This window comes from Triticum aestivum, chromosome 1D, assembly GCF_018294505.1.
Source record: "Triticum aestivum cultivar Chinese Spring chromosome 1D, IWGSC CS RefSeq v2.1, whole genome shotgun sequence".
NCBI lineage: Eukaryota > Viridiplantae > Streptophyta > Magnoliopsida > Poales > Poaceae > Triticum > Triticum aestivum.
This window is the reverse complement of record NC_057796.1, coordinates 10,059-150,822: the sequence shown is the minus strand read 5'-3', so window position 1 is coordinate 150,822 and position 140,764 is coordinate 10,059. Positions and strand designations below refer to the sequence as shown.

General features: G+C 45.9%; 12 protein-coding genes across 17 annotated transcripts; 6 read left to right on the top strand and 6 right to left on the bottom strand.

Moving 5' to 3' along the window:
* Nucleotides 1–30,142: 30,142 nt before the first annotated feature.
* LOC123161765 (uncharacterized) lies at nt 30,143–33,125 on the bottom strand. Its single transcript, XM_044579567.1, has 8 exons — nt 32,894–33,125; nt 32,721–32,780; nt 32,473–32,555; nt 31,879–32,183; nt 31,456–31,742; nt 31,233–31,332; nt 30,889–31,068; nt 30,143–30,599 (listed from the first exon to the last, which is right to left on the bottom strand). Exons 1-8 carry the CDS (start codon nt 32,978–32,980, stop codon nt 30,331–30,333), a joined length of 1,371 nt encoding a protein of 456 aa, XP_044435502.1. The 5' UTR covers nt 32,981–33,125; the 3' UTR covers nt 30,143–30,330.
* Nucleotides 33,126–51,995: 18,870 nt separating this feature from the next.
* LOC123179758 (putative phospholipid-transporting ATPase 9) lies at nt 51,996–57,976 on the top strand. The gene is made up of 11 exons (XM_044591633.1): nt 51,996–53,026; nt 53,502–54,853; nt 54,961–55,071; nt 55,163–55,439; nt 55,532–55,620; nt 55,713–55,821; nt 56,010–56,213; nt 56,307–56,531; nt 56,653–56,844; nt 56,940–57,226; nt 57,335–57,976. Exons 1-11 carry the CDS (start codon nt 52,568–52,570, stop codon nt 57,720–57,722), a joined length of 3,693 nt encoding a protein of 1,230 aa, XP_044447568.1. The 5' UTR covers nt 51,996–52,567; the 3' UTR covers nt 57,723–57,976.
* Nucleotides 57,977–69,538: 11,562 nt separating this feature from the next.
* Nucleotides 69,539–72,287, top strand: LOC123179755 (cytochrome P450 72A15). The gene is made up of 4 exons (XM_044591631.1): nt 69,539–69,872; nt 70,538–70,758; nt 70,846–71,096; nt 71,195–72,287. Exons 1-4 carry the CDS (start codon nt 69,566–69,568, stop codon nt 72,012–72,014), a joined length of 1,599 nt encoding a protein of 532 aa, XP_044447566.1. The 5' UTR covers nt 69,539–69,565; the 3' UTR covers nt 72,015–72,287.
* Nucleotides 72,288–74,724: 2,437 nt separating this feature from the next.
* Nucleotides 74,725–77,896, top strand: LOC123179756 (cytochrome P450 72A15-like). The gene is made up of 3 exons (XM_044591632.1): nt 74,725–75,065; nt 76,356–76,576; nt 76,667–77,896. The coding sequence occupies exons 1-3, from the start codon at nt 74,783–74,785 to the stop codon at nt 77,741–77,743; spliced, it is 1,581 nt and encodes a 526-aa protein (XP_044447567.1). The 5' UTR covers nt 74,725–74,782; the 3' UTR covers nt 77,744–77,896.
* A 2,916-nt stretch (nt 77,897–80,812) lies between these two features.
* LOC123179754 (uncharacterized protein At4g37920) lies at nt 80,813–83,877 on the top strand. The gene is made up of 6 exons (XM_044591630.1): nt 80,813–81,072; nt 81,692–82,116; nt 82,237–82,408; nt 82,658–82,902; nt 83,000–83,187; nt 83,268–83,877. Exons 1-6 carry the CDS (start codon nt 80,877–80,879, stop codon nt 83,425–83,427), a joined length of 1,386 nt encoding a protein of 461 aa, XP_044447565.1. The 5' UTR covers nt 80,813–80,876; the 3' UTR covers nt 83,428–83,877.
* A 480-nt stretch (nt 83,878–84,357) lies between these two features.
* LOC123179753 (proline-rich receptor-like protein kinase PERK8) lies at nt 84,358–88,412 on the bottom strand. Its single transcript, XM_044591629.1, has 8 exons — nt 87,019–88,412; nt 86,485–86,916; nt 86,294–86,380; nt 86,134–86,204; nt 85,976–86,052; nt 85,737–85,884; nt 85,262–85,423; nt 84,358–84,879 (listed from the first exon to the last, which is right to left on the bottom strand). The coding sequence occupies exons 1-8, from the start codon at nt 87,788–87,790 to the stop codon at nt 84,658–84,660; spliced, it is 1,971 nt and encodes a 656-aa protein (XP_044447564.1). The 5' UTR covers nt 87,791–88,412; the 3' UTR covers nt 84,358–84,657.
* A 4,738-nt stretch (nt 88,413–93,150) lies between these two features.
* Nucleotides 93,151–95,118, bottom strand: LOC123179752 (uncharacterized protein At4g28440). Its single transcript, XM_044591628.1, has 3 exons — nt 94,858–95,118; nt 94,447–94,652; nt 93,151–93,658 (listed from the first exon to the last, which is right to left on the bottom strand). The coding sequence occupies exons 1-3, from the start codon at nt 95,085–95,087 to the stop codon at nt 93,468–93,470; spliced, it is 627 nt and encodes a 208-aa protein (XP_044447563.1). The 5' UTR covers nt 95,088–95,118; the 3' UTR covers nt 93,151–93,467.
* A 6,147-nt stretch (nt 95,119–101,265) lies between these two features.
* Nucleotides 101,266–108,992, bottom strand: LOC123179751 (uncharacterized). Of its 3 annotated transcripts, none has more exons than XM_044591627.1 (21): nt 108,619–108,992; nt 108,467–108,529; nt 107,438–107,781; nt 107,241–107,325; nt 107,081–107,158; nt 106,882–106,941; nt 106,699–106,803; nt 106,115–106,225; nt 105,614–105,655; nt 105,342–105,452; nt 105,082–105,269; nt 103,819–104,066; nt 103,612–103,733; nt 103,453–103,495; nt 103,263–103,354; nt 102,949–102,997; nt 102,671–102,741; nt 102,468–102,587; nt 101,926–102,025; nt 101,802–101,847; nt 101,266–101,631 (listed from the first exon to the last, which is right to left on the bottom strand). In XM_044591627.1, the coding sequence occupies exons 1-20, from the start codon at nt 108,748–108,750 to the stop codon at nt 101,825–101,827; spliced, it is 2,187 nt and encodes a 728-aa protein (XP_044447562.1). In that variant the 5' UTR covers nt 108,751–108,992; the 3' UTR covers nt 101,266–101,631; nt 101,802–101,824. The 3 variants fall into 3 exon arrangements, with proteins under 3 accessions (XP_044447562.1, XP_044447561.1, XP_044447560.1); XM_044591626.1 differs by having other exon boundaries at nt 101,937–102,025; nt 108,619–108,991; XM_044591625.1 differs by having other exon boundaries at nt 101,802–102,025.
* Nucleotides 108,993–111,657: 2,665 nt separating this feature from the next.
* LOC123179750 (E3 ubiquitin-protein ligase SIS3) lies at nt 111,658–115,161 on the top strand. Its single transcript, XM_044591623.1, has 8 exons — nt 111,658–111,999; nt 112,131–112,169; nt 112,296–112,436; nt 113,140–113,278; nt 113,369–113,461; nt 113,949–114,014; nt 114,272–114,388; nt 114,500–115,161. Exons 1-8 carry the CDS (start codon nt 111,971–111,973, stop codon nt 115,010–115,012), a joined length of 1,137 nt encoding a protein of 378 aa, XP_044447558.1. The 5' UTR covers nt 111,658–111,970; the 3' UTR covers nt 115,013–115,161.
* A 946-nt stretch (nt 115,162–116,107) lies between these two features.
* LOC123179747 (peroxisomal membrane protein PEX14) lies at nt 116,108–119,586 on the top strand. 4 transcript variants are annotated; one of them, XM_044591619.1, is made up of 10 exons: nt 116,108–116,408; nt 116,500–116,702; nt 116,782–116,985; nt 117,081–117,258; nt 117,401–117,571; nt 118,145–118,176; nt 118,279–118,321; nt 118,395–118,462; nt 118,720–118,761; nt 118,863–119,586. In XM_044591619.1, the coding sequence occupies exons 1-10, from the start codon at nt 116,372–116,374 to the stop codon at nt 119,313–119,315; spliced, it is 1,431 nt and encodes a 476-aa protein (XP_044447554.1). In that variant the 5' UTR covers nt 116,108–116,371; the 3' UTR covers nt 119,316–119,586. The 4 variants fall into 4 exon arrangements, with proteins under 4 accessions (XP_044447554.1, XP_044447556.1, XP_044447555.1 ...); XM_044591621.1 differs by having other exon boundaries at nt 116,129–116,408; nt 116,503–116,702; XM_044591620.1 differs by having other exon boundaries at nt 116,156–116,408; nt 116,497–116,702; nt 118,723–118,761.
* Nucleotides 119,587–119,958: 372 nt separating this feature from the next.
* On the bottom strand, nt 119,959–121,889 carry LOC123179749 (uncharacterized). The gene has a single exon (XM_044591622.1). The coding sequence runs from the start codon at nt 121,673–121,675 to the stop codon at nt 120,410–120,412; it is 1,266 nt and encodes a 421-aa protein (XP_044447557.1). The 5' UTR covers nt 121,676–121,889; the 3' UTR covers nt 119,959–120,409.
* Nucleotides 121,890–129,046: 7,157 nt separating this feature from the next.
* Nucleotides 129,047–130,208, bottom strand: LOC123179746 (50S ribosomal protein L28, chloroplastic). Its single transcript, XM_044591617.1, has 2 exons — nt 129,928–130,208; nt 129,047–129,573 (listed from the first exon to the last, which is right to left on the bottom strand). Exons 1-2 carry the CDS (start codon nt 130,118–130,120, stop codon nt 129,341–129,343), a joined length of 426 nt encoding a protein of 141 aa, XP_044447552.1. The 5' UTR covers nt 130,121–130,208; the 3' UTR covers nt 129,047–129,340.
* Nucleotides 130,209–140,764: the final 10,556 nt, after the last annotated feature.

Below are 140,764 nucleotides of genomic sequence, written 5' to 3'. Positions count from 1 at the left end.
CTGACCCTATTGATTCAACATGTGTGCGAATGCATGCAAATATGAGTTGACCCTTATAAATTATCTTTCTGGCTCAGACGTCTTTCCGAACATGAGCTGGTTCTCGGCCAATCAAATTGCCATCGATTGTGCCCTAAGTCTACTCAACTTATCCATCCTTGATTAGAGCGTCTGTTTCTGATCATTCGTTTTGGAAATCATAATTCCTTTCAATTTAAGCGTCAGACTATTCAGATGTTTCTATAATCCGATGCCTTTGCATTCTTTCCTCCTCTGTTTGAGTAACGACACTCACATCAGCTCCGTTGTGGATTGCCAGATCCATTTTTGGATTATTATTCGACAGTGTCCTTCATATTCAATCACCTTGTGAGTTCTTTCCCTGATACATAATGCCTTTGGTAAATGGTATCCTCTGCTTTTGTCACCCATGCTCTACTTCGAGCTTGTGATAATTATTCTTGAAGTTTGTGGTATATGTTCCTAAGGTGCCCCGATGGGTTGAACCTATGCCTTCCATAATCTGTGTGAACCCAAAGATTACGCGGGTCATATCGACTGGCGTTTCGTCGGATAAATTTTCAACTCTACAACTTCTTCGAAGACAAGAAGTGAATGAAACATTAGGCATTGAAGAAGTGGGAGTCGACCTTGAACCTTTGTGTTCATGCCCATGGACAAGATGTAGATCTTATCATGGAAGATTCTCTTAAGATTAATTATCCCCTTAGTATAAGTTCATCTTATATCTAGGATTTGGTCTTTTACAATCGTGGTTCCGACCATATTGTTCTTCTTTGATCCCATTTCTCGGATAAGTTAAAGTACTTGTCTTCTACAGATCATTTCACCTGTCCAACCTCTATTCTGCTCTACCATCGAGTATTACCCTATGGTATCTTGATGATATCACAGAACCATGTTTCTTATTATGAGTCTTCATCAAGTATTATTTCTAACCGATTCCATTTTTTCCTGGGTTCTGAGTTGTTAGTCCTCGAGGACACCCATAACTAAATCGAGTCTGCACTGTGGTTCAACAACTCTTAGTAATCTTCATTGCTTACGAGTTTGTACTCGATCATGTCATTCCCAGCCGTTTGACTACATCACCATCGTCTTGCTAAAGCTTGACCGTGCTAGCTATGTCCCCGGAACACAAATTCGACAATGCACTAAGCTTATGTCGGGTTTTCAACATCATATTGTTTGGCTGGAAAGACAACTCTGATTCTGAGCTTGCAATCTTATCTGTGGTTCAGATAACCTTTTGCTTCATCATTCCTTTTGCTTAGTGTTGTCGATGATCGATTACATCTCCAAGGCATCTCTCGACAAATGTGTTGTGATCATCGTCAACATTCTAAGCTCTTCCAGGATATCAATCAAATTCATGATGAAAAATACCATCCTTACCCCTCATTGATTGTGTTATCATCAACAACCTTATTGCCTTCCCTCCAACACAAACTTGTTCATGTTATGAAGCTCCTTGCCATCCAGCTTATGCTATGTCCTACCTTGGAGTATTACCATATTTTATGCCAAGGATGTATTGAGAATTGCTCCACCTCTTAAGATTTCTTGATATAGTAATACTTTTCGCCATCTCCGTTCATTTCTTGGTCTCTGTGTTGTTTCCAACTGGAATACCGACAATTGGACTATGACGTGTGAATTCAAAATATCTAGCCAACCTATTACTTTGAAGTGAATGATCGATAGTTTGTCTCTAAGTCTTTTGGTTATCGGATCACCATTCTAACATTGATTGTGCTACTTGGTCCATATTTCCAGGTGCATTTTCGTTCAATGTTTAATTGTGGATGTTCTCCTTGAACATACTTCATTATATACTTTGGTGTGTCCAATGCTATCACATTGTTCACTTAATTGTGAAAATCCATGTTTATGGAAATCTTGATGAATTGTTGTTGAGCCTATCGGCCACATCTGCATTTTTCCTTGCTGAAATTGTATGAATTATTTTATAAGTTGTTTTCGATGGATCCTTTGTGTATCCAAAGTCTGACCTTTACCTGATGACCATGTCAATGCCATCCTGAAGCATGTCTGTGGTACTCCGATCATCATCAAGAACATTGGAAGCGCAATGCTAAATTTTCTTGATCAATTATCCAAACACCGTTGTATGGGTAAACCCCTTAAATTCCTTGCCACTTTGTCTAAATGATTTCAGGGATATGATGGCTTCGAGTTGTATCCCGATCTATACAACTAGAACTGGATACTGAGATGTGAAATAAATATGATGGCTCCGGGATTGCTTTCTCGCAGGTAGTCGAGAAAGGATCTCTGGGCGCTAATGATACAACATACTTGCTAATTATAATATACTATTCTTTACTCTTCTATATGCGGCAGGATGCTTGAAGATGCCAGTCTTCGATAGACCAGACCTTTTTTCTCTATTCTGGCATTCTGCATTTCAGTCCACAGATACAACCCATTCCTTTGATACTGATGCATACTTAGTATAGATCTGATGTAAGTCTTGCGAGTACTTTGGATGAGTATTCACGATTGCTTTCCTACCTCTTTTCTCCCTATACCCGATTGCTGCGATCAGATGGTGGAGTCCAGGAGCCAGACACCATCATCGACGACTACTACCCCGACGGAGCCTACTACTACGTGGAGACCGCTGACGACCAGGAGTAGTTAGGAGGCTCCCAGGCAGGAGGCCTTGCCTTTTCGGTCGATGTTGCTTTTGTGCTAGACTTCTTAAGGCAGACTTGTTTCATTTATGTCTGTACTCAGATATTCTCGGTTCCGCTGACCCGTTTGTATTCGAGCCCTCGAGGCCCCTAACTTGTAATATGAAGCTTGTATTATGTTATTTGTGTCTAGAGTTGTGTTGTGATATTTTCCAGTGAGTCCCTGATCTTGATCGTACATATTTGCGTGTATGATTAGTGTACGATTGAATCGAGGGCGTCACATAAGTGAAGCAATCCAGACAAAAGTCTTCGTCAGGTTCAACTACGGAATTTCTTATGGCAAGGCTTAGAGGGCTAAGCATAGGGCGCTTGAAAGGAGATTTGGTTCTTATTTCGATGCATATGACTCTGTTGTCCGGCTCCTCCACACACTGCAGCAGCGGAATCCTGACACCTTTGTCGATATCCAAGAACTCTTCATGCCAGAGTTCTCAACTGTGAGGGTGCTGCATCAACTCTTCTTCTCTTTCGGTGTATGCATCGAAGTTTTCAGGCATTGCCGACCAATGATATGTGTAGATGGCACTTTTCTCACTGGCAAGTATAAGGGTCAGATCCTAACAACCACTGGTCCAGACGGCCAAAATTCCGAAAGCATGGATTGCTTCTGTGAGCCTAGTTCTCTCGGATCCCATACAAAGATGAAGGAAGGGATTTGATGTCACCAGCAAACGCGGAATTCTCAACCGCACTTTCCAAATTCTGTGGTTGGAGATTAGATGAGTAGTGTGCACCATCAGATTTCTATACTAGGACTGAGTCATGTATTAACGGAAATTATTTTCTTTGTAACGATAATGATGGTAGTTAGTCAAGATTGATCTGTTAGACGAATAGTTAGCCATCAGCCTCGTGGCCAATCAATCGCTAGTGTATTTTTTTACCTACCAGAATATTAGAATAGCAAATGGATTCTTCATCTCAATGCCATGGTTTTAGTAAGCATAAGGAGTCTGACTTTGAACTCTCAGATGGGTACCTTGCCGAAATCAACAACTAGTACCTTGCCGAAATCAAGTACAAATGAGCCCTCTTATTGAGGAATATCAAAATGATAGCCTTCCGAGCCATTCTCATTTCAAAAGCAAAAGGCCATCATCGCATAGTCATCCTTACACACTGTGGGGTTGGTTTAACTGCATCTCTCCATAGAGAACGGACAACCATAATCAATTTCTCTCTTTTTCCAGCATGGATGCCACCTCGGAAAGTTTTTTAATAAGATTTGACACGTTCCTGGGGCTTCCAAATACATTAGCCAATATGAGACGCAAGCATGCCAGTCAGCCAGGTCTAAAGTCCACTTTTCAGTCTCATTGATTTATTTCTTTTGTTTTCTCGTCTTTTTTTGATTTTTTATTTTAAAATTTTATGAACATTTCCAAAATTCATGGATAATTTTTTAAACTCACATTTTACAAAAAGATTGATTTTAAATTCATGTTTTCGAAAATTACTGATATTTCTGCCAAATCCATGAATATTTTTCAAAATTCATGAACAATTTTAGAATTAATGTTTTTATTTTAAAACCTTCATTTTTTAAAAAATTGTGAACTTTTTCAAAGTTAATAAAAAAATTGTGTTTTTTTTTACTTCGACAACTGAAAGAAACCCGCTAGATAGTTGGCCGAGTGAGCTAGCGGCCAGGCGAGAAGGATTTTTTTCGATAATCGAGTGAGCAGGATTGAGTGAGTGGTCGGGCGAGATTTATTGGGCCCACTCATGCGAGCAGCGTATTAGTGGACTACTCGTCATCGCTGTAAATTAAATTATTATTATATACTACTTGTACAAAAAAAAGTCTTATATTATGAGACGGAGGGAGTAGATCACTAGAGATCATAGATGTTGTTGACTGAGGCACGTCCATGCCCGGCCCGGTTGCGTCTGGTCCGGGCTCAGCTGTAGTGGGTATAATAAAATAGAGCCCTTTTACGGTGATTGGGGCGGTACTGGGAGTACTTTCAAGTACTTACCCCTTCGATTTTTATTAGCCGTCCGATCTGGTGGGGGATTAAAAATGAATTAACTTAATTAGTTTAATCAGAGAAGGGCATAATGGTCCAGGGTAAAAAAAAATTTCAACCGATCACGACCAGAACCACGTCTAGATCTAGTAGCTCGGTCAAGTCCTCCTTCTCGTCCTCTTCCTTCTGTCCGACGAGCCCGACGAGAGGAACCAATTCACCGTCGTCGGCGTCGTTCTCGTCCTCCTCCTGGTCCCCTTCACTATAAAAGACGTGGTCGGCGGCAGGAAGAAGAATAAGGCGTGACATCTGCGGCGGCAGTGTCGGTGGCGACGGCGGCGGCGGTATAGGAGAAAGCCCCCCACTGATCCCATCGCTTCCGGACTTGCATCTTAAGGTATGAATCGCCTGAATCTCAACTTACTTTGATTCGTAGCCTTCACTTCCTACTTAGATTTGTTTAGTCATCATCGATTTAGGTTTCCCTAGTGCATGCAATTCAATTTAGCAGTACTTACATCTCTGATCACGTCTGATTTTTATTAGCCGTCCGATCTTGCGGGGAATTAAACTTGAGTTTATTAGAGTCATCATCCATGCTAGGATAGTACTTGTTGGGCATTGATGATTGGTTTCCCTCACATGTCAAACGAGCAAAGTCTTTTCCATGCACTTGTCTTTGCCTATAAGCTATTTTACACCTGCAACATTGATAAACAGAAAGATGTTGATGATTGGTTTCCCTCACATGTCATATGCAGGAAGACATGGCGTATGCAAGTGATGAGAGTATGTTCGAGTATCTAAATGTTGTCAGCAAGATGTTTGATAGTGAGGCTGAAGGCTATGAATTCTACAACAAATATGCTCTTGAAAAAGGTTTTAGTGTGAGGAGAAGCTACGTTGAGTGGGATGGATCCAACAAATACATAATTTTAAGGAAAATTGTGTGTAGTCGTCAAGGGTTTCGCGAAGAGAAGCACATGAAAAGAAAGATGGAAGATAGAAAGAGGAGGCCACGAAGTTTAACTCGTGTTGGGTGCAATGCTAAATTGGTCATTACGAGACAGGAGGAAACCGGTCGGTGGTTTGTCAAGGATTTCATCGATGAGCACAGCCATCCTCTAGCCCCACGGGATCTTTCTTGTCTGCTGCGTTCGCACAGACGAATTAGCGATGAGCAGAAAGCGGACATTGCGGACATGGAAAAATGTGGGATCCGCAAATACCGTATTATGGATATTTTGTGCTTTCAATACGGTGGATTTGATAAGGTTGGATGCATAAAGAGGGACATTTATAATTTCTGCCATGCTAATAAGCAGGAGACAATCAGTGCCGGTGATGCTAATACGGTGATCATGCACATGATGGCGAGGCGAGAGCGAGATGTGGATTTTTTCTTCAAGTACTTGGTAGACGAGCATGGCCATCTGAAGGGACTGTTCTGGGCTGATAGTCAATCGCGACTTGACTACGAGGCTTTCGGAGACGTCATTGTTTTCGATAGCACATACAGAACCAACAAATACAATCTGCCATTCGTGCCGTTTGTCGGGTTGAATCACCACCGCAGCACTGTTATTTTTGGCTGTGGTATAATTTCTCATGAAACAGGCCAGGCATACGAGTGGATGTTGCGGACCTTTTCTGATTGCATGGCACAGAAGCATCCGATATCTGTGATCACAGATGGGGACCTTGCAATGCAGAGAGCAATCAGGGTGGTCTGGCCAGACTCAAACCATAGACTATGTATATGGCACATTCAGCAGAACATTGTACGCCATCTGCATGATGACGACGTAAAGGAGGAATTCAGATCTTTCATTTATGATACTTCTTTCATTGAAGAGCATGAGATAGAATGGATACACTTCTTACAACGGAATAAAGTAACCAGTGAGGAGTCTTGGCTGCATCAGATGTATCAGATGAGAAAGTTGTGGTGTGCTCCATATCTTGAGGGGCGTTGTTTCCTAGGATTGAGCAGCAATCAGAGGAGTGAGAGCTTGAACTCTGTGCTACATACGCATCTTGAGGGTAAGATGTCGTTGTTTGAAATGCTAGAGCACTATGAGCGTTGCCTTGCGTCGCGACGGATTAACGAAGCTCTCCAAGACGTCGAAGCCTTGCAGTCCGTTCCATTTACAGAGGAAAATGCTTCGCCGCTTGAGAAACACGCCGCAACAGTTTTCACACCTAGTGTCTTTAAGATGGTCTTATGGAGCATAGATGCTGTCAGCAAATGTCAGATCAGAGAGATACTAGATGGATCAGAAGATTCCACTTATGTTGTGTCCAAGCAGGAAAGAATGGATAAAAAGTTTGGAGTGCGCATTGAAGAGCAAGGAGGTCTTTTGCACAGGGTGAGTTGTTCTTGCCGTAAGCTGGAATGCGCAGGCACACCATGTTCCCACATTTTTTACATATTGGGGATTTTAAAACAAACAATTCTGCCCAGTTGTTGCGTTCTCACTAGGTGGACTATGAATGCAAAATGTGCATACGCACCTACCCAAAAAAACCAGATGTATGACTATTCGGTAAGCCTGCAGAGGTATCGCGAGTTGCGGAATTGTAGTCACGCCGCAAGTTTCAAGGCATGCCACTCTGATGAGGACTATCACCGTCTAAAGATGCTTTTGGAAGCACAACATCATGGCAAGCAATCAAGTTTTGAACAAGCTGACAGCAAGGAGTCAACTAATGCTCAGCATAACAGCATTAGGTTTGGCCCGTTGATGCCGCACTCGGAGAAAGTTGATAAGGTTCTGGATCCCGTGCATGTGCCAGGCCGAGGTACACCGAAGAAAAGGCTGCAGGCAAAGACAAAGAAGTCAAGATCACAGAATATGTGTGGCTATTGCAAGAATCCTGGTCACAATCGACGTAAATGCGCTAAATTGCTAGAGGTACGAAATATGTTCATATTTATTTTTTGCATGTGTTTTACTCATAATTGATGTCCATGTGATTTATTCTATTCTTCTGTGTAGGATCTCGAGGCTGAACTGTGATGTCTACATACAGCATGAACCGACGATGAGCCAGAGAAAGTCGTGTGCCATTCAGCTTTGTGTGACGTGGTCTTTACATTCTATTTCATCGTGACAGTAATTTAGTGAAGTGCGCTTGTACTGCCATGTTACTGTATTAGTTCGACATCTTTCGTTTCCATTTTCTGTGTGTATCATTTGATGTCCAACTTTAAGAATGATGATGTATTCCGAACAGGAATAAGGGCTAGCATGGAGCACTTGTTATTGTCGAGTAGAATAATTTTTGTGATGTATTTCTGCATGCACGCACGGCCGCCAGACGGATCTCCCGCGCGATCCCACGGTCTGCATGGCTCATGCATCGCAGGCCGTTTTCCTACGTCGACCCAAACACCGGCCCATCCGAGGTTGCAGCTCCGAACGGCCCACGTCACGTACGATCTCGCGCGTTGTTCTCGTGTAACTAAAAATAGTCCCACCTCGCCCCTCGACCAGCTCCTTTACCTGCTTAAATACCTTCATCGAGGTGATTTTAGCAAGCGTTGGTCCTCATTGTAGGATGAATATGATTCTTCACCCTTACTATGGTTGTCATGCATATTCATAATCATCATGCATATTCTTCATTTAGAGATCATTAATGACTGATGTATTTTTTAAATAAGCGGGGCCCAGTGGGGTGTGCTTGGAAATATTTGAGAAACCTCCATGCACGTTCATCTTCGCTGCATGCAAATCGGGCGGCGGCCGCTGTGCCAGCAGCTGTCAAGGCCTTGATGAATCACTATTCACATGAAGGTCCCCGACTCTTGCATGCAGGTGCCTGGTTTTTGCATGAAGGTCCTTGGGTCGCATCATTGGTTGAGGAAGTATCTCTAGAGTGTTTCGAACTGACATTGCCCAGGGCATAAAAAATCAAAAAAATACAAAACCTTGGAAACCTAGCATTGTTTGTGCAAGAGATCATGTGTGCCAAAATTGAGGTGATTTGGAGGTGGTCGAAAAAATGCCCGCATTCCGGAGGGACCATTTGGTCAACTTAAGCCAGTTTTTGAAAAAAGGTGAATTTTTCCACCGCCTCCAATTCACCCAAATTTTCTTGTACATGGTGACACACATGTGCCAAACATGTCTATGAAAGAAATTTTTGAAAAACATTATTCTACAATGCCCCCTTGAGGCATAGACCGATGTTTTCAGCAGTCAGTCTAGAGGGCATTATAAATTCAAAAAAATTCAGAAAAATACAAAACCTTGGAAACCTAGCATTGTTTGTGCAAGAGATCATGTGTGCAACATGTCTATGAAAGAAATTTTTGAAAACAATTATTTTACAATGTCCCCTTGAGGTATAGACCGACGTTTTGAGCATTAAATCAGGGTATGTACAACTCTAGCTTGTTTTTGCCAAAATGCAGCATGATGGACAGGCTGCAATGGAAATAATGGTGACAAATGAAAAAAATGAAATAGACAAAAAAAGCCCGCCTACTTGCCCGCTTTCACAATTCAACGGCCTGTGTACGACTAGTAACCCAATCATTTATTGGGCCAGGATGCAGAGGCCCGCAGATTGTGAAAACAGGTAGCAAGTAGGCCCCACAGGGCAGGAACGGAGACGGTTAGGCAATGTGCTGCCCGCTTTAGAAAGGAACTTGACAGGGAAAGCTCAGCCCGCTATATAAACCGGTGCTAGCTCCCCTCGCTCGGCGAGGTGGGACTAAACTCCCTGCACCCCTGGGATGTGCCCGGCGTGAAGCTCGCTTGGGCCTAATTCGGGTGGGCCGTCCCACGCCAGCCTCACCCGCTGGGTCCCTGGATGGACCGTTGGGCCATCTCGTTGTCTGCGCCTGAGGCCTGCATGCATGGGAAGGGCGGCGACGTGGGTTTGCATGCGCGGGTGGCGGACGTGCATGCATGCGAGCGAGGCGATTAAAACCTTGTTTTCACACTTTTCGATTCAACGTGGCAATTAAAACCTTGGTTTCACACTTTTTTGATCCACCCGCATGTATTCAACATGGCAATTAAAGCCTTGGTTTCACACTTTTTTGATCCACCCGCATCTATTCAACGTGGCAATTAAAGTGGCATATGGATCGTTCGACGCGGCTAGTTTGAACGTAAGCGCGGTCGGTTCCCTTCCCTTCCCCTTTCCCTATTTAAACCACCAGCCCTCACCTTCTGCACACATCCATTTGCGCCGCCCTTCTCTTCTTCCCCAAACCCAGAGCACTCTCTGAGCGAGCCGCGAGGATGCAGTACAACGGCCCCACCTACCGGCTCCCACCGACCGTGCCGGAGAGACAGTATCCGGCCGGCGTCGTCGTGGAGAGCACGCTTCGTGTGTGGGCGTTCTCACGCTGGAGGGGTGCAAGGGGCTTTGCCCAGTGGTTCCTCCGTGCGGGCTTCGCCCACCTCCCGGCGGGCTCGCCGGTGATGTTCCGACTGCATGAAGTGCGTCCAAACTCCTGGTCTCCGCCGATAGGGCTCACCGTCACCTTGACCAACAGATTTGATGCGTACTACCTCCTCGGCAAGGTGTTTTGGTGTGGATGCGAATTCATCGCATTCACAACCCACAACATCTTCACAAACTTCGACTGCGTCTTCCCCACCCGCGACGGTATGCACACCCTCCCCTACTACATCGGCGAGGACGGGATGGAGAGGAGCACTGGAGAGGAGGCGCAGTGAAGATGGTGGTGAAGGCCTGGTCTCGTCAGCTTGTCTTGCCTTAGCGTGTTAGGGCAAGTTTTTTATCTTTTAAATATTTCTATTAAGAGCAAATCATGTTGTTGGTTCTATCGTGAACTTTATCTATCCGAACTATGTTATGATTTCTACCCGTCTATTTGATATGTTGTTGGTTATCTGTGTTTTGCTTGCTATTTCTATCTTCTTCCCTTGATATTTCTATCTTATTTGACGTCAAAACCAGCAAGTTTTGGGGTTAGCTCAGATTTCACGCGGCCCACGGGGGTGTGCTTGCGCGCTTGATGGAAAAAATTGGTGTCATTCAACTTAGCCGTTCGGGTAGCAGGGGATGTTCCATCTGGGAAGACGGATTTTTTCGGCATGCTTGAAATGGACCCAAAAATTTTTTGAAACCCTTGTACCAACATGACAAGCATGCATGCCAACTGGAAATTGTTTTGCGATGTTGCATGGTTTTGTAGGCTATAATGATTACACGTGTAGATGAAAGGCACGAAAAAACAGTTTCAACAAAGACAACATCAATGATTTTTTACAAGTTTTATAGATGGAAACTTCTTTAGATGCAATGCCATCTCACAAACAACTCAGAAACAACTGTATGATTGATCATAAAACTCATGCATTGTTGTTCAAAGAACTGTCTCATGAATAAATTGTACCATAATTGCGAACATAGTGTGAAACAGAAAAAAATGTTTGTTTGCAACAAAATAATCCTGGTTTGAAGCTTAAACTGGTTGAAAAACAATTGAGCCTACTCCATATGGTCTTCTGCACTGCCAAAATCCAGTGACCTCTTGCGTTGCGACGTTGGAGATTGCGTCGGGCTTGGCGACGACCCATGTGCTTCAATCTTTTTCTCTTTAACATCAATGTAACCATACAACTGAAGTTGTTCTTGTTCTTTCTCCCTCAACTCTCTAGCAAGACCCTCCATTTCTTGGATTCTCACTTCCTGTAGAAAACCATAGGAATTGTATTAGGAAGAACTTAAAAATGACGTAGCCATAAACTAGATGCATGTAACATGTAAAATTTGAACCTCTGGATCAATGTCATGCTCGGGATAACGACCCGTAGTTCTATTGTACACAATGTACAGGTGACATGTCTTGCTGCCATTCAGATCAGAAACCATTTTTTCTACATCATCTGGTCCTGCAATCAAGAACATTCCTTCTGGCAGCTTCCACGCAGACCCGGGTAAGAAGTAGTACAGTTCTGCTCCCATTTTGCAACCAAAAGTATCTCTCATTTCACTCATAATGAGATCGTAGGTCACTTTGGCGGGTTCAAAAATTCTGACTTCTGCCGGGTGTTCATCAAAGTATGCTCTCGGGACATGTGACATCTCATCATCCCTACTAACAAAAAATTCCATGACCAGCACCTAGTATCTCACATCAGAGTTAATACATTAAATGAGTAAAGGGGCAAACATAATTTTTTATGTGCATAGCAAAATTGCGGTGTTGTTACCTGCTTTTGTGGAATGTATCCTTCATGTGGAGTGACTGGGGATTGTGCCATCTCAAACCTTCTCACCTTGTTATGTGGAATGTATCCTTCATGTGGTGTGACTGGGGACTCTGCCATCACACGTTTCTTATCCTGCGTATGAAACGTCGACAGTGGGTTTACACACAAATTTTAAAAGGTCATACCATATCTTGGGTATGGCATCGTTGGGAGGTACTTACAAGGGGAGAATTGAAGATATGTTGTTGGGGTGGAGTGATGTGGCATTGAACGAGTGAATCTATCGCACTTTCTCGAGTGGATGGCGACTGTGCCGTCTCATGATGCTTAGCCTACATACAATCGCCGACATAAGGTTGCCACAAATTGAAGATGTTTGTATCATAGAATACTAAGGTCCTTAATATATACAATCGGTGCGAAATACTTACAGGGGGAGAAAAATTGAAGACATGTTGTCGGGGTGGCCGTGAGATCGCACGGGCTTCTAACATATGTCCTTCCAAACGGACCTTCTCCAGCATGGCCTTATAATCCATGTCCGACCGCTCCTGTAGCAGCTTGCTGTCCATATCCGAACCTGCCTGCAACACATAGGCATCCATCCTGACTCGCTCTGTTTGTATAATACTGTCCACAAGCTTCCGGTCCTTCTGCAACGTTTGATGCATTTCCTTGTAGCCAAGCAAAAACTTTTTTCCATGTCCTCACAGTCCCGCTTATACTTTTCTTCAATCTCAAGACGCATCTTCGCCATCTTACGGGAAAACTCCTCACGCTCCTCCTTTATCATCATGTCCATGTATGAACGTTCTTTTTTGAGTTTCTTATCTACCTCAGCGCGATCCTTTTGCACCTTCAAGTCGATCTCCCGGCGCGCTTCATGCAAAGACTTGTCGTACTCCGCATGGTTGTTATGCGCCTCTGAGACCATGGTCCCTACAACAACACATATACCCATAGTATGAAAACTGTATCCACAACCTCATCCAACTAATTCCTAACAATACCACCGAGAAAATATATTCATAACCAGTTCGTACGAACAACTACTACAAACTATCAATCAGAAAGCTCTTGCATGACATCCTGTACTCCAATTACACCAGAACTACTCAACTATGGCAAAGGCTGTATTTTCTAATCTCTTCGGAAATGACTTCTTGGTCGAATCAATGGAAAAAATAATCAGCACTGCAATCGAAGATGGGAGGAGCCGTGGAGGAGACCTTTTTAATCCGGCGTCGGCGTGGTCGCTTCAGAAGCGATGGCGCGATCCCGGCGATGGCTATGTGAGGAGAAACAAGGTAGATGGGGGTGGTTAGGATAGGGTTGATATGCGGTAGAATGGGAAGGTATATATCCGTGATTGTAGGGATAATTAGTTATTTTGAAGTAATGCGCTTTGATGCAATTTTTTTTAAGGAGCATGATCTTTTGGGGGCTTCCAAAACATGTGCACTGACCGCGGGTCCAACCACATATCACACAAGCCCGAGCCATCGCCATGCCCGTGCCAACCCGCGGCCCACCATTGCCTCCCTTTCCCTTGCCCCACCAAATTGTTATTCTTCTCCGGCGACGAAGCCTGCCATCGCCGGCGGACGGTGAGAGACGAGAGATGTCCATGTCCAGTTCGGCCTCTCCGTCATCATGGCCGCGGTATGGTTCACTACCGATGACCAGATGCCCCGACTGCCCATGCATCGCGCCACTGAAGCGTTTGACAACCATATCGGAGAAGAATGGAAACCATGGGCGGGAATTTGTGAAATGCGAGAGCAAACCAGAAGCGGGGAAGGTTAAATCTATGTTCTGTTGTGTCTTTTTGCTATGAATTCTGACCCCAGATTTATTTATATGTCCTCGGAATTGGTATTTAGGGTTTCCCTTCCCTTTTTCAGAACCTGAAAACATGCAAGCATTTTGAGTGGCTGGATGAATACGTTGAGAGGCTTCAAACGGATGGCTTAATTGATTTGAGGCACGGGGCAACCCTAGAGGTAGATCTGCCATCGGCGGTGGATAATAAGGGCTATGCCAATGTTCCTCCGATGGTGGCGGATGCGGAACTCAAGGTGGAATTGAAGAAGATCAACAAGAACTTAAGGCAGTTGATCGATCTGAAGAAGCACGCAAATCTGATGGCCGCGGGATTTTATTTTTCAATAATTGTTGTGGGATTTGTTTACTTGTTGATCATTAGTCGTTAGTAGTTGTTAACAAATTATTTCAGTCAGCTTCTGTATAAGCAATGTCATGTGTGCTTAATGCCTTGTATGACCAGACCAAGGAAAAGCTCATTTGAAATCTATTGGAAAGGACAAATAAAATTGAAAACTGATTTCTTGTTTCCAAAATAAAATTTGTAACTTATTGTTCTCCAAAAAAGGAAGAGCAATAAATTCCTTCCACGAATTTCAAGAAATAATTGTCAACCCATTTATTACGTGATATGTTTGGCGCAATTAGTGGCTAACTGGTTTTTTTTAAGGAATAGTGGCTACTTGGTTTGATACATGCCAAACGTTACGTTCAGATTAGTTGCATTATTTCGTTCATTTTTTACCCAAAAAATCTATACAAAGTGTTAATTGGACAATGTGAACAATGTGGCATGTACCCTGAACCCTAACCACCACCCCCCACCACACACACACACAAAACCGTAAAAACATTCAAAATTTTGCCCCACATGGAAACCATTATGCATGAATTCTCTATGGGGTCATGGGATGCCATGATGAAAGTTTGGGATCATTAGTACATGTACACGCAAGTACGATCTCTGACACGCGCATTTCCGGTCCCTGTACATGTACATGTAAACCAACCCAACATCGATCCGGTTCAGTGGATGGATGCATGCTCTATGTGGCACGAAGTATGTCGGTCGAGCCAGTCGACGGGCCAGATCGATGCTACCGGAGGGATTCCATTGTAGACCAACGCTCGACCTATGTCCGGTGTGTGTGATAGGTCCACTGTAAGACAAACATAGTTCCGTCAACCCTAAAATCGTAAACACTGATAACCCTAACCCCCCCCCCCACTAAACCGTAAAAACATTCAAAATTTTGCCCCACATGGAAACCATTATGCATGCATTCTCTATGGGGTCAGGGGATGCCATGAAGAAAGTTTGGGATTATACACGCAAGTACGATCTCTGACACGCGCATTTCCGGCCTAGCATGTCAACACCCCGAAAGCACTAGCTGGGTTCCTCACCTGTATGAAACCAACCCAACATCGATCCGGTCCAGTGGATGGATGCATGCTCTATGTGGGACGAAGTTTGTCGGCCGAGCCAGTCAACGGACCGGATCGATGCTACCGGAGGGAATCCATTGTAGACCAACGCTCCACCAATGTCCGGTGTGTGTGCTACGTCCACTGTAAGACAAACATAGTTCCGTCGACCCTAAAACCCTTAAACCCTAAACCCTGATAACCCTAACCCCCCCCACTAAACCGTAACAACATTCAAAATTTTGCCCCACATGGAAACCATTATGCATGCATTCTCTATGTGGTCATGGGATGCCATTAAGAAAGTTTGGGATCATTAGTACATGTACACGCAAGTACGATCTCTGACACACGCATTTCCGGGCTTGCATGTCAACACTAAACCCTAAACCCTAACCCCCCCACTAAACCCTAAACCCTAAACCCCTAAACCCTAATAACCCTAAACCCCTAAACCCCTAAACGAGTTGACAAGATTTTCTTATTTTTTTATATCATTTATCCAAATCTCACATAACTCACGCGGCCCACCCCTCCCTAAATCCCGCGATTACAGCTCCGCATTCTAACCACCCGGACCGTCCGCACCTCCCACGACCGCTGCAAGATCAGATCGGAGACGCCGGTCGCCCACGGAATACAGGAGTCGGCGGCCACCACTCGCCGCCCACCGCCAACGTGATCTGAGGGGTCGGACGTCAGTGTTCTTCTCGCCGCCTCCTCCTCGCGTGAACGCGCCGTTTTTCCTTTGCGCCGTCGACCGCGCTATACCGACACTTATAGTTTGCGACGCACTAACCGCGGCCATCTACTCGGCGGCACCGTCTCCGAGAGAAGGTATTACCTGATCGTAACTCTTTATAATCGTTGTCGGCCGCTCCTTTAGTAGTTGAACCATCATAGGTTTTGCACCCAAATAGGTTCTCTGCTTAAACCCATAAGTGGATCATATGTTAAATGACCCAGTTAATTTTGTTAAAATTAATTCGCTGCTAATTTTGTTATACATTTTCCAATTTTGTTCAGATTAATTGAGCCGGATTTTATCATTGCATAGGAGCCAGCAATGTCAGTTTCAGATACGAACCTTCATAATGGAGAAAAGCCCATCTTCAAAATTACCGATGCGGTAAGTAATTGACTGTTTGTGTACAATCGTTTCGTACACATAATTCATGTGTACTCAGTATAATTTAATGGCATGTAACAGGAACTCGGCGAAAAGCATGGTCATATGAAGTTAGTATGCTCACAGACAAGGTTCGCAAAAACCATGAAACTGTTGTCACCAGACCACAAAAAGTACATCATAGAAACCAGTCTTGGCGGTCTAACCCAGATGCATGAAGTGACTCTACGGCGCATAATGTTGGTTAGACTAGCCAAGAGCATAGATATGGACACCCAATCCATTACCATCGGAAAAACGCCAATTCCTATAACAAAAGAGGACGTGCAGTGTATATTTGGCATTCCGATAGAAGGGAGGATATAGAGCCACATCTGGAAATGCAAACCGACACAGAATTGTTTACCGCCTATGCAAACAATGGGCAAATTTTGATTTCTGACCTTGAAACGGCGATCCGAGCTTCCAAAGCTCCAGACGGCGATTTCCTGAGACGGTTCATTCTGTACGCAATTGGTACTGTTCTAGCACCAACAGCACAACAGTATGTGGACTCGAAATATCTCAACCTTGTTACAGATCTTCAAAACCTTCGGAAATTTAACTGGGGATGTTTCACACTTAATCACTTCTTCAAGTCCGTTCACAAGTTTAGAACTCGAGATCACGTAAATCTACAAGGAAATCTAATTCTGCTCCAGGTTAGTGCTAGATCACTACTTAATGTCCTTTAATTATTGTTCTGTTGCATATCTGTATGGTGATGAACTAATTTATTGTGTAGTATTGGTACTGGGAGCACGTGCGTAGTGGCCGATTGATGTATGCTTCTAGACCCCCACCATTGATCGCACGATGGGACGAAACGACGGCTACTTTAAGAAGCGATGCTTACGATAAAGGAGGTCTTCATAACGGGCTGGTACCTATCTACAATTGAACTTTCTATATCCGATTTTTTATTTGGTACTAATGGTTCATTATATTTTATAAAAAAAGGCTGTCATGGAAATTTGTGCTCCTCAACGACCGTCTGAGAATTCTAATAATTTTCCAAGAAAAAATGATGAACATGTGCATCAACATGATTCGTATCGAGCACCATCACAAGGACAGCAATTTAGTAGCCAGCAAGTATGTACTCCAAAGACTATTTGTTTTTGCAATATCACAAATAGGTGTCATGGAACCTCATTCATTTAGCTATTGTTATCAACGGGGTTTTATTTGGTTTACACAGATTGACATGGTAGTTGAAGCCATGAATGCACGCTTAGCTGATCATGAAAAGAAGGTAGGCAGGAAGTTAATGGAAATTGAGCACAGATTTGATGTCAAATACCAGACGCTAGCTGAAGACTTGATCGACATGAAGACTAAAACTGGCACTAATCCTAGGTTGTCGAAGGCCGAGGACGAAATTAAAGACTTAAGGAGGGAACTACATGTATGTCATACTGTGCATTTTGTATTTTGTATGAATATGTTCCTTCATGTTCATTATTGTTTGCATTGTTACAGGAATTAAAATACGAATTTAGAAGCAACCGACAATCAGTGTCACAGAAAGGAGGCGTGCAGGTGATCTTTATGGCCCAACACGTTAATATCTAAAAGTAACAAACTAATGATGAACTACCTTTGTTCTTTGTAGGATCAAGTCAATGTGTGCAATTCATCACTGACAGGAACTCCTAGGGCTATCCAATTCACGGCAGGGACTTCGACTACACCAAGTGCAAGACATGTGACGGAAAACAATGAGAATCCAGAATTAACTCCGATGAAGCCTGTCTTTGGTAATGATTACAAGTTCACGGATGAGGACATAGAGACAGCCGTTTACATCCGCGGAACATACGACCCTGTTGAAATAGCTAGAATCGGAGACATTACCCTCACAGCAGAAAAACTGAAGCGAAATTTGGACGAGAAATACATTTATGGTGATGTAAGCCCATTATACTCTAGTCTACATCATTACTGCAACAACTTTCTTATTATTGTATGATTGAAAATTTGGCAGGTTATTATGGCATATGCTCGCATTAGCCAAATTGAGAATGATACTACCTCAATCATATCCCCTGAAGAAACCGAAAAGCTGTTACAAATGAAGGGGGTGGTTCCTGTTGGACGTGCAGCCTCATGGTTAGCTCGTGTAGCAGAAAAATTTGTAGGGCGCCGAAAGGTACATGTTTTCCTCACTTTCATAGTTTATGTACACACTGTACACGACAAATTTCAGTTCTCAACCCAACCCAAATTTTACTGCAGGTGCATGTCCCACTGAATGTACACCAAAACCATTGGATGCTAATGATGTTTAATTTTGACAAAAAAGAAATTCAGACTCTGAACTCCATGAATTATCATTGCGACAAGACCAAGGAAGATTCTCTTGTAAGTGTTCTCTTGCTGCCTCTTTTGATCCGCATGGCACATGAGCTCCCAAAGTAGCGTAACCCTATGTATAACTCGTCGTACCCTAGGTGGACTCGATTCAGTTCTGCATCGACGAAGCTGTCAAGAATGGGTTGATATCACCAGCTAAGAACATCAATTTTGCCGAATGGACCAAAAAACGCTATGAGAACATACCACAACAGACCGATGGGTAGGCATGGCCTCATAAATTATTATTTGCCTACACGAATAAGATTACTGATCTTTAACTAAACATCGCAGGACTTCCTATGCGGTTTGGACACTGCAGTACATGTTGTCATGGAACGGGGATGAAATGACCGATATTTTCAACCAGGTAATTGAATGCCTAATTAACATTTGTACTTTGTTTAGCTTGAAAGCTATGCTGACATAAGTGTCGGTTATCAAATATAGGCAAGGATAGATATTTTCAGGTGGAAAATATGTACAGCCTTACTGCATTCAAATTGCAACGCGCTTCGTCTCGAATCATATAAGTTCCCCATAACGGTTAGTGCTACATCAAGAATATATCATTTATTTCATAAGTCTCATGATTAGAACTAACGCAGCACTCTCTTATACAGAAGGAGGTGTATGATGCCCAGCAAGCAGTTCTACCTGATGGTTCAGAAGACGACGTGCAATTAGTAAACAATCCTGATGGTTCCAACGAACCCGACACATCCAACTCCCAGAAGGATACCGGTGCACCCAACTCCCCCAATAGTGGTGCACCCAACTCCCCAAAAAGGAAGAGAGCACGTGGACGCCCGAGAAAGCTAGTCAATCCCGAGGAAGCAGCAAAAACAAAGAGTCTTAAAGAACTGAAACTTAAATTTGACAGCAAGACCATAGCCAACCAAGTGTCTTCGTTTCCATCACGGTCACGCAGAGAGCATAAACCAGCACCAGCTTTATTGAGCCCATTCAAACACAAATAGGTTGCATCAATTGATCATCAATTGATAAATGCTCATGCTCATGCTCTACTTTTAGCATCATTTCATACACGTTTAGTTCTTATCAGAAAGTGGAAATAGGTACTTTTGGCAATCATGAGCATCCTCTACTTATAGCAATATCTAATGCATCATCAGTACAAAGCTTGATTTGGCAATAGGTGGAATCGGCAATCATTTGCATGGTTTAATTTTGTGAAGCTATAATCATGCTGAGTTATACACTAAACATAATCATGCCAAGCTATAACTACCATAGTCATAAACCAGGCTTTTCTTAAGCACAGGTGCTTATTTGTACAGGGTAGACGCATAACTAGGCGTCTCTCCTGTAGAAATAGGCACCAGTGCTTCAGAAAAACCCTGTTTATTTTTCTAAGCACCACCGTACGCATCAAGCATTGTACAAGGCTTATCATGCATCACCAAAATAGTATTAACAACTTGGAACACTAAACCAGAGTAGCAGCAAACTCTTAAGATAAACGGCAGATCAACCACCGCACAGCATAAGTTCAGACACACCATAGGACATAAGTTCAGACACATCGAACAACAAAGAAACATAGATATCATAAAAGGACACTGCGCTAGCAACTTGAAGGCAGACTTTGATCTCTCTTCATGCCGCGTAGTGGCAGTGGTAGTAGGGGTCAGCCTCCTGTGCTTCTGAAATTTCCACACCTGATTTGATGTTGTCTATTATCTTCCAAGCCTTGTAGGTGGCGTACGCATCCTTCGCTGCGTACTCGATGAGGTAGTCTGGCAGCGGGCTGATCCCCCACAGTTTATGGTCTTCGGTCCTGTTGATCTTCTTCTTCATGTTTTGGTAAAATGGGTGGATGACGCTGGCTGCAACATCAGCCAAGGAGTCGTACTGCTTCTTTCTGCCGGCATATGGAACTCTATAGTTTTTCTGAATGTCGATGTACTTTTCGGGATTGATCTCCAAACCAGACATCTTCAGCATCTGTTTGTCATTATGAATGCTGAAACCGGCAAAGGTGAACAACTTCTTCTCCTGGAGGAAGCTCTTGAGGCGCTTGGGCCTTCAAGGGGAGAGACATATTGAAGATTAGTAGTAATTTTGAAGATGAATGCATGAAGTACATGATGTTATTTCTCTTTTTGGATCATACAGTTGAAAATAACACTACAGCAAACTACTTCACTACATCAACTTCAGAAACAACTTTTAATACATCTAGTCCAGTGCATCCACACCGGTAGACACAACACTAATGCATCAATATCAGAAACTACACTAGTATATCAGAAACTACACTAGTAGACACAACACTAATACATCTAGTCCAGTGCATCAACTTCAGAAAATAACACTAATGCATCCACAGCGGTAGACACAACACTAATGCATCAAGATCAGAAACTACACTAGTATATCAAGTTTGGTGATTAATCTGGTGCAAGATTTTAAGATACTAATCCAGTGCATCAGGGTAAAAATCTATGCCAGTGCATGTACTTGAGAAACCACACTAGTGCGTCCACTTCACAATCTACACTAGTAGATGTAGTTGAGAAACTAGGGTATATGAGTAGGATGGCTCACCATTTTGTGGCCGCAGCGATGTGGTAGACCAGGCAGAGTTCATCCACGCATAACTGCAGAAATGCTGCGTACTGCGGAGGTTCGTCATCCCTGGTATACTCCACATCAACGCCGACGAATCTAGGATACCTGCCGACGGCTTTCATGAAGAGCCTGGTGAGCATTTCGTCGGCAGTGTCTGGATTGCTGGTGCAGACGACCTCCAGCGTCTCTTTGCCGTGGAGTTCCACCTTGTCAAGTTTGGTGGTGTAGTCACGCTTCTCACCGGGGACCTGAACATCGTCTTCCTTGATGCTCTGCTCTTCCTTGATGCTCTGGTCGGACGTCTCGCCACAGTGACGCTTGGTAGACGGCTCCTCCGCCATTGCCCTTCTCCAGCGACGGCGGTTTTGAGACAGAGACGGTGGTTGCAGTTTGTGGAGTAGATGGACGTGGTTCGCATAATGAGGGAGGAATGGAGGAGAAGGTGCCTTTTGAGTTCTGGGGGAGGCGGTTCGTCGCGTGAGGGAGGCGCTCATCGTTATCGTGGTCGTGGGGGTCGTGGGGCTCGTGCTGTTCGTGTTCCATTCTGTAACCACCCACGGGCCTGCAACGATAAAATGCTTAAAACACTTCTGACATGAAAAAAAGAGAGCAAAAAACAGAGTACTATCGGTCTCACAAGTGCACGCGGTCGTGCACCTCCTGCGGTCATGCACCTCTTGCGGTTTGCCATCAATTGCTATCGGTCTCACAAGTGGGTCCCCTTGTCATCCACACAACCGCGCCACCACATGTACCACATTTTTCTTTCTCCCCGTCTCGACCACTCCACATCTTTCTTTCTCCCCTTCTCGACCAGCGCCGCCGCCGCCATCTCCCGACGACCCCTCTCTTCGCTGCCGGTGCGCGGCCGCCGCCAACTCCGGCAAGTACGTGAGATCTCCCCTCTTCTTCCCTTCCCCAACCGCGTCTCCCTACGGAGGCGGATCTGAGCCGATTGGTTTGGACTGAAACTTAGTTTTTGGATTGGATCTTGATTTGGTTTCTATGGTTTGAACCTTTGGATTCAATCCAAAAGTTGAAAACGGTTTGGACTGGGTTGGATGACGAGCATGTATAGTTCGGTTTGGTCTAGATTCTAAATGAAAATATCTGGATTGGTTTGGTTTTGATGTGTGCCGTGGATTGGACTGGTTTGGATGCCAAACTATTCCCAGGTTTAGATGAGACGGGCATTGCCATTGTCATTGGCATTGCTTTATTACGTAGATGATAGTAAATAGATTGATTGGCCATTGCCAGTATAGGTTATCACTATGATTTATTATATGTATGATCTTTGTATTGTACTATGTACAATTCAACTTAGAGTTCAACATGTTCTGTGTAGAATGGAGGAAGCACCATGTGGACGCTGCAACTCACGGTGCCGGACCAGCCTTTCTACTGCCACGCTGTTCGGCATCTACTTCCAGCCTTCTTTTGTTGTTGCAGCGGTAACAATTTATATGAACCTTCTGACAGTACATTCTTTTTTTTTGCTATTTCCACTAATGTATTGTGTCTGTTATTTGTTTTTATCTTACACAGATCGTACCATGCAATGTGAGATTGGCATTCAATGAGCTCATCGGAGACACCGTGACCTTCGACGCTCTTGGGGGCCCATACACTATGCAGGTCGAGAAGGGGCGAAAGATAACCCAGATAGGAGGAGATGATTGGGATCGTTTCATCGCCCGCATGCGTCTTAGTGGGGGTGAATTGATCAGCTTCTCCTTCAGAAGAGATAGGCCCAGGATTTCTGTTATCTATCTAAATTTGATTCCGGATAGTGAGGATGAAGTTCATGAGGAGGAAGATGGTGCTGACTCAGATGATGACGATTCAGATGATGATGAGAACCCACTTGTTGAATACCTGTATGCCCAAGGACTCAGACTGGGCGACGAGGAAATCGGCAACCTCTGGGACATGCTTCCGCTACGTGAAGACTACCTAGGGAAGCCATTCGTGACCCGCCTCACAAGGACGAATGTTAAACGGCATATCATGGTATGTTACTTAGTGTGGTAATTACATGATATGCATGCTTAGTTAGTGTAGTAGTTCATATGATATGCATGTTGTAGTACTGTGATGAGAGGCCTAGTTTAGAATTCATTTAGTGAAGAATTTTATGACATGCATGTAGTGTAGTAATATGCGATGATATATCATGTCAACTGTTTTCAGAAATTACCTAAGAGGTTACTTGATAGCTGTGGCATCGACCCAGACGAACAAGGCATGGCTGCTGGACTACGCCTTACCAGAACGGGCTCCATCACCAGCTGTGCCTATGCAGTGGACACGGACGGTCGCACTGTCTTGAGCAGGGCAGGGTGGAAGAAGTTCCTTCGTGCCAAGAATCTTCGGGTAGGACAGGCCATCCTACTCACTGTTGCGAACACCCGTCGCCATGACTTGAGGATGATGATCACCATCCACCTCATTTAGAACTGGGGTGGGCCATGTATCAATGTGAAATGAACTTGTTATGTTAGCTCTTGTTTGCGAGTACTTGTCGTGTATTACCGTACCTATATCTACTCATATCTAGGTACTATTGCTTCTGATGGATTGCAACTATTATTAACTGGTAACTAATGCTCTACTAGCTACTCGAATTCATGAACATTTTTGAAAAATTCATACATTTTTCAAAATATTTTGAACATTTACTAAAAATTCATGAACATTTTTTTAACATATGAACACTTTCTGAAATCACGAACATTTTTTGAATCTGTGAGATTTATCATGTCCTGAACATTTTTTCAAGCCATGAAGAACTTTGGAATGCGAACATTTTTTTCGCAATTTGCAACTTTGTAGAAATCCTGAATTACTTTCAAAAGGAAAAATAGAAAACAGAAAAAATAAAAAGGAAAAACGGAAGGGGCTTCCCGCCCCTCACATGGGCTGGCCTTAAGGGCGCACGAGGGACGGCGGGTGCACGCTTCCTTGGTTTCGGGCGTGTTGGTCGTCATATAGGATCGTATGCCCGGCCGTATACGTATTTGTTTGTATACGGCAGCCTTTCGTGCACGCGTGAAGCCGCCCGCGCGTGGGGCAGCACGTGTCACGAGTAGTTGCCAAAACTGTCCCATCATATAAATGTGGACGGCAACCACCTCCGGCCGCATCACCCACCATTTCCCCCCGCCGCATCGTCTCCCTCTCTCCACTCCCCACTCCCCAAAACCCTCTCCTCTCCAACCTCCTCGTCTCCCTCACCGCATCCTCTCCATCGCCATGGCGGACGCAGGAGGCGAGCGCCCCGATTGGGGCGCAGATCTGGTGGAGCAGGCGCGGCAGGTCGCTGCGGGCACCTTTGTGAGGGGGCGTGCCGGCGTCCAGCGCGGTGCTCCCTCCGCTGGAGATCTGGAGAAGGCGGGGCCGGGCCGCAGCAGCGCGGTCCAGCCAGATGCGCCCGCTCTGGCGATCTCCGGCGAGGCGCAGAAGGTGGAGGCGGGCTCTGGCGAGGCGCAGAAGGTGGGGGCGGGCTGTGGCGAGGCGCACGAGGTGGAGAAGGTGGAAGGTGGAGGCCGGCTCCGGCGAGGAGGAGGCGGAGCAGAAGGTATCTGCTTATCACTTTTAGTTGGTAGTTTTAGATTGTAGTGTTTGTGGCCAGAACTTTGTTTGGTTAGATTTGTGCATGGCCTTGTGATTTGGAAATTGTCTACCTGAGGTGATTAGATGGTGCATTAGTTTGGTTGTAAATATAGTGAAGGATGTGCTCATGTACTGGGTGTTGTCATGTTAATCCAAAAGAGCTTCTCAAGGGCTGGATTTTTTTGTGCTGGATTGGGGCTTCTGAAGGAGAGGGGAAGCGTGGTCGAGGGGAAGGGGCAGTCTATGCTTATTTAGTTTGGGTTAGTTGTGGAATTTTGTTGTTGCTTCAGACATATTGACAGCATTGAACATCCTCTGCAATGCCGTTGCTTCAGAGATAAAAGCATCTTGGGGTTTTTTCAGATGCTTATTAGATTAGTAGTTGAATTTTTGCTTGTTAGATTTTAATTAGTATGAGGTTGAATACCTTATTTAAGGGGGAATTTAAGGTCAGATAGATGTCATATGATTATTAGATCTGTAGTTCAATGCTGCTGACATTTATGATTATTTGATTTGATCTGTGGTTCAATGATACTGGATGGAAACATATTTGATTTGGAATGCATTAATTTTGATGTGCCAATGAATTGATTTAGATGATACAAGATTCATCTATAGTATAATTTGTTGTTGTTTTGGTAAGTAATGAAATTTTAGATGTTTGTTGGAGATGTATGCATTTATAGTTGAAGTTGTACCTAATTAACTACTGCATTATGTTAATATGTGTAGGAGCTTTGCTGCATTATCCCAAAAACTGTAATCTGTGCATACTGAAATTTGTAGTTGGCTTCTGTAATTAGTATATACTATATGTAAAGAGTGAAGTAAACATTCCAAGGCAGGATCCTAGCAACAAAATATACTATATGTTTTCATTAAGTAGTGTGGGGGGGGGATTCCCTCAAAAGAAAAGTGTTGGGATAATCCAGGGAATGTCAAGAATCCAGCTTGGATTTTCATTAGCATTTATGAAGGAAAGCATTTGTCTGTTGATTGATTGCTTAGATTCTGTATTTATAAGGAAAGCATTTGGTCACTTGCAACATACCAATGTGGTTCACATTCACAATTTTGTGTGTAATGACATTCTTTGAACTGCAATTCAATTCATTGTAATTGATGTGCTTGTTTGACAATATAGCAGGAGGAGGAGGATCTTGCGGTTGTGGGCAACAAGAGGAAGTGGGACAAGACTGGGTTCTACCCATATGACTCTGATGAAGATGAGCCGTATGAGGTAAGGCCTAGTTGAAATGTTATTTGTGCATTGAGTTAGTGTGTTTATAGTATTTGAATGCATAATGTATTAATGTCAGTCATTAATGTGTGCAGTATGAATCTGGAGATGATGTGGACGAGGGGAACGTCGAGTCGTTTGAAGAGAAGGTGGTGTTGAAGATCAGGACCCAAGGACCTGGTATGTACCACAACTGGAGGACGGAAAAGTACCGCTGCCCCTTCTGCAGCAAGCCCAAGCCCAGGTCTGGGTTATTGGAGCATCTGATGGAACATTGCCGGGCTACATCGATCTCCAGTGATGAGTACAAGATCAGGGCTGAGCATTCTGCCCTCCTGAAGGTCCTGAGAAACCCTAACCTCTAGTCCTACATCATGCTGATCATCAGAAGCCGGAAGCCGTACTTTTGGAAAGCTGCATCTGGGTCTGAACTGGTTAAAAACTACCTCTATTAATGTAATGTAATGTATTGTGTGTCTTAACTGGATCTGTTGTGAACTGCCTGGTACCTAATGCTATCTATATATGTCTGGCCTTAACTTTATTGGTGGTGAATGCTTCCTTCATGTTTACTTGTTGTTTCGATGGTGCAATGATCACAAATGGCGCTTCAGTGTTGCTTCAGACATGCTGCAACACTTGTCTATGCTGTGCGCAAGTGCAACATGCTGTGCGCATGTGCCAATTATACCAAATATTGAATCTGGCAATGTTCCAAATTGGCTGTCATGAATTATATTACAAGGGGTTTCGTAAAGTTACTGATAATTGTTCATCCTCACACATTCCATCAATGCGTAATTTGAATACTACAAATTCGAAGGAACTACTTAATACATTAACAGCACATAGGGAAGTAGCCCTGGTCCAACGGCATGAGAAAGGACGAACAAAAGCTGAAAGAAGAAGGATCAGCCAGTAGCAGCACCATCAGCCTCCCAGCCTCACAACTGCAGCCAGCCTGGTGAACTCCAGGTTTTTTCCTGCAAAACACACCTGGGATGTTGGAGGCAAGAAAATAAATTTGCCAGGGGTCTTGTCATGGCAGCTAATCGCACGGAATGCTAGTACAAATGATGGAGAACAAAACATCCAACATGAGCAAATTCATAGGAGTTCTAGATCCATGGATACCATCAAGAAAAAATGCTCAGTTCTAATTCAGACACAACACTTGGTGAAAACATGCATATTCATATCAGCAACATTGATATGGCATCGGAGTACTACCCAGTACTTCGTATTTGTCTGCCGTTAGATCGACATCAACGAACGGTTCTAAAAAAGCCCAACCACTCTAAAACATGAGTAAGCCAACATCCCTACAAAAATTATTTCACTGCTTATGTCTATTTTTTTGCTGAATCATTAGGAAGCCCTAAATATTTGGATGCAAGATCACCGACATGGCACTACTGAAATATTTCAGTGTCTACATCTCTGTACTGAAAGTGCATTACTGAAATATTTCAGTGGCTACGTGTGTGTACTGAAACAGCACCACTGAAATATTTCAGTTGCTACATGCGTGTACTGAAACAGCACCACTGAAATATTTCATTTCGTACGTGCGTGTACTGAAAGTGAACCACTGAAATATTTCAGTGGGTACGTGCATGTACTGAAAGTGCACCACCGAAATATTTCAGAGGCTACGTGCTTGTACTGAAACAGCACCACCAAAATATTTCAGTGGCTACGCGCGTGTACTGAAACTGCTACACCGAAATATTTCTGGGGTTGCGTGCGTGTACTGAAACTGCAGTACTGAAATATTCAGTGTCTACCCGTGTGTACTGAAATTGCATTGCACTACTGAAATTTTTCAGTGTGTACCCGTGTGTACTGCAATTGCACTACTCAAATATTTCAGTGTGAACCTGTCAGTACTGAAATATTTCAATGCCTACAACTATCTACTAAACTTGCAGTATTGAAATATTTCAGTGTCAACCCAGAGTCTATCACTCTAAACTGTGTACTGAACTTTTCTGGAGGCACTGCTTGCAGCCAAAATATTGCAAGTTCAATTTACACAGATTGCATCACGTAATTTGAACACAACTCTTGAGGTGACAGACAAAATTTCCTATCATGGATACAACTCCAGCACATCAAAACGTAGCAAGTAAACATAGCAATGCTATATGCCTAGACTCATTACAGCCTCGTCGATCAAACTAAGCTGCCATCCAGAGGCTACGGATTCAAGTACACAGGTAGCAAGAACATATTGCAGAGAATCAAATTAAGCAAGTGGCAAGTAATGATGAATGAAATTCAGCAATCTTACCCTAAACATAGCTACGGCCGCCGTTCAGACGAGGAGAGCGGCGAGGGAAGCGTGGAGAACGGCGGGGAAGCGATGTCGCGACCACTGTCCTCCTCCTCTTGCGCTTCGGAGTCATCTCCGACTCGGTTGGAGGCTCCACAATCTGCAACGGCACCTCATGCACCATGGGTTCCTGATCCAGTGGATGCTCTACCCTGGATCTGAACGCCCACCACCTACGCCTGGTCCACGGGCTGGACGAATCGGCCTGCTCCATCGCCCAGAGGAGGATCTCGACCTTGTGCATCAGTTGTGCGGGTGGGGGGGGGAAAGCTTTGCCCTCTCCCTCCTCGTCATTTGCTTCAAAGTGGCCATTGCCGTCCAGTTCATCTGCAATATGTTGTGAAACCAAGAACGGATCTCCGTCAACCTGGCCATCTTGACCTGGTCGCCGCCGGCGATCTCCATGAAGTCGGTGTTCTCGCCGCCGGCGATCTCCACGAAGTCGGCGTTCTCGCCGCCGCCGATGTGCTCGATCTGCTGCTCCATCGAGGATCTTGCGTGGATGGAAGAGGGGGGTGGATGTGGAAGATGAGAAGAGCAAAGTTGCGGCCGCGAGAAGGAGGAGAAGGCTAGGAGATGGCCGCGGTTGCAATGGTGATGGAAGAGGGGAAGGAGCACGGCGGCGGCTTTGCATTGGACGAGAGGGGCGGCGGTTTTGCATTGGAGGAGAGGGGCGGCGGTTTTGCATTGGACGAGAGGGCCCCACCTTGTCATATATTTCCTAGGACTAAAATGCCCCTAGACTAATAGTACTTTCGAGTACTTTCATCCGCGTACTTTCGAGTACTACGTATGTATGCGCCGTTAGATCGAGACAAACGAACGGCTCCAAAAAATGCCAACTACTGTAAAACTTGTAAATAAAATAACTTAAAGGGGATGGGTTTAAATAAGGAGGACCCGTGGGAACTCCCTGGTACGCACTTGTCTAATGAATCGAAGGAACTTGCAGGGATGACTGCGCGTAACAACAAGGGTGGGATGAGAGACAAGTAACAACAAATGGGTTTTGGCCAAAACAGCATACGACACAGTGATCAGGGCGGAACACAACATGATCGTGGGGTTCAAGAAGACTACGAAGTTCCACCAGAACACGGGCGCCAAGACCAACTGGATCATGAACATCTACTATTCATGCAAAGAGGGAGATTCATTTCTCCGGGTACGTAAAATTGGGTCGCATTCTACCATGTAACTCTCAGAACATAGCATGTTATTTGTTTTTGCCCATAATCTTTCTATTGGGATGCATTTCCAATGCTTAATCGATGTAAGATGATTTAGTCATGTGCCATGTATTCGAGACAGACTCACCCGACTACGACGACAACTTGAAATGCCTCAGATGCCATCGAGGAGCATGCGGTGGTAACTGAATAACATTTTCTTTGTATACATAGGTAAACGGTGCAACTATAACAACAATCTATCAAAACAGGACAACTTGTAGAAGTAGAATTTAAATAAATAATTTTGTAACTTAAAAAATTCTAAAATTTACCCGTAACGGAGAACTTATAAATGCTTACTATGTCAAAATTTCAGATTTTTATCACATTCCAACTAACCATCGAAATTCATGACATAACAGTAAACTTTGTGTTTCAACACAAGAACTCGTAAATTTGCAAACTAAGCCCGATTAAAAGTTGTACTCGGCACTTTGCTTAGAATAGTAGTACTAACCATGTAAAGACAAAAAAAAATAAAAAAGGATAAATATTGGGTTGCCTTCCAACAAGCGCTTTTCTTTAATGTCTTTTAGCTAGGTATAACGATTTTGTTCGTGTTTCATCGTTAATGATGATTGCAAGGAATAAGGAGCTCTCCCGATAGTTTCATAAGGTATGTTTAATCCTTGACATTTCTGCCAGCTGCTACTGGTTTGAACTTGCACGGGCACGCGTGCCTTGCAAGGTGTGTTGTCCCACCCTTGGAGCTGGCTGTCAGTACCTTGCAGCAGTGGTTGCAAGCCGCAAATGTCAAAACTTTCCCGTTGATGTCGCATGCAAATATCTTGGTGAAGTAATCCCAAACATCTGAGATCTTCTTGCGCTTTTTCGACTGTCCATGATCAGCTGTTGGAGGGACGCCTGTTCTTGCACTAGAGTTTCCAGCATCTAGCGATCCCAATGAGAAAGGAAAGAAAAATGTGTTATTACTTCCACCAGATTCGACTATACGAGTAGCTAGCAATTACAAACCATATATAGGAGTCAGCCTAATAAGATGCAGTAATAATATTGTTGTGCCACAGGCTTGTTCGCGGAACAATTCTCAGACCTTGGGTTTGGTTTTGGAATATGTAAGCAGGTGGCCTACCTTGTTATCCAAAGCAAAAAATGTAGTACTGTTTTTCTAGCTAGGTTCCTCAATTAATCTCTACGCAGGAGACTAGCTCGAGTTTACCTGCGGAGTTGTCAGGATCAGGGTCACCAAGCAAGAGGTTCTCAAGATGTGCCATGAAAGAGGATAATCTTGGGTCCGGACGGCGTTCTGTGTCATGATGGTGCATTGGCCTGGATCCTAGATATGTTGAATTGAATGAAGCGTTGCTTGGAGCTCCGAATGCTTGACCATTGTGGTATCCTGCATCACACACAGGATTTTTAGAAATGCAGATTAACAACTGCACAAAATGATGGAGAAGACAGGAAACATCCACAGATTTCATTTTAGAAGGTGCTAGTTCTGAACTATGGTGCTACCCCGTATATGTACAAGAGAAAGATAGAGTAATGTTATTCAGTTACCACTGCATGCTCCTGGATGGCATCCGAGGCATTTGGGGCTGTCGTCGTACTCGGGAGCAGAGTCTGTCTCGAATACATGGCACAGGACTAAACCATCGTCCTACACGAGGTACATGCAGCAGAATTAAACATATACTCTATATATGTCCGTGCAAATAGGAGGTATTGCATTGTATTCTTCTTATTAGAGTTATTAATTAGTGGCGACCCTCATTTTACATACCATGGTAAATCCGTTCAACGAAAAGTAGACGTTCATGGTCCAGTTGGTGTTGATGCCCGTGTATGTGTACGGGTGGAACTTCATAGTCCTCTTGACCCCGACAAGTCCGTTGAACGCGTGTATGTGTACGGGTGGAACTTCATTGTGTTGAACGCGGATCGCCATGTCGCTTGTCTTTACTTTCCAAATCCCATATGGTGTATGGAGTTCACGGAATCCACCTAATTCGAAGCAGGACGCCAGAGCATCATGATCCGTGAGGTAGTACTTGTTGCGCGCAATCATCCCTGCAAGTTCCTTGGATTCATTCATACAGAGAGAGAGAGACAATATATATACATATAGTGCGATTATATATGCCATATACACATACACCGAATTATATAATGTGCCGACCAACTCCGAATTACACGTAGTACGTACCAGGGAGTTCCCACGGGCCCATGAAAGGGAGGTCAGGGTTAACAAGCGGATGAGGACCAGAGCACAAATCCCAAAGGGAGCGTTTCGTCGGCAAGCGTTGGATTGCTGGGCGGAGGTAGTCCTGCACCAGCTCCACATCGGTGGGTGTGGGGGTGCAAGTCAAGTCGGGAAGCTCAAAGTCTTGTTCTAGTTTTCTCCCTGCAGCCTCGGCGGATGCCAGTGCGGCAAGCTGACCAACATAATCTTCAAAATTGAGCCTCCCAAAAAGCATCGAAAAGACAGCAGCTGGATCAATCATATTATCCCTGAAATATCGTTATCAAGCACCTTTCAACTACAAGCCTGACATGAGGATAATAAAATGCACATGCAAGTTAAATCCACCTTTTGTGGCAATTGAATTTTTTTCTTAAAAATTGGCTTGCTCTGCGCGTGTTATACAGAGTAGAGACCTTATTAACATCTCAATACACGTATATATAATACTCCATCTGTCCCATAATATAAGAGCGTTTTTGACACTATGTCAAAAACGCTTTTATACTATATAGGATGGAGGTAGTAATGATATAAATAAATAAGTAGAGGACTTACTGGGATAAACCTTCTTTTCCACTGCTATCATAAGAATCCCTTTTCACTGGATCACATAGGACTTGATAGGCCTCACCTAATTCCTTACAACAGTAAGCAAGATCTAAATCAGTATTTGCAGCTAGGCTGCGAGGAAAGCGCGCGGTTGGGGCTGAAATTTTCCGGATAGCCTGGTTTGCGGGATTTGCTAGAGATGCTCTTGAACCAGTAGCATAAGTAGGGGGAAGAACATAAGCGGGAAAATGTACCTGAAACTCGCGCGCGGCATCAGGGTCCCCGGGATTCTTGTCTGGATGAACCCACCTGGCCTGTAGAAAGAAACCCAAAACATCGCCGGCGCAGTTAAATCAGTCGATGGCTCAAGGATTATCGGTTACGCGATCCTAAAATAAAAAGAGAAAGGATTTGGATACGCGCGCACCTTGACGTAATACGCCTTCTTCATCTCGGCCGCGGAGGTGTCGGTGCTGACCCCCAAGGTATCGTAGTACGCGGTGTCCTTCACCATCGCAGCTAGCTCCTCCCTTCTTGATCGTATTGCAGCTGCAGCTGGACGTGGACGAACGCCGATCGACCTGATGAAGGAAGCTCAAAGTCAACTCAACCTCCCTTGCCGATCCACTTTGGTGGTCGAAGCTGTCATTGGTAGCATATATATATATTTGCAACCAAGTTGGTGGCTAGCTAGCGCCCGGCCCGAACCCGACGCAATGCGGGCCGGGTATGGAGTATATATGGACCTGCATCACGCAACAACATCTATCTAATCTAATCTAATCTAGGACTAGCATATATACTTGTAGATGGCGATGCGGACGACGGCAGCAAGGGGGAACTAGCTAGTAGACATCCTAATCCTATGCATCGACAGCGAGCCGTCCCGGAAGACCATGGCCTTCCGTGGTTGCACTACTGGATACAGCCAAGATGCCTAGCTAATAATCACTGGGGTCTGCCGACTGCTTTTTATCTGCACACTGCAGCTCCACAATGCCCGTTTGCCAAACCCTAAACCCTAAATGAACAAGTTTCCCTGGTGCCGAAAAAAGCAACTCGGCACAACTTGGGAAAAGGGTTGTGTTTGCCGAGTACCAACCAAGACCAAATTAGCAGAAATGCATCTTATATTGTGAAATTTTATCAAAAAAACATACACACATTAAATAAAGGAACGGAGGGAGTATCTTTTAACTCGAGAAAGCCAGGAGCCACAAGGTGGTGCGACGTTATACCTTTGCAAAGCTCGGACCTCAGCAAACTTTTATTTTACTCCCTCCGTTCCAAAATAGGTGACCCAACTTTGTACTAACTTTGAGTTTTTTTTAACACATATCCACCACAAGTGCATATACCACACATATATATAGCAATTCACAAGTATCTCATGACATCCCCACATCCAGCATACATATCACAAAAGTACAGGTACAATCACAAGTGCTTAAGTTCTGACAGACACAAGTTCATAACCCTATAAGCAGACACGGCCTCTACTATTATGGAGGAGGACGAGGCAGGTGCTCCATAGCCGCCAAACTTTGAGAAAGCACCTTCAGTTAGTTTACCTTATCCTTCTCGAGCCATAGGTGGGTGGCCATTGTGGCCTGGTGCAAGGCTTCCGTAGTTTTTGACGTTGTATCTTCACCCGGTTTTGCTTCAAGAAACAACGGAGGTGATAGCAAAAACTATCATTGTTAGCTCCGTCGTTGTGGTTCTCCTGTATGTCTTTGATTAAATATTGGAATAACATAAGATGTCAGTGATAGATTATCAAAATATTCAGCGGCGGAGCAAAGCACGCCTTTTGCTTCTAGTTAACTACTATGCCACATCAGCAAAATACATATAAAATCGTGCTAAGAAACTTGCATTGAGAGAGCCCTGATTATGGCTTCCTTTTCAAAGCTATATGACCGGTTTGGATGAGAGCCCCAAGCTGCCAAGCCAAATAATTGATGTTGACCAAGTACTTGGACACCGGTTGGATCAAATCCCATCATTTGGCATGCCCATCATAGCTGCAACAATTCTTCATCAATGATCGGGCAAGTAGCGGGCGGCGGAAAACATCGCCAATTTTTTGGCCATCTCATACATTGGTGGGGCTGCCGTGGGCAAAATCCAAACAACCCCCATATGACAGCCTAAATATTTATGTCAAAATTAGGTGTTGCATTTATGCTGAAATAATTTTACGTATTTCAATGCTGACGTTCTCGTGTGGTTTTGAACAGACCCATGAAGATAAACACTAACGTACGATATCGAGGTTGGAGGAGTTGATCCCGGTTTCCAACAAGGTTGGTTGCTTGTGAAATTATGTTAAAATGTAGTGTACACCTTTCTAACAAGATACTCCCTCCGTCCCAAAATAAGTGTCTCAACTTTGTACTAGCTCTAGTACAAATTTGTACAAAGCTCAAGACACTTATTTTGGGACGGAGGGAGTATTACACTCCATGCTTTTATTTTTGTGCAACTTTATGTCATAGGCTGTTTTGGCTGATTAAAATAACCTATTTTATTGCTTATTAGATTAATATGCTTTACCTCACGCTACATAACTACAACAAAACACAACATTGATACCCTCTGGTAAATCTTACTTCTCTTTTTGATGAAAAAAACGTTCTTTTATTGGCTCATAATGTACATCAGGGGGATATAGACATTGTCTAATTCAACGCATGCCTCCCATGTACCCTCGGCTTATAATACTAGAACACCTGCAAAAAAAATTATAACACTAGAAGCATTCCTAAAGAAATGACCAGATCAGTGGACGATAGGACATTGACATCGCCGCCGGAATCCTTGGCACTTCTGCCAGCTGCTACTGGCTTGAACTTGCATGGGCACGTGCGTCTTGCAAGGTGTGTGGTGCCACCCTTCGAACTGCCAGTAAGTATCTTGCAGCAGTGGTTGCAGGCAGCAAATTTGAGCACATTCCCGTCAATGTCGCGTGCAGATATCTTGGTGAAGTAATCCCAAACATCTGAGCTCTTCTTGCGCTTTTTCGACTGTCCATAGCTCCAGGCAGTTGTTGACAAGCGGCCAAGGCACGGCCTGTTCATCCATGTTTCTCTGGCTGTCAAGTTATGCGGAGGTCCTATTTGCCGCGCGCTGCGTGAAACTATTGACCTGCCGCACAGGATAGAGTGTGCAGGCCGGCCTATTAACACAGGGAGCTGTAGTTGTTCGGTCAGAGTAGCGAGAGTAAATTGCATAAAACCACCACTTTAAGGGCTAGGTTTGTGAAAATCACTAGGGTACAGTTTCTCTGCAGAAAGCATCACGTCTTGCGTAATTCTTTTGCAAAAACCACTGATCGGCTGATCTGAGTCGTTTAAGAGCGTTTATGACAGATAGGGCCCGTTTTCTGCCTACGTGGCGTAACTTTTTGTGCCGGATGGTTTTCAATCTAAAATTACAAACTAGACCCTACAATTTTACATCGACACCCCTAAATCAAAATTGAAAAACGCAATTAGACCCAGCGCTCCTTCTCCGCGGTGGACAACTACTCCCCGGCGAGGATCTGGATCGGGGCCACCCTCCTCCTCGCGCACCTGGCCGGCCTTCTCACGCGCCTGGCCGGCCTCCTCGCGGCCACCCTCGCGGACGCCGTGCCCGCGCTCGCCGCCGGGCCCGGGGACGGGAAGGACACCGTCGCCGTCACCGCGCACCTCGACGCCGGCGTCGCGCTCCTGGACGCCTGCAACGCCATCGCCGCCCGCGTCAACCTCCTCCACCGGCGCCGCCTCCTCTCCCGCCTTGCGGTCCACAACGTCTTGTCGTCGCCCCGGTCACCGTCGTCCCTAGCCGCTCGCGCGCCGTGCTCGACGACCGAGACGGTCGCGGGGCGGGGGGCACTTCCTCCCTTGCCCTGCCAGCGCTCCTTCCATCCCGTTCGTCGACCCGCCCCGCAGCGGCCGCGGCCATCAGCTCACCGCCGTCGTGCGCGTCGTCCTCGCCTTCAACGCCGTCTCCTCCCTCGCCGCGACAGCCGCGACCACCATCCTCACAGGCGGGGGCGCGCTCAACGCCACCTTGCCCCTGGTCTCCAGCCTGCTCAAAATCGGGAACGAGCTCGTCTCTCGTGGGTGTTGGGGGAGGGGGGCACGACGGCGGCTGCCCGGGGAGGGAGGGGCGGCGCCGAGCTCGTCTCCCGGCTGCGGATGGAGCGAGGGCGTGGTTGGAGGGCCTGAGACGTAGTGGGGAAAATGTAGGAGGGCGTTTTTGCATTAAACCTGAACAAGTATGCCACGTAGGCAGAAAACGGGCCCCATATGTCATAAACGCTCTTAAACGACCCAAATCCGCCGATCAGTGATTTTTGCAAAAGAATTACGCAAGACGTGGTGATTTCTCCAGAGAAACTGTACCCTAGTGATTTTCGCAAACCTAGCCCTCAAAGTGGTGGTTTTATGCAATTTACTCGAGTAGCGAGCTGTCAAATATTTTTGTTTGTAGGTTTTTTTTAATCGGTAGTTGGTTTTTCCAAACAAACACAAAAAAACATTCATTTAAAAAATTAAACAATGTTTGCAATTTTGAGAACATTGTTTAAAATTGCAAACATTTTTTGAAACACGAACAATTTTGAACAATATTTTGGAATGATCAAACTATTTTTTTAAAGGACTTGATTTAAAAAAACAGGATTTTCTCAAAAATGTGAACAAATAGTAAAGTTTGAAGTATTTTTCACGTGGGAAAAACGATCTTTGAGGGGGCCTGCCCACTGCACCAATCGAGTCAAATTTCTTTTTGAACGGTTACGGGGGGAGAGATTCCCACCTAAATCTCAATTCAATTCTCAGTTTTTTTTACGGAACAGAATTGTACACGGCACTCCATCAGCGCAGGAGAAGGGAGGGATTACAAGACAAGCCCAGATAACAACATCACTTCATCCTTAAACACCTATTCATAATAGATGTGTTGAGACCCCCCCCCCCCCCCCCCAAGGCCTATAATTTCTCTTGTTATCACCAACATCCCAAAAACTATGGTGCTTATCCAGATCGTACAAGTTTCAAAAGGTAATTTTCAATTAGGTGGTTGAATTATAAGATCCGTAATTAAAGCTTTCTTCAAAGTTCCCTTCCTCATTGCTTCCTTGAGGAATTGTCAGCTTGCATTTGTGGATGATGCTTTGGATCCTTCGAATAGATGAACACTAGCTCTGGACATCATATTTTTTTATACATAAGTTTGACTCTTCGCTTTTGTGTCCAGATACTAGATGTATTCACAGCAAATATGTATGTGGTCTGATAAACCCCTAATGGAGGGAGTACGAGTAAACATAGAACCACAAAGATTTGGTGAATTTCGAAGAGTAAGAATAAAGAATTGGTGGGGATGGACAAAATACATGTATGACCTAATAAGAGCATCTACAACCAGAAGTACAAAATGTGAGCCCCTATACGTCTGCGGACGCGCCCGCGGACAGTGCCGGGTATGTCCCTGTTTGCCTGCATCCATAACCGCACTCCCCATATCCCAATACCAACATGATCCTCGACTCCTTCGCCTCTCTCGCAAGCCTCAACTTTTCTCTCTCGAGCTCAAGTCCTTGCATTGTCATCGTTTGTTCAAGCTACCATTTTGCAACCTTCTCTTGCCTCTCCAATTCAACTTTGTTCTTCTCCAAGATCAACCTCTCCCGGCCGAACTCCATATTCTCCCTTTGCACATCGATGACTATCTTGTACCTTTCCTCCTTCTTCTCCTCCTTGGCGAAAAATGCCGGTCCAAGTGGCAGACATTTTGCTTGCCGCGCCTTCACGCGCCACCTTGTCCTTCTCCCACTTGTTCCCATCACCTGCCGGTTTCTCTTCGGCATGATTTCTTGCATGTTCGCCCCATTATTTACTTCTTCTTCCTCATCCAATCCAATGGATTAAGCGGAGCTATACCCATTATTTTTCTTCATCTTCTTCGTGGCGTTTTCAATATCCTTGAGGACGGTCTGTCACTTGGGTTTCCTATTCAATTTCATCTAACAATGTGAAAAAGTGAGTCTCTTCTTCTCCACTTGATGATATAATGTCGCCGCCAAAGTTGCATGGTTTTGAACTCCGATGCCGCTTTCATTTCGGCCAATAACTTGTTCTTGAATGAGTGACCATCTATGTTGGAGAGAAGTTGGGACTCGGTTGCTAATGATTGGGCGTGGCTTCACATGGTGTATTTGCTCATGTTAAAGTTTGTGTTTTTCTCAATATTTCTCGCCTTTTTGCACGGTTCCACATATTGGGTCCATGCCCGTGTTACACCAACTTTCACACAACAAAACATTTTCAAATTATGTGAATATCAGACCTCTAGCCTTCACTACTTTCAGACCAACTTTCTTCTTTGCTTTAGTGCATGATGATTGCCCAAATTCAAACACCGAGGAATTGGTATCCTCGATGGTAAATTACAAACACTCTTGACCATCATTTATCATGTCATGCAATATTTGTTCCTACAATATGCCTCGCAATTTAACTATCATCCTACAAGTTTGATCTGATAGTATGTGCAACAAAAGAATTACGAACACAAGTAGGAAAGGGGCAAAGGTTGTACCGAGTCTTGGTCATGCATTCGGCCGAAAACATGTGGGCATGCATGGACATGGCATTACCAGACGTCGCACGATGCATTTGAAGTTACGGCGAGTCGACTATCGTGGATGCGTCAGGGAACACTTGCGAGAAGCTCAAATCCCGGATGTCCATCCCCTGTGAGGGCCGAACGGATTCGGGCTCAGCCGACAAGTTGTTTGTCCCTACGGCCATGACCTCCGGATTGGTAGTTGTCATGGCAAAGTCCATGTCCTCAGCAGCAGGCACAAACGACACTTCAGAACTGGCCGCCTTCACAGCAGCATACACTGCCGCCTCACTCTCGTGTTGCCTCCGGCGGTGCTCCTTCCGGCAAGGTTCTCCCCCTTACAAGGAAGCGCCAGGCCGGGGAGCCCGAATGATTCCGCTGAGGCATCATCCGTGGCCATGCTGGCGGACAAGGTTGTCGGCGACTGATCCTGTCCATGATGGCTCCTAGACATATGGGCCATCGCAAAAAATGTCCACAAAATTTTAAAATGTTCGCAAAATTAAAAAATGTTCTAGATTTCAAAAAAATGTTCATGAATTCAAAAATATTGAGAATTTGGAAAAATATTCATGATGTCAAAACAAAATGAGAATTTAAAACTCCTTGAATTCAAAAAATATTTGCAGAACTGGAAAAATGTTCAAAATACAAAAAATCTAAAAAAATATTTGCAAATATGAGGAATTGTTCGTGAAATTTAAAAATGTTCATAATTTTTATAAAAATACCAAATTCAAAAAATGTTCATGAATTTAAAAAATGTTCGCAGAACTAAAAAGGTATTTCAGAATACAAAATAATTTAAAAAAATGGCAAATATAAGAAATTGTTCAAGAAGTTGAAAAATGTTCATGATTTTGAAAAAAGAATCCCAAATTCAAAATATGTTCATGAATTCAAAAAAATCACCAAATTCAAAAGGTATTCACGAATTTGAAAATGAAAACAAGGAAAGAAAAGAAAAAATGAAGATGAAAAAATATACTAAACTAAAAATAACGAAAGAAAACACCGAAAAAGCAAAACCAATGGTAAGGTAGTAGAACTTTCCCAAAAGGGAAAAGGGAGTCTCGGTATTTGGGCTGGCCAAATCTTACCTAGTATAGTAGCAAACTAAAAAGGGGGGGGGGGGGGGGGGGGGGCGTGGACCTGTGCGGGAAATAGGATCGGCGCCAACCCACATCCGTAAAATCCTACTGCCAGGGGATGATAAAAAAGATAAACGGGTTGAACCCGAACAGTGCCATAGGCCTTCTGTAGTTTACTGGTAAGTAAGTGCACCCTCTGTTTTTTAATATATAAGACATTTTTGCAGCTTAAGGCCGCGTATGAATGCGGTGTAATCTAATACAGATGTATTTAGTTTACACGTGTATCTTACCTACCGGCCAGTGACGTAGGCAGCCCTGAGCCACGCCCGGGGCCAACAGTTTGTGCTACATAAGCTGAACTGCTACAGTTACCAAAGGATATCAGCCGCACGCCCAGGCAGTGGCCCCCCTTGCCCGGGACCTATCTACCGGCTACTAGCAGATTTCCAGACGAAAACAAAACGATGGGGGGAGATCTGTATCTTTTCTAAGGGGTATTTGACACGAAATGGTAATCCAAACAAGGCATAAATTTTTGAATTGCAATGCAAACACGTCTTATATTTAGATACGAGGTAGTACAAATTAGGGCGGTCCGCGTGGAGGTAGAAGGCGCGTGGCAATGCGTGGCTGGGTTCAGACGGACGGGAGAAATCTTCTTCCGTGCACGTACCGCGTACTAGAATTCAGGCACATTTCCATGTACGGAACTAGTCGTCGTCCTCGTACCGCGTGCGTGTAATAATAACGCTACTCTAAGAAAGATGTGACCTTTTTCGGTTATGGAACGTACGTAAGCATGCCAAGATGTCTTGTATTACGAGCAAAGTGCAGGAGATTCACCCTAACCCTAGCTAGTTTAATAATGAATCTCGCCAAGGTAGCAGGAGTGAGTGGTGATTACCATGCATGCACAAGTGGAAGGATTTGATTAGAAACATCGTTATGCTATATGAGAAGCTGCCTTGCTCCTCGAGTTAGTGGAAATAAACTACATCAGTGGTACGTCGTCAGTCAAGGTCAAAAGTGCTTGCAATAAGTGGAGGCTGCGATTGCGATTGCATGCGATTGCCGATGCAACATCTGGGAATGCCATTCCAGCCCCAAGGTTGCTACTTCCTCGGTTCAGGTGCATAAGTTATTTTAGGTTTATGCACCGTGAACAAGGCGGAGAAGAAAACGAGAAAATTTAATGTTCATTTGCTAACTAAGCCTTGTTTGGGGATTAATGCAACGCGCCTAAGTGTTTGGTGATTATTTGGTTTTAAATTGCAATGCAAACACGTCTTATATTTAAATTGCAATGCAAACACGTCTTATATTGAGAAAATTACATGATTTATCTATGTCAAGCAACATGAAATGAGATGGGAATTAATGCAACGCGCCTAAGTGTTTCGGGATTATTTGGTTTTCATAAGGTGACTTATACACCTAGACGAAGGAAGTACGTTAGGTTAGACCAACCAACTCAACAACACCATTGACTTCAATTAATACTTAGCATTTACACCAAACCAAACAACCCATAGAAAGAGCATATTGACTGATATAACCATAATTTCCCTCAAAAAGAAAAAAACTAATATAACCATAATTTCCCTCAAAAATAAAAAAACTAATATAACCATAAACATCGGTATATAAATTATTTTAGATAAATAAACTAGTACTACTAACAAGTTTTAGGCAGCCGGTTGGTTGCATGCAAAATCGAACTTGGTCGCTGCCCCCCAATCGATTTGAATAAAACGGGGGGTTAGCAATTCTCTTGTAGCTCAAGTCACGGGAGACAAATCTAATGCTACAGAATTATCCAGACAGTCGTTAGCATACAATTTTATAAATGTTTTTTCACATTGTATAAACCTTTTCTTAAATGTTAGAAACATTTTTTGGAACACGAAAATATTTATTTATAACGTCACATACAATTTTTAATGGTTAGAAGTATTTTGTTATATTACGCAATTTTGGTTTACATTGTATACACATTTTTGAAAAATTTCACACAGAGTTCTTTGAAATGCAGGAGCATTTTTCATTGTCACAAACATTTTTTAGTTGCTCTAACATTTTTTATACTGTTTAACATTTCTAAAATTCATGGTTTAATTTTTTAAATAAATTAAAGTTTTCAAAAATATTCATTTAAAATATAAATAAAAAGAAAAAAAATCTAAATTAGTGTGACATCACCTAGCGTCAGCATGACATCGACATGGCATATCCACATTCTACTGGGCCGGCCCAGCACCAGCTCCCTGTAGCCGAGGCTGCCTTCCACCTTGCTATAAGCGAGGCATATGCGCTCCCCCCCAAAGCTCTCTACGTGCTAAGTAGGAGATGCCACGCTCGCGTCACTCTACAAATCATGCGACAACACCAACATGAAAATAAATAAAGAAAAACCAAAAAGGCCCATAACAATGCCATAGGCCCATAACCAGACAACAAGTGAAAACACAGATGGACGGGCCGCACCTCCGTCGCTCTATGAAGGACAGACTTGGTTGGGTCAGCCCCATGATACCATCATCATCTCTGTAGATATTTCTACTGAGCAATAAAATCTAGCGTGTTGCCCTTAAAAAAGGTGAAAATTAAAAAAAAGAACATTGCCTTCTGTAGTTTATTGATGGTACGTAAGGAACTAGTCGTCGTAGTACTCCTGCAAGAAGAAGAAGAAGAATTATCCCAAAAAAAAAAAGAAGAAGAAGAATCAATTCAGACTTCAGGTGGAAACAATGGAATTTCTCCGTCCGTTCCGTTCCGTTGTACTGTACACACCTGCACCTGTAATTCTGCATGATTGCACGCGTGTGTCAGTGCGTCCACTCTGTCTGTCTGGTCCTTTGCGCCGCGTGCGTGTAATAATAGTAGCAGAGGAAAATGAATCATAGGCCTGAGTAGTAGCATCTATAGCTGAGCGCCCTAAAACCCGCCTCAAACACCTCGATAGTGACCGGTCACAGAAAAAAGACCCAGACGGGACTCGTCCTGACCGGCCCAAATCTGAGACGGATATAAGGCGTCCGGACACGCCACGTCGGCCTGGCTCGCTATGGCTCGCAACAAACCCACTCTAGCCCCCACAAATATCATACGACCGTCGAGCAAACCCTAGTCAAGCTCAGTCAGTACTCACTCGACCTCTCCGCTTCTCCCCAAATCCACTTCGTTTCTCCCCGTCCACCATGTCCGACAGTGAATCCGACCTCCCGGAGTGGCTGAAGGCCGCCGCAGATTTCGATTGTTCGTCGGCGCCCGACGAGGACGAGGTAGCACTCCGCATCGCCCTCCGCCGGCTGCTGATGGACCGGGGCGGCAACTCCTTTTTCGAGGCATCGGGGACAGACCGGGTGGGCAGCTGCAGCTCCGCGGCGCCACACGCTCGTCTGACATGGTCCTTGCCGGCCCCTGCCAGGCTCCATCCAGCATCGCTGGGTGTTGTTGTCCGCTGAACAGTCCATGGGCCGGGTGTATCGCCTTGTAAAGAAGCAGGGGCGGAGGCGGCTACCAGCCGCTCCAAGAGCGGATTGACAGATCCGCACCAGAGCCACTTCCCCGGCCAGCGACGGCGATGAGGCCCTCCCCACCGCCATCCGCCGCTTGTACACGTCCGCGGAGACGGGCGTCCGCCGTCGTCGCAACAAAGATGTGAAGGCGCTCCGCGTGGCGCTGGAGAAGTCGGAGCGTCTGGCCATGCAGCGGGCGACGGCGGCGGAGAGAGTCGCACGGCTCCGGGAGAATCTAAACCGTGAAGCCCGACGCATGGCGGGCATCATCTCGCTCGTCGTCCTCCTCCTCCTCCGCTTTGGACAGCGACGACGATGCGCCCGGAGCCGCCGCCGCCTACGCCGAGTCCAGTCGTCTAGACCCCAAGGGGAAGAGACCGGCACGGAGGAAGCGGTGAAATCAAATCCCCCCTTCCCAGTTTTAGTTGCTTTTTAGTAGTGTTAAGTGATGAACTCGGACGACACTTTTGTATCACACTGTGTTTATCTTTGCCGGATTGCTATGTTCTATGTTGATCTACGTAGAAACAATGTTTGCATGATTTTGTATGGATATGAGGTAGGACATATGGGGGATGCGGCTATGGAATGCGAAAAATGAGATCCGCCTGGTCATCTTCTGCGGACGATGGGTCCGCAAACGTAGGGTGCCAAATTAGGTGACCGCGGGGCTGTAGATGCTCTAAGAAAGGTATGACCCTTTTGGTTGTGAAGCGTACGTATGCATGAGAAGATGTATTATTGTACTCCTAGCAGTACCAGCAAAGTGCAGGAGATTAATCCTACCCTACCTCAAGTTTAATAATGAATCTCACCAAGGTAGGGTAGCAGACAGATGGAGCCAAGGTAGCAGGAGTAGTGGTGATTAGCATGCATGCACAAGTGGAAGAATTTGTTTAGTAACATCGTTAGCTTGCTCCTTGAGCTAGTGGAAATATACATCAGTGGTACGTCAGTCAAGGTCAAAGGTGCTTGCATTGCAATCAGTGGAGGCTGCGATTGCGATTGCCAATGCCAATAGTACCACATCTTGGAATGCCAAGCCAGCCCCACGGGTACGTTACTCAACAACACCATTGACTTCAATTAATCCTCACAGTTTACACAAAACCAAACAACCCATCAAAAAGAGCATATTAATTAGCACGGCAAGTTATTTTAACCATAAACACAAGTATAAAAACTACTATTTCAAACTACATAAACTAGCATAAAAAAGTTTTACGCAGCTGGCCGGTTGCATGCAAAATGGAACTTGGTCGCTGCCCATGGATTTGAATAAAACGGGTCGTTAGCAGATTCTCCTTGCAGCTCAAGTCACGGCCGGGAGAAAAATCTAATGCTGCAAAATTAGACAGCCAGTCGTCAGCGCTTAGGTGTTTCCATGTGGAGTGGAGCAGCTATCTAGCCACGTACATACATACATTATCTACGACAAGTCGTATGCGTCATCGTCGTCGTCGTTTTGATCAATCCTACACACTAATAAACTGACAACTGAAAGAAAATGAAAATCCAAGCTTCTCACGCATGATTTCCGGGTTTTTTCTATCTAAAATTCACGCGTGTTCTCTATGTACTAATTTAGTCAGGGTTCCGTGCGATGCAAGATTGGAAGCAGCTGACCCCTCTCATTCCATGTTGAGTTGACTTGGACTATTCATAATTGCTCAAACCACTCCCAAACATGCTTTCTCCCCGCTTTATAATAAGCAACCATCACGGCCATACAAGAAGCTTAAGTGCAGAAAAATAAAACATAAGTCTGCCGAGGCAACAACACAAACATGCCTTAGTAAAAAAATGCCAACAAGTGCCCGACAAATCAGTGGCTAGGTGGCGGAGCAAGGCGGCATCCAGCCTCAGCCATCATGTCCGTCATGCCGCATAACTGATCTTGGTCCCGCTAGTAGAGAGCAAGTGCCAGTGCCACACGAGGATCTTAATCTTCAAAGGGAGGGGCACTTTCCACAAAGGTGCGGTCCATGCAATAGTCAGTGCACAACATAGAGGGCGGTATGACGAGCCGATAGAGAAGAGCCCCAATAGGGCCAAGCACCAAATTATGACATCCGAATAGGCCGGAAGCATCGGTGGGAGGGCCACCCGAAGGGTGGCCCGAGCTATAATTTTCTAAGGCCCAAATGATCGCTGGGAGAAGACATTTCAATTCTTACTCAAATCACTAGCAAAGCCTATTATTGCTTCCCTCCTTCCTTTGTTTCCCTGAAAGTCTTACCTACCAGCTTCAAGTCTTAGGGTATCGTCACCAATCCCTTACATGTCAAATCTGATATGAAACTATTCAACCGATAGCTACAATTATTCGAGTTTGTAGGTAGAACATATATAAAGAATTTGAACTATGGTTCTATTATTTTAAAAGTAGAAAAAAACAATTCTAGCTCCTACAATATTTTTAAAACCTAAGTTTGGTGCTTCAAACCCAATTCAGGAAATTCTTGGTCTTTTGAGCAAGTCAAAGCCATCTAGGTTGAGGCCCCATTCAATGCGTGTTGGTGTGGCGGTAGCTTCGCACATGTGAGAACCCAATTACCCGGTTAATACAAAAAAAGGAAGACAGAAACATCACAAACTTAGCACCAAGCATAAATATTTCAAGAAAGTTATTAATTTTTTTGTTAGGAATCTTAAACTACATAGTAGTAAAAGTATTATGCTAACAATAGATTTGATGAAACTTTGGAGAATCGTAAAATTCAGGAAAGGTTTTGATTTTTCATTCTCTTTTTCTGAATTTTCACATATTAATAATATTTTTGCAATACACATTACTCTAAAAATGCCCTGAAGGGATTCAATATGTATCTCGTTGTATTAGTTTGTCGAAAACCACCCCGGAAACTGACCATGCGAGAAAAACAGTAATCATCTGTATTATTAGATACCTAGTTGTTATTGTTCTGAACATTCTTCTTAATTGATGGAAATAGCAAGCCTTTTGTCTTGTTTTATTACTTATTAAGATCTGAGCATAATTTGTAGTAGCTTGTTGTATGATTAAATTTTTCTGGTTTCTGTTGGAAGAACAGTTTTTTTTTCTCTTTCTTTTAGAAAAAAGAAAGCATGTGCTCAGGAGCTCTCTTTGCCTTTACAACCAAAACGTGTAGGGGGCAACTTTAAAAAGACGTGTAGAGGGAATCAATTGCCTTATTTGGCTAGTTTCGTGCCATGCAGAATGGAAAGCAATTGACCTGGCCAGGTCGTCTCCCTCCATTCCAACTGACAAGGACTATTCAAAACGAAAAGTTTCACAGTATATTAATCCAGAAGTACTACTATTCAACAATTATTGCCTAATGCATCATTTATGTTCCTCTGGAAGCAAAATACATGCTACCAGATAGCTTCAAAACTAATCTAGGGCATCTTTAATTCGAACAAGAGTATCACACATTTCCGTGCAAATCTTGACATGGAATCGTTCAATTGAAAATTATTGATTTCCCCGTGTTGGTAGATATGACACATAACATATATAACGAGCGCCAGCGATGATCCCACATTGCTTAAATATACTCCTGCTCTGATTGCTTAATTCGAAAGCCGTTTCTGCGTTAAATCTTCTACTATGGGTCTATATTTTAGAAATGAAAAAGGAAATACAATTTTGGTTCCTACACTATTTTAAAAGCCTAAGTTTGATGCTTCAACCCGGAGACTATAAAAATCTGGTCTTTTTAGTCCAAAACCATATAGATTGATCAATTAGCAGAAAGCATAAATATTTCAATAGAAGTTATTAAATATTCTAGGAATCTAGAAATACATATAAAAATAAAAGTATTATTGTAACAATGGATTGATGAATTTGGCAAAAACAATAGATCCAGGAAAGTTCCAAACTTTTTATTCTCTACTCCGAAATTTACTTATTTTAATAATATTTATTGTAATTTTATATATTTTTCTTACATCACTTTTGAAAATTCCTCTAAGAGATACAATATGTAGCTTCCTGTAGTAGTTTAAAGGGAAAAGAAAACTGACCATACGAGAAAATGCCCCGAAAAGATATAATATGTAGCTCGTTGTTTTTGTTCCAAAAAATCATCTTAATTAATGAAAAATTCAAGTCTCTTTTCTTGTTTTAAAACTTTATAAAGGTAAATTTCTTAGTCTATGATTTTTCACATGGTTCACGTGTTATGGATGCAGATTTTTGTACTCTTTCTATTTTCTAAGAATAAAAGTCCAAAGAGCGACTCTACAAAATTCAAAATTTTAATGATGGTAATAATAACTGAAAACCGATCTCGTGGAAAAGTGTTAGTTTTTCCTTACAGTACTAGTTTGCATGATAAACAATAACGAGGAGCAAAAACTTTGAACGGAACTTAAGGCCTGCTCATAAATACCCAGTCGCTTGTACGAGTGATTTTTTTGAATTATTTGGAAAATATATCTTTTCTTTTTTTTTAGAAAAGAAAGTGTGCGACCCTAAGCTCTCGTTGCCTTCCCAACCAATCAATTACCTTATTTGGCTAGTTTTGAGTGATGCAAGATGGGAAGCAATTGACCTGGCCAGGTCATCTTCCTTCATTCCAGCTGACTATGATTAGGACTATTCAAAACTTCACACTGTAATCCCAAAATACAGCTACTATTCAACAGCTACACGCACTGAGAGGTAGCTTCAAAGTACTCTCTCCATCTCATAATATAACGTTTTTCCGACCATGTTAGCTCGAAAAAAGTTTATATATTATGAGACGGAAAGAGTATATTCTTTTTTAACCCCGAACAAAAGTTCCACACCATTCCAGGGCCATGTGGACCGTTTCCCTCCTCATGACCTCATCTTCCGTGGAATACCTAGTGTCCTATGAAATACATAATACCACATTTAAAATATATGTATAATGAGCGTCAACTATGATTTCACATTTCTACAATATACTCGTACCATTGATTACTTATTGCGAAAGACGTATAACGACGTTTCTCTCCGCTGTATATGAAAGCAAATAAAAACGCCATGACTTCTCTGCGGCTCCCGATGGGTGTTGTTGCTGAAATTGACAAACGCTGTAGAGCCTTTTTTTGGGCGGGCCAAGACAAAGTTTTGGGAGGCCAATGTAAAGTTGCTTGGGATTTTGTGTGTGCACCTTTCACTCGTGGGGGACTAGGTTTTTCTTCTCTTCAACAACTCAACTCTTGCCTCCTTCTCTCTCACTTAACCAAGCTTCACCCGCGCTCCGCGACCAACGAAGACTCCCCGTTGGCTGCTAAGTATGGTTGGTCCGACGACCATGACCTGGGCACTCCTCATGCTTCTGATTCCCAGGTGTGGCATGATATCGCCGAGGGGATCCCCTTTTTCCGCTCCTTAACTCAGGTGGCGGTAGGCAACGGCACCTCCACCGCCTTCTGGCTTGACCTTTGGGTTCCAAACTCTATAGACACTCTAGCTACTCGATACCCGGCTCTGCTCTCTCATGTCCTCCGATCCTCGGCTTCTGTTGCCAGGGCTCTAAGCTTGCCGGATCTTTGCCTAGACCTCACACCTCGTCTAACCCATGCGGCAGAACGTGAACTGGGCTCCTTGCGCATCTTGCTGGCTTCTGTCTCCTTGAATTTGCAGGAACCGGACCAACGAACAGGGCGATCGGATGGCAAGCCACTGACTTACAATTCGGCATACAAGGCTATGTGGGAGGGAGCGCCTATTGATCCCCTTGCAATGGCCATCTGGAAGAACTACGCCCCCAACAAATGTCGAATTTTCCTCTGGCTGGCAAACAAGAATCGACTCTTCACCAACGAGAGGCGTTTCCACAGAGGCATCGCCGCTTCGCCTGCCTGCCCTCTTTGTCTGCAGACGGAGTCCCTTAACCACCTGCTTCTTCACTGCCCGGAGCTGATCTCTCTGTGGGGAGAACTCTCTTCTCTCACGCCAGGAATACCCATGGATCTTCGGGATCTTTGGGGCAATGACTTGCAAAACAAAGTTCGCTCCAGAATAATCACAGCAATTCTGTGGAATATTTGGAAGAGGCGGAATGCAAAAGTATTCAGGGACGACACTCAACCGGCTCACATAATCGCTCGTGCTGCTGCTGATGATGTTCTGCTTTGGTCCAACAGATGTAATAATGAGCAGGCGCGCGGTCTGCTTCGCGACTGGGGTACCATGTTGTTTCGCATGTCTACGAGATTGTAACATAAACTTATTGTCTCTGCCTCCCCCCTCCTGTCTGATCTCTGTTGTAAATGTTCTCTGGTTATAATGAAAAGGTTCAGGCCGGCGTAAGCCCGCCGTAGCACCGTCAAAAAAAAGCAAATAAAATTGCATAAAAGGTAAGCCTTAATTAGGAAGTAAATGGAAAGCAAGCACTTATAAGCCCAAAACGGTGATATATCTATCAATCAATCAATCTACCTGGTGGTGTCTGTGCAACAGTTTAAAGTGTAAAAGGCAGTGAGATCTTTTGCAAAAAGGAAAAAAAAAAGAGGGTGAAGATGAAAGTGATGAGATGGGGCTAGCAAAAGGGAGGGAAAGTTCCAACAAGGCCATGTGAAGGCCGGCAGCTTCAATTCTGAGGTGGCGAGAGAAGCAATGGCACCAACCAATCACGTGATTGCATATGTCAACGTCGATCTCTTCCTCCCTCCCTTCCAGATTGATTTGATTTGTTTGTCATTAGTAGTAGTAGTAAACAAATTATTATTAGTAATAAACAATTGATGATCCAGTTGCGCCAGTTGATAGTAGAAGATTAGTCAATTTCGTTGGGCCAAGCTAAACCCAGAGATTCTTGTCCATGTTAACCGCAAATCAAGCAGCTAATTTGACTGGACTGCTAATCAAGCAGCTGGCCAAGAGAAGAAGAGGATTAGGTGGTAATGCATCCAGAGAAGATGCCTAACTGGCTGCCTTCCAGAAGGAATATGGCTACCACTCAGAAAAGAAGAAATATTTGTAGCTGGTAACATGTAACCTGCTGGCCACGCCGCCCCTCCATTTGGAATTTCAAAGTGGAGGTGGGAGGAAAAATTCAACCCCATACAAAGTCTTGCTTGGCCTCGCCGCTGTCGAACCGCGTCTTCTGCCATCCGATTTAGAATTTCAAGTGGAGTCATGTATATAAGAAGTTTTCGTTTCGTTTTTGCCGCTGTTCAACCGCGTTTCGTCGCCCGATCTTCGGGAAAACGCTCTATGAAATGAAATGAAATGAAATTAAATGGGTCCTCTGCTCTTCTCTTCTCCTATATATACATCAGTGAATACCCACGCAAGGCAATTATGTTTATAGATACACGATTACGAGGTGATTGAATGTGACCACGGAGACAAGTCAACAAGGTAGGCAGGAATATAAAAGTCCCGCTTGGCCGTTGTTGAACCGCGTACGGTTACGGTGCTCCGATGTTAGGATTTCAAGCTGAAGGAATGTAAAAAAAAGAAAGATTGTGCGGTTTTCCCTTTGTTGGTGCTGAATCTATTTGTGGGACTCTGATTTTTAAAAATGATGATAAGTAAATGCATTCTCCCCCGCGTCAACAAGGCGGGGCAAGACGCGTACTTCCAAATCCCACCAAGAGAAGGAAGCTTCCGCTAGTTTTGAAATTCCGATGACGGAAGTTTAAGCGAAGAGGGGTGAACAAAAACCTGCCTATGAAAAAATTTCCGTTCCGTCGCCCGATCTTCGGAGACGCCGAATATTAAGAAAGAAGGAAGTTGCATTCTCTTCCTCCCCCACATCACCTATTTATTATGCGCGCGCATAATGAAAGAGTAAATACGATTATGAGGCGTTTGAATGTGGGCACGGAGAAGAAGTCAACAAGGTAGGCAGAAATGTATTGTAGCAGCATGCATGAATGTATGCCAGAATTCCAGCAAGCAAGTTTTTTTTGTAAAGAGTTCTAATAAGGAAGAGGAGGAAGCTTCTATCTAGTAGTACTCCTAATTACCATGCAAAAAAAAAGTAGTAGTCCTAATTTTCTTCTTCTTGTTCACACTGGTAATAGTATTACTACTAGTTTGTCACGAATTTCCATGCAGGCCCAATGAAAGTCACCCCCACCACCAAATGAGATGGATGCATGAATGAAAAAGTCAACCATGGTGACTGAGTGGCGTCTCTTTCGTGGCATGTGCCAAATCAGCCCCCTGCCCTGACAGGTTAAAATTAGCAGAAATTTAGTAGAGAAGAGAATCAAATCAGCAGCTGCTGCCACCATTTGCATTAGTATTTGTATTTGTATTTGTATTTGTTAGAGAGAGACCAAGCCAAAAGGAGGCCAAAAGGAAGGAAGACAAGCCCACCACCACCACACCAACACCAACACCAACACCAGCAGCAGCCAGCAAGGGGTACAGAGCACAGCACTTTCTCCTCTCCTTCCTCTTCTTCTTCCTCCAACTCCTCCCCTCTCCTCTCCCCTTCACACGCACACACCAGCCAAGACAAAGACCAGAGGACACGGAGAAGAACAAGTCTTTGTAAGCCTGCGGAGCTTACAAAGCAGCCAGCCCTTTCCTTTTTCTTGGCCGGGCTTTGGAGGAGAAGAAGAAGATCAGGTCCTCTTTCTTGGCCGGGCCGGGCTGCCCCCAAATCAATACTACTTCCCAGATATACATATATATCGCCACATCTCGCCGGCGATTCCCATTGGATCTTCTGCTGCACAAACCTCGCGCGCCATCTGTCCTCCTCCCCCCTTGTTCCAATCGCCCGCCATTGCCGCCCCCCAATCCTGCAAATACCACTCTAGCCGTAGCGCCACCAGCAGCAGCTTTTCTCTACCTAAGCTCTGCCACCAGCCAGTACTACTCCTCCAGGACACACAAGGACAGGAAAGATTGCGTCTTTCCTCTCCCCGGCGCGCTCCCCGCAGCCCCTAATGGCCTCCTCGGGCGGGGGCGGCGGCGGCGGCGAGACGGAGGACCGGCGCCGGGGCCGCCGGCGCCGCCGCAAGGTGCTTCTCAGCAAGCTCTACACCTTCGCGGCCTGCGCGCGCCGGCCCAGCGCCGTGGACGACGAGGGGTCCCGGATCGGCGGGCCGGGCTTCTCGCGGGTGGTCCACGCCAACGACGCCGCCGCCGCCGCGGACGCCGCGGCGGCCGGCGGGTACCGGTCCAACTACGTCTCCACCACCAAGTACAGCGCGGTGACCTTCATCCCCAAGTCGCTGTTCGAGCAGTTCCGGCGGGTGGCCAACATCTACTTCCTCGTCGTCGCCTGCCTCTCCTACACCCCCATCGCGCCCTTCCGGGGCGCCACCGCCGTCGGGCCGCTCGTCCTCGTCCTCCTCGTCACCATGGTCAAGGAGGCCATCGAGGACTGGCGCCGCAAGCAGCAGGTTTCTATTTTTTCCCCATTCTTCTTCCTTCTTCCTGGATCTGCATCTGCATCTCCATTTTCTTCTTCTTCTTCTTCTTCTGCATCTGCGCTGCAATTATTTATTCAAGAATTCAATCCAATCCCATTTCATTCAGCAATGACATCATTCAATCTACTGCTAGTAGTATACGCATGGGATGGGACCAAATCCATCTACTCCCCATAATTTCAGCAAATTTACACAAAAATAGAGAGGGGAGGCAGGGGTTGGTGGGGCAGTTATAGCCACTCAGTCCTTCATTCTATTTCTTCCGGTACTAATATGATGTTGCTTAGAGGAGATGTGGTCCAATCACCATTAGCAACCTCAGGTCCTTTGCTAAAAACAACAGATTTATAACTATGCTTAGTACTTTCTCCTGCTCTTGTTAGTAGTAGTACCAATGTTTTGCTGAAAACCAGTGGATGAATGTTTCTTTTCTTGGCCCATCCAGGACATTGAGGTGAACAACAGGAAGACAAAGGTGTTCCAGGACGGCGCGTTCCGGCACACCAAGTGGACCAAGCTCCGGGTCGGCGACGTCGTCAAGGTCGAGAAGGACGAGTTCTTCCCCGCCGACCTCGTCCTCCTCTCCTCCAGCTACGACGACGCCATCTGCTACGTCGAGACCATGAACCTCGACGGCGAGACCAACCTCAAGCTCAAGCAGTCCCTCGACGTCACCTCGCGCCTGCAGGACGACGACAGCTTCCGTGGCTTTGGTGCGGTGATACGGTGCGAGGACCCGAATGCAAACCTCTACTCTTTTGTCGGCAACATAGAGATTGAAGAGCAGCAGCAGCAGTACCCTCTGTCGCCCCAGCAGCTCCTGCTCAGGGACTCCAAGCTCCGCAACACCGAGTATGTGTACGGCGTGGTGGTTTTCACTGGCCACGACACAAAGGTGATGCAGAATGCCACCAGTGCTCCCTCCAAGAGGAGCAAGATTGAGAAGAAGATGGATGGCGCCATTTACGTCCTTATGTCCATCCTCGTCCTCATTTCGGTCATCGGCTCCGTCGTCTTTGGCCTTGCGACCAAGCATGATTTGGTGGATGGCAGGATGAAAAGGTGGTACCTCAGGCCAGATAACCCCGACAACATCTACGATCCCAACAACCCGGCCGTGTCGGCGGCGCTGCATTTCTTCACGGCCATGATCCTTTACGGCTACTTCATCCCCATCTCCCTCTACGTCTCCATCGAGCTCGTCAAGCTGCTGCAGGCTCTCTTCATCAACAGCGACATCCATATGTACCATGAGGAGAGCGACACGCCGGCGCATGCCAGGACGTCCAACTTGAACGAGGAGCTCGGCCAGGTCTACACGATCCTCACCGATAAGACCGGGACTCTGACCTGCAACTCCATGGAGTTCATCAAATGTTCCATCGCGGGCACGGCGTACGGGCGTGGAATCACCGAGGTCGAGAAAGCCATGGCAAAGAGAAACGGTTCCCCCGTGATATCTGATTTTGAGCTCGGCGTCGAAGACTTCCATCAGTCCGAGGGAAGATCTGCGATCAAAGGATTTAACTTCAGAGATGAGCGTGTCATGGATGGTAACTGGGTTCACCAACAACACTCGGGTGTGATCGAGATGTTCTTCCGGTTGCTGGCCATCTGCCACACATGCATACCGGAGGTCGACGAAGTGACAGGGAAGATCTCGTACGAAGCAGAGTCTCCCGATGAGGCTGCCTTTGTTGTCGCGGCACATGAACTTGGTTTCACTTTTTACCAAAGGACGCAGGCAGGTGTTTATCTGCATGAGTTGGATCCCTCCTCTGGAGAACAAGTTGACAGGTATATATGAGTTTCAACTTCAGTCAGTTTTTCTTTTCTCATGTAAACAAAATTCAGGAGCTGTAACACTAACCTCAACCCTACCTTTTTTTTTTCTTTTCTGCCAGGTTTTATAAGGTCTTGCATGTCCTTGAGTTCAGCAGTGCTCGGCGGCGGATGTCGGTAATAGTCAAGGACGAGGAGGGGAAAACATTTATCTTCAGTAAAGGTGCCGACAGGTTAGTACTATCTTCAATAACCTGATGCATCTACTCTTGCTCTCTGTATTTGTATGATGGCTATATCTTGACTTGTTCTCAACATGTGCAGTATAATGTACGAGAGGCTGTCAAACTCTGAGAGTACATATAGTGAAGCGACGCAGAAGCACATAAATGATTACGCCGATGCTGGCCTGAGAACACTGGTTCTTGCATACCGTCAACTTGAGGAGATCGAATACGCTAAATTCGAAAGGAAGTTCACTGCAGCTAAGAATTCTGTCAGCGCTGATCGAGATGAGCTCATCGACGAGGCTGCAGATTTGATAGAGAGGGATTTGATTCTTCTTGGCGCCACCGCCGTTGAGGACAAGCTGCAAAAGGGGGTGAGTAGATCTTATCTTCTTTCGTGCTGTAAAATGGAACAGTTCACCACTTTTTCTCTTTGGTTTGCGCATGCTAATTTCCCTTTTTCTAGGTACCTGACTGCATCGACAAACTTGCTAAGGCTGGCATCAAGATATGGGTGCTGACGGGTGACAAGATGGAGACCGCCATCAACATCGGGTATAGCATCTCTCCTGGATGTTTCGATGCTTATAGCGATATTTGGCCAATTTTATGAACTTGCTAAAATCCGATGATGCTCGTTTTCACAGATATGCATGCAGTCTACTCAGACAAGGGATGAAACAAATAACCATCACACTGGATACACCAGATATCATTGCCTTGGAGAAAGGTGGTGACAAAGGAGCCATTAATAAGGTAGATAAAGTATTGCTGCCTGATTATAGTTTCTTATAGTAGACGGACCAATTCTCCATAATAACGAGCTCCATTTTGTGCATAACTGCCTGCATATTTTTGTTGTTGAACTGAACTGTCTGCATATTGATCAAACACCGGTCTGTTTTACGACAATAATAACACCAGATTTTTCTGATATACGGCAGGCGTCAAAGGTCAGCGTGGTGCAGCAAATCAATGAAGGAAAGAAACTCATAAATGCATCTGGCAATGAATCATTTGCTTTGATCATTGACGGGAAGTCACTTACATATGCGCTCAAAGACGACACCAAGGCCGCGTTCCTTGATCTCGCGATCGCCTGTGGGTCAGTCATTTGCTGCCGTTCTTCCCCAAAGCAGAAGGCTCTTGTAAGCTCAAATTTCACCTCAGAATTAATTGTGTTCTTCCATCCCAGGAAATGAGAGTGGATTCTTAACTGTCTATCTTCATTTGTGATTCAGGTCACGAGGCTGGTCAAAACCGGCACCGGTAAAGTTACGCTGGCAATTGGCGATGGTGCGAATGATGTAGGCATGATTCAGGAGGCAGATATCGGGGTTGGGATCAGCGGTGCCGAAGGGATGCAGGCCGTCATGGCGAGCGACGTTTCCATTGCGCAGTTCCGCTTCCTTGAGCGCCTACTACTTGTCCATGGGCATTGGTGTTATAGCAGGATCTCATCAATGGTAAGCAATGCAAAAAAATTATTGGCATGTGAATTACTACTCTTCTGCTTATGATTTTGTATGAAGCATGTGGCGGTTTTGCTGAGTGAGCGTCTCCCTTGTTTTTGTGTTGGATCAACAGGTATGCTACTTCTTATATAAGAACATCACGTTCGGCGTGACCCTGTTCCTGTACGAGTCCTTGTCGACATTTTCTGGCCAAACTTTGTACAACGACTGGTCCATGTCGCTCTACAACGTCCTTTTCACGTCGCTGCCTGTGATCGCCATGGGCGTGTTCGACCAAGATGTTTCCGCCCGGTTCTGTCTCAAGGTACGCTCACGCTACATCGGTCTGAAGATTAATTAATCAATGCTGGATCAAAAAAGAAAATGGAATTGCTCACTACTTCTGGAAATACAATGCAGTACCCGATGCTCTACCAGGAGGGTCCTCAGAACCTGCTCTTCCGGTGGTCAAGGCTCCTAGGCTGGATGCTGCACGGCGTCGGCAGCGCCGTGATCATCTTCTTCCTCACAATCGCGTCGCTCAAGCACCAGGCGTTCCGCAAAGACGGCGAGGTCATAGACCTCTCGATCCTCGGCGCGACCGCCTACACGTGCGTTGTCTGGGCCGTCAACATGCAGATGGCAATCACGGTGAACTACTTCACCCTCATCCAGCACATCTGCATCTGGAGCGGCATCTTCCTATGGTACGTACTATCTCTCTATCTAGCGACGACAACTAAAATTAACCAGACCAACTCACTCACTATTTTTCTGACCAAACTGACAATACCACTCTTTCTGCTGCCTTGCAGGTACCTGTTCCTCATAATCTACGGCGCCATCACGCCGTCCTTCTCGACCACATTCTTCATGGTGTTCTCGGAGGCGCTGGGGGGCGCGCCGGCCTACTGGGTGGTGACCCTGCTGGTGGCCGTGGCGGCGCTCATCCCCTACTTCACCCTGGCGGTGGTGAAGACGTGGTTCTTCCCGGACTACCACAACAAGATCCAGTGGCTGCAGCACGCGGCCAAGCATGCGGACCCCGAGGAGGAGCTGGGCGTCGTCCTGCGCCAGTTCTCCGTCAGGTCCACCGGGGTGGGCGTGTCGGCGCGCCGCGACGCCAAGCTCGTCCGCACCAACAGCAAGGTCATCCACGCGGACTCATCGTCGCAATCACAAGCCACCGTTGAGCTGACTTAGCGCGCGCGCACACACACATACACTAGATATCAGCAGCATGCAGCTCCCCTGTAAATATGATGATCAGGAGCATGCAGCTTGGCAGAGACTAAGCTTCTGCCTGTTGTTTGCCTGCTGCTTCTCAAAGTGTTGCTAACCTGGTCAGGTGTTAGAGATGGGCGGGTTTCGTCGTCGAATTAGGGTTTAACTGTACATGATGAGATTTTGTTTGTAGAACTAGTAGCTGCAAAAGGGAGGGAGGGAGGGAGGGAGGGAGTGATGAGGACAGTTGATGTACATTGCAAGTGTAGGAGATGGATGGATACTTAGCTTGTTCCCCTCATTATTATTTGGGGATAATTTTTCCCTGTTGTTTCTTTTGTTCCTTTGTTCCTAAGTTAAGAATATATATATATATATATATATATATATATATATATATATATATATATATCCTTTGGGGAATAATAATATGAATAAAGCCTGTATTCTTTTTTTGCTGTCATTGAAAGAATGGATGCGCTCTTTGGTGCTGATATCGCCGTATGTTTCCGCCTTCTTTTGTTGCGACATTACTTAGCAAGTGGGAAAAGAATTATGGTGTTCAAAGGGGCCCTGATTTCAGCCGAACTATCTTTACCCTTTGAAATACAACCTTTTTCCTTTTTACCTGTTTCTATCATAATATATCGATAATAAACCTATTAAAATTTACAAAGATACGGGTATGAATTTCTGGGTATGAGATCCAAATACCTAAAACTGAACAGGTGGCCCATGTCTAACACAAGATATTATCTACATAGTAATGATGACTAGTAGAAGAGAATCTCATGAATCACGTGTGATGGAGATGACTGGTCGACTGTAGATAGATGGCCTAACATTGACAGGAAGCATTCAGAAGAAACAGTCAAATTATTAGCCTGATGACTGACCTGAAACTGAAAGCAACCGGGCAGGGATATAAACAAGATCTTTTCCCCTTTCTGCACGGCTCTCATGCATTAGCATTACACACACATGAGGTGAGGTCATGGTCCTCTTCTCCTTTCAATGGTCTATGCTTCTAGAAGAAGACGCCATTCGCAAAAAAGAAAAGTCATGCATGAAGAATTTTGGTACTAGGCAGTTAGGAAGCCATCACCAGAGGAACAAGATGTCTGTGTCTAACACCGTACACGTCTTAATAAAATCTTAATAGAATCCTCTGAAATTCACTCTTATAAAATCTCACAACCCAAAAAATGTCATACGAATTCAAAGTTCATCAGAGAGCACTTATACTTTTTTTTCCTAGGAAGAGAGAATTTGGGAGTTTTTTTCTTTTTGTTTTTTGGACTAGAGAATTTAGGATTGGAGTGTGTGCAAACCTACACTGGAGAGAAATACAAGAGGCGTTCAGGGGAGTGTGGCCCATTGGGCTTCGGTTGGGTCCGCGGCAGGCAAGCAAGGAAGCAAGTAGGCTGCACAGGGTAGCCCTGTCAAGCATCCTATAAACATTGTCACGTCTTAATAAAGCTTCCGAGTTTGCCGCAAAAAAAGAGAGGTAAATACGCCAGTGATGCTTGAACTTGCCATGGATGTGCACTTTAGTACATTGAACTGGTTCCATAACTTGGCATGGACGTGTATATACGGTTCAAAGGGCATTTGTATATGTCCGCGAAGCTGAGGAGGCGCGCTAGCATGCCATGGGGCCCGCTGTCAGTAACAAGGGCGTGTGGCCTGTTTTTTTGCGGGAAACCTCCGGAATTATTTTCTTACAATAAGGCCCTCAGGAGAAATTGACCAATTATAAAATAAAAAAGGGCGTGTGGCCTTTTTTTTGCGGAAAACCTCTGGAATTATTTTCTTACAATAAGGCCCTCAGGAGAAACTGACCAATTATAAAATAAAAACTAGGAGTATAACTATAAGATAGAAACTAAAACCAGCGACGTACCAGTCGAATGCATGCGGCTAGCCACTCGACAACTTCACATTTGCTGATATTTAATGATTCATAACCTTTATAAATATTTGGCCGAACAAAATAAATAAAGAGAATTTAATAATCCAGCAAAAAACAGCACCGATCTGTGACGCGAACATCGGACCAAAGCTTGTCGACCAGGCACGGATGCCACTCCAACCAATGAGTTTTCATGGATCAAAAGTACAAGTACTCTTTATGACTGTATAATAAACATAATTTCAAAACAATGCAAAAATCTTCATGTCATTTTAAAAAGAATTCACGTGTTGATTTAAAACGTATTCATAAAATTGAAACTATTTATGAATGATTAATTTTTTTATACGATTCAAGTATTATTCATGTGAGGATCTGCAGTCTAATGGCACACTAGGCTTGTATTTCTTTTTTAGGAACCACACAAACTTATATGCCATATAAACTTTTTTAAACAACACAGTTTTTTTGTTAAAGCATGAACACATTGATATACTACATAAATAGTTTATTAAAAATGTGGAAACTCTCAAATTATATGAGAATTTATTTGAATACATGAACATTTCTAAAATTACTTTAATATTTTATTAATGAAATAATTTATATACTTGTGTTGATGGTTAATAACTTGTTATGGTCCCCCTAAAACAACAACTTGTTATGCTCCCCTAAAACAAAAACTTGTTATGCTAAGACCTCTTCCAATGCAAAGGTGCTTAGATGAGGTGCTAAGTGCATTAAATACCTTAGCAACTCAACTTCCCAATGCATAGGTGCTTAACTTGTTGTTGCTAAGCACACTTTATTTAATGAGTTAGCACCTAAAGTCTTTCATGCATTGGTCAAATTGTTTCATTTAAGTGGTTTGCCTAGGTTCTCACGCTTGGCATTGGTTCTTCCTGGGGTCATCAAAGTGCTCTCTCTCCTTCTTAAATATTGTGTCATGTCATTTTTTCGCTTATGTGGCATGCTTAGCACCTGTCCACGGTGGAGCACTGGGAAGGGCCTAAGTAATACGCTTTTTTTGAGGGGTTGTTTGGTTTGGTGTAGTAAGCGGTAATAAATATTAATTGAAGTCAATGGTGTAGTTGAGAGTTGGTGGGTCTAACCTAACGTAACGTACCCGTGGGCCGGGGTTGGGTTGGCATTCCCAATCCAGATGAGATGTTGCATTGGCATTGGCAATCGCAATCGCAACCTCCACTGATTGCAATGCAAGCACCTGTGACCTTGACTGATGACGTACCATTGAGGCTAGTCATAGTGGGAGTAACATAAGTAGTAACATAGATGCCATATAAGCAAAAAAGATAATGTGTCATGTAATTGAAGAGAAGAGAGACAAATTGCATCACATAACGGTTCCCAATACAAAATGAGTCTACAAAGCAATAAATGAAGATATGTATGTTACTACACCTATGACACTTTCCACTACAAAGGTAGTAACATGGACTAGTAACATATGTATGTTACTAGTCTAAGTTACTCCCCACTATGACTAGCTTGATATATATAACGATGTAACTAAACAAATTCTTCCACTTGTGCATGCTAATCACCTTGGCTTCGTCTGTGTGCTACCCAACCTTGGTGAGATTATTAAACTCGCTAGGGTTAGAGTAGTACAATACATCTTGTCATGATTACGTATGTTCCACAACCTATAAAAGGGTCACATCTTTCTTCTTAGCCACGCCTACGATTCATTTTCCTCTGCTAGTATTATCATATTACACGCACGCACGCGGCACAAAGGACCAGACAGACAAACAGAGTGGACGCACTGGCGCACGCGTGCATTCATGCTGAATTGGAGCGTACCACGGAATTGGAAAGGAACGGACGGAGAAATTCCACCTGAATGAATTGATTCTTCTTCTTCTTCTTCTTCTTCTTCTAGGACTACTGCGTACGTACATGGAAAATCTGCCTGAATTCTGGTACATACATATGTACGTACGCGGAAGAAGGTTTCTCCTTGTCTGAAGCGAGCGAAACACGCATTGCCACGCGCGCTCTAATTCCTACCCATAACCAACTCCACGCGGCCCCGCTGCTCTAATTCCTACTCGCTCCTTTTCAAAAACGCTCTTATATTATGAGACGGAGAGAGTACTACCTACCAGTAATAAACAAACTAGTACAGGCAATGTTTTAATTTTTTTCTGAATTTTCACCCTTTCTAGGGCAACGCGCTAGATTTTATTGCTCAATGGGAAGATTTTACAGGGATGGTGTTGGTACCATGGGCCTACAGGGAGCCCGTGCTGGTCAGGCCCAGTAGGAATGTGGGCTTGCCACGCCGATGTCACCGTGGCTCATCACAAACGAGGTGGAGCAGCTGCAGTTGTGTGCCGCGACCGCGATGGTGTTTTCCAGGGATCTTCGGCAGTGGTATACCGAATAACTGACCCAATGGTGCTAGAAGCGTTGGCACTAGCACAAGACCTCAATGCTCAAGACATACTAGTAGCCTCAGATTGTCAGATGGTGGTGAAGGTCAATGATATAAAGCATGGGACTGGAGGTGCCCTTTCAGCAATCATTCATGAAATATCAGATTCCGTTAGTAGTTTACATTCTTGTATTTTCAGTTTTGAGCGTAGGAACCGTAATTTTGAGGCTCATAATCTTGCCAAGTTTGCTTGTAAGCTAGGTTTAGGTAGGCATGTGTGGTTGGGTAATCCCCATGACCCAACTCGTGTACCTATGAACATCCTGTTGAATGAATAAAGAAGGAAATATTCTCTCAAAAAATTAGTTTTTTTCCTTTTTATTTATATTTTAACGATTAATTTTTAGAAACTAATTTACTTAGAAAATAAAACCATGAATTTAGAAAAATGTTAACACAGTATAATAAATGTTAGAGCAACTACAAAAATTTAGCTTTTTAAAAAATGTTTGTGACAATGAAAAATGTTCCTGCATTTCGAAGAACTGTATATGATTTTTTTTCCAAAATGTGTATACAATGTAAACAAAAATTGCGTAATATAACAGAATGTTCCTTACGATTAAAGATTGTATGTGACGTTAAAAATAAATATTCTCGTGTTTCAAAAAATGATTGTGACATTTAAAATAATGTTTATACAATCTGAAAAAATGTTCTTGTAGTTTTAAAAAAATGTTTGTTACCATAAACATGCATTTCCGGACAGAGGGAGTACCTTGGACCTTGGTGAGATTACTCTATTAAACTAGCTAGCTAGGGTTAGGGACTTAGGGTGAATCTCCTCCACTTTGCTGGTAATACAATACATCCTGTCATGCTTACGTACGTTTCACATCTTTCTTAGTCAGTCCTACGCTTCATTTTCATCTGCTAGTTCGGGGTACTAGTTTAGCAGTATTATTACACGCACGCGGCACAAAGGACAGACAGACAGAGAATTAGTAATAGACGCAAGCAGAATTGCAGGTGTGTACACTAGCACAAAGGACAGACAGGGATACAAAGGTTCGACGGGGGGTCCCGTCAACCACACATGGCGCCCCACCTCAAGGGTGGTTGCCATCCTACCCAATCTATGAGCTTCAACATTTTGCTTGCGCCGTTCATGGCATATTTCACATCGGGGCAAGCTTTTGGAGGACCACAACCTTTCCAATCGGAGCGCGCCGAGATACGCGCTGGGCCGTCGGTTGTTGTCGAGCGACCCAGGCGCGGCCCGTTCGTCCATGTTTTCGTTGGTTGTCTAGTTACAGGCCTACGTCGTTGTTTATTTATCTTTTTTTCCTTGGTTGTTGGCTTTTATGGACGCGGGTCGGCGGGGATCCTATTTCCCGCACAGGTCGATGGGTAGCCACACCGTTTAGCCTGAGCAAGATTGGGCCGGCCCAAATAGTGAGACTCCCTTTTCCGACGATGATAAGGCTCTGGAACCATACCGCGAAGAAGCTGTTTACAAGAGATTTCATTGTAATTCTTAGTCATAGGAGTTACTTTATATTTTCTTGGATCTTAGGTCCAAATCAATTACCTGTAATTGTTATGAGTATCAATAAAGTCATAGGCATTTCTCAAAAAAAAAAAAGAGATAAGGTTCTGGAACCTTACCACTGGTTTTGTTTTTTCTGTGTTTTCTTTAGGTTTTTTTTAGTTTAGTATCTTTATCATCCTCATGTTTTTTTGTTTTTGAATTCATGAATAGCTTTTCTTTTTGGTGATTTTTTGAATTCAAACATATTTTGAATTTGCTATTTTCATGGAATCATGAAAAAAACAATTTCTCATATTTGGAAATATTTTTTAACTTTTTTTGTATTCTTCAACCATTTTTCAGTTCTGCAAACATTTTTTGAATTCATGAACAATTTTGAATTCTGCAGCTTTTTTTTGACATCGTGAACATTTTTTCAGCTTTTCAACATTTTTTGAAATCAAGAATGTTTTTCAACTCCATGAACATTTTTTATTTGATGTTTGTTTTTCTAACTGTGAACAATCATTAAATTCGTGTACATTTTTTCATATTCATGAATTGTCTTTTTTTAATTTTGTAAATATTTTGGGAAATTGCTAACATTTTTTAAATTTGCGAACATCTTTTTCAAATTCATATGTTTTTAGTTCATGATTTTTTTTCAAATATCTGCTTTGTTTTCAAATTTTTGAATATTTTATATATTTGTTAAACACTCTTTAATTTTTTTTAAAACAGAAACGACTGAAAATACAATGCTGGGTGAAAAAACGAACAGAAGAGTCATTTTTTTATTCTATGTGCTCTTCGTTATTTTTCGTATAGGTGGCACGAGTTGTACGGTGCCAAAGGAGTTGGGTATAAGTCCTATATGTGGTTTTTTAAAGAAAATTGAGGGTTGTACATTATTTTTTGTACGAGAGCATCACACCTCAAGGTTTACTAAAAAAAAATCACACCTCAAGGGTTTGCAACCCTTGTACAACATGTGTATACTTTAGAGAAAATTCCTTATATAAACACCGTTTTAAATTTCGTTTCCTATTTGACACTGGAAAACTTTTTCTTGTCTAAATTTTATGCCCTTTATGACACTTCCTTTTTTAAGCTTTAACATTGTTAAATGACACTTGAAAAGACTTATTTGCTCCTCATGTGGTATGTGACCAAAATTCAACGTGATAGTTTAGCTTCAGTATGCGACTCTGTCTGGATGGTGTTCGACATGATTTTGCACCAAAGAGAAGTTAATCACTGATTATTTTTCTTGATGCAAAACATACAGGGAAGGAAACACGCACCAGTACATGCATGCGCTAGCTCGCTTCGAAGCCAACAGTGGCTAGCTCACCACTTGAACAAGAATTTCGTTGCGAATAGAAAGGGTTACACGAAGGCCCGCCTTGTATTTCTGAACTTTTGCCACTAGACTAGATTGTAAGTCTATAATGAGATTTTCCAAAAACCAGATTTTTCTGTCCGTACCCAAAAAAAAAACGGAATCGATAAAAAAAACTTTAGTGTGGTTCAGTCGGAGCAATGGCTAACTATTACTCCTAGATGATGCAAATATATACCTACCTACTAATGAAAAGAGAACCGCTTCTTACCACCATAATTTTGTCTGTCCACCTCGCTCTCATAATTTTGATTTGGTCCGGTTCGTAAGTTTCACAAGTCAATGGGCCAGAATGTTTGTTATGGGCTGGTAAAAAAAGTCCAACCACACAAGCTGCCCTCCCCTTCATTATGAGGGCAGCAAACGACTGCAGCCAAGGGAAAAATTCCTCATGCATGTATTACAATTTCAGATTCTAACTAATAGTCTCACACTGCCTCTTCACATCAAATCCTAGCAACTTATATACATATGGAGTTGCCAGAATCAACAAGCCAACAAAAAGAGGGGTGAGATATGAGATCATGGCCACCCGGCAACATGCGGATGTGTAGGAGCCCGCATGGCCACCGGCGGTGCTAGGGGATCCGGGCGGGAGGAACAATGACTGTCGTCGGACTCCGAAAAGCGCGCGATGTGCAGGAGCCCGCCATGGCCGGCGGCGGAGGAGGAGAGCGGGGATCTCGGCGATACGGTGCAGGGGCTCTGCCAGCGGCGGTGAGGGCAGCCGCTAGCGGCGACACGTTGTGGGGGAAGGAAGGTCATGGAAATCTGGGTGGGAGGAAGTTACTAAAGGATAACTTCAAGCAGACGGGGAAAGGAAGGTCATGGAAATCTGGGTGGGGGGAGGTTAACGTGTTCTCCGAACAATGCATATGTTATCGGATTTGATGCTACATCTTTTTATTTTATGGTTGAATTTAAATTAGATTATGTCCCTCACGAACTCATGCTGGCTACGAGGACGTGAAAACTACAAGGGAAACAAACATCATACATACATGGAGAAGGATTAGTCAATGTTGGACTAACATATATACACTAGTGTTGGAGATATGCCCCAGAGGCAATCATGTATGATGATATTTGATATGTGTTTATGAATAAAGATAGTCCTTGGACATTATCAATGATGTGTATCAGCAAGTACGTGACTTGTTTGTGGGACTATGCATTGTATAATGACTGTCCTAAAAGGGCCTAGTCGAAAGGGCTGTGTGAACGCGCAGCCGACTAGACTAGCATATGACACGGTCGATGGCTTGGTCTCACTAGCCATGGAGCATTGGATGCTAACCGGATAATATGGACTCGGAAGGATCTGGTCGGATTCGACATAGTTGGATCCGAGTCGAGATAAGGTCCGAGTCGGACAGACCCAACTATGAGACGCAATGATATGTCATCTATGAGTCTCTAGTACAACATACGTTCTATGTCCTAAGACCTGAGCAGACGCATGTACTCGGGATGGTGACAGACCTGCTTTGGGCCGACCAAACGCTACTCCGTAACTGGGTAGTTACAAAGGTAGGTTTCAGGCTTGTCCAGACCCATGCTGCGAGACATGGTCGAGCAAGATGGGATTTGCCCCTTTGTTAGGAGAGATATACTCTGGGCCCCTCGTGTGATCCGACCACGATAAGCATGGCGATGCGACAAGGATTATGAGATAATCCGGATAGTGGTCGACATCACTAGAACGAGAAAGAGGTCGGGCTAGCACAAGGATGACAATCTCGCCTTGAGCGCGACAACATATATCGTGTGGCAAAGGGAACAGAAGTGTGATGTACAGGTTCGCCTAACCAGCTTCATAGTCTGCTTGGTGTTCGGCATGCCTTGCTAGAGGCCGCTACCAACCGTGCAGTTCGGAGGTGATCCAAACTGTGACCAAGCCGGCTTGAACCTAAGGGGTCGCGCGCTTAAGGAAGGAACCTACGAGGTCGGATCCGAGGACACTGGTCGGATGTGATCCGAGCTGTATTCGGATTGTGACCGAGTAGACTTGTGGGCTTTAGAATCTGTGCGAGGCCCAAGAGTTGAGCCCGCGACATATGCCTATATATAGTGGAGGTGCGGCACACTTATAGAGTTGATCGCTTCGGCGCCGTCATTAGGGCTTCGCATGTGTTGCAACTAGCCACCTCCACTCGCCGCCGGTTGTGTGATCGAACCTAGCAGTCCGCCGCACGACGTTCCTCCTGCACGCGCGGATACCGTTAGAGGTGGTGCACTTGCGCCGCTCCGGAGAACCTGTTCGCGGGATCCGATCGGCTACGTGGGAGACCGGCAAGGAGGAGACGACTCCGGGAACGCGAGGCGACTCCGGGAATGCGCTGCCTCAACTCTACTTCTGCTGCACGGCATTGCGCGTCTAGTGGTAACGATCTGTGATCCATTCCCGTAGCATATTTCTGGTTGTTCTGCGCGTAGGAAAATTTTAATTTACAGTCGACGCACCCTATCGTAGATCCCAACAACTAGTTAAGGCACACGCGACAAAAAACATATATGCACGTCCAATAGAGCTAGAATAGAGGAAATTGCATCTAGCCGTGAACTGAGGCTCAACAGACTAAGCAAAACAGAACGTTAGAATATCTATATTTCAAGGACTTCCGATTAACACGCACGGCAGAAGCATGCATGTCTGAACGCCGGACAAGATATACCATATTTTTATTTTTTTGATGTCAGTAACTCAAAATAAGCACTGTGTACTATAACTTTTATTATCAATATGTTAATCTAAAGATAAGATTGCTCATCCCATTAGTTGACTAGGATATCCCAAGTTTTGAACCAAGTAGTACCCCAAGGGATCCTATTGTTAATTGACCATTATTTTTCTATCATCAAACTTATCCTCTACTTATCCACCCTTATTGATGATAATTGACGTTTGCTTTGCAATGAAGTTGTAACTTAATTTTCTTCGTCGCAACACACATGCATGTTTGCTAGTTATAGCTAAAGTGTATGCTGAGATATTCTGATGCTCCATTAAGTACACAAGCATGACATTAATTAGTGAGTTAAAAAAAAGCATGACATTAATTAGTGATGCTTACGTACAAATAAGTTCTCGCTCGCTGCAACCAAAGAAAACACCGTGCATGAATGGGGCAAACGAGATCAATGGAGTTGGTCATATGGGGCCTTAGCGCGACGACAGCGGATGACAGCGGCACGCCTTCGGCTCGCTTCAGTGCTTTAGGCGTCCCTGGTGGTCTACGGATTTGAATGTATTTTTTTATTATTTCTAGTGTTCATTGTACTACCATGTTTGAAGATGAATGGATTAGAAATTTTCTCATAAAACAAAATGGAAGTCGGTGTCATAGGCCCCACAAACCCGATGGATAACAAGTTATGGGTCCACAAACCCCATGGATAACATGTGTTTTCATGGCTCGTAAAAGGAGACAAGGACTTGAGGAAATCCCATTTCCCTTGCCCTTGGGCTGCAGCTCCCTCGGCCTTTGAGCATGGCGACGAGCGTGATGGCACCGTTTCTTCCACGGGAGTTGCTGTACGCGGTGGCGTGCGCGGCCATGGATGCATGCATGCATCGCTATTATGGTAGGCAACCGCACACATGTGCAAAGTTTCAAAAGATCAACATGCAATAATGATACACGTAGGTATGGGCACGTATCTATAAGTGCTCCATTATCCAATTTGCCTCTGTATACCTGCATCAAAAAGTCATAAAAATATTATTTTATGTAATAATGCACAAAAACTCGTCGAACTGAGGGAGCGCTTCCTCGCTAAGCTCATTGTGGAGTGCGGCATCGGGTCATCTCCAAGGTCTCCTTTTTATTTGAAATCTTGTGCTTAAGTTGGGTTGTCGTGGATGCTGTTGTTTCGGGTGATGACCAACCAAGAGGTTGCTGATGAGATCAATGACACCAGAGGGACAGACATGCAGCTGCGAAGCATCTGACGGAGCAGCCGGTGAACAGGAGTAGCAAAGACGGCATCTCTTGCGTCGCTGTAAACATCCACTGCTAGCCGGGCTTCAAGTGTACAATTGGTTATATCCAGATTGGTTTTACAATTTTCTGTTGTTATTCATAGGATATAGTGTTTAATCTGGTTGGGAATAATCCACCACCCAAGGGGATAAAGGTCTTACGATATTGTTGTTTTTTCAAAGGAAGGTTATTTTGTTATTAGCTGTAAATTCTATTGCAAGTCCTTGCTTATATATGCATGTTTGTTAGCAATTAGAGAAAAAAGGATGGAAGGATCGCTTGTCAATCTGGCACCGCACAAACTTCCACTCAAGATGCGCCACCGGGTGGCGCTCCAGCCCCTAATATATATATATATATATATATATATATATATATATATATATATATGAGTGCTCGCTCGGAGCTAGCTCGGAGCTAAAAAAGATTCCGAGACACGTGCTCTAAGACGAGATCAGTGGAAGTCCATGTCATAGGCCCCACAAACCCCATGGATAACACGTTTTTCATCCCCTTGCTGCAGCTCCCGTCTTAAATAGATAGATAGATAGATAGATAGATAATCACAACATCCGTGTCATTGGAGCTTGAGCATGGCGACGAGCGTGATGGGGTCTTTCCTTGCTCCACGGGAGGCGCTGTACGCGGCGGCGGTCGCGGCCATGGCGTGGTGCGCCGTGCGGGCGGTGGAGTGGGCGTGGTGGAGGCCCCGGCGGCTGGGCCGGGCGCTGCGGTCGCAGGGCCTCCGCGGCACGGCGTACCGCCCCGTCGCCGGCGACACGCCGATGATGCAACGGCTCAACAGGGAGGCCAGGTCCCGGGCCATGCCGCTGGGGGTGGGGTGCCACGACGTGGTGCCGCGGGCGATGCCGCTCTTCCACCGGGCCATGCAGGAGCACGGTACGTATACGTAGCCTAGCCTACCTGCTCCATCCATCCTGCTTTCTGCACCGCCGGTTCATTACTTTTGAGATTTCTCTCTTTTCTTATGAAAACATGCTCACTTTATTTGAGAAAACTATATATTTTCTTCTCCCATACTTCTCTTATAAAGAATGTAATGGAACTACTGTTTTACTGTGTCAATTTTTTTTCTATGTAGTAGTACAAACTTGATCAAAAGTAGTTTGAATTATGACGAACCTAGAACTAAAATTAATTTAGAATGGACGATGGAGTATCATATTGAAATAAATGAGAGACCCAAGAAGGTATCAGTGTATATAAAGATTTCTAGGAAGAGTATATATTAACGGAAAAAGAGAGAGAGAGAGACAAGAAAATGCCATGCTGCATGATTGCATCCAAGGCATTGTTCCTATCGGAAATCAGAAATCTCTCAATAGTCAAGGAAAGCTACCCACATTACACTAATGTGATGATGACACAACTCTAGACTTTAGATCCCACCCTTCTTATTTTAGTGGATGCATATTTACCGTTCATTTACCATGGATGGAAAAACAATCTAACTATTATATACTAGCAAGAAACAACACTGCTAACCCCGCAAAAAAAAAGAGCACTGCTAACAAGAAGCTTGCTCATGCATGATTGTTTGGCAGGTAAGATGTCAATCACTTGGTTTGGACCTGTACCCAGAGTGACCATTACCAAGCCTGAACTGGTGCGAGAAGTTTTGTCCAACAAGTTCGGCCACTTTGAGAAGCTCAAATTTGGCCGGCTCCAGAGGATGCTGCACAACGGCGTGGGTAACCACGAGGGCGAGAAATGGGCCAGGCACAGGAGGATCATCAACCCTGCCTTCCATCTGGAGAAGCTCAAGGTGATACATACATACTATTTTTGTTGTGTTATTGATATGGCAAACTGGCACAAACTGTCATGAAACTGGTGTTGGATCAATTTTCAGCGCATGTTGCCGGCCTTCGCAGCATGTTGCACCGAGTTGGTGCAGAGATGGGAGGGTCTAGCCCTAGTCGCGGGCGATGCGCCGTGCGAGGTTGATGTTTGGCCTGACATGCAGAACCTGACAGGGGATGTCATCTCTCGCGCTGCATTTGGCAGCAGCTACCTGGAGGGCAGGAGGGTCTTCCAGCTTCAGGGGGAGCAGCTTGAGCTCTTCTTGCTCGCCATGACCAAGATGCACATCCCTGGTTACTTGTGAGCTCTTCCCTTCCTTGCTTGTTGCAGTTACTCTCCTTCTGCATTGCACATTTGCACTGCAGCAGACTGATTGTACTGATGCAACACATGTGCAGGTTGTTGCCTACCAAAGTCAACCGAAGGATGAAGCAGATCGCTGCCGATATCGAGAGGGTCCTCAAGGGCATCGTCGCCAAGAGAGAGAATGCCATGAGAGCCGGCGAGGCCACGAGCGACGACCTTCTCGGGGTGCTGCTCGAGTCCAACATGGCGCACTGCAGGGATTCGAAGGGCGCCGGCATGGGCATCACGACCGATGACGTGATCGGGGAGTGCAAGTTGTTCTACTTCGCCGGCGCGGAGACCACGTCGGTGCTGCTCACATGGACCATGATCCTGCTCTGCATGCACCCGGAGTGGCAGGACCGTGCCAGGGAGGAAGTCCTGCGCGTCCTCGGCCCCACCGGCACGCCGGACCACGACGGGCTAAGCCGCCTGAAGGTGGTCACCATGGTGCTGTACGAGGTGTTGCGGCTGTACACGCCGGTGACGGCCATCCACCGTGAGACGTACAAGCCAATGGAGCTCGGCGGCGTCAGGTACCCGGCGGGCGTGGTGCTCATGCTGCCGCTGCTCTGCGTCCACCACGACAAGGAGGTGTGGGGCGCCGACGCCGACGAGTTCAGGCCGGAGAGGTTCTCCGAGGGGATCTCCAAGGCATCCGCCGACGCACCGGCGTTCTTCCCCTTTGGGTGGGGCCCGCGGGTGTGCATCGGCCAGAACTTCGCGCTGCTCGAGGCCAAGATGGGGCTCGCCATCATCCTGCGCCGCTTCTCCTTCCAGCTCTCGCCGGCCTACATGCACGCGCCGTTCCCCGTCGGCATGCTGCAGCCGCAGCACGGCGCGCAACTCAGGCTCAAGACCCTAATTCACTGAGCCAGCTACTTATCACAAAATGGGATCCATGATCCATCTGCATGTCAGGAATATATTTATGTGTATATTTTTGGCTTTCTATGCAAATTGACCCAAGTTTCTCTACTAGTGCTTGCTCAAGAAAAGCGTCACATGGTGGGGTGGTTCTTGTGCAGCAATGCAATCTAACTAGTATTGTTATTCTTCTCGGATTGTTAGAGATTTTTTTTTTGAAACCGAGGCAAAAGTTTGGCCTCATCTCATTAATAAAAAAGAAGAGAATTGCCCAGTTAATGAACGGAAAACCGGGCGAAAACCGTCACAATCGCCCACAAACCTGGCCACACAGGCCAACCTAGCTACCCACATGAAGCACACACACGCCATCGAGAAGAGATGACCATCGTCGAGGTTGCCATTCAGAGTCATCGTCATCACTCATCACTCCTCCACGAGCGAGCGACTCCGACTTCACCCTGGACTAGACGGCCGCCAACAAAGCCATCGCCGCCGCAACAGATGCTAGAGACCATACCGATCCATGCCAAACAATTGACCACCCACGCCATCGGCCAGACAGCTCCGACTCTCGTGAAGAACACAGCAGGAGAAAAAAGCAGAGCTCGCGCCGACCAGGCCCCGCAACCGGCCATCCATCTCATGTCATCGTCACCACCAAGGCCCCTCCACGGCAGCTCCGACTTCACAACGATGCAACAAGACACAGGAAACCTCCCGAACACGTCAAAGAAAAACCCGACTATCAAAACTCTGCAAGTATCCAGCTCTGCACGTCACTGCCATCGTTACCAAACAAGCCACCACGTCAACAGATCCAGGGCCGCCGCCCCAGCATCCCCACACCAAAGCAAGAAGCCACTAACGTCGACAACCGAGCCGACACCTGAATGATGCCTTCAAGAAGGTCCTTATGCATGTATTACAATTTCAGATTCTAACTAATAGTCCCACACTGCCCCTTCACATCAAATCCTAGCAACTTATATACATATGGAGTTGCCATAATCAACAAGCCAACAAAAAGAGGGGTGGGATATGAGATTATGGCCGCCCGGCAACGCGCAGATGTGTAGGAGCCCGCATGGCTGCCGTCGGTGCTGGGGGATCCCAACGGGAGGAACCATGGCCGCCGTCGGACTCCCGAAAGAGTGTGCAGGAGCCCGCCATTGCCGGCAGCGGAGGAGGAGAGCGGGGATCCCGGAGATACGGTGTAGGGGGATCTCCCAGCGGCAGTGAGAGCAGCCACCAGCGGCGACGCGTTCCGGGGGGAGGAAGGTCGTGGAAATCTGGGTGGGTGGAGGTTACGGAAGGATAACTTCAAGAAGTCAGGGGAAGGAAGGTCATGGAAATCTGGGTGGGGTGGAGGTTAACGTGTTCTCCGAACTATGCTATGTTATCGGATTTGATGCTACATCTTTTTATTTATGGTTGAATTTAAATTACATTTTGTCCCTCACGAACTCATGCTGGCTATGAGGACGCGAAAACTAAAAGGTAAACAAACATCATACATACATGAATAAGGATTAGTCAATGTTGGACTAACATATATACACTAGTTAAGGCACACGCAACAAAAACATATATGCACATCCAATAAAGCTAGAATAGAGGAAATTGCATCTAGCCGTGAACTGAGGCTCAACAGACTAAGCAAAACAAAAGGTTAGAATATCTATATGTCAAGGACTTCCAATTTTTCTTTTTTGAAGTAAAAAGGTGGCGCGTGGCCGACCTTATATTTCAAAAAGGGCATGAGCCCATATGGTTTGGTTACAAAGCTTGCGATGTGCACCCAGGTGCAAGGCCACAAGCAGCCTAGGATAAAAGAGAGAGGAGGAGGGAGGAAAGAAAAAGGAGGATAATCAGGACCTAAAACCTAGCCACAAGGACTTCCAATTAGCACACACGGCAGAAGCATGCATGTTTGAATGTCGGACAAGATATATCATATTTTTAGTTTTTGGTGTCGGTAACACAAAATAAGCATTGTGTACGATATTTTTTACTATCAATATGTTGATCTAAAGATCAGGTTGTTCATCTCATTAGTTGACTAGGATATCCCAAGTTTCGAACTAGCACCCCAACGATCCTATTGCTAATCGATCATTATTTTTGGTATCATCAAACTTATCCTCTACTTATCCACCCTTATTAATGATAATTGGCGTTTTCTTTGCAATGAAGTTGTAACTTTTTTCCTTCCATTGCAACACACGGGCATGTGTGCTAGTTATAGCTAAAGTGTATGCTGAAATATGTTGATGCTCCATTAAGTATGCAAACATGACATTAGTTAGTGATGCTTACGTTCAAATAAGTGCTTGTTTGCTGCAACAAAAGAAAACACCGTATCATGAACGGGGCAGAAGAGATCAATGGAATTGGTCCTATGGTGGCTTAGCGCGACGACTTTCCGACTGTCTATTACAACAAGTTTTGCCCGGCTCCGGCGAGGGAGAGGCGATGACAGCGGCGCGCCTTCGGCTCGCTTCAGTGCTTTTAGACGTCCCTAGATGGTCTATGGATCTGGATGTAATTTTTACTATTTGTAGTTTTCGTTCTACTAACATAATTGGAGATGAATAGATTGAAAATTTCTCTCAAAACAAAATGGAAGTCCATGTCGTAGGCCCCACAAACGCCATGGATAACATGTGTTTTCATGGCTCAGAAAAGGTGACAGGGACTTGAAGAAATCCCATCCCCTTCCCCTCCCCCTTGGGCTGCAGCTCCCTCGGTGTTTGAGCACGGCGACGAGCGTGATGGAATCGTTTCTTCCACGGGAGGCGCTGTACGCGGTGGTGGTCGCGGCCATGGCGTGGTGCGCCATGTGGGCGCTGGAGTGGGCGTGGTGGAGGCCCCGGCGGCTGGGCCGGGCGCTGCGGTCGCAGGGCCTCCGCGGCACGGCGTACCGCCCCGTGGCCGGCGACTCGCCGCGGATGCAGCGGCTGAACAGGGAGGCCAGGTCCCAGGCCATGCCGCTGGGCTGCCACGACGTGGTGCCGCGGGCGATGCCGCTCTTCCACCGGGCCATGCAGGAGCACGGTACGTATACGTAGCCTAGCCTACCTGCTCTCTCTGCTGCTCCGTCCATCCTGCTTATTTCCTTCTCTATGCCTTTCTGCATCGGTTCATTACTTTTGAAAACATGCTCTCTTTCTTTGAGAAAACTATGTAGTATATTTTTTTCCCATACTTCTCTTATAAAGAATGTAATGGAACTACTGATTTAGTGTCATATTTTTTCTATGTAGTTGTACAAACTTGATCAAAAGTAGTTTCAATTATGACGAGCCTAGAACTAAAATTGATTTAGAATGGATGGAGTATCATATTGAAACAATCAGGGGCCCAAGAAGGCATCCAATCCAAGGATATAAATATTTCTAGGAAGAGTATATATTAACGGGAAAAAAAGAGACAAGATAATTCCATGCTGCATGATTGCATTCCAAGGCCTTGTTCCTATTGCCTACTCTACTCAATAGTCAAGGAAAGCTACCCACATTACACTAATGTGATGATGACGCAACTCTAGACTTTAGATCCCACCCTTCTTATTTTAGTGGGTGCATATTTAGCATGTGTCGGATAATGTGATGACGACACAACTCTAGACTTTAGATCCAACCCTTCATATTTAGCATGTGTCGATTCCTACCGGGTTCCGGTCGAGCATGCGTCAGCTTTGGGTACCAGCCGTTCATTTACCATGCATGGAAAACAAATCTAACAATTATATATACTAAAAGCCCAATACAGGTTCTCCTCAAGGTACTACACTAATCCACATCACTAAATTATATCGACCGTCGGATCTTTAAATTCTGGCTAGGATTTAGCCAGAGATAAGGAATCATTACTGATCTTGTAATCTTTGTCAAATATTAGCAAAATGTGTAGTCATGTCAAAGAAAATAATCCTTATTCTGTTTATCAGTGGATCACAAACGATGTGTCTTTATAGATGTACCTAAACAAATTCAGAAGAAAAATGTAAATGTCAATGGTATTATTTCTTTTAAGACTTTTCCTTTGTAATTTGTAAAGGTGGTAGAGAAGAAGTCATTGCCCGTGCATATGCCAGTAAAAGCGATAGATATTATGCCAGTCCCGTGCATATGCCATTGCCATAGTGGTTGCGCGGGTCATTGTGGCCGTTAATGTTCTAGCAACATCGATCTCTGCAAACTAAACAAACAGACTATCTACGTGTATTCCTAGCTAGTTAACATATACTCCACTTAGATAAATAGATTAACTAAAAATGAAAACGAAAAAACTAAAAAGAAACACTACTAACAAGAAGCTTGCTCATGCATGATTGTTTGACAGGTAAGATGTCAATCACTTGGTTTGGACCTGTACCCAGAGTGACCATTACCAAGCCTGAACTGGTGCGAGAGGTTCTGTCCAACAAGTTCGGCCACTTTGAGAAGCTCAAGTTTGGCCGGCTCCAGAGGATGCTGCACAACGGCGTGGGTAGCCACGAGGGCGAGAAATGGGCCAGGCACAGGAGGATCATCAACCCTGCCTTCCATCTGGAGAAGCTCAAGGTGATACTATATACCTACTATTTCTATTGTCACATTGACATAGGCCAGGGAGTGACAAAAGAAACTGGTTGTTGTTGGATCAATTTTCAGCGCATGTTGCCGGCTTTCGCAGCATGTTGCACGGAGCTGGTGCAAAGATGGGAAGGCCTAGTTGCAGTTGCGGGCGATGCGCCGTGCGAGATAGATATTTGGCCTGACATGCAGAACCTGACAGGGGATGTCATCTCTCGCGCTGCATTTGGCAGCAGCTACCTGGAGGGCCGGAGGGTCTTCCAGCTTCAGGGGGAGCAGCTTGAGCTCGTCCTGCTCGCCATGAGCAAGATGCACATCCCTGGTTATTTCTTCTTGCCAACAAAAGCCAACCGAAGGATGAAGCAGATCGCCGCCGAGATCGAGAGGGTGCTCAAGGGCATCGTCGCCAAGAGAGAGAACGCCATGAGAGCCGGCGAGGCCACGAGCGACGACCTTCTCGGGCTGCTGCTGGAGTCCAACATGGCGCACTGCGGACGTGATTCGAAGGGCGCCGGCATGGGCATCACGACCGACGACGTGATCGGAGAATGCAAGCTGTTCTACTTCGCCGGCGCGGAGACCACGTCAGTGCTGCTCACATGGACCATGATCCTGCTCTGCATGCACCCGGAGTGGCAGGACCGCGCCAGGGAGGAGGTCCTGCATGTCTTCGGTGCCGCTGCCACACCGGATCACGACGGGCTAAGCCGCCTGAGGGTGGTGACCATGGTGCTGTACGAGGTGCTGCGGCTGTACACGCCGGTGACGGCCATCCACCGCGAGACGTACAAACCCATGGAGCTCGGCGGCGTGAGGTACCCGGCGGGCGTGGTGCTCATGCTGCCGCTGCTCTGCGTCCACCACGACAAGGAGGTGTGGGGCGCCGACGCCGACGAGTTCAGGCCGGAGAGGTTCTCCGGGGGGATCTCCAATGCATCCATGGCGGGCTCGCCGGCGTTCTTCCCCTTTGGGTGGGGCCCGCGGGTGTGCATCGGCCAGAACTTCGCGCTGCTCGAGGCCAAGATGGGGCTCGCCGTCATCCTGCGCCGCGTCTCCTTCCAGCTCTCGCCGGCCTACACGCACGCGCCGTTCCCCGTCGGCCTGCTGCAGCCGCAGCATGGCGCGCAACTCAGGCTCAAGACCCTAATTCAGTGAGCATGTATCACAACACTCAACAAGGCATGCATACATAGTTGTGTATTGACTTTCTATGCAAATTGTTTGTATCATGTGGAAGCTCAAAATACCTCTAAGAGTGAAGATTTTTCTCTGGTTTCTTAATAGAGGGGTCATATTAACTAGGGATAATTCGGCACGGCGCAACTGGCAAGGAAGCAAAAAATGTGTCTTCTGTCAGCACGACGAGTCTATTAAACACTTATTTTTTGAGTGCAAGTTTGCTCGGTCTGTGTGGGTTGTTGTTCAAATAGCTTCAAATCTTTACCCACCACGTAGTGCACGGAATATATTCGGCAATTGGTTGAGGGGTATTCAAAAACAATTTTCTGCACACATTCTAGTGGGGGCAGCTGCCTTATGTTGGGCACTGTGGCTTACCAGGAATGATGTAGTGTTTAATAATAAAAGTGTTTCATCTCCTATGCAGGTTATCCATGCATGCCCGCGATGGCTCCGTACTTGGTCTATCTTGCAGAGGCCGGAGGACAGGGACCTTTTCATGATGGTGTCTACACGGCTGGAGCGTACGGCCAGGGAGGTTTTTTACCCCCATGGATGGTGGTGTGATCTTCGGATAGGATCTGCCACGTCCTAGACTGGCTTATGTTTTTTTCCTTAGCTACTTTTTTGCTTTTTCGGACTTGTGGACTTGTTGGCTGTGTGCATTTGGTTATGCAGAGGCCGGGCTTTCTTACGATGCGATTGTATCACCTCGATATTTCAATTTAATGAAATGCCCTTTATCAAAAAAAAATATAACAACACTAGTTTCTCTAGTAGTGCTTGCTCAATAAAAGCATCACAGGTGGTTCTTCTACAGCTAGGGTGCCATTTTGCTCACCTTGATGGGAGTCGATGCAATCTAACTAGTACTACTGTTATTGTTCAATGTGTTAGAGATATATATTTGATTGTTAGAGATTGCACTGTATTAGATGGAAAATATTTGCATAGTATCTCTAGGAGGCTCTTCTCGCTCATATGTTACCCTCCCCAAGCTACATATATCCTAAACCTAGCTCGAACACGGCTTCCGCGCCGTTGTGCCCCAGATACGTTGATTTCCATGATCTCCATCAGGGACTGCACATCCAGCGGCTAGGGTTTCGTCCGTCGATCACCTTGATGAGCTGCCCAAGAGAGTCTTTTTCGATCTTTAATCGGTTTTTTCTCTCCAACGGTTGCTCAACCGGCGTCTTCTTTTTTGGTTCTCCGATCATAGAACGGATTGCGTCACCCATCGCCCCTTTACGCACCTCTACTCCAACATTAGCGTAAACTGACCGATCATTTCCACGACCGTGCGGCGAGGCGTGTGGCTCTCTAGGGGGGCGGGGGGGCACCCTCCAGTGCCACCTCCCCGTTGCTTTGTCTACCCGCCGATCTACGCCGATAATCATCATCGACTTCTTCGATCGGGACGCCTCCATCTGGACCGGCCTCATCACGCTACTAAGGCTTCTGCCTGGCGGCGTGTCTCTTGCATTGGCATGAAATCCCGCTTGTGTCTGCGCTGACATGTCGACCCCGTCATGACGCTGTAGTCGACTACCCCACCCTTGTCATGTGATACATAGGGGTAATTATATATATTTTTTCTATTGAAAATTGTGAACCCCATAGTTACTCTTGCAAAAAAAAGGCTTCAGAGAGCTTTGGCACCACACCCTAGGATCTTCAACCTTTTAGTTTTGTTTGATGTTTTTACTATTTTCGTTATGTTTTTTTATTATTTTTATTTATGGACAAATTCGTCAACATTTTCTTCAAAGCATATGTACATATTTTCTTTCTTCTGCTTTTTTTTTGCTCGAAATATGTACATATATTTACACAATATGAACAATTTTTTTTAAAATCCACAAAACTTCAAACAAATGAACTTCTGTTATTACATGAATATATATTGTTGTACTCCCTCCGTTCCAAATAACTTTTTTACTCCCTCCATTTCAGATTACTTGAAGTTCTAGCTTTGTCCCAAGTCAAACTTATTTAATTTGTCGTACTTATTATAGACAAATATATTAACACCTACTAGAAAAAGTCGAAAAGTTGACGTTTCCGACAGCGACGTGGTCTCCAAAACGCAAACTTGCCACTCGTTTCTTTGTTATAAGTATTGATAAATAAACCTAATAAGATTGCAATAGCTACGAGATCCGCGATAAATATACACAGTTCATTGCAAGTACAAAATATATAAATATACTAAACTAAACTGGTGACCCGGCCGTGTGTAATACAAGATCTTATCTATGACTAGTGGAAGAGAATGTCATGAATAATCACGTTCACGTGTGATCGAGATGGAGATGCATATGCATATGCATGAATTGACCAATACTCGTTGTCGCTGACTGGTCGACTATAGGTGGCCTAACAATTGACAGAGCAAGTGTTGGAAGAAAGAAACGGTCAAATTATTAGCCAGATGATGATGAATATGACTCATGACTGACCTGAAAGTGACGCCGATCGATTTTCGCTTTCTGCACGGCTGCCATGGGTTACACATGACATGAGATGAGGTCAAGGTCCCCTTTCAATGGTCTATGCTTCTAGAATAATCTGGTGCGGTGTTAGCACGCCATATTGGAGGAACATGAGATGCCATCAAAATGGTACACTTATTTTTTAAAACTTTTACCGCTAATATTGGTTGTAGATTCACCTATTTTGCTCCGTAAATAGCCACTTGTTGAAATCCCTAGAAAGATAAATATTTAGAAACGGAGGGAGTAGCGTGATCAGAAATTACAAATTAAAAACAATGCTGTTGCTATCGTAATAAGGATTAGGTATCCCTACCCTAAGATCCGTATGTAAATCTCACAATCCAAAGAGGCCCTAGGAGTTCAAAGTTGAGAGAGCATCTAAAAGTTTTTTCGTTTTGTGTGTGTGTTTTTCTTAAAAAAACTAAAAGGTTTTTTTTTTTGAAGTGGAGAGAATTTTAGGATTGGAGCGTGCTGCAAAGCCACACTGGACAGAAAATACAAGAGGAGTGTGGCCCATTGGGCTTTGGGTGGGTCTGCAGCAGACCAAGACAAGCAAACTAAGTGGGCTGCGCGGTCTCTTTCTCTCACAGACAGACAGACAGAGACCCACCATGACTCCCGACCAAGCTGCTATCGCCTCCTCCCTACCCTACCTCGCCGCCGCCGCCGGCACCTCCACCTCCGCCTCGCTCCGGCGACCCCGCTCCCGCCCCTGCTGCTCCTTCCCTCTCCGCCGCCCTCCGCCCATATACCTCACCTGCGCCGCCTTCCCTTACACCCCTCCTCCGTGCGCCCCCGCCGGCGATGGTACGTTCCTCTGCTCCTCCCTCTTCATGCCTATTATCCACCTATACAGGGTTGCTTGCTGCTATGCTAACTGTGCAGTGGATTTTACTGCTCTCTTTATCAATTCAGCTGTGCTGTATATCCCCTCGCCAAATGATAATGCTTTCTTCAGTTTGATAATCTCCAACATCAGCAGACCGATTTCCTATAACTGTGTCACTAGTTACATACTTTGATTTCCTGCAACCATTAGCTATAACTGTGCCCTGAAATTCGGATGTCTGCTTGTTCAAATTTTAGTGGGTTATATCTGGTTATGGCAGCCAGGCAGCTGCCCCTTTTGTCCCCTCTCAAAACAGCAAAAAGGCTAAAACTTTGTCTCTAAATTGACCCAATCCCACCTAACCCCTGTTCAGAACCAAGTCTGCGACGCTTGGCTCCTGCATATCAGCTTGTTAGGCGCGCACGCAAGTCGGTTGGCAGTAGTGTAGCCTATAACGCAAACCATGGCTTACTAACGTCTGTCTGGTCATATGTGTGCAGCATGCAATGTTTGTGTCCCTCTTGAGCTGCTTTTGAAAAATTACAACACCTTTTACGGAACGGTAACTAACATTCCTGCCGTTTTTCCTCATCTCAGGACAACACATGTTCCGTGGACCTCCCCAGCCACGATGCTCCAACGTGGAAGCAGTCGGCGACGTGGCAGCAGCCGTGCCCGACGATTATACAGAGAACACGCCATCAAGCAGTGGGTATGCGAACGGTCATATGGCCACCGCTTCATCGCAGGAAGATCACCCTGGAGAAAGCACGGGCAAGGAGAACCACAAGGCTACTACAGCCAACATCAACCAAAAAATGGTCAAGATATCTGACAAGCTGATCGGCGTGTTCATGGTCGACAAGCCCACGCCGACGGATTGGAGGAAATTGCTCGCGTTCAGCAGGGAGTGGGACAACATAAGGCCGCACTTCTTCAAGCGCTGCCAGGAGAGAGCGGACGCGGAAACAAATCCTGAGATGAAGCACGGCCTTCTCAGGCTGGCTAGAAAACTGAAAGAGGTGGTGTGGGCTTTCTTATCTACAGGACGCACATGACGATTCAGTTTATGATTTAACTTGGCACTTGCTAATGTAGTGGTATGTCTTAATTTAGTTTTTCCTCCCTACTATGCTTTTCAGGTAGACGAGGACGTACAAAGGCATAACGAACTATTTGAATTAGTGAAGTCCACGCCATCTGGCAAAATTGGTGATGTTGTTGCTAAGCGACGTAAAGATTTCACAGTGGAGTTCTTCAACCACCTGTATTATGTCGCAGAGTCGTATAAGGATGACCCTGCTAAGCAAAAGGGTGAGACACTTGAGAATTTGATCATCTTTTTTCTGCAAATTTGATGGCTTATTCCTCTTTCATGTCTTAATGACTGTACATATGCCTTTTTGTTTTTTTGCCTTTGATGGTTTATTCCCCTCCTGATGTCATGTAACAGAGAAACGTAAAGTGTCGGTTAGGACAGTCGTTTGCTACCTTGCTGAGTCCTTATTACAGGTCATTATGTCCCTGGTTCATCATTTTTCTCGTTCATTGGTTTGCTTGCAGAGTTGGCGACACTTGGAAATGATTGTGTGGATGCTCTACAAGCTCATGATGACATGTCTGGCAGTCTTCAAGCGTTGAATGTTGCGGAACTAAAGCTAAAGGACATACTCAATTCCCCTTCAGTGGACGCTGCATGCCGAAAGATCGATGACTTGGCCGAGAAGAAGGAACTAGACTCCGCGTTGGTGCTGATGCTTTCAAAAGCCTGGTCAGCTGCAAAGGGCACCGACATCACAAAATCGGACGTAAGGATCTAGCGCTGCAAATACTTTCATGCTTCTTTCCCATCTTTGTCTCATTTACAGATTCGTAAGTTTAAGCGGATCTACCAACGTTGTGCAGGCAAAAGACATAATGTTCCATCTATACATGACTGCTGTGGCCAATCTCCAGAGACAGATGCCAAAGGACATCAGGATACTGAAGCATCTTATAATGATTGAGGATCCAGCAGAACGTCTGAGTGCGTTGAATGACGCTTTTACTCCTGGTCCTGAACTTCAGGGCGAGAATGTCGATACATTATTCACGTAAGTATTGTTAGTATTCCACAAAAGAGATTCTCTTCTGTAATCTCCAGGCCGATTTGACATAACCTGGTGGATTGCAGGAGTCCTGAGGTGTTGCACACTTGGGCAAGCGCCATAATTGATGCATATTACAGCAGCAGGGAGGGCACTCTCCTTGGGCAGGCAAGGGACTTGATGAACCCTAAAATTATAAAGAGGGTTGAAGAGCTTGTGAAGACGATCAAGGATCAATACCTCTGACTCTGAATCTCGGTCGCCAGAAAGATGGTGGTCTCACCCTCCTAGTGATTGCGCTACAAGTATTATCATCTGAACAACGGGATGGCCTTGCATGCCCTGCTTGCTGCGCAGCGGTAGCGGAGTTGCAGTCAATGGCTGCTGGGAATGAAGAATGCAATACTTCACACGGATTAAATCCGGACTGTACGGTGCATAAGTGATTGTAGACTGTGATGTATGGATGTAGGTTTCACTTAGATTGTATGCCTTACTCCCTCAAACCTCCCCATAGATAATTAGATAGTGTATGCACTGGTCAGACAGAAATATGAAGAGGACACTGAGAGAATAGCATTTTATTGTGATCACGATAGACATAAAAGATCTAATATTTTTCTGCAGAATTTCTGCACAAACTTGAACTGTCACTGGTCAGTGACATGAAAGTGAATTTGAAGGTGATTTCGTGTATCGCTGCTAGTTATCAACAGTATATCAGTTGCGTTACGGTGAAGCTTAAGTTCTGAAATCTGCCTGAAAATCATGGCAGGTGAGAGAAACCACATCTTAATTATGTACCTTTTGGAAAAAAAAATCATATGTTGGTTATATGTTAGCTGCTGATACAGGTAAAGAACTGTACCATAGTAGCTGATGTTGCATGAAAAATATTTCAGCTTTAGAGGTCATAAAGAATTATTTTAAGGGTTTCTTGGTCTTAGAATGTATCCTCCCCAGACTTCTATGTGTCTAGAAGATGAATGAATCATGTTAGGGTTAGCGAAACATCGCCGTCGTGTTGACCATGCATATCGTACAATACATATGCTGATAATATATTGGAAGAAAGCAAGACTATATTGTCAGTCAAACAGAATTCAACAAATCATCAATCAGTATCCTTTTTCTTTTCTCCCTTGGATGTGGCCTCAACATCATTGTCAAGCCAACAACACAAAAAGAAAGACTATTAATAAATAAAAAGACTACACAAGTTCAAACATTGTGTTCTTTCGGTTAGGCAACAGCAACAAGAGCAGGCAGCCTAACAAGTTAGTCAACAACCACAACAACAGCTAGCTTAATAATTTGTCAAACAAGAGTACATCTTCCTCATGTGATCTACACAGGAGCAATCATCGTAACAAGGCAAGAATTACACCAGACTTTTTCGATGGTCGATACAGCCCGGCCGAATCAGTGGGTCGAGAAGAATAGCTACGCACACATGGAGCACAGAAACAAAGACGATCACAAGATCCTGGAGTTTGAGGAGGTTGCCTCGGCGTCGGCCCTACTGCGACTGATCCAACTATATTGGCTGAAGGCAGAACTGTCATCCTGATTGCCCTGCACCATCTGCTGGAACATCCTGATATCCGCCGTGTTTGCCACGTTGAAGAGCTCGCTTTGCCCTGGCTGGACACCGTTCGTTAGGTCAATATCCGCTAAGCTATCGAGGACCCGCACCACCTGAAAGGAGAGCGAGATAAATGACAAGCTGTTAATCCTCTGACCAAATAAAATAAAATAAAATAAAATAAAATGGTGTAAATTTCCTTCTACAGAAGATTAGGAAGTAAAGTCGGCATACAATTTTGTCTGTGTGTGCATTGGATGTGGTGCAAGATTCACCACAAGGCCTCAGAAGTTAAGATGTCGATGTTTCGCTAACGAGGACAGTTTATTCTGATAGCACCGGGATTTGACAAGGACAAGACTACCTAAATGAACCTTGTTTATCAAACGGTGGTTGGTACCTCCAACCCAAGCATGCATCTCATTTGATTGGCTCTAGGAATGTCCACATGATATAGTAATGTAAGGTGGTCAGATAGACAATGGCCATGCGTACCTGGCTCATTCTGGGCCTCTTTGATGACGAGTGTCGAATGCAGGCTGCTGCAGATTCAATCATACGGAACATTTCTACCTCATTGAAATTCTTCTCAAGCCTGGGGTCGACTAACCCTTCCAGCTTTCCTGTCTCAAGAGCTCGACTAAGCAATGGTCTAGCCTGCAAATAATGTCAGTTTGCAAAGGTTTTTTTTAAACAAGAACAGACCAACTAAATGAAGGAACATGTGGGAGAAACTGCATGTTCATCTGATGAAACAAGTCTGTACTGCATGACTATCCTAGTGAACAAAAAACAAACTACCCATCTAAATTGAAAAAATTCAACTTATAACCTCTACAATGATTATCCTAGAGAACAAATTAGGAGACCTTCAATATGATACGCACATGCAATCAAGCATCGGCTACATATGCTCGATGATCCCTAAGTGAAAACAAATTTAGGCAATAAGTTGAGTGCTATAACTCACCCACTCAACAAGGCTCTCATCACCCAATGGTCTGGATGAATCAACAGGCTTTCGACCAGTCATAAGCTCTAAGAGTACAACACCAAAAGAGAACACATCAGATTTCTCAGTCAGTTTGCCACTCGATGCATACTCTGGAGCCATGTATCTGCAAGAAAGAACGAAAAAGGGAACATTATTAGTCATCAATTCTATATGATCACAGTAGGCGCTTCTGAATTCTGCAGTACTTTGCTCACCCAAATGTCCCCATAACACGGGTAGTTACATGTGTTACAGCATCCAGAGCCAATCTTGCAAGACCAAAATCAGCCACCTAGAATTCATGGTTATCATCTAATCAGTAAATGAACTATACCATGAGATATTCTCAGACACATTTAGGGAATGCAGTTACCAGTGCGTCAAAGTTATTATCCAATAAAATGTTTGAGGATTTTATGTCTCGGTGGATTATCCTTGGATGGCCTACAAAGGGGCAAAGAAGGCAGACGTGTCAATACAAAACCGGAATAATAAATGGGAAAGATGATGAAAAGTTAAGAATTGAGCATTACAATCTTCGTGTAGGTATGCTATTCCACGAGCAGCGCCGGCGGCGATTTTAACCCTAGCCGACCACTCTAAAACAGGCCTTCCCTGTCCTGCGGTTGGATGCAATTCAGAACCACCTCAGTTTGTACAACCAGAATATATATATGAAAATGGTCTTTGCACAAACATAGCAAAATGTTAAAAAAAAGCGTACCGTGAAGGTGATAATGCAGGGTGTCATTGGACACGAAATCGTAGACGAGCAGCCTCTGGCTATTGGCAATGCAGTACCCCACGAGAGACACCAAATGCCGGTGATGCACGCGGCTAATGATCTCCACCTCAGCCTGGAACTCGCGTTCGCCTTGCCCGCTGCCGTCCCTCAGCTGCTTGACAGCCACGTCTTTCCCTTCGGGCAGCCGGCCCTTGTACACAGACCCGAACCCTCCCTCGCCGAGCAAATTGCGCGGCGAGAAACCGTCGGTGATCTGGTACATTTCCTGGTAAGTGAAGAAGCGCGAGTTGCCGACGCTCATGTCGGACACGCACGCTTTCAGCCTCGGGCTGCCGGCGCTGTAGTTGGTGTGGACGGAGGGGTCGGCCGACGACGACATTGCCGCGTTCGCCGAGCCGCCGCCCGAAGGAACTGCGGAAAATGTACTTAGGTATAAGACTGACTGAATGAATATCTGAATTAGCGAGTGTGCACTGAATTTCACATTCAGCACCAGGTTGAACTGCTAGTTACCTGACGGTGGTAGCTCTGAAGAGTAAGGCGGCGACCGGAAGCCGGCGCGGTAGTCGTCCCGCCCCCTCCGGCGCTTCTTGGTGTAGAGAACGGCGGCGGCTATGAGGGTGACCACGAGGAAGGCGAGCACGGCGCCGACGGCGATGACGACGCCGTTGCTGGCCCCCCCGTTGCTGCTGCCCGGCGAGGGGGAGGCCTTGCGGCCCCGCTCGCCGGCGGACTGCGTGGAGGACTTGTTGGGGCTCCTGCCGTGCTGGTTGGCCGGGTCGACGGCGGTGGCCGGCGTCGGCAGCTGCGGGTGGTGGCCGGCCGCGGGAGGCGGCGATGGCTTGGCGTGCGGCGCGGCGTGGGCGGGGGGCGAGGCCGCCGGGGACTGGGAGGTCGGCGCGGTTCTTGGAGCTGGAGCGGGCGGCGTGGGTCTTGGCGCAGGAGCCGTCGGCGGCGGTGCTGCGGCGGGGGAGCGCTTGGGGGGCGGAGCAGGTGGGCTTGTGGTGGTTGGAGGCGGCGTGGAAGTGGAAGGCGCGGGCTTTGGAGTGGGGAGTGCGGCGGGCGGCGTCGGTGGCGGCGAGGCGGGCGGTGGGGAGGCGGCGAGCTTTGGAGGCGGGGCGGACGGCGGGGAGGATGGCGGTGGGGAGGTGGTGGCGGAGGTGGATGGCGCGGCGGTGTCTGCTGCGGGAGTGGCATTGGGGCGCCTGGAGGAGGCCGGCGCGGGCGCGGAGGCGGAGGCGAGGGCCCGGGAGCGCGCGGAAGGGGCCGGCGCCTTGGCCGCCATGGGTTGCGTAGAGCAGAGCTCTCCTTGTGTCTGTCTATCTATCTAGGTCGGGGGGATTGGACAGGCTGGACTGGAGGCATGGCGGCTCGCCGGAAGGAAGGAAGGTAGGTTGCAAATCGGAGCTGAGGAAGGAGGGATTCCTCTTGTCCGGTGAGCTGTGCTCTGAGGTGGGGATAGATCCGGCAGGCAGCATCCAATCCAGTCAGTGCGTCATGGAATGGAATCAGAGGGAGCAAATGAAAGGATAGGGATGGAATCAGGGAGGGAGAGGAAGATGAATCCAATCCTCTTCTTTTGCTGCTGCTGCTGCTTTATTATTTACAGACACACTCCTTTCTTTCCCCTGCCTACGCTACGCTACGCTATGCATTGAGGGTAAGCTAAAGAGAAATTAGGTAAAGTGAGGTGAGCTACGACTAGATTTCAGACAGTGTGCACTCAGAATGGATGGATGGATGCTGATGATGAATGATTATTTTGGTGCTCACTCTCTCTCTCTCTGTTTTGTGTCGGCACAAGAAAGAAAGAAAGAAAGAAGCAAGTGAAGAAAACAGAATGAAGGAGGAGGAGCGTGCGTGTGCGTCTAGGCAAGGCAAGCGGAAGCATAACCCACCCAATGGTAGCTCCCTTCCCTTTCCCCTCCCACCTTACTGCTTTCATACTCCTTTTTTTGTTTCCTTTTTCTTCTTTTACATTTAATTAACAAACAAACAAACACACACACCGGTCAACTGCTCAAATTATCAATCCCACATATATATAATCAAGGGCTTTTTCACTCCAAAGTAAGTAAACATGCCTTTTACAAACGCTTTGCTAAAAGGGTAAAGCAGCCACTATTGGATTTCACTAAATACAAAATAAAATAAATAAATTAGGAAAGGGAACCGCAAGAATAATCCGCTCACTCGCTTCCTTCTCTTTCCCCTCCCACCTTCCTGCTTTCATACTCCTTTCTTCTTTTGAAAAATTCTGAATTCATAAATTTTGGTTCAAAAAAAATTCTGAAAAAAATTACATATGTATGCAAGGATGTAAAGTGTATGTGTGAAAAATTTCAGGATGAAATACCTTGAATTCCAAGCTGCACAAAAAAACAAAATCATGGACTTTAAAGATGAATAGTACATATTCTAAAAAGCCCCAGAATTGTCTTTTTTTTGTAGCTCATATTTTATTGTATTTCGACCTAAAAATTTGCACACACGTATATTATGTATCTAGCTATATGTGTATTTATTTTTAGAATTTTTTGAAACTAGAAAGTTTGAATTTTAAAGTTTTCAAATAAAGGCCTCCATGGAGCTCGGTCTCCATTTGGCATTTTCGTAGTTATTAGAGCATCTCTAGCAGATCCCGCATAAGGCCGGCGAACTACACTTTTCCAGCCGTTATACGGGACGACCGAAATAATCGGCCCGGGCAGATACCCAAAAAAGGTCCCGGCCCATGAAAAGCCCCCCAATCCGGTATATATGCCGGCTTCCGGCCGATTTAGGGTATCCGCCCTCCATTTCCTCTAGCCCTCTCCGCCGCATTTCGTGTACTTCGCGAGAATTCATGGAGGGAAGCCGCTGCCCGCCGAGGTCATCTCCAGCGACGACAATGACGAGGGCGACGACTCTGACTCCGATATCTTCCAGTAATTGAGTAGATTTTAGAGTGGATAGTGAGAATGAATCAACTCATCATCTGGTAATCTGGAAACAAAAAGGTGGAATATTTATTTATTTTGGTGGATGGATGGATGCTGCTGATGATAGACAAGAAAGAGAGAAGGAGGAGGCGTGTGCGTAGGCAAGGCAACGGAAGTGGAACAAGAAGAAGAAAATGACGACTTCTTTCTACAACACAAATGGAAGAATAAACACATCCTTCGCTTTCCCCTTCCACACCTTACTGCTTTCATACTCCTTTTTCTTGTTTCCTTTTTCTTCTTTTATTTATACTAATACTAATATAGTTAACAAACAAACACACACCGCTCAACTGCTGACATTATATCAATCATATATAATCAAGACTATTGTCACTCCAAAGTAAGTAAACAAATGCCTTTTTCATTAGTGTGCTACTATGCTAAAAGGGTAAAAAGGCACGCCCCCTATCATGCCATAGGGGCGTGCCTCGCCGAAAAACTCTAAACAACATGACATCGCAAGGCATGGATGCGAAACCCAGCACCCAATCCGCAACAAACGCAACCCAAACTTGACTACGATGACGACAACATCAACGAAGCACAAGCGTCGCGGAGACACTGCAAGAATAAACCGCTTGCATGAGCGTGTGGAAAAGGGAACCGCAAGAATAAACCGCTCGGTCGCTTTCCCTTCCCACCTTCCTGCTCTCATACTTCTTTCTTCTTCTTTTTTCTTTTCTTTTATTCTTTTGATTAACAAACACCAGTCAACTGCTGGAATTTTTAAGAGTTCTCCATTTCCAAAAAAAGTAAGTAACCCTGCCTTTTCTTGTGCTTTGCTAAAAGGGCCATTTTCTTGGGTTCAAGACAAAAACAACCAGCCTGCTCATCCCAAGTAATCAATCATGCCTTTTCTATGTGTGCTTTGCTAGCAATTAAAAGGCAAACGAGCCATATTCTTTCCGTTAACAATGAAAAAAGATGAGTACCGTCACAAACGCAACCCGTACTCGACCACCGTGGCAACGATGAAAACAACATCGACCGAAGCACAAGCGTCATGGATTTACTTAGGATTCATAGTTTTTTTCTTTCAAAAAACTAACATTTGCAGGTTGGCATGCGCAACAAATCTAGTCTACTTAAGATATCATAGGTATAAGTACCTTAAAATCATCACATGTAGGCTACACGAACACAAATATGGTCAGGCAAAATGAAATTATATTTTCATCATTACTATTTTGGATTAACAGAAAATTGTAGTTATATGTGCATATATTACCGTCGTTTCTTTCTTTTTCTGTCCAAAAAATCGCCTAAATGGAGGGCTCGCCGTAGCTCAGTAAACAAAAGCTATATTATTAGTTACTAGAGCATCTCTAGCAAATCCCGCATAAGGCCGGCGAACTACGCTTTTCCGGTTATACGGGACGACCCAAATAATAGGCCCGAGCAGATACCCGAAAAAAGTACCGGCCCATAAAAAGTTTATTGGAGGCTCGTAAACCGCCCCCAATCTGGTATATATGCCGGCTTCCAGTCGATTTAGGGTATCCGCCCTCCATTTCCTCTAGCCCTCTCCGCCGCATTTCGTGTACTCCGGCGAGAAATCGAGCGCGCTCCGGCAGCCTTTTGCGGCCTGTTTTCCGCCGGATCGAAGCTACCATGGCGTCCGCCGGTGCGGGGCGTGGTGGCGGAAGGGGGTTCGGCGACCGCGGTGGCTTCGGGTGCCGCGGTGGAGGTGGCCCGCGCGGCGGCTTCTTCGCCCGCAAGCGCCGAAACAACGACGAGGCCGGCGGCTCTGGCCTCCGCCATCCGGTGTCGAAGAAGAAACGGGAGGCGGTGTGCACTTGCTGCGCCAAGTCCCGCAGCGCCGGATCGAGGTCGCATGGGTGGAAGACCTTCTTGCGCTGCGGCCGGCTCTTCGACCCGGCGCTCCAGCGCCAGTGCGCGGCTGAGCAGGCGTGGTTTGAGGTGAAGACCGTCGCCGACACAGGAGATGCGGCTGCGGCTGCGAGACTGCCGGCGCTCTGGGAGGAGTACAACCTCCAAACCCGGATCTACGGCGACCTCATCAACGACACCCTTTACGGAGGGAAGCCGCTTCTCGCCGAGGTCATCTCCAGCGACGACGACGATGAGGGCGACGACAACGATGAGGACGACGACTCTGACTCTGATGACTCTAACTCGGATGAGTAGAACCCCAGTGAAGTAGACCCCCGCCCACCCCCGGCTCCGGCGACTAGTAGATCCACTATGCTATGTTTCGGTTCCCCTATGCTATGTATAATTATTATGGTTTGCAAAAACTCCCTATGCTATGCGTGGTGAACTATGGTATGTTGGGTTGATGAACTATGGCGAGATGTTTTTAGCACGAAGTACTTTGTTTAAATTTCTGTCATATGCGGGATCGCTATACTCCTTTCTTCTTTTGATTAACAAACACCAGTCGACTGCTGGGATTTTAAAAAGTTTTCCATCCCATAAAAGTAAGTAACCCTGCCTTTTTGTGTGCTTTGTTAAAAGGGTAAATTACCCATTTTTTTGGAGTTGAAGGAAAAAACAACCAGCCTTCTCATTCCAAGTAATCAATCGTGCCTTTTTTTTATGTGTGCTTTGCTAGTAGTAATTAAAAGGCAAAGAAGCCATATTCTTTCGGTGAACAATGAACAAACAATCGGCCCAATTCGTTTCTTTTTATTTTCAGAACCATGTGGAAGATCTAGCTGAATTTGTTAAGAAAGAATGATGCTTCAACACCGCGAAGGCATGACCCATACAACGCCATAGAGGTTGGACTAGACATATAGCACCCTAAAATGACCTAACATCGCAAAAAATATGGTCTGGCAAAATGAAGTTATATGTTTCATTATTACTATTTTGGATTTGCAGAAAATTGTAGTCGTATGTGCATATCTTACCGCCGTTTCTTTCTTCTTCTGTCAAAAAAAGAATGGCCTTAATGGAGGGCTCGCCGTAGCTCAGGAAACAAAAGCTATGTCATAACCACTGTTTTTTTTTTTGGCACTGCACAAAACACCGTGGTACCGCCCACCGCGGCATTATGGGTCACCTTGTTGTCACTTTACATTATCCACACCCAACAAGATAAATCAAGATGATGATGTGGGTGGCCCAATCACAAGCACAACACATTACAATTATTACCAGCTAGCAAGACAGCAGGACAGCACAACATTGCAACCACTGCAACAACAGACAGCCACCATTGCATGCTCCTCTCTTCTTTGACTGTCCCATCATAATGCACAAGAACAAAGACCAGACCACAACACAACATAGTGGTGTGGCTGTCCTGAGGTGGCCCCTGCCTAGTGTCCACCCCACCCCACCCCCCCCCCCCCCCCCTACCCAGCAAAAAGGTGATTGTGCCAACTGCCACCCATCCACACTGCCTGCTAATCCCATCACCACTTAACAAAGACATCAACATTGCACTACAAAATCATAATCTTTATCATCATGATGATGATCAGTTAGCACTCAACATTCAGGCAAGCAAAACATCACTTCACTCACCAAGGCAACAAGCAGCTCATAGATATAGAGGGCTGCTACACGGACAACACACGACAGTTGCCAACCGAAAGATGCACGACATGTCATATCGTACCATCCATGGGCAAGCCATCGTGCGCATGTCTTCGTTCAGCAAAATGTCGTCCGTGAAGGACTTCCATAGATATATGTCACCAGTGCTCAACATAATTAGTTAATTGATATACCAGGTCTAACACAAAGAGATGGCAGGACTCACTCGCAACAATCTGGATGCAACTCCGCACAAACAAACATATATTGTATTACTAACGACAATTAATCCAAGGTAGCAGGACTAGCAAAACTTCCAGCAAATAAACAGTAAACAGAGAGAGGGGGGGAGGGGGTGAAGAACATGAGCCATGATTGGCCGGTTTATTGCTTTGTGCTCAGCCTAACAGCTGCTGAGCCTCCTGTGCCTCCTCCTCCTCATAGGCGAGGAGGAGGAGGAGCCTTCTTCAATCACTGCATCACGGTGATGAGCTCAAACTCGACCAAGGACACGTTGTTGTCCTCCTTCACCTTGAAGTCGGCCGGGCTCTCGGCGGCCTTGAGCGTCCCCCACTTGTCCACCGCCAGGCGCATCGACCCCTTGTACATGTCCACCCTCGCCTTCCTCGCCTCCACGACTGCCCCGGGCTTCATGATGTCCACTGGAGCAAGAAACGCAAGAGAAATTCCCGTCAGGTGAGTTGATCAAGAGAGTAATCAAGTTAGGATCATAGATAGGATGTTTCAACTTAAGATCGTTCCACAGGTGGCACACGGTCATTCTAGCACGCACCCATGAATGACGATCTCATACTCCAATTTAGTTTAAGCGCTGGGGATGTCGGAACTAGTATAATTTCTTAACATGATATAGATGGAAAGAGCTCAAATCTATATCAAGGTAAAGAAAAACAAATTTATTGCAAACCAGACAGGCAAGTCGTGGGTCCAGGAAGTTTTGCAAACCCAGAAAGTAAAATCATGATTACATCATCAAGCCAAACGATGAATGCACGATGAATTCAGGGATGGCAGCTATGATCTGAAGGAGGTTAATTCTGCAAAGCCTCAAAGTTAAACCCTGATCAAAAGGGGTGAATCGTTTGTCGACCCGTGCAATGCAACTAGGCAGGCAAAAGAAGGAACAGGGTAATTAAATTAAGCCAGCAATGAGTGAAGATGAGCAGTAGGTTATTTGGACTGAAACATGTATGCAGCAGCAGAGCATCACGATTTCAACATTAGCCAGCCTTGATATTATAGAACCGAACTGCTAGCTCTGCCTGAACTAGTTGAATTTCTGATATGACGGCAACCAAACTAGGAGATAGATGAGATGCCACTTATGTACATATAGCTTACAAGCAATCAATCATGGTAAATTTCTTCCAAGTGAATCAATCAGGCAGAATAAGGAGACGGAGGTGAATGAATGAATCTGGGAGACTACCTTGCTCGTTGCGTGCGGTGAAGACGACTACGCCGGTGTCGTCGCCGACGATGCACTCGGCGATGCGCATGTTGCCGCCGGCCCTGCCGCCCTGCGGCCTGTGGAGGACGACGGGCTTGGCGCTGAGCACCCGGAGCTGGAGGTTGTGGCCGTAGGTGCCCGGCCGGAGCTCCTCCACCTTGTCGAACGTCATCGCCGCCCTTTGCCTGAAGAGAACACAGCCGATGGACGGGATCGTGATCAGAGGACTTGGTCGGCGGCGCGTGGTGTGGTGAGGTGCGTGTGTTTGGGGCGGTGGGGATCGGGATCTTGAATTGAAGAAAGAAGGAAAGAAACGAGATCCGATCCGATCTGAGCTCCGAGTCCCCTGGCAAGAGCTCAGATCTTCCACGGGGCCGAGTGCGAGCGTACCTGGTTTGGTTGCCGACGGTGGAGCGCGTCTCCTCTCTTGCTTGCGCTGCTTGGATGTGATCTGAAGATGAGATCCACCCAAGAGGATGAGGAGGAGGAAGAAGGAGGAGGAGGAGAGGTTTGTCTCTTGGTTTTGTCCGAGACAGAGGAGGAAACCAGGACGCAGGTTGGTTTGTGATATGAATCCAAACCCAATCCTCTTTGTTTTGTTTGCTTCTGCCGGCCCCCATGTGGTCTCTATATATATATATATCTCGTGTGTGAGAGTGTGTCACACTGTCACCACTCAGAACCACCAAAAAACTTGCTTCTACTCCGACCCCCCCCCCCCCCCCCCCCAAAATTCATTTTCGGCGTTGTATATGCTCGACGACGCTCTCTTTGTTGTGCCCGATTCAGAGTGGTCGAGGCGAGGAGGAGTCAGGAGGCGGCGGCGGAGGCAACCGACCGACCGCCGCCGGCCGCGGTGATCGGCGGCGTGGAATTCCGGCAAAGAAGCAAGTTGGGGAAGCTCTTGTTCGTCCAAGAAAGGCGGGGCGAAGCAACCTTTGGTTTCCGATAGTCCCCGTTGCTGGTTCTAAATCCGACATATCTCGTAGTAGGGGTCCTAAGCTAGGCGTTTTGGAGCGATGGTAACATGGACACATGATTTTACCCAGGTTCGGGCTCTCTCGAAGAGAGAATACCATACGCCATGCCTTTGATTGTATTCATATGGGGTGTACTACAGTGTACACGTGTCTACCACGAGATTGTTCTAATGAATATGAATTGAGGTATTGACTAACCTGGCCTCGGTTTATATAATGTACCGGAGGCCTAGGGTTTAAGAGAGTCTTCGTCTTGGGCGCCAAGTCTTGTTGTATTTGTCATGGGCTACCCAAAGTGGCCAATGAGTGAACCGCCATGGGGCTCCTCGCCCCAATCCACCTAGTCAGGAGACGACGTGGTGAGTACCCCCTAATCCAGGACACTGTCAATAGCCCCCTGAACAGGTCTTCAAGTTAGGGACGCTCCTCGGTTCTTGCAAACTGTTTTTCATCTTCGGCCGTCGGTCTTAAAAGCTGGTTCAACAAATCTTCCAATATTCAATCTTTGAGGACAGTCGAGCTGAATCCGAAGAGTTCACACGTCGGGCATCTGAGGAGACCTTTAAGTTCTCGGTCTTTACCAATGCCTTATTTTTTTTACGCCACACCTCGGGTTTGAAGTCTTTCTCGTGCGGCGGTGTCCCCTTGCGTCCGAACTCCAACGCAGAACAACATCCGAGGTGTCATAAATTATCTCATTTTTGAAAAACTTTGAAGGAGTTCAGCCGAGCTTAATGTCGAAAATGCCCTCTATAGAGCCAGCCACTTGCATCCGAGCTTTATGCCGGACTACTTCCGAGGTGGTGCACCACCTCGGTCTTGGGCTGATTTTTGCGGATATTTTTTCTTGATTGGTGCAATTTATTCTCTACCGAGATGTATACCCAGTAGCCCTCAAGGTGTGCGTGTCGGCCTAAAATCCGGGATGCACCTGAAGGAAAACATGAAACCGCCGATCCCACTAGCCCCTGAGACTCAGGTCAATTGCCCCTGAGACTCAGGTCGATTCGCGAAATCAGCCTGAGGATCAATTCCTAGCTCGGCAGCATACGTAAGAATGGAAATGCGGTGTGCATAGTCCTCGAGACTCAGGTAGGGTGCGGCCGACCAATGATGACCCACAAGTATAGAGGATCAATCGTAGTCCTTTCGATAAGTAAGAGTGTCGAACCCAACGAGGAGCAGAAGGAAACGACAAGTGGTTTTCAGCAAGGTATTCTCTGCAAGCACTGAAAATATGAGTAACGAGTAGTTTGATAGCAAGATAATTTGTAATGAGCAAGTAACGATAATAGTAACAAAAGTACATCAAGGTAGCCCAATCCTTTTGAGGCAAAGGACAGGCCAAAACGGTCTCTTATAATAAGCAAAGCGTTCTTGAGGGTACATGGGAATTTTATCTAGTCACTTTCATCATGTTGGTTTGGTTTGTGTTCGCTACTTTGATAATTTGATATGTGGGTGGACCGGTGCTTAGGTGCTGTTCTTACTTGAGCAAACCTCCTACATATGATTAACCCCCTCGCAAGCATCCGCAACTACGAGAAAAGTATTAAGAATAAATTCTAACCATAGCATTTAACTTTTGGATCCAAATCAACCCCTTACGGAATAGCGCATAAACTAGGGTTTAAACTTCTGACACTCTCGCAACCCATCATCTAATAACTACTCCACAATGCATTCTCTTAGGCCCAAATATGGTGAAGTGTCATGTAGTCCACGTTCACATTGTTGCGGAACGTAGTAATTTCAAAAAAAATCCTACGCACACGCAAGATCATGGTGATGCATAGCAACGAGAGGGGAGAGTGTTGTCCACGTATCCTCGTAGACCGAAAGCGGAAGCGTTAGCACAACGCGGTTGATGTAGTCGTACGTCTTCACGATCTGACCGATCAAGTACCGAACGCACGGCACCTCCGAGTTCAGCACACGTTCAGCCCGATGACGTCCCTCGAACTCCGATCCAGCCGAGTATTGAGGGAGAGTTTCGTCAGCATGACGGCGTGGTGACGACGATGATGTTCTACCGACGCAGGGCTTCGCCTAAGCACCGCTACAGTATTATTGAGGTGGACTATGGTGGAGGGGGGCACCGCACACGGCTAAAAGATCAACAGATCAATTGTTGTGTCTATGGGGTGCCCCTGCCCCCGTATATAAAGGAGCAAGGGGGGGAGAGGCGGCCGGCCAGGAGGGGCGCGCCAGGAGGAGTCCTACTCCCGGAGTAGGACTCCCTCCCTTTCCTTGTTGGATTAAGAGAGGAGAGGGAAGGAGAGAGAGGGGGAAGGAAAGGGGGCGCCCCCCTCCTTGTCCAATTCGGACTTGGGGGGGAGGGGCGCTGCTGCCCCTTGGCCGCCTCTCCTCTTCCACCAATTGGGCCCATGAGGCCCAATAACCTCCGGGGGGTTCCGGTAACCCCCCGGTACTCCGGTATATATCCGATAACCCCCGGAACCATTCCGGTGTCCGAATATAGTCGTCCAATATATCAATCTTCATGTCTCGACCATTTCGAGACTCCTTGTTATGTCTGTGATCACATCCGGGACTCCGAACAACCTTCGGTACATCAAAACTCATAAACTCATAATATAACCGTCATCGAAACTTTAAGCGTGCGGACCCTGCGGGTTCGAGAACTATGTAGACATGACCGAGACACATCTCTGGTCAATAACCAATAGCGGAACCTGGATGCTCATATTGGTGGCCCCCCTCTGGTATGATGCACTCGGCGATGCGCATGTTGCCACCGCCCCTGCCGCCCTGCGGCCTGTGGAGGACGACGGGCTTGGAGCTGAGCACCCGGAGTTGGAGGTTGTGGCCGTAGGTGCCCGGCCGGAGCTCCTCCACCTTGTCGAACGTCATCGCTACCCTGCCTGAAGAAGACGGGAAGAAGCAAACCGATGGACGGGGTCGTGATCAGAGGAATTGGGTATCGAATTCTTCGGCGGTGCGTGGTGTGTGTATTCAGGGCGGTGGGGATCGGGATCTTGAAGAAAGAAAGAAGGAAAGAAACAAGATCCGGTCCGGTCTGGGGTGGCGGCGGATCCGATCCGATCTGGATCCCGCCACCGAGTGCGAACATACCTGGTTGGTTGTTGACGGTGGAGCGAGGGAGCGCGTCTCTCCTCTGGCTTGCGCTGCCTGGATGTGAAGACGAGATCTCGGTGGTGGTGGGATGAGAAGATGAGATCCGCCCAAGAGGATGAGGAAGACGAAGGAGGAGGAGAGGTTTGTCTCTTAGTTGGTTCGTTTGGTTCTGTCCGGCACAAAGGAGGAAACCGGGACACAAGATGTGATATGAATCCAAACCCAACCCTCTTTTGTTTGCTTCTGCCGGCCCCTTTGGTCTCTGCTACTTCTTGAGCTTGCGTTGGTTTTTTCCTTGAAGAGGAAAGGGTGATGCAGCAAAGTAGAGTAAGTATTTCCCTTAGCTTTTGAGAACCAAGATATCAATCCAGTAGGAGACAACGCTCAAGCCACCGAATACTTGCACAAACAAACACCAACTTGCACCCAACGCGATAAGGGGTTGTCAGTCCCTTCACAGTTATTTGCAAAGTGAGATCTGGTAGAGATGATAAACGGTAAAGTAATATTTTTGGTATTTTTGGTATATGGAACGGAAAGTAAAAGATCCAATACTTATGGATGTGGAATTGATGTGTTTGATGTACATTGTGCTGATACCATCATGCCATGCAAAGATGAGAGAGAGTAGGAAAAGATGAATGGTCCAGTAGTTAAACCCCCACCCAAAAAGCATGACAAAAAGGAAAGACATCAGAAGAACAAAAGGAAGTTCATGTTTGTGACAATTACTTGTGCACATTATGGTGAAGATGGTTATAGCAAAAGTGGACTTCCGTTTAAAGAAGAGGAGCCAATTATCAATTAGGTTTGCCCCTAATTATATGCACAAACTAACAGTGGCAGGCCGTCATTTACACGTGGAAAAAGAATTGAGAACAGTGGCCACAACATCAACTAACAGCCGGAAGTGTTGATGAGATACAACAGTTCTTTCCACAAGATCAACTAATTGTCATTAACATGTGACACTTATAAGGTACTGCTGATAACTAACACCACTTATGAGAGACAAGACCCACAAGAAGAAACAACACCAATACAAAGATCATTAGGATCCATCACGTCTTGATAACTAGAGATCTTTGCCATCTTGTGATTAATCTCCATCATTTCCAGCTTCAAAGTGTCAACTCTATGTAAAATGACACTGCTCATGTTGCCAACTTCTTCGACGCTCATGTTGCCCCCTTCTTCAATTATCCTCCTGTGAGAGCATGTTCCAAGGCCAAATCTTTAGATTGTTCTCGGCTGAGAGACACCCATTGTTACTATGTGTGCGTTAGCGTGCATACAGTTCTTCAAAATAAAACGCATGCAATGACTTAAACCATTGCACACAGTCAGTTTTGAGAGGTCGTGGGCTAAACCTGGTTGGAGTCGAGTTATGGAATTGTGTGTGATGATAACAACACGTCACATAGAACTTCAGCAGTTACTCCGCATGCAATACAATCACACAATTATTAGAAAGCAATTGTGTGTGATGTTTGAAGTTTCACAAACAACTACTCCCTCCGTCCCACAATATAAGAACGTTTTTCAAATTGTTTTAGCTTGAAACACGCTCTTATATTATGGGACGGATGGAGTATTTTGCAGAGAACGTCTGTACAGATCACGCCACCTCATGTGTTTTTTAGCCCAAATCACAAATAGTTAACTCTTCGAAAACGCGCGTGATTGACATCAGCGTAAAAATATATTCTCAGAATAGGTAGTTTTACTAAAAAAGATAGAAATTCATCAATAATGCTCCACAATCCGGTTCATTACATAATATATATCATCACACATATGTGTGTGATGATAATTGTTGTACTATAAATATATTAAATTTAAAGACAAGTAATAAATTAACTGAAAATCAATAGTCCCTCTTGAGGGCCCTTTCCTTGCGTCTGGCCACGGGCTCCCTAGTGCGCACCGGCTTCCCAGCGCGGAGGGAGATAGCCTCCTCCTCCGCCTCGCACTCCGCAACATGCGCGTCGGCAGCTTCCCGGCGGGCGTAGGCCTCCGCCCTGGCCATTGTAGACGACGCGTAGGTGAGCTCTTCATCGGTGGCCTTCTCGATGCGATCCGCCCACCTCCATGTAACGAGGAGGCGCAAAGCGCCTCTGGCCCTCTTGGCGTTGAAGCGGCCGTCTTCATCGACCTCCTGCGCGTGCCAACGCGCCTCCCGCCAGAGCTCCAACTCCTCCACCTTCCGGGCGGCCTTAGCCGCCTCTTCCTCCTCGCGCTTCTTCTCGTCCGTCTTCATGATCGCCACACGCCTGGCTTTTTCAGCTGGCGGCAACGTCTTCCACAGAGCGAGGTCGAATTGACTCCAAAACCACTCCTCGGTGGGGGGATCAGACGCGACCAAGTCCGGTGGCGCGTAGGGGTCCTCCTCGTCACTGCTTGGGGCCAGGTCGTCGTTGCGGAGCGGCACCTTCTCCTCGGCGTGTTGGCTCACCGACGGCGCCATTGGCGATGATGCAAAGATAGAGGGAGAGAAATTGAGAAGGCGAGCGAGAGAGAATGCGCAGACGAGGATACGGGTGGGATGAGCGGCGGCAGTATATATAACGGGAAACTGCTGGCAACTGCTGGCCGTACACAGTTTATAGGTTGCTAACAAAATTCGGTAGCCATCCGTTAAAGATCTGCCAAAGAAAAGACAAAATTCATCCATACCTATATTTGTTCCTTCCTTTACACAGAAAGGCAAACTGGCAGATGATAGATAGATAGATAGATAGATAGATAGATACAATACATATAAACTGCAACAACATAAATATAATACATCATTCACAGGAATGAGAACCCAGATACTATATAGCTAGTTAGCCACCTACTAGTGCTACTACATACCTAATCCTCCTTCATTCTCTTTCTTTCTACAACCAAGAATAATAATAATCGCGCTACGACCGCATCCAAATGAATGAATAGCTACAATGGAGGAAATAAAGCAACACCGCATCCAAATGAATGAATAGCTACAATGGAGGAAATAAAGCAACACGAGCCATCTACTCGACTCCCCCCTACCCTACTTGAAGAAGATGCCCTTCTTTCTTCCTTTACTCTTCTCGATGGCCTGCACACGAACAGAACGCGTCAACATCTTCATTTCAGTTCCATCACATGCCACACACACACACACACACACACACAAGCACATGCCAGCTTTAACTTCAAGTGCGCCCCGACTCGTGTATCAAACACAAACCAAAGCGCGTCCAAGAGACAAAACAAAAATGCCCGCACCTTCATTCTGAAGAGCCGTAGTATCAGCACGATGCTATCCCGTGACCTGCAGGGTGTATCTCTCTCATCAGTTGAACATCAACACAAATGTAAGATATAAGATAGCGGTGACTTGGTTTCAAACTCAAAACACACGGGGAGTTTTCTCCAGGCTTGAGGTTGTATTCGGCACCATCGGCAGACTGGATCGAAAACTCTGTAGGGTGTCCATACGGGATATTGATCTGTAAATGTAGTACAAGATTAGTTATCAAATCTGCATACTGAAAAGGCAGCGCAGTCGAAAATTAATTATTATCATTAGAGATGTATAAAATCACACCACTGCCAAATTTGACCAGTCTCTTTCATTAAATTTCAGGAAACCTACTAAATGTATAAAATCACACCACTGCCAAATTTGACCGGTCTCTTTCATTAAATTTCGGGAAACCTACTAAATGTATAAAATCACACCACTACCAAAGTACTTTCTGTGAAAAGTATGATAATTCCAATTCCACTAAGGCAATGCAAAAATACTTGGTTATTTATAAAGATTCTGGTACTGATATCTTAAAAGATTTTATCACAGAAAAAAACATCATGCTTTCTTGTCAGTGGGCAGAGTATACTCAGAAGCTAGAACAGAGTAATTTCAAGGGAAATGATTTTCTAGAGCCATACCGCCGTAGCTTGCTGGAATTTCTCTGTGATAACAACGCCACGCTGTCCATTACACTTGATGCTGTAGCCTTCCCTCTTTATTGCCAATACCGCAGGTTCCCACATATCTATAAATCTAACCTGCAGAATTAAAATTTCAATTGGTCATATGACATGAAGAATTAGGTGCAGCAAGAATGATTTGAGCAAGAAAGGGGGCATACAGGTAGTAGAACTTCATAGGACACATGTCCAGCAGAAAGAATTTTCTTGATGAGCTCCTTCATTTCAGGATCTGCACATATAACGATTCGTCCTCAGCAATATGGTTCTTGTAATATTTTCTGTTTTTGTGCTTAAGAACAACCAACACAGAACTATCATTATTTTAGGAATTCTCAGGGGGGCACTAAGCTCAGATAATTCACCAATTAGATCACGACAGGCATGCAAAAGTTTACGCTATCTACCAAAGATACAAATATTTTCTCAGCAAACTCACCACAAGTAATTTTTCTCTGCTCATTAGCGTAAACCTTCACGATCTCCCCCTACAAAACAAAAAATAAGAAGAAATGCTTCAGATATATATAGTTATAATAGTGTCCTACTGAAAGCTAGGATGGTCAACACTGTCATAATTTCCAAACAAAGAACTATGTCTGGGCGCCTTACTAATTTATTAATGGATATATATAGTATACGCTTTTCAACCTATAGAATCTTCTCTGTGAACAAAATCAGACCAAGCTATTGTTTCAAATGTGCAAAAGAACACAAAATTCCACCTATGAATGATCAGATGAGAGGATTTACCTTTCTTTTCCGGTCATCTAGAGGCTGGACCTCTATGGCTAGTAAAGAGTCCACATCATCAGCAGTAACTAAATACGTGGGCTGCTTTGCACCTACACCAGGCAACGGTAATATTTGTATCCCTTTTGTGCATAGTACACCAAAATAAAATACAACAAAAGCTTCTTTGCAGCAGGTGAAAACATAATACCTTCTATGTAATTTACCGATCCATCTTCTAAATGGCGTACCCACTGCATGCACAAGATTTTTTGCAAACATTTAAATTGTAGTGAACTAACAACAAGCTCAAAAAGACAGGAATTTGGTAGAATATCACAGCATGTTGAACCACAACCATAAACCGCACCTCAAAATTACAACTTGTGGTCCCGTTGATGGAATACCCACTTGCTTGAAGTTCTTTTCCAGGAAAAGCTTCACCTGTGATTCTTAGCCCATCTATGGCTGGCAGTGGGTCATCCTCTGCAACTGCATATTCATGAAAATTAATGTTTACCATCAGAACTGAAGAAATAAGGAGAATGAAATTGCATAAATCAAAATTATCCAGCACCTTCAGAGAAAGAAGTACTGGGCTCCTCGAGGACAGTAGGAAGATAAGGGTAAGGCAAGTTTCCATCATCGGGGCCAGATGCCGAGCTAGGTGAAGCTTGGGTTTCGGCTCCCTCGAGATTTTCTGATACATCACTCCTAACAAGGTCCGTGAATGATGGGTTTTGATCCTCGGATTCAAGGTTAAATCGTACAGCACGAGAATCACGCTCAGTTCCTTGCGTTGAAGCATCCTTGGTAATTTGGTTGCTGCATAAACAAGAGAAGACAGACCCAGTAAGACAACCAACTTTCTATATCTGTACAACTGAAGTTGTTTTACTAACAAAATCATTTTGCTAAAAGTTCACATAGACAAGTTAAACTGTATAACAAGCCACCGGAAATTGAAAAGAATGACACGCTTTAACTTGGTGCATTGTGGGGCCATGCTCAAACAGGTGTTTCAACTTTCAAGGACATTAAGTTCTCCATTATTTGCAAATGGGTGGGCTTAAGAAAGAAACATATTTAATTTCAGGTATACATGATTCCTAGATACTAGGCTTAATATCTGCAGTTTGGAGCTTAAAAATGTGTGGTTTCACACAGGGATCATGTTTACCAACAACGCTGATTCTCGGGGCGGGGGGGGGGGGGGGGGGGGGTGAAGTGTTGAAAAATACAAACTAACAAAAGGTAATCATAAAAGATATATGATAGATAAGCAAAAAAGAGAGCATGAATTACAGACGATACAGGCAAGGTGTTGAAAAATACAAACTAACAAAAGGTAATCATAAAAGATATATGATAGATAAGCAAAAAAGAGAGCATGAATTACAGACGATACAGACAAGGTGTTGAAAAATACAAACTAACAAAAGGTAATCATAAAAGATATATGATAAAAGAGAGCATGAATTACAGACGATACAGACAAGGTGTTGAAAAATACAAACTAACAAAAGGTAATCATAAAAGATATATGATAGATAAGCAAAAAAGAGAGCATGAATTACAGACGATACAGGCAAGGTGTTGAAAAATACAAACTAACAAAAGGTAATCATAAAAGATATATGATAGATAAGCAAAAAAGAGAGCATGAATTACAGACGATACAGACAAGGTGTTGAAAAATACAAACTAACAAAAGGTAATCATAAAAGATATATGATAGATAAGCAAAAGAGAGAGCATGAATTACAGACGATACAGACAAAAAAGGTTACAAGAAACTAAAGAAGTTGTCATGCTGAGCTCTTAATAGAACAGTAATAACCTGTTTGGAGGAGAGGCCCTTCCAGCATTGCCATGCTCTGTATTTGTCGCAGCAGCCTCAGCTGGGACGACCTGTCGGTTGTCATTTGCCAGTAAATCCCAATCCCGTCTAGCTCGGACGGGAGAAGAAATTGGAGATTGTACATGAGAATATGCTTGCTGGGGCACAATGTCAAGGCTGGGTTGGTTCTGGAAACGTGGGAAGTTAGAAGAATATCCATGCATCCAAAGAGTAAAGGACAAAGCAGTGTGGAGTCGTACAGAAGCCACCAATGCATTTCCAGGAGGAGGTGACTGCGCAGGACCACTTGTATTATTTGAAGATTCGGCACGCCAAGGAGTAATCTGGTACTGTGATTCCTTCAGTTTCTCCTGCACCATCCAAGTTTGCACACAAGGCAACTTCAAAGTTCTGTGAGGGAAAATAGTCACTATGCTCTGAAGCATAATACGCCCACTACTGGCCAGGACATAGGTCCATATTAGCTACTGTTCACAAGAGCAAACTCCAACCAAAGCTCATTGTGACTTACCTCAGAAATAATGAGTTTCTCTTGCAAATGCATAAACAAAACCTACAAAAACAAATCAGTATCAATAGAAAGTTATGTAATACAAAAAAAAATACAGAAACAATACTATAATGACAATAAACAAAAGAAAATGTGAAGTGAAGTTAGCTTATACTGGACCAGTTTAATGGGCCAGGGAAAAAAAATCTCGTGTAGAATGATATATAAGGCCAGCGAATTAAATTCCTCCCCTGCCTGACCATTCTACATTTACTCTCGTGGACACATGCACACAAAGGTGTTTATTGTCTGTTAGATAATCTGTATAGTCCACATCACCTCAAATAGAATTCCTATTGAGAAGACAGTTAGCTCTCTCCTAGTACACCTAAAATTTCATAAAAAACTTCCTGATCCACGGCTCCACGCTGTACAAGCTTATTTGGTGAAACTTGGAGTTTAATCAAGTCCAAAAGAAGTACAATGTAAGCACGCGTGTGGAAACTGAAAAGGGGTACATACCTTGAGATTGCCAACAATTGATTGAGCATCATGAACAGAAGGCTGCAGATTATATTCTGACAGAATAGGCAACAAAGAAGATACGAAAGTTGATCTCTCTTGATGTGCTGCCTGTGGATTACAAAAGGTACATGTCAGCATTACATCACCAAACTATACAAAGAACAATTCAAGAAGATAAGGGGACTCATAAGTCGTAACACCATATAAAATAAGCTTCTAATAGAAATGGCTAATAGAGTAAGAGACTTCAGTTATCCTATTCTCTGGGCGGTTCCGGTATAACTGACCAGTTTTATAATAATTTACTAGACTAAGTCCTGGCCACATAGGTTCCAGTATTACTTTGTGTATACACAAAGGTCATAAAAGTCACCTACACTTGTTTGGAGCTTTGTGGAGCAGAGATGAAGTTCAGTTTTATAAATGCTTCATTTTACACAAGAAAACTAGCTATATTAGAAACAAATGCCTCCAAATGGTTCTAGGTACAGTAAGGCTGAATCAAGCACATCAGTTCAGTATTGAAAATATTAACTGCCTCTCCAAATTTTAACAGAAAGTATAACAGTGAAGAAAGTTACCTGCAATGCGTATGTCAGACGGATGTTCTCTTCGATGATGTCTTGCCTATAGGATAAAGCTTTTGATGCAGCATCAACCAAATCTTGTTGCTGCTGATCAAATGCCTGAAAACAATGTGTTATAGAATTAGGCTGGTGTATTCCAAGATGGTATTCTAACCTGATAAGATGGAAGATACTTACCATTCGCATATATGCAATGCGCTTTTCCAGAACATGTTTCTCATTAAGTATTTTGGCTTCCTACCAAGAAACACAAGACGCCAGACCAAAGACGGTCCAGTTAGATTTTGCGGATGCATGCCGAAAAGCGAAACCAGAGGACGTGGAAGGGGGTAAAAAAAAAGGTAATATAATATTTTTTATGCAGCATGCATGATACCTTCACTGAGTAGTCAGCAAGATGTCTTCTTAAATGTGCAATCTCTTCTTCATGTTCTTTAACCTTAACAAGAAGATCCTGTGCGGGTAAATATCTTTATCAGGAACATGAGATCCCATATGCGCGCCACGCCAGTACAGAGCAAGTGAACAATACATACCTGCTTCCAGATGACGTTTGAGCTCATCTCCATGCCTTGCCCAGCTAAAGTGAGCCTAGAATCATACTCTCCTTCCTTGCGGTTCCTGGAATGAAATGCTCTTTTCTGTATCACACAATCCTTGAGGCAAGAGATGCATAGAGTGATGGGAAGAAAAAATAAACTAAGCCGCACTGGTTAACATGCGATGGAGGTACCTAGTGGGTGAGAGGGACCGAGACGACGGGGTAGAGAAGTGAGACCGCACGCCAGCCTCGGCAGCGATGTGCTCCCCCGATGGCTTTCTGGACACTCGACCGGGCTGGTCGCTGTCCAGATACTGTTGTTTCATCACGGCATCGTGCAACGTCTGCTCCCCACGTTCGGCAGCCCCATTCTGGTGACCAGGCAGAGTGCCCTGAGAGCTCGGCGGCGAAGAAGAGGTGCCGAGCAATCTTTGGTCCTCTGCCGTCTTATTCCCCACCGAGTCTCTGTAGGGCTCGACAGCCCGGTCCTGATCCAGAAGACCACCTGAAGAGGTTTGGTTTGTGGCCTCTGACCTCTGGTAGCAGATAAAAGTAACATTACTAGTATTTCTATATCTGAAGATGAGAAGAAGATATAGTAACATGTCGACTCGGTTTCTCAGCACGGATGTGGTAACTTAATAATGTCTATTCTAGTTTGGATTGGGTTTGCAAAAAAAGGGAGGAAAAGCATGATATGAGGATGAGCAGCGTTAAATGACTGACAGGGTGGCAGCAGTGAGTGAGGCTTGCAAGCGATGGATGTATCAAACAGGTGCAAGACATTATAAAACATTACTACTATTTCTGTAGCCCTGGCAGCAGATGGAAGTAACATTACTACTAGTGCTAGGAGTATTTCCATGTGAAGATGGTGGGAAGAAAATGTAGTAGTAATAGGCAGGTAGGCACAGACAGTTGCCTGATATGGACAACATCTTTTATCTCCTGATTACGATGCGCACAAAAGGAGGAAAACCATGATATGGGCAGTGTTAACTGACTGACATGGTGGCAATACAGAGTGAGGCGATGTATCAAAGAACTGAAAGACATTATTATACATACATACATATATATACATAGTTACATACAGAGAAAAGAAATGTGCAGTGCAGTGGTGAGAGCAATTTTCGGTAGATCTGGCAGTGGAATTAACAAGGGCAGGTGGCGGTGGCGTGGGCAAGACAGAGACAATGGGTGAGCGATGGAGGGGCTTACGATTCTGTCCAGCTCCCGGGTCTTGCGCATCAGCTCCTCCTTGAGCCGGCTGTTCTCCTCCAGCTGCGTTCAGTTGAGTTGGTTGGTGTTGTCATTAGCATCGCCGCGCAGGAACAGGATTCATCCATCCATGATTCGTAAAGAGTCCTGACCTGGTGTCGGATGGTGGCCTCGGCGTCCTCGACGGCGCGCATCACCTGGAAGAGGTTGCTGGTGCCGGCGGCGTCGTCGGAGTCCTGGTCCGCGGCGGCCAGCCTCCGGGACAGCTCGTCCGCGTCGGCCATGGCGATGCGGTCGAGATGGGGGCGCGGCGTGGGAGGCGAAAGAAACCCTAGGCGGGCGGGCGGTCCTCCACTGGCCGCTGCTGCCTGGCTGCGCAGGTCAGGTCAGGTCAGGTGGAGACGAGAGGAGAGGAGAGGGGATGGATTCGCTCTCTCGCTCTCTCCACTCCACTCCACAGGTGGTGGTGGTGATGCGAGTGAGAGAGGAGAATGATACTGCGATGCGATGCCTCTGCCTCGGCCTCACGCGCAGCAGCGCATACTTTTCTCTTCTTCTTCCCGTTATTAATTTGATGATGTGACAACAGGGGTCCAACAAAGAGCTTGTTTTCAAATCATTTACTACATAACTTACTATTACAATCATCTTCCTTGTTATTGTTATGCAATTAAAATTCTCCTGTGCAAGACCGACACAGGCCGTATTTGGTTACCTGCACCCATCTCCGGTGGTGGCTGCACGGGAAAAACCGACGCAGACCGAGCGGTGAGAACATGCAGGGGTGTGGATATATCATTACCATGTTGTTATTTTTTGCAGAAATAAAAATTCTCAGATTGGGATGGAAATTTATGGAGATTATTTCCAGAATATATAAAAATATTGGCGAAGAGAACTACTGGAGGGGGCACCCAGAAGCCACAAGCTCAGGGGGCGTGCCTCCAACAACCCTAACTCCAACTCCATAAGTACCGTCTCATGGAGAAAAAAAATCAGAGAGAATGAATCATTCGTTTTACGATACAGAGCCGTTGTCACCTCCTGTTCTTCATCGGGACGGCTGATCTGGAGTCCGTCCGGGGCACCGGAGGGTGGAATTCATCGTCGTCGTCATCATCAACCCTTCTCCATGAACAATTCCCGATGCTCATCACCAGGAGTGAGTAATTCCTTCATAGGCTTGCTGGACGGTGATGGAGTTGGACGAGATTTGCCATGTAATCGAGTCAATTTGTTAGGGCTTGCACTACAAAAAAAAGACACATCCATGACATTTTGGGCCGAACAAAATTTTTTCTGTCATGCTTATGACACTTCTATGACGATAATTGTGATAAAACCCGGTATCATCATATATGTGGTGAGCTCCTACTTCTATGACAAAAAATCATGATAGAAAATGGGCTTGTCATCCTGGGCCGTCCATGACGCAGCTGCATGACATTCTTTGGGCCGTCCATGACGGAAAAAACCGTGGTAGAAGCGAGGGCGAGGAAAATATCGGGGAGTTCCCGGTTACGGTGGGTGGTCGGGGCTGAGCGATGCGCGTTTCTCTCATACATGTACGCGCGTGGGTGCGAGGCATTGGGCTCTAACTGAACCCGAACGAGGCGTTCGCCTACTGAACCCGAGCGATTGCACTGCAGGCTACGCGTTACTAAACCCGAACGATCGATCGATCTGGCTGTTAACTGAACCCGATTGAGCGACTCCTTCGCTACTGCTGCTAACTGAAGCCGATCGAACTTGCTGCCTCTTGATGAACAGTGAGCATTGTTGGGGGGTTGGATGAACAGTTCCCGGTGGGGGTTGGATGAACAGGACCCCGTGGTAGTAGAGGCCGTTGCCGCTGGATGAACAGGACCCCGATCGATCGAGCCGGTTGGGGATGGATTAACAGGACCCCACGGAGGGTTGGATGAACAGGATCCCATGGAGGGCTGGATGAACAGTAGCCCGTGGAGGGGTGGTTGAACATGACCCCGTGGAGAGGGCTGGTTGCCGGTGGAGGAGCGGTGGAGGCTGGATGGAAAGGAGCCCGTGGATGAACCGTAGCTGGTTGAGGCAGGAGGAAGACGCCGTGGATGAACAATCACAGGTGGAGGCTGGAGGAGGTCGACGGTGGATGAACAGTAGCCCGTGGAGGCCGGAGCGAGGCAGTAGACGGTGGATGAACAGTAGCCCGTGAGTCCCGTTTTGTGGTACGCCACACCCCTCCTGATGAACACGACCCCGTTTCGACCGTAGGAGGTCGAAGAGAAGTCCGTTTCCTCCGTTTTGCGGTACACCACACCCCTCCCGATCAACAGGACCCTGTTTCGACTGTAGGTACTCGAACACAAGTCCGTTTCCTCCGTTTGGCGGTACGCCAGACCCCTCCTAGTGAACAGGATCCCGTTCCGACCGTAGGCGGTCGAACACAAGGTCGTTTCCTTCGTTCTGCGGTACGCCAGGCCTCGTTTCGGCTATTCCGTCCAAGCCTGTTGCCTCCCGATGAACACGACGCAGTTTCTCCGTTCTGACACAGCCGGTTGGCTGCCGTTGAACAGGACGTCGTCGCTGCGTCTCCATGTACACGAGCCCTGGCCGTACGTATGCGCGAGTAGGCGTTTGAGACCCCGCCCGTATGTATGCATGTGGCTGTATTTACTTTCTTGCACCCTGGTTGTACGTACGCGTACATGCTATGTCCGCGCCTCTACTACGACACGTGCCCTTCCTTACTCAGCCACGGTTCATCGCTGTAGCCTGCAGATAGACCGATCGACCAGTATGTACATACACGTTCGTGACCAGAATGACAACGCTACGTACGCTTCGACCAGGTGGGTCCCGACTGTCGGGGAGGATAAGGAGGCACTTCTTTGCGTGCGATTCATGCATGGGAGGATAAGGAGGCGCTTCGACCAGGTGGGTCTCGACTGTCGGGGTGTGATTCATGCATGAGAGTTGTTCGTCTTGGCGATTGACCAGCTGTCATCACATATACTCCAATGCTTATGCGGGAGCAGGAGAGGATCGTCAACCTGAACTACATATACTCCAACGGCACCGAGGATCGTCCATAGGAGCCCCACCCCACCAGTGACTGTTGCCTAGCGTAGCGTACCGTAACATCATCAATCACGGGAGCTCGCACGGACACTTGACCTATCCAGATGCCACAGACGGCCGGGCCCCATGCCGGACTGCCCCACGTGGCAGAGGGGAGAGGAGGCGTGGCTGCCGGGCCAAAGGGTAGGTAGGAGTAGCCGAGCCCGAGCGTGGTGACTTCATCTTCCTCCTCTCTCTCCGCCGTGCGGTTACTGTCCGTCACTGTCTCCACAACCATCGATTCCGTTCCGTTCCGTTCCGTTCCGTTTGGCCGCTCCCGTTTGTCCCCCGCATCCATCCACCCCACCCCACCCACCGCCGGAGCCCCAAACCCTCGACGCGGAGCGGAGCGGAGGCGACGGATGCGGGCGCTCCGACCACCGCCAGCCTCAGATCTGACCAAACGGAATGGCGATGCGGGGCGTCGATTTCAAGTGGTGCGCCGCCCCTCCCCCCTCCCTCCCTCGCTGGGTTCCTCTACCCACTCCCTTTCGATCCCCACCGTTTCTTTCTTTTTTTCTTATTACTGACTGATGAAAATGTATGTATATGAATCTACTTGCTGCAGGTACGACGGCTTCTTCCTCTCCATGCTCGCCACCAGCGTGTACGTCTCTGTGATTGATTCCATTCCATTTGCTTCTTCAGCAATCTGTATATATGTCTGTATCTATGTATGTATGCCTGCCTGCCTAAGTGTTTGCTTGCTTGCTTTGGTCTCATATAAATACAGAATCATCGTGTCCATCAACTGGAGGAGGTACCGCCTCTGCGCCCACCCGCTCCACATATGGATCGTCGTCGACTACACCACCGTCTTCGTCTTCCGCCTCCTCATGTTCCTCGACAACGGACTCGCCGCAGGGATGGGGCTGTAAGTCACTACCACCACATCATTCTTCCCCTTTTCCTTCATGTACCACCACCATTCTCTTTCACATGCCCATACTTAGAGTTGGGCTTTAAACATTTTTGAAGATAATCAGAGTTTGCTGTGAGAGTGTTATGGTTTCATAATTACAGTTACACTGTGCGGTAGAATTCTGTGATAGTAGTAACAATGTATATGAATTAAAACAGGACATAATTACACATAGGCATTCTTGTGGATTTGTGAGTTCATACCATGTGACGTGAGCTAGGTACTTAGGCTAAGATTCATGTACTAACAACTAGAGTAAGGGACGCAGTAACAATTTATGGCGGCATCATTTTTTCTGAGCGTTTTACACATTATTTTCAAACACCATAGCGCAACACCAGTGTTTTGCATAATCTGGTTTCGGGGATACCTTAATTTTTGATTCAAACACAACTGTGTCTTCATATATTTCTGAAGTAAATAAGAGTTAGCTGTGGGCTGTGGGAGTTTATGGTTCTGTAATTAGAGTTAGGCTGTGCGGTAGAATTCTATGACAACAATAACAATATGCAGCAAAACAGGACATAGTCGTTTCTTTTGACGCATTGGCAGTCTTTAAGACAAACAATTTTCTACAACAGCAGATGGTACTGGGGTCTTATGTCGGCGTGTTGATTAACTTACATCAATGACGTTTTTCTGTAACAAATTGCAGGGATCTTGGATGGCAACAGAGATATACTCGTTTCTGCGGGAGGATAGTTGTTCTGTCAGTCCTTGTTCTTCTTCTGTACCCCTTCCTGTGGGTTTGGACTGTGATAGGAACATTGTGGTTTAACAGTGCAAGGAGCTGTGTAAGTTCTTTTAACTGTGGATGCAAATATTACCATCACCGTACAATACATGGAGAATTGCTACTCACTGCACATTCACTCCGTGTACAGTTGCCGGAGGAAGGACAAAAATGGGGCTTCCTGATATGGCTGCTTTTCAGCTACTGTGGGCTCGCCTGTATTGCATGCGTGGCTGTTGGAAAGGTACTGCTGCATAATTTGTCCATACAAAATCAAAGCTTGCACGCGGTCAAAATATTATTGAAGTGCTGCTTATACATGATTATTTTACAAAGGATGTCAATATTTTGCTTTAGGAAGGTTCATGTCAATCAAAATCTACTGAAATAGCATATGCTCTTCACAGAATATTTTAGTTACTTTAGCCTGCTCGTCTCTTACTTGGCCGCAGCCACATTCATGTCTGTTGCCATTAGAATTGAAGGTATTAAACTTGTGTTTCATGCGTGTAGCGAGTTGCCAATTCGACATTGGAGTGTTCACATTTGATTTGCATCAGTTAGTATCATATCCAGTTACTAAAAACATGATGAATCTGTCTAGTGTTCTTTGTATTTGCACAAGACAAACTGACGTGTAGACACCAGTGTCCATGATTGAGCTGGGCTAAACTTTCTGCTATGATTATCAGAGGAATTTCACATTTTCCATGTTTTTATTTTTGTGGCAGTGGCTAAACCGAAGGCATGCACTCCAACTGAGGGCTCAACAGGGAATTCCAGTCTCTGAATATGGGGTAATATTTCTGTCTGTTTGCAGTGCTGACATTTGTCCATTTGCGACTAGGAAGTGATATCTCAACATTAGCCGGTTGAAAGTATCACCTTTCTCCGCACTCTTCTGTTCAATTCAGTATGTCCCAATCAGCCAGGATTATGTATTTTGTTTGAGCCGCCCAATTATGCCATGTCAAATTAAATCTCCAGTAGAGAGCTATGTTTGTTTCTGGTGGTAGGATATGTGCCTGAATGTGATGTTAATCTATCTGTGCAGGTTTTGGTTGACATGATCCGTGTGCCTGACTGGGCATTTGAGGCGGTCGGCTTGGAACTGAGAGGAATGGGCCAGGACACGGCATACCATCCTGGCCTTTATCTCACAGCAGCCCAGGTGAGTTGCTTAGCTTACTGAGAGGAAGGGTAATTCACCAGATGGATGAGAAGAAGAAAGAATGCTTCCACTGTGCTAAATGTGCTATTTTTGTTGTGGTGCTTCATTCAGAGAGAAGCTGTGGAGGCTCTGATCCAGGAGCTCCCCAAGTTCATGCTGAAGGCGGTGCCGACGGACTGCAGCGAGTGCCCGATCTGCCTGGAGGAGTTCAAGGTGGGCAACGAGGTGCGTGGCCTCCCGTGCGCGCACAACTTCCACGTGGAGTGCATCGACCAGTGGCTGCGGCTGAACGTCAAGTGCCCGCGCTGCCGCTGCTCCGTGTTCCCCAACCTGGACCTGAGCGCGCTCAACGGCATCCGCTCCAGCAGCGAGATGCTGCAGCAGGACCGCCCCTCGGGCAGCAGCGAGGTGGCAGCGACGGCCAGCCGGTACGTGGGGCCGCAGCCAGCGCCGGGGCAGAGCTACCTGGTGCGGCTGCAGGGCCTGCTGCTCCGGCCCGTGGTGGGGCATCACGACGGCGGTGATGACGCTGAGGGCGGGCGAGCGGTGGCGGCTGATGGGGCTGAGGTGGCGGGCGGCGTGGTGGTGGTGGTTGATGATGGGCATGAGCTGCGGGATCGCTGAGAGAGAAAGAGAGGGGGTGGAAAACATGTGTGTGGTTTTGGCGTGTAGATTACATATGTATGTATGTATGTATGTATGGTTGTTACAAAGACAGGTAGACTCGTTGAAAGATTTGTTGCTATAGTAAGTAAATGGAGAGGTTATATGTATGTATGTGTAGGCTCCTGCATTCTCTTTGTACTAGGTTGTGTGTTGGAAGTAGGGAGAGTATCTTGTGCTACCGAGGCTCAAGTGATGTGTCGTCTGATCTATTCTCAGATCGGACGACATATGGGATCTATTGGACCTACGTACAATTTTTGGACTCCCGGGAGGCCTTTTTACAAATGGGAGCCGTCCGATATGAGAATCCGACGGCCTAGAAGCCAGTATCACGGTAGCACTTGAGCCTCGGTAACACTAGAAATTTTCCCTGCTGAAGTAAGCGTAGGATAGGCGGTGGCTGCTGCTGCTGCTTGTTGATTTGTTTTTGATGGATGGGAAATATGTGTTTCAAGGAGTTTTATTCATTTTAGAGGTGTGTCATGAATAAAAAGGAGAAAATAGGGGCAACTCCAACGCCGCCCCCTATCCATCTCCTTGGATGGGGGGCGGCCATCCAACCTGCTTCGGAGACCACCACCCCTTCCTTAATTGTGGGCGCCGACGAAGTGGAAGGTGCTAACGGGCCCGAAGACTGTCGGCGGGGGTGTCATGATCTGATGACCCCGGGGATTCACCTGCCAATGCTAAGAACCACCGGAGCCGTAGGGCAACCCTGACTTGTCCATCTCTGTGGCATGTAGAGGATGGGAGAGGAGAGGTGGCGGCGCGCGGAGTGGAGATGAGGTTTGCTGGCTAGGCCGACCTGCTTAAATAGCTGGCCAGGCGAACCAGCGCCACTTCAATGAGGGCGCGGTGGCCGGAGTAGGCTCCTCGATTGTCGCTTTCGCATTGAAGCGGCTCTGGTGACCCGTCCGATCGTGTCAGTCGGATCTGTTTGTGCCGGAATAGGCTTCTCGGTCATGGCATTTGCATTGAAAGCGGCTCTGACTCTGAGAAGAAGAAGAAGAAGAAGTAGTTTCGCAAAAGAAAAAAAGGAACACACAAAAAGATTTGAAAATTTGGGTGGAAGGCAAAGAAAGAAGGGAGAGGAGAGGGAGAGGAGAGAGTAGAAGAGGATAATGCAACCCAACCCAACTCAACTGCCTCTCAAACTGCTGCTGTAGAAGTAGAAGGGAGGCGGCGCCGTGTGCATCGCCTCCTCAACTCATCATCATCAATCGAAAAAGAAAAAAGATCTCTTCTTGACCGCCTTGCTGGGGTGGGTTGACGCCCACACAGATCTCAAGCTCTCATCTCATCTCACCGGGGCAGGGGATGGACTCCAATCCGCCGTCGCCGCCGCCGCCGCAAGGTCTGTCGTCTGCTTCTTTCTCTCTCTCCCTGCCCCCCTCGATTCCCCAATTATTCGATTGCTGCCAATTAATTCTGTCCGGAACCAGCAGCAGGAGACGGCGGCGGCGGCGAGAAGCAGCAGCTGGCTTTCGAGGCGCCGCCGCAGCCGGTGAGGGAGGAGTACGTGCAGAACGCCGTCAAGTTCCTCTCCCACCCCAAGGTCAGGGGCTCCGCCGTCGTCTACCGCCGCTCCTTCCTCCAGAACAAGGGCCTCACCGCCGACGAGATCGACGAGGCCTTCCGACGAGTCCCCGTACAAGCCTCTCTTCTTCCTCATCCAACCTCCTATCTACTACTACTTGCTCTAGCTAAACTGCTCTGCTCTGCTGCAGGATCCGCCGCCCACCACCGCGTCCCCTCCCACCCAGACCCAGACCCAGGCCCCCGCCGCAGCCGCGCCTCCGCAAGCGTACGCGCAGCCAGCGGCGGGGCCTATCGTCGTCGCCGCGCCGCAGCCCAGGCTCACCTGGTACCGCGCCTTCGTCGCCGCCGGGCTGCTGCTCGGCTTCGGAGCCAGCGCCGCCGTCTTTGTCAAGGTTCAATAGCACACCTCTCCTCCTCTCTTCTCTGCAGGTTTCAGACATTTTTTTTTCTCAGCCATTAACAACCAGGTTACCTATCTGTTGCGCAGAAGCTGCTCCTTCCTAGGCTCAAGTCATGGATCCGCAGGGTCGTCGCTGAGGGCGATGAGGCCACCGAGCTCAAGGCCAAGATCGACGAGGAGACCAGGGAGGCCGTCAAGGCCTCCGCGACGGCCGTTTCCGCCATCGCCCAGACCAACCAGGAGTTGCTCGCTTCAAAGGACGAAGGTATCCTGCCTAAACACTGCTTCTTCTTAGTTCATCACACTAGTTCAGTTAGCTGCAGATGCAACTTTATCTTCGATTCAGGTTGGTTCCATGGTTTTGGCTCATCATATGTAATATATCCATTCTCCTTCGTTTTTGGCAGAAAAGAAGATACTTGTGACTTTGACGCAGGCCCTGGATTCCCAAGCAAAGGTGTTGAAATCGCTGAGCGAGTCGTTGAGCCATAGCAGGGACTCCGTAAATATTACAAGGGAGGACAGGTTTTCGCACTACCGGCCATTGGAGGAGCATGCCCCCTCTGCCGCGAGGAATGGTCAGTATCAAACAAATCTGTGTAGCATTTCACTTGGTTGCATTTTATTTAGGATGCAAAGTTAATCTAGCTACAGCAGGAACCACGTTGAAAACCTTAAAGACTATCTTTGCCCATCATTTAAAGGGAAGGCTTGTTTTGTTATGCTGTTCCACTTCCCATTAGCCAATGCCAAGCTTAATTTTTTCACCTGCATCAGAAGATATCCACCTTATGTCGGCACAATGCTGTATAAATCCATCTGTGCCGTTTCATGATGCTGTATAAACCCACCCGTACCGTTTCATACTCCATTGTTCTTTCTTTGCATCAAACACGCTGCAAAGCTGGTCTAATTGTAGAGGGAACCATGCTAAAGACCTTCGACTCTACCTTTCTCCACCATTTAGACGGTCTTTTCTATGCTGTTCAACCTCCCATCCACCCTGTATCGGAAAGTGTACAGCTTATGTTGTGAAAATGTCGTATAAAGCCATATGCATGCCCTATATCAGAAAGATTTTACTATGATTGTTGGCGCCGATAACTATGGGGATCTGACCAAATTATTGTTTGTTTGACCACAATGTTTAGGGCCTGTTAACACTCCATGGAGACCTCCTCAGGTGTGCACTCCTTTTGTTCATCCTGTTATAACACTTTCAATAATAATATGTTCATGCTTTGGATAATTGTCCTATTTCTGAACTGCTTTTCTCTTTTTGTAGCAACCTAATATGTATGGTGCCCCAAACAGTGACTTCGGCTCAGGTCAGCATCTCTTGCTAAGCTACGAGTTGCTTCCATCTTTCTTGCTACTTACCATTGGGTGTTTGCTGAGCAGGGAGGCCTTCGTTCGCGCCAGCACCTACTGAACCTACCTCTGGATCATATTCAAGATCGTATGTCGAGGTAAGAAACCAATCAGGTTATATAGTTAATACATCTTGCTTTTGCTGAAATAGTGAATATGTGCTGGATTGACTCTTGAACACACAATTTTGGTGTTGTATGGTGCACATTATTGTGCAGATTATGTCATTTGCTGTAGCAAAACCTTCACTCTAGCTTTGGATAATTTTCACATTTGAGTTAATTGACTCGAGTAAATTATGTATCGATTTTTACATATTGTCTGACCTGTCTTTGCATGACATTCCGACTTTCAGCAGACAGTACAGCGAGGGGATAATAGGTCTTCTGGGACCAAGGTATGATATGATGACCCTGAATCCTATCTTTGCTGCAAACAAGAGTGCTTCTTTTTACTTGTAATAACAACCGACTAACAGTGTCCTATCTCTATCGCTAGACGCAGCAGGCATTGGAGATGCTGCAACACGCAGAGCAAAAGCTTGCTTATAGATCCAACGCCTACTTGAGCGAGGATGGATCGTACCCTCAAGCTCAGGACAACTATGCCCCCTCGTACCACCAGAACGGGAAGGCCCCTGATTTCCACGCAGAGGAGCCGAGGCCGCTGGCGTACGGCGGCGGTGTTGTGGAAAGGCCGCCGCCTCAGCGCCAGTGGGTCCCCCCTCAGCCCCCGGGTGTCGCCATGCCGGAAGCGGCGGCCGCCATCCGTCAACAGAAGTCCCTTACAAAGCAATCTTCAAGCGACACGTCCGAGGCTGCTGGTGAGGTGCAGGTGAACGGCGCCGCGAGCTCGCCTTCCGTCGCCGCCGTTGAGGTGCCGGTTAATGGGAGTGCCGCGAGTGATGCTGGACGCAGCGAGATCGAAGAGCAGCAGGCGGAAGCCGTCTAAACAACAGTTGCGCCATCCGACACACAATCTAAAAGTCCTAAGCCAGAGCCTGGTACATATGGCAGTTTGTCATAAGTTTGTGACGAGTGTTTGGATTGTGGCTAGTGATGGAATAAAAGAATAAGTCAGACTTAAAATCTAGCTATATGTGATTGTGAATTTAGATTATGTACACTATCTGCTGTACACTGAAAAACAAGAAAAGATTGTTATGGTTGTGAGCTATAATGCATTCTTGTCTTGTTGATGATGTTGGTATCCATCATCGAGAGCTTTTGGTATTCTGTTGTGCATGCATCACCCAAGATGCCAAAATTCAGTTGGATCTTGAATCATGTGGTGACTGCTGATGCAGTTCCAGCCAGCCAGCAGCCTGACCACTCATGTCAGTTAGTTTCAGCAAACATCAATTTTTTTGCTTGCTTGGTTTTATTATCATCAGCCTGCAACTCTGCATAAAAGATTTCCTTTTTTCTTTGTGCTGTTTGCTATCTCAGGTTGAAATGAAGATGGCAACCAGATCAACTCACTCCAGGATTGCAGTTTCTTTCTGGCCTATCAACCACAGATGAAAGGTACTTACAGCGAAACCAACTGCATTTTATCATCATCATCATCATCATCATCATCATGCCAAGGGGAGGGAACAAGCACACCATAGCTTACTTCATTGGTAGCAGGTAGATATATATTACACATGAGCATTAGAAGCTCGATCGTCGCAAGATCGTCGCTGCAGCCAGTATGGATCGACACCGAAACATACCGAGTGAGAACTAGCAGCTACGATGATTCGAGCAGTAGCAGTACCTAGCAGGACTAGAGTTCATAATATACAAGAAGACCAACTGGATCATTGACTAAACTAACTATACTAGGGGGTAGGAGGAGCTTATCTCCATCTAGCAGACCAGACCAGAGCATGGCTGGGCTGAGCTGAGATCAATGGTGATGAGCAGCAGCTGAGGTGGAACTAGACTAGAGCTAATAATATACAAGAGCACCTGGATCACTAACTCTTAACTATACTAGGAGGTAGGGAGAGCTTATCTCCATGTAGCTGAGCTGAGGCAGAGCTGATCCAAGCTGAGAGATCAATGGTGATGAGCAGCAACTGAGGTGGAAGGCCCTGCCCCGCCGGCATTCAGCACCCTGTCGACCTTGACCAGAAGGTGCTGCATCTCTCCGGCGAGGCTCCACGCGCTGTCCTCCTTGCCGAGCAGAGAGGGGCCGGTGAGGGACGCGATCATCCTCTCGAGGTTCTTCCGGACGTCCGTCAGCGGGATCTTTGGAGGGGGCGGCGGCGGGCGCAGGTACTGCAGCCGCGCCGCGGCGAAGGTGCCGAGCGTGTGCACGCAGCTGTAGGCAGCCTCGGCCGCGGCGCTGCTCTGGAACACGACGCGCGCCTGCTTCTTGGTGATCTCGGTGCTGGGCTCGATCAGGGGGCCGAAGCCGCGGAGTGTGGAGTGGAGCTGCTCCTTGGAAGGGAGCTGATCGGCGGCGGTGCCCGGGGCGAATTGCAGGATGAGGGCCACCGGCTTGCTGAAATGCTGCTGCCCGTTGACAGCTTTCTTGTTCTTGGCCGGCTTGTTGGGCGTGGAACCGGCGCTGCCGATGATGCTGCTGTGGGTAGCAGCACCGGGTTGGGCGGGGCAACCGGCGCCGGAGGCACCAGGCGCTCCCAGTGCGAATGTTACCTTCTTCTTGTTCCTCCTCTTGCTGGGTCCAGGCCCCCCTAGTGCGGCTGCATCTGCATTTGATGGTCCAGCTCCAATGTGGTGGTGGGCTTGCGCATACGCGGCGTGGCCAATGGCAATGCCACCGGCCTGTTGGTTGCCGGCAGATCCGCCCCCGAAGGCCATGGCCTGGCATGGATTCGGGCGAGCGGCGGCAGGAGCATCATTAGAGCGATGCTGACCCGTGGTAACCAGGGCAGTGTCCTTGCCGGCGCGGTGGGTGGCGGGCACGGAGACGGAGGCGGAGGCTTCCCTGTGGAGGGCGAAGAAGGCGAGGAGCGCGCCGGCGTCGACGCCCTCGAGCGGCTCGTCGTCGTAGGGAGATGCGGCGCAGCGGTGGAGCGCGGCGAGCAGGTCGGGCGCCTGGAGCCGGAGGAGCAGCGCCGGGCCCTCGCTCGCCGCCCCCTTTCTTGGAGCGGGAGGTGGAGGCGGGGCGACGATGCAGTCGTCGTCGCCGTCGCCGTGGAGGGCGTTGAGGATGGTGGGGATTTCGTAGTCGTCGAGGTACCTGCTCCGCTTGCGCGCGCGCTTGGCCCCCTTGTCCTCCACGCTGCAGGCCGCGGCCGCGGCCACGGCGAGCGCGAGGGTTTGGGCCCCGACGCCGGGCGCGGGTGGGGCCTCCATGAGGACGCCGGCGTAGACGGAGGGGGGAAGGTCGATCTGTGGATCCGGTAGCTCCGGGGTAGGAGTGGGGTGCGGTTAATGCTGGCGGAGCGGCGGAGAAGAAGGGGAGGGGAAGTGGGGAGCGGACAGTGGAGTGCCTCCACTCCACGTGTGAGTACCTCCTCGCTCCTACGTGCAACTCTTTTCGTGCCCCTCCTCAGTCACAACTTTTTTCTCCTTGGTCTTGGGTTCAACCATCAATGTTTTCTTTACTCCTTTCCGCAACACCCTCCCTCGATCAATGTGGCCCTACACTAGTTGTCCTCCTAGTTGAGGCTGGTTGAGCAAATGCAGGTAAAAAAAAAATCATCATCCATATGTTGTTTGGTTCTCTGCATTGTACGGTGATAAGCAGACGCAAACCACAGATGTTATTTGATTGCGTGTTATTTTGCTCACCCCTTTAAAAAAAATGGTGGTCTTACCACCGAAAATGCAGCAGGTCACATAAGAACAACACTTCACAACAGACACCACATAAGGGCATAAATTCAAGACAGCATGGGCATCCGATGCACGTGCACGACCCCCGGGGTGTTGGACCCAGATAAAGTTCAAATGGTCACCGACATCAGACGGTTGACAAACCGACCAGCTAGAGGGCATGCTGGATGTCGCCCTGGTATGGTATGGTAGCAGTGCTTCTGGCGCCTCACCTTGCGCATGATCGAGCTGCTGGTGTTGTAGGCCTGGAACTTGAAGCCGAGCTTGGAGAGCCGCAAGACGAGGAGGTCCCAGGGACGATCCTGTTACCGCGACAAAAGTATTGCCAGCCCCTCTCGAGGGCCAGCTACTCGTGCAAGTTCTGGACTCGCACCATTTGTTAGCCGAGAGCCTCATGACGCAACGAGGCCTCAAAACCATCCATTGCTTCATTACCGCCCTGTAGGGCGACGGGGTATGGCGATATCTTCCTCGTCCTTGATCTGCACGTTGAACCATAGTGGCTCTCGCGCCCCCTCCCCATGGTCGATCCTCGGGCTAGTATGGCGATAACTTTCTACTCATTTTGAGAACATTTATTTCCATTTTATAAAATAATTGTTAAATGGTCTCACGGTCACGTGCAAGTGTCCGGTTGGTCTCCGTGCAGAAGGGAAAAAGAGAAGGAGTTACCTATTCAGTATTCACCATCCGGTTGGGAGGTGACGAGTTTGGCAAGGGGAGGAGGGCCTCCTGTCTCTTCACGAAGAACGACGTAAGGTCAGCGTCAACGACCACCACTACCCTCATGCGCTCTGGTGAATGGGTGTGGCGGAGTGGCCCGCAGGAAACGATCATCGGCATAGGCGAGCTCTCAAAACCCGGCGGCCTGGCCGACGATGTCAGGTGAAATAGAAGCACTAAAGGGGAGCATAGTTTGAGCAACGCCGGACTCAGAGTGTCGTTGATGATCATGGAGCGCCTGGCTTCATCACGCTTGGAACACGACGTCGGCGGGAGCACCGTAGTTGGCGAGAGCGGTGGGGAGGGCGGCGGCGTGAGGCTCTCGTTGGAACGACCATGCATCGGTGCCTGAACCAGCTGCAGACCAAGCTGGCAGGCCGATGCGTCAGTTGCCGAGGCAGGACCATCCACCGTTGTCTCCATCGATCACGTAAGGGAGTTTTTTTACCCTTTGGATGCTAGTGCACGACTTCCATCGCAACGAGCATACCGAGGACGACATTGTGTGGAAGCACGCGACTAATAGACACTACTCGGTGGTCTCCGCCTATAAGGCACAATTTTTGGGCATGATTCTCTCTCCCATAGAACAAATGGTTTGAAAAGTTTAGGCTCTATCAAAAGTCACGTTGGTCGCTTGGTTAGCACTACAAGACCGAATTTGAACTGCCGATAGATTGGACAAGCGAGAGTGACCAAATTGCGGACTTTGTCCTCTTTGCAAAAGGGAACAAGAATCTGGGGCACATCTCTTCTTCAAGTGCCGCTTCACCATTAGGCTTTGGAACTTGGTCGTCGAAAATATCAACCCTTGTGCATGGAAGAACTACTTTGTTCTTGAGCAACACACTCCTTTTTCCCCCAAAAAGAATAAACAAGGGATGTTTTAGCACATAGGCATATCTGATCACATATATCCAATTTCCCCTTTTTTGCCAATCATGAAAGAAAAACAAGGCGCTTCCCTGAAAGCAGCAGAATGTCCAGCTCATCACAGTAGCTTAGATGGAGGACTGCAGGGCGGAGGGCGAAGGACTGCAGGCCATATATTAAGTTGCACATACCATTACAAAACACTTTTGCAATACATCCAAACCCTTTGGGGACAAAAGACTTCTTCTGCCTGCATACAACTACGGCTCACCCTTGGGCAAAGCTTATTGATGCATCTGAGCCTTTGTCTCAACATACTCCCTCCGTTTTTATTAGAATTGACTGAAGTCAAACTTACTAAAATTTGACCAAGGTTATAGAAAAAATATAAATATTTACCATAACAAATTTATATGAAGTGGAAGTACATTCAATAATAAATCTAATGGTATTGATTTGTTATTGTATATGTTAATATTTTTGTCTATAAACATTGTCAAAATTTATAAAGCTTGACTTTGACCAAAGCTAATACGCGGAGTAAATAAAAACAGAGGGAGTACCATTTTTTTCTTGAAACCCGGGTGCTTGTAGAAGTAATGGCTGGGAAGTCCTTAATGTAGATCGAAAGACCTCTGTGGCTGCGATTTGTGTAGAAAATTTCCACCACAAATAAGAAAGTGTTGGAGAGAGCCTGTAGAACTTCATATAGGTGCGGCTAGACGGAGTCGGGGACACAAATCTCACACAGTTCCCGACAAGGCCGAGCCTGACCAACCTTGATCGATCGGAACTGGAGCTGGATAACCAAGACACAAAACCGCATTGTCTGCTCCTTAGGACATTGCCACCGATATAAACTTGTAGAAGAAAAAGATAGGCCTATAGACGGAAATTATCTTGGGGCACGCCATCCTCCGTATGCCTCCCGACAATACAAAGAAGCACCACCGGAGCATGGCAAGATGAGGAGACATTATTTCACACAGACGACGACACCATCGTCTCGAGACACCGATCGAAGACAAATAAAAATTTAATTCTAACCTTACATCACCGAACCGCAACCTTGTGGTCACCGGAGTGACAGACTGAGGGGAGGGGGCTCGCGACCTCACTGGCAAGTAGAGGTAGATCGGCCACCGCCTGCCTCCTAGGTCACATGAGAAAGTGAGGAAAAGTTTGTGTCACTTTGTTCACCGAAGGAAACATAACACACTACTTCATCTATGCACATATCGCCAGCTACAACTCGTCATTTTCTTATTGTCGATGCATAGTATAAATATGTGCAAAAATTCATTATATATGATGTAGAAGAAATAATTAATCCGATTGTGAAAGCAGTGTCATTTCTGCATGGTCATATAAGGGCCAACAGAAATCCATTGCAGCAACAGGTATTTGAGATCTTAATTTTGCATCAAGGGTATTGAATAAAAATACAATATATTTGGCACCAAACACGCTAGGAAGAAGCTTGAAGAAAAATACAATATAGATGCAAAACCTCGACATCAACACAATATATGTAATTTAAACAAAAAACTACTAAAAGTAATGTGTTTGCCGGTTCTTAGAATATCTCTCATAACCTAAAGTTTTGTAATCTGACAATCCTTCCTCCTATTCCTTGTATGTAAGTTTCCCCTTCCTCTACCAGTTAAGATTTTTTTCCTCCCACCTCTCATGTTTTCCACCGGTTTTGAAAATGGCATCATCTACCCCATAAAATCTTATTTTTGATATGCAATCACATTAATAATAACATACAAGGTGATAGCAAACTAACCTATTAGAATATTAATGCCCTCATTCCAATGCAGAGGCAATTATCTAGAATGATAATAAAAAAGAGAATATCTAGTGTTTAGGAAAACGTAGAAACAAGTGCCACACACAAGCGATAGGAGTAGATAATTCAAGGAAAAACTACTAGTACATTGTAGAGTTCTCCATTTAGTTACACCTATACTTGACAGTCTTGTACAATCTAGAAATTTTATTAAGTTATTTGCTAGATTCATACATTAAAGAATATATACGAGTTTCTAGATTTTAATAAAGGGTAATATATTAATACCAAAATGACACCCAATACATTCGACATCTATAACAACATGATATAAAGAGTAAGTCAAGACATCAAGGATGCATATGCTATAGAACACACAATATTCTAACATAATAAAAGGGGACTTGTAATGATAATATTGGATAGAAACAAAAAATATGTATGTAAATAATCATTGGTATGTTTATATTTTGTATTAAAATCATGTATCAATAAGAAAAATAAAATTAAGCACAAGATAATTTATCACTAAATAAAAAAGTTAAATATAAATAGGTCAGCAACGAGGTTATGTCATGACTTTTAAAATCAATGTCCATGATAACAGGAGGTTCTAAGTTGAAATGATGTCCTTCTAGAAAATTCCGATGCTCCTTATTAATGCTCAAGCTCGCTTGCTGTTTACTCTCCGGACTTTTGCTCCTCGATTTTTCAGTGCCAGATTTCTGAAGCAACTCACTCATTGTCACGCAATCATCCGAGTCTATGTCCATCCTGTCACTCCTCTCTCCTTCAACAAAGTTGTTGTGGCTTTACTTGTCGGGGTTGACATCTATCCGTGTTCAGGCCCCATCCCCGTTCTACATCTCTGTTTTGCCATGAGTATCACCTTCTTTCCCAAGCCTTTCTCATCCCGATCACCGTCCTTCCCATGTGATCCCTGTATAGTGTCAACTTGTTGTTCCTTGCTGTGTGCATTGCCAGTTTGCGTGTCGCCTTGTTTTGTTCGCTATGAACTCATCCGCTACCCCCCTCACAATCTTTATCAGGGCTTTGCTCTTCCTCACTGTTCTCGTCATTGTTTTCAGAATATTGCTCTTCACCATCACTAACATCCTAGCCGACGTTTTCCTCGTCAACACTCTATAATATTTTGAAAAGAGATGAACATTATGGACCTTGGGATCCAGAGGGAGTCCATGTTCATGTTATGATTATATTAGCACTTGAGGAGTCAGGACACATATATTGTTTGTATACTACAAGGCAAAAAATGAGAAAAAAAAGAAATTGGGCGCACACTTCTTTTTTTATAGGCCGGATCCGTTGCTGCTTCCTTCTTTGCGGGGTCGCCGCCCGAGTTCGCCTCTCCATCGCCCGAGCTAGTGGTGGCGACAAGGGTCACAACCTGGGTTAGCACTACAAGACCGAATTTGAACTGCCGATAGATTGGACAAGCGAGAGTGACCAAATTGCGGACTTTGTCCTCTTTGCAAGAGGGAACAAGAATCTGGGGCACATTTCTTTTTCAAGTGCCACTTCACCATTAGGCTTTGGAACTTGTTCATCGAAAATATCAACCCTTGTGCAGGGAAGAGCTACTTTGCTCTTGAGCAATACACTCCTTTTTCCCCCAAAAAGAATAAACAAGGGACGTTTTAGCACATAGGCATATCTGATCACATATATCTGATTTCCCTTTTTTTGCTTTCCATGAAAGAAAAACAAGGCGGCTTCCCTGCAAAAGCAGCAGAATGTCCAGCTCATCATAGTAGCTCAAGGTTATACGTGATTAAACTCAGGCGTATCTCCATGACGACCGTACAACCTTTTTATTATGAACATGCTTGCTTTTAAAGAAATGAACATAAAAAAATCACTTTTTTTCTTTTCTTGAGCAGTTAGAGAGGGATCTGTATTAAAGCCAGAATCGAGAGTTTTAATTACAGATTGCCCGTGATGTACACAATTGCGTCCTTAATTCATTTCTTGCTCTGTTTCTTATTAGAAAAGAAATTTTTTTAAGGGGACGCAAACAACTCGATAGTTTCTGAAGATTCCATTTGCCTCTGTTTTCTGTTATGAACAGATTGTTCAGTCGAGTTTCAGATGAGAGCGACGATGGGGCTCCGCACGACATGCCTCTCCGACACCCAGCTCAAGCTTCCTTCCACGGCGAACTCTCCGGCCGAGCCGTGGCCGCTCACGGACACGCTGAGGGTCTTCTTCTCTCCCGTCCGGGAGAATGCCAGTGTCTCAGGGGAGACACGCACCGCCACCGACCTCGGCGCGTCCACCTTCGCCGTGAACGTCGAATTTGCTGGTCCGACGTTCGTCACGGTCCGGCTCACGGTGAACGGCGCCGATGACAGTGGCACGGTTATCGTCGGGTAGATCGTCGGGTAGTTGAGCTGCACGTCCTGGATCTTAGCCAGCCTCGCTCCATAATCCGTTGCCGTTCCTTAGCCCAAGGAACTCCGGCGTGTGCGTGGTCATTAGCTGCAGTCGTCCGGTCCGGGAATGCACGCACGAACCCCGGTTTCTTGGCCACCATGTCGAGCTCAGCGTCAGTGAGCCTCACGGGGAAGCCGCTGAACACTTGAGTGTACGAGTGGAGAAGGCGTGACTCACTTGCCAAGGAGGTCGGCAAGAAAGACTCGTGCCACTGGCGGTGGGCGTCTTCGTCGGCATTCGGGCGCGGTGGCTCGACGAGCACAATGTAAGAACGATAAGCAGAATTTTTCGTGGCATTTTGTTGTACCCTTGTGGCAGATGGGCTGAGATAGCATAGTGTAAGCGTAGGAAAGAGGGTGACGAGCAAGAGAAGTGGTGGTACCACACTCGGCTACACAATGAAGATGATGGGGGGAAGGGTGGAATAGCATCAATCACCAGGAGGTCTTTTATACATGATGAAAGATGGATATGTTTGTGTCTTATTTTTGGCATATGTTGATGACTAACACATAAAAGACTTGAATTTGTGTTAAATCTGGATGATACGACAATGTTAGGTGGGATTGCGGGGACATGGGTAATGTATCTACCCAGGTTTACGGTGCGGGGTGCGTGTGGGGGGTAAAAGCACGTAATCTTTTTCGATTTTCTGGAGGATCTTGAATTCATATGCTGTAGTATCGTTGAATATTTTTGAAGGATTACTCAAGAATGATCCCAAATTAACAGCTGCGGATTTTGCTTCTTCCTGCGACGTGTTACCATCTCATAAATGACTAGTATCAACAGATTGTTGAACGAAAATATCTATATTATGTACTACTACTAAAGGTAGACTGAGAGTAATAACCTAGAAAATCGCTCAAAATTTGGAGACATGCAGATCTCTTTTTCCCGAAGCTGAACCAACAACCATAGTAGGAAGAATTCCTTTCCACATCAATTCTTTCTTAATTCATGTTCAGCCCAGAGTAGCCTGATGCATTTGGTTTGTAGCTACCATTTCTCTGGCTCGGGTTCAAACGAGGATACTCCACATCTGAACCAAGAATCATAAAACATCCTTCCCTGATCATCCCAATCATAAAACATCAATTTGGTTTGCAGCTGAAAGGCACAAACCAACTGCACAACTACATAATGATCCAGTATGATGCTTAACATTATATAACTCATCAAGGAAAATAGCAAATCAAGAAAAGGGGAGAAAAGGAAAGCTGAACATAAATCCATTTTGCATACTACATTACATTACATTACATTGAAATGGTTGATGTGAGGAAATCAAGAAGATGTTGTTGCTAGGAGACCTTAACTATGGCTCATCGATCATTTCATTTCTTGTTGAGGTCGATCCCCGCCTTCTTGGCGACGGCGTCGAGGCCGTGCTTCTCGATGGTCTTGAGGGCCTTGGTGGAGAGCCTGAGCTTGACGTAGCGCTTGCCGGCCTCCCACCACAGCTTCTTGTACTGCAGGTTCACAAACTGCTGCTTCTTGGTCTTGTGGTTGGAGAAGGACACCTTGTTGGCCCGGTTCGTCTTCTTCTCCAAGAAGGGGCAGATCCGGCCTGAACCCACATCAGATCCAGATCATTCATTCTTTCATTCATTCATTCTTTCTTTCTTTCTTAACCACTGAACGCATTCAACCGATAGATACTCCTTTTATCCTCAAAAAAAGAAGAAGAAGATAGATACTCCTTTTGGGAAGATAATAACGCAGCTAGGCAAGTAAATAAATCTCATGTTCATCCACTACCTATACTACGTAATGTATCACACACAACCTTTCAAGCCTGAACTGAACTCAACTCTGAAGAAGAAAAGCAGAGCAATGCAACCCACACCAAATGTGGAATACAAGTAAGGAATGAAAGGTAGGGAGGGAGGGAGGGAGGGAGGGAGGGAGGGGAGGGACGTACGCGCGACGATGGTGTTCTTGGCGGGGAGGGAGACCGCGGCCGTGGAGGTGAGGCCGAGGCTGAGGCTGAGGCCGGCGAGCTGCGAGGTGGCGAACCCGACCGAGGTGGCGTAGGAGCTAGCGCTGGACCGGAGGAGCGGAGCCCTGGCGGCGGCGGGCATGGAGACGGAGTAGGAGCAGAGCATGGACGCCATGGATGGATGCAGCGCTGACAGACTCACTCACGGTGGAACAAGAGGATAAGAAGACCCACGAGGACGGAAGGAATAGAGGAGGAGGAGGAGGATAAGAAGAAACAAGGCGGGCCGGCCCAGCCAGCCCGCGAGTGACCCTAGCCCAATCCCACTCTGCGCAGCCCAACACTTGTGAACTTGTTGAGTTCTACCAGCCAAGAAGAGCCTGTGCGTTGCAACGGAAGAAAAACCATATCACGCGCCCCTAACCCAATAATCATGAATTAAGACTCTGATGGGTTTATGCAAAAGCGAAAATATAACTTAATACTTGACTGCCGGTTGATTAGCAGAAACAACAGGGGGTTTTCTGTAAAAGCAAGAATCCGCCTAAAACCTGGATTGCGAGTTGATTCTCAGAAAGATAGAGGCTTTTTTGTAAAACGTGCAATGAACTAGCAGAAGCACTAATCTCATAGTAGGTATAGAAAAGAAAATGTCAGCCTCACGATCAATGAAAATTTAGAGGGCCCTATAATATATGAACAATTAGGGGGAACACTAGTTTTTTTTTCTTCACTTTTACGGGTGGCGGGATGGATCATCATTTACTTCAAATTTAGCGGTAGCTTCGACGACAGACGAAAAATTCAGATTTTTTCACTTAAGGGTGGTGGGGTGTGTAATTTATTTGAACACATGATATGCAATGCAAAAACTACTAGAGTAATCTTCTAATAATAAAATTACCTAAATACTCTCTCCATTCTCAAATATTTGTCTTTTTAAAGATTTCAACAAGTGACTACATACGAAGCAAAATGAGTGAATCTACACTCTAAAATATGTCTACATATATCCGTATGTTGTAGTCTATTTGAAATATATAAAAAACCAAATATTACCGAAAAAGGCTTTTGCCCCGCTTTATATATAAAGCACGATCCCAACAACCCAGTACAAACGCATGCCACCACAACACACGCACACACCCAAGGAACGATACATAGGCGTTGAGCGCAGCAACACCACCCCTAGCACTACCACCGCGAAGAGATGAAGCCGCATATGATGACCCGTGGGCTCTAAGGCGGCGCCTTCAGAAAGGATACGACATCGGAGCGCCGCCACCGTCCAATCCGAGGATCAGAGTTTCCCTCGGAGCCGCACGACGGGCAATGAGAGCCGCAACGACACCTTCAAGAAGGGAATGAGCTTCGCCGCCGCTGGTCCGTCCGAAGATAGAACATGTTTTCACCCCGGCTAAAACTCACCGCCATCGAACGCCACGCCCCGGCGACCATGCCGCCCACACGGCCATGGCCACCGGGCAGCACCAAGCCACGGCCTCCGCCCGAGAGTACCGCGCAACCACCACCAGGGCCGCCGCCCCGGCATCCAAGACCTTGACACCACCTCACCCGAGACTTGCCGCTATCCCAACCAAAGAGACGAGCGGAAAGGTCCCACCTTTCGCACCCCTGGGTGACCCCCAGTGCCGAGACCCAATAGGCCGGCCACCTGGCCTCCATCGACCTGTCCTACAACACCGGGCGCGAGGCGAGCTTGGTCCCCCAACACCCTGCGCGAGACGAGGTCAGTCCTGCTGCACCGTGCGCGAGACGAGCTTAGTCCTGCGGCACTGTGCGTGAGACGAGCTCGGACCTGCGCACCGGGCGCGAGACGAGCGATGGGACGCAGCTGGGAGAAGGCCAACCCTTCACCGAAAGTAGCAACCGGACGACGAGGAGGGGGGGGGGGGCAAAGGCCGGTACAAGCCGCCTATGGACGAACCGATGCCAGGACATGCCAGCCGTCACCGAAGCCGACTTGCCAAACCACCATGGAGCCATCCACGACCGGAGCAGCGGCCACCCCGGCCACTGCCCAACCCGCGCCGCCCGTCGAGCTCCAAGCGTCGGAGCCGGCGGGCACACACCTGCGCGTCGAGCCGTTGAAGGGGAGGGACGCCGCCGAAGTCCCCAAATATGACCGATCCAGGTCGGAGACGGAGATGCCCAAACTCCCTGCAGGCCCCCGCCGCCATGGGGCCACCACCATGAAGCCCACCACGCCGCCGACCGCGCACATGAGCCACGCCGCCCACACACGCCGGGCACTGCCACAAGCCCCGCGCCGCCGCGAGCCAGGCGGAACCAGCCCAGCCCCTGAAGCGGCCAGTCGCACCACCCAGCCCCGCACGCCGCCGGCCGGCCCTTGCCGTCGCGGCCGGCGTTGCCTGCCGGCCCTTGCCGTCGCGGTCGGCGTTGCCTGCCGGCCGCCGTCCCGGGCATCCACCCGATCCAGATCTGGGCCGAGACGCCCACCGCCGCCGCCCGAGCTGGCACGCCCCACCGCACCCCTGACGAGCAGTCGCCCGCGCCGCCAACCTAGGATGCCTCCGCTGCGCTGCCCTGGCCGCCGCCACGCCACCCCGTCCTACAGAACGACGCGCCTCCATGCCGTGGCGCTGTCCCGCGCCAGCCCGCCGCGAGGAGGGGGAAGATGCCCCGCCGCCGCCGCCACTGGCCGTGCTTTGCCCGGCCGCGTGAGCCGGCGGCGGCGAGGAGGTGTGTGTGTGTGGGGGGGGGGGCTGGAGGAGAACGCTAGGGTTCGCCTCGCCGCTCGCGGGAGCGGACGAGACGAAGGGGTTTTCCTTGAAAAAAAGACATATATTTGGGAACGGAGGGAGTACTAAAGAGCTGGCATCAGTTGGTGCTGATCATGATTTGCTCATGGAAGAGGCTTAGTCAACGGGTCTGCTATATTCAGATCCGTATGTATCTTGCAAATCTCTATGTCTCCCTCCTTGACTTGATCGCGGATGGAGTTGAAGCGTCTCTTGATGTGTTTGGTTCTTTTGTGAAATGTGGATTCCTTCTCTAAGGCAATTGCTCCAGTATTGTCACAAAAGATTTTCATTGGACCTGATGCACTAGGTATTACACCTAGATCGAATATGAACTCCTTCATCCAGACTCCTTCATTTGCTGCTTCCGAAGCAACGATGTACTCCGCTTCACACGTAGATCCCGCCACGACGCTTTGCTTGGAACTGCACCAACTGACAGCTCCACCATTCAATAAAAATACATATCTGGTTTGTGACTTAGAGTCATCCGGATCAGTGTCAAAGCTAGCATCGACGTAACCGTTTACGACGAGCTTTTTGTCACCTCCATAAACGAGGAACATATCCTTGGTCCTTTTCAGGTACTTTAGGATATTCTTAACCGCTGTCTAGTGATCCACTCCTGGATTACTTTGGTACCTCCCTACTAAACTTATAGTAAGGCACCCATCAGGTCTGGTACACAACATAGCATACATGATAGAACCTATGGCTGAGGCATAGGGAATAACTTTCATTTTCTCTCTATCTTCTGCAGTGGTGGGGCATTGAGTCTGACTCAACTTCACACCTTGCAACACAGCTAAGAACCCTTTCTTTGACTAATCCATTTTGAACCTCTTCAAAACTTTATCAAGGTATGTGCTTTGTGAAAGTCCTATCAAGCGTCTTGATCTATCTCTATAGATCTTGATGCCCAATATATAAGCAGCTTCATCAAGGTCTTTCATTGAAAAATTCTTATTCAAGTATCCTTTTATGCTATCCAGAAATTCTATATCATTTCCAATCAGCAATATGTCATCCACATATAATATCAGAAATGCTACAGAGCTCCCACTCACTTTCTTGTAAATACATGCTTCTCCAAAAGTCTGTATAAAACCATATGCTTTGATCACTTCATCAAAGCGTATATTCCAACTCCGAGATGCTTGCACCAGTCCATAGACTGATCGCTGGAGCTTGCACACTTTGTTAGCACCTTTAGGATCGACAAAACCTTCTGGTTGCATCAGATACAAATACAACTCTTCTTTGAGATATCCATTAAGGAATGCAATTTTGACATCCATTTGCCAGATTTCATAATCATAAAATGCGGCAATTGCTAACATGATTCGGACGGACTTAAGCATCGCTACGGGAGAGAAAGTCTCATCGTAGTCAATCCCTTGAACTTGTCAAAAACCTTTTGCAACAAGTCGAGCTTTGTAGACAGTAACATTACCATCAGCGTAAGTCTTCTTCTTGAAGATCCATTTATTTTCTATGGCTCGCCGATCATCGGGCAAATCCACCAAAGTCCATACTTTGTTTTCATACATGGATCCTATCTAAGATTTCATGGCCTCAAGCCATCTGTCGGAATCTGGGCTCATCATAGCTTCTTCATAGTTCATAGGTTCGCCATGGTCTAGTAACATGACCTCCAGGACAAGATTACCGTACCACTCTGGTGCGGATCGTGCTCTGGTTGACCTACAAAGTTCGGTAGTAACTTGATCCGAAGTTTCATGATCATCATCATTAGCTTCTTCTCTAGTTGGTGTAGGCATCACGGGAACTGATTTCTCCGATGTGCTACTTTCCAATTCGAGAGAAGGTACGATTACTTCATCAAGTTCTACTTTCCTCCCACTCACTTCTTTCGAGAGAAACTCCTTCTCTAGAAATGTTCCATTCTTGGCAACAAAGATCTTGCCTTTGGATCTGTAGTAGAAGGTGTACCCAATTGTTTCTTTAGGGTATCCTATGAAGACACACTTCTCCGATTTGGGTTTGAGCTTATTGGGCTGAAGCCTTTTGACATAAGTGTCGCAACCCCAAACTTTAAGAAACGACAACTTAGGTTTGTTGCCAAACCAGAGTTCATACGGTGTCGTCTCAACGGATTTAGACGGTGCCCTATTTAACGTGAATGCAGCTGTCTCTAATGCATAAGCCCAAAACGATAGTGGTTCGGTAAGAGACATCATAGACCGCACCATATCTAGTAAAGTACGGTTACGACGTTCGGACACACCATTACGCTGTGGTGTTCTAGGTGGCGTGAGTTGTGAAACTATTCCACATTGTTTTAAATGAAGTCCAAACTCGTAACTCAAATATTCGCCTCCGAGATCAGATCATAGAAACTTTATTTTCTTGTTATGATGATTCTCCACTTCACTCTGAAATTCTTTGAACTTTTCAAATGTTTCAGACTTGTGTTTCATTAAGTAGATATACCCATATATGCTCAAATCATCTGTGAAGGTCAGAAAATAATGATACCCGCCGCGAGCCTCAACACTCATTGGACCACATACATCAGTATGTATTATTTCCAATAAGTCATTAGCTCGCTCCATTGTTCTGGAGAACGGCGTTCTAGTCATCTTGCCCATGATGCATGGTTCGCAAGTATCAAATGATTCATAATCAAGTGATTTCAAAAGCCCATCTGCATGGAGTTTCTTCATGCGCTTTACACCAATATGACCTAAACGGCAGTGCCACAAATTATTGCACTATCATTATCAACTTTGCATCTTTTGGCATCAATATTATGAATATGTGTATCACCACGATCGAGATTCAACAGAAATAGACCATTATTCGAGGGTGCATGACCATAAAAGATATTATTCATATAAATAGAACAACCATTATTCTCTGACTTAAATGAATAACCGTCTCGCATTAAACAAGATCCAGATATAATGTTCATGCTCAACGCTGGCACAAAATAACAATTATTCAGATCTAAAACTAATCCCGAAGGTAGATGTAGAGGTAGCGTTCCGACGGTGATCACATCGAGCTTTGAACCATTTCCGACGCGCATCGTCACCTCGTGCTTAGCCAATCTTCGTTTAATCCGTAGCCCCTGTTTAGAGTTACAGATATGAGCAAATGAACCAATATCAAATACCCAGGTGCTACTACGAGTATTAGTAAGGTACACATCAATAACATGTATAGAAAATATAACTTTGTTCACTTTCCATCCTTCTTATCCGCCAAATACTTGGGTCAGTTCCGCTTCCAGTGACCAGTCCCTTTGCAGTAGAAGCACTCAGTTTCAGGCTTTGGTCCAGACTTGGGCTTCTTCCCGGGAGTAGCAACTTGCTTGCTATACTTCTTGAAGTTCCCCTTCTTTCCCTTGCCCTTTTTCTTGAAACTAGTGGTTTTGTTAACCATCAACACTTGGTGCTCCTTCTTGACTTCTACTTCCGCAGCTTTGAGCATTGCGAAGAGCTCCGGAATCGTCTTGTTCATCCCTTGCATATTATAGTTCATCACGAAGCCTTTATAGCTTGGTGGCAGTGATTGAAGAACTCTGTCAATGACATAATCAACTGGAAGTTCAACTCCCAGCTGAGTCAAGTGATTGCATTACCCAGACATTTTGAGTATGTGCTCACTGACAGAACTGTTCTCCTCCATTTTGCAGCTATAGAACTTGTTGGAGACTTCATATCTCTCAACTCGGGCATTTTCTTGAAATATTAACTTCAACTCTTGGAACATCTCATATTCTCCATGATGTTCAAAACGTCTTTGAAGTCACGATTCTAAGCCGCAAAGCGTGGCACACTGAACTATCGAGTAGTCATCAGATTTAGTCTGCCAGACGTTCACAACGTCAGCAGCTGCTCCTGCAGCAGGCCTTGCATCGAGCGGTGCATCAAGGACGTAATTCTTCTGTGCAGCAATGAGGATAATCCTCAAGTTACGGACCCAGTCCGTGTAGTTGCTATCATCATCTTTTAACTTAGCTTTAGGATAATTCGCTTTTTGGTACGAAGTTCAGCAAGAGCCTTTCGAATATCGCTATTTGGAAGGCCTTTGCTGAACTTCGTACCAAAAAGCGAATTATCCTATCAGGACTCCATTCCAAAATAATTTTGGAGAGCTTCATACCATCATGCGCCTGTTACTTCTGGCTAATTATGAAACCATGGATTTCTTCAATACTTTGACACAAGAGAATGTGCACATATAGAATGGTAGATGAGATAAGGAAAAATATGGATCAACTTAATTATGCACATCCATAATGGGGGCATTCTTGATAAATCCCTTATAAATCTCGAGAGAGTTTTCGAGTAGGGGCGGGAGGGGGTAGGAGACCGACAACGTTTTTTTCTAGGGTTTGGGTGTCCTCGAGAGTTGGTCGAGCGAGAGGGGAGGGGGTATATCGACCCCCCTTCTCATGTCGAAGTTATCGTGGAGGGGGTATATCGACAACGACGACATACAAACATGGAAAAAAACTGTTATCGGGGAGGGGGTATATCGACCCCCCCTCATGTCTAAGTTATCGGGGAGGGGTATATCGACAACCTAAAATGCACTAACCTAAATCAACGACACCCTTGTTCCCGATAAAAAATAAGAAGAGGAAGAAGAAGAAAAAAAAGAGGAGAAGAAGAAGGAATAGAGGAGAAGAAGAAAACTATTCCTTCTTCTCCTCTTTTTTTTCTTCTTCTTCCTCCTTCTTCCTCTCCTTTTTCTTCTTATTTTTTCTTCTTTTTCTCCTCTTCGGGGAGGGGTTATATCGACCCCCCCTCATGTCGAAGTTATCGGGGAGGGGGTATATCGACCCCCCTCATATCGACCCCACTAACCTAAAATGCACTAAATCATCATAGATAAAACTTCTCTAAAAATGTAACTTTTGCATATATGAACATATATACACAGAGAACATACATACATATATACATTTTTCGAAAAATGCAAAAAAAATCATCATATATATGAACAAAAAATCTGAAGAAAAAAAAAGACATATAATCATATATACACACATACATATAATCTAAAAAAATCATATATATATAAAGAATAGAGAGGCCGGCCGGACCGAACGTGGCGGCGTGGTCGGGGCAGGCCGGGGGCGCGGGCCGGCGTCGGGGCAGCGCCACGGTGCGGCCGCCGTCGAGGCAGGGGCACGGGGCGACGCGTCGGGGCAGGGCAGGGGCGGGCGGCGACGGCGACGAGGAGCAGGCGACGACGGCGACGACGAGCACGGGCAGCCTGGCGGCATCGATGAGCTCGACATCGTCGGGTGGGGGGGGGGGCAAATGGTCGATGAAAACTGAAAAATTTACAAGTGTTGCTTATATACACGAAGCATTGGTACCGGTTCGTGGCATGAACCGAGACCAATGCCCCCCTTTAGTCCCGGTTGGTGCCACCAACCGGGACCAAAGGTCTCCTTTGGGAGGGAAAAGGAGACCTTTGGTCCCGGTTGGTGGCACGAACCGGGACCAAAGGTATGCATTGGTCCCGGTTCGTGGCACCAACCGAGACCAATGCCCTGCGCCTGTCAAAGCCGCGGTGCGGTGGGATGTTTAGTCCCACCTCGCTAGCTGAGGAGCGGCCGCACCAGTTTATAAGCGCTGCTGTATCCACCCATTTGAACTCCTCACTATTGCAGGCCTACTAGCCTAAACTTGTCTCTCTGCCTGTGGTCCTGCTGGGCCTGCTGCGGGCCTGAATCCTGGCCCAATAGGGTTTCTAGTCGTGTTCAGGCCGTGGTGGGCCTAGTAGGTGGCATTTTTATATTTTTTCTAGTTTTTTGTTTTGTTTTTTTGCATTATTTATTTTATTTTGTTTTTTGCTTTATTTTTTAAATTATTTTTGCTTTTAGGTCAGAAAAATTATAAACTTTCTGTTAGTGCCATTAGTTTTCAAATTTGAATAGTTTAAATTTGAATTCTTTGAAATTTGTGTGAATCACTAGTTTGTGATTAACTTTACTATAAAAATAGATTTTGGAGTGATTCTTTTTAATGCTATTATATATTACTATGTTTTATCATTATATTCAAAAACAGATTTTGTTATTTTAGTTTCTAACAAAAAATCTTTATGATAATTCTTTTTGCTATTAAAGTTTCTAACAAAAAAAATTCTTTTTGCTTTTAATGTTTTGAATAGAAAATACTCTAATAATTTTAGTTGCATAAATTTTATATATTTTTAATTTCAATAATACTAGAGGTTTATAAAAGCTTTTTAGTTGATTCCTTTTGCTATTGGAGTTTTATAAAAGCTTTTTAGTTGATTCTTTTTGCTATTGAAGAATATTATAGTTTTGTTTTAATTGATCATAACAGAATATTTTAATTGATTATTTTTAGTTCATTCTTTTTGCTATTAGTTCATGAGCTAAATGACCCTTAAATTGATAAGCACTACAAATGAACTCTGAAAAGGTTGAAAGTTGGCATGGTATCATCATTTAACCCACATAGAATGTGCTAAAAACTTGAGAGGGTTACGGCAAAAACTCGATGCACTCCATGTACAAAATGGACAATCTCTTTCGAAGTATCAGGGTTTCGGACGAAAACTCATCTGTTACAAAGGGATTTCATTTTTTTGAACTTATTTGAATTCCAGACTTTTTGTGTGTTCAAAATGAACCATTCAAAGCCACATCATCAATTTTCAACCCTTTCTGACTTCATCTGATATTTTTCATGCATTTACTGATTTTTGTAAGCTAAATGACACTGAAATTGAAAAGCACTACAAATGAACTCTGAAGAGGTTGAAAATTGGCAGGGTATCATCATTTCACCCACATAGCATGTGCTAAAAACTTGAGAGGGTTACGGTAAAAACTGGATGCACTTCGTGTACAAAACGGACAATCTCTTTTGAAGTATTAGGGTTTCATACGGAAACTCGTCTGTAGAAAAGGCATTTCATTTCTTCACATGTAACTGCAGTAATATTCTAGATCAAAGTCATCATCATAATAGTTGTGGAGAGAAAGTCTTCACTTTTTCTTCGCTTGTGTCCTTTGCTTATTGCGCCGTAACCATGGATATTCTTCATCGTTTAACAGGGTGCTTGGGTGAGCCTTGACTTTGAAGGGAGGAATTTCATGAAATTTTTCATAATCTTCAGACATGTCTGTCTTGCCCTCCAATCCCACGATGTCTCTTTTTCCTGAAAGAACTATGTGGCGCTTTGGCTCATCGTATGATGTATTCACTTCCTTATATTTTCTTTTTCTTGGTTTGGTAGACATGTCCTTCACATAGAAAACCTGAACCACATCATTGGCTAGGACGAATGGTTCGTCTATGTACCCAAGATTGTTTAGATCCACTGTTGTCATTCCGTACTGTGGGTCTACCTGTACCCCGCCTCCTGATAGATTGACCCATTTGCACTCAAACAAAGGGAAAATCTTGTCCGTAGTCAAGTTCCCATATGTCCACCATGTAACCATAATATGTGTCCTTTCCCCTCTTGGTTGCTGCATCAAAGCGAACACCGCTGTTTTGGTTGGTGCTCTTTTGATCTTGAGCGATCGTGTAAATTGTATTCCCATTTATCTCGTACCCTTTGTAAGTCAATACAGTCAAAGATGATCCCCTGGCCAGCGAGTACAGCTCATCAGAAACAATGTTGTCACCCCTGAGATGTGTTTGCAACCAACTACCGAAATTCCTGATGTGTTCACATGTAATCTAGTCGTCACACTGCTCTGGGTGTTTGGAGCGCAGAATGTTCTTGTGTTCATCGACATACGGGGTCACCAAGGTAGAGTTCTGTAGAACTGTGTAGTGTGCTTGAGACCAAGAATGCCCGTCCCTACATATTATTGAGTCCCCTCCTCGCGTGCCTTTTCCAGTCAGTCTCCCCTCATACCGCGATTGAGGGAGACCAATCTTCTTAAGTTCAGGAATGAATTCAACACAAAACCCAATGACATCCTCTGTTTGATGGCCCATGGAGATGCTTCCTTCTGGCCTAGCGCGGTTACGGACATATTTCTTTAGGACTCCCATGAACCTCTCAAA

Bases quoted from the DNA above. Each gene is read 5' to 3' on its own strand.
- LOC123179751 (XM_044591625.1), bottom strand. From the start codon at position 108,750: ATGGCCGACGCGGACGAGCTGTCCCGGAGGCTGGCCGCCGCGGACCAG. The intron at 107,782-108,466 runs GTAAGCCCCTCC...ATCTGCTACCAG, and splicing joins CCCGGGAGCTGGACAGAATC to AGGTCAGAGGCCACAAACCA. The intron at 105,270-105,341 runs GTACGACTCCAC...CCACGTTTCCAG, and splicing joins GAAATGCATTGGTGGCTTCT to AACCAACCCAGCCTTGACAT.
- LOC123179746 (XM_044591617.1), bottom strand. From the start codon at position 130,120: ATGGCGTCCATGCTCTGCTCCTACTCCGTCTCCATGCCCGCCGCCGCC. The intron at 129,574-129,927 runs GTACGTCCCTCC...ATGTGGGTTCAG, and splicing joins CAAGAACACCATCGTCGCGC to GCCGGATCTGCCCCTTCTTG.
- LOC123179756 (XM_044591632.1), top strand. From the start codon at position 74,783: ATGGAATCGTTTCTTCCACGGGAGGCGCTGTACGCGGTGGTGGTCGCG. The intron at 75,066-76,355 runs GTACGTATACGT...ATTGTTTGACAG, and splicing joins CCGGGCCATGCAGGAGCACG to GTAAGATGTCAATCACTTGG. The intron at 76,577-76,666 runs GTGATACTATAT...ATCAATTTTCAG, and splicing joins TCCATCTGGAGAAGCTCAAG to CGCATGTTGCCGGCTTTCGC.
- LOC123179755 (XM_044591631.1), top strand. From the start codon at position 69,566: ATGGCGACGAGCGTGATGGGGTCTTTCCTTGCTCCACGGGAGGCGCTG. The intron at 69,873-70,537 runs GTACGTATACGT...ATTGTTTGGCAG, and splicing joins CCGGGCCATGCAGGAGCACG to GTAAGATGTCAATCACTTGG. The intron at 71,097-71,194 runs GTGAGCTCTTCC...ACACATGTGCAG, and splicing joins ATGCACATCCCTGGTTACTT to GTTGTTGCCTACCAAAGTCA.
- LOC123179750 (XM_044591623.1), top strand. From the start codon at position 111,971: ATGGCGATGCGGGGCGTCGATTTCAAGTG. The intron at 112,000-112,130 runs GTGCGCCGCCCC...TACTTGCTGCAG, and splicing joins CGGGGCGTCGATTTCAAGTG to GTACGACGGCTTCTTCCTCT. The intron at 112,437-113,139 runs GTAAGTCACTAC...AACAAATTGCAG, and splicing joins CTCGCCGCAGGGATGGGGCT to GGATCTTGGATGGCAACAGA.
- LOC123179752 (XM_044591628.1), bottom strand. From the start codon at position 95,087: ATGGGGGCCGGCAGAAGCAAACAAAACAAAGAGGATTGGGTTTGGATT. The intron at 94,653-94,857 runs GTACGCTCGCAC...TGTTCTCTTCAG, and splicing joins ACCGTCGGCAACCAAACCAG to GCAAAGGGCGGCGATGACGT. The intron at 93,659-94,446 runs GTAGTCTCCCAG...TTCTTGCTCCAG, and splicing joins CACCGCACGCAACGAGCAAG to TGGACATCATGAAGCCCGGG.
- LOC123179758 (XM_044591633.1), top strand. From the start codon at position 52,568: ATGGCCTCCTCGGGCGGGGGCGGCGGCGGCGGCGAGACGGAGGACCGG. The intron at 56,532-56,652 runs GTAAGCAATGCA...TTGGATCAACAG, and splicing joins ATAGCAGGATCTCATCAATG to GTATGCTACTTCTTATATAA. The intron at 57,227-57,334 runs GTACGTACTATC...GCTGCCTTGCAG, and splicing joins TGGAGCGGCATCTTCCTATG to GTACCTGTTCCTCATAATCT.
- LOC123179753 (XM_044591629.1), bottom strand. From the start codon at position 87,790: ATGGCGGCCAAGGCGCCGGCCCCTTCCGCGCGCTCCCGGGCCCTCGCC. The intron at 86,917-87,018 runs GTAACTAGCAGT...CATTTTCCGCAG, and splicing joins TTCAGAGCTACCACCGTCAG to TTCCTTCGGGCGGCGGCTCG. The intron at 85,424-85,736 runs GTGAGTTATAGC...CATTATTTGCAG, and splicing joins ATGAGAGCCTTGTTGAGTGG to GCTAGACCATTGCTTAGTCG.
- LOC123161765 (XM_044579567.1), bottom strand. From the start codon at position 32,980: ATGGTGAAGGACACCGCGTACTACGATACCTTGGGGGTCAGCACCGAC. The intron at 32,184-32,472 runs GTAAGTCCTCTA...ACGATATTTCAG, and splicing joins GGAAAAGAAGGTTTATCCCA to GGATAATATGATTGATCCAG. The intron at 30,600-30,888 runs GTAAACTCGAGC...TGGGATCGCTAG, and splicing joins TGATCCTGACAACTCCGCAG to ATGCTGGAAACTCTAGTGCA.
- LOC123179749 (XM_044591622.1), bottom strand. From the start codon at position 121,675: ATGGAGGCCCCACCCGCGCCCGGCGTCGGGGCCCAAACCCTCGCGCTC.
- LOC123179754 (XM_044591630.1), top strand. From the start codon at position 80,877: ATGACTCCCGACCAAGCTGCTATCGCCTCCTCCCTACCCTACCTCGCC. The intron at 82,117-82,236 runs GTGGTGTGGGCT...TATGCTTTTCAG, and splicing joins TGGCTAGAAAACTGAAAGAG to GTAGACGAGGACGTACAAAG. The intron at 82,903-82,999 runs GTAAGGATCTAG...AACGTTGTGCAG, and splicing joins CCGACATCACAAAATCGGAC to GCAAAAGACATAATGTTCCA.
- LOC123179747 (XM_044591618.1), top strand. From the start codon at position 116,372: ATGGACTCCAATCCGCCGTCGCCGCCGCCGCCGCAAG. The intron at 116,409-116,496 runs GTCTGTCGTCTG...GTCCGGAACCAG, and splicing joins GTCGCCGCCGCCGCCGCAAG to CAGCAGGAGACGGCGGCGGC. The intron at 118,463-118,719 runs GTAAGAAACCAA...TCCGACTTTCAG, and splicing joins ATTCAAGATCGTATGTCGAG to CAGACAGTACAGCGAGGGGA.